The 142,471-nt window shown below is 39.0% G+C and overlaps 11 protein-coding genes, 3 long non-coding RNA genes and 2 pseudogenes across 18 annotated transcripts; 4 read left to right on the forward strand and 12 right to left on the reverse strand.

The window, feature by feature from the left end:
- Positions 1-6,530: 6,530 nt before the first annotated feature.
- LOC112196606 (cytochrome P450 CYP749A22) lies at positions 6,531-8,954 on the reverse strand. Its single transcript, XM_024337001.2, has 5 exons — positions 8,560-8,954; positions 8,252-8,478; positions 7,892-8,127; positions 7,380-7,758; positions 6,531-7,286 (listed from the first exon to the last, which is right to left on the reverse strand). The coding sequence occupies exons 1-5, from the start codon at positions 8,840-8,842 to the stop codon at positions 6,855-6,857; spliced, it is 1,557 nt and encodes a 518-aa protein (XP_024192769.1). The 5' UTR covers positions 8,843-8,954; the 3' UTR covers positions 6,531-6,854.
- Positions 8,955-9,371: 417 nt separating this feature from the next.
- Positions 9,372-16,833, reverse strand: LOC112196610 (annotated as a pseudogene).
- On the reverse strand, positions 13,984-16,592 carry LOC112196612 (cytochrome P450 CYP749A22). The gene is made up of 4 exons (XM_024337008.2): positions 16,291-16,592; positions 15,999-16,222; positions 15,705-15,847; positions 13,984-15,081 (listed from the first exon to the last, which is right to left on the reverse strand). Exons 1-4 carry the CDS (start codon positions 16,553-16,555, stop codon positions 15,069-15,071), a joined length of 645 nt encoding a protein of 214 aa, XP_024192776.1. The 5' UTR covers positions 16,556-16,592; the 3' UTR covers positions 13,984-15,068.
- Positions 14,164-14,980, reverse strand: LOC112199693 (cytochrome P450 CYP749A22). Its single transcript, XM_024340671.1, has 2 exons — positions 14,705-14,980; positions 14,164-14,598 (listed from the first exon to the last, which is right to left on the reverse strand). Exons 1-2 carry the CDS (start codon positions 14,978-14,980, stop codon positions 14,164-14,166), a joined length of 711 nt encoding a protein of 236 aa, XP_024196439.1.
- A 230-nt stretch (positions 16,834-17,063) lies between the features above and the next one.
- LOC112199694 lies at positions 17,064-20,393 on the forward strand (annotated as a pseudogene).
- Positions 20,394-34,596: 14,203 nt separating this feature from the next.
- Positions 34,597-36,587, reverse strand: LOC112199696 (cytochrome P450 CYP749A22). Its single transcript, XM_040518820.1, has 6 exons — positions 36,332-36,587; positions 36,029-36,252; positions 35,704-35,936; positions 35,337-35,577; positions 35,124-35,269; positions 34,597-35,017 (listed from the first exon to the last, which is right to left on the reverse strand). Exons 1-6 carry the CDS (start codon positions 36,585-36,587, stop codon positions 34,597-34,599), a joined length of 1,521 nt encoding a protein of 506 aa, XP_040374754.1.
- An 8,770-nt stretch (positions 36,588-45,357) lies between these two features.
- Positions 45,358-50,375, reverse strand: LOC121052602. Of its 2 annotated transcripts, none has more exons than XM_040517943.1 (2): positions 50,196-50,375; positions 45,358-46,111 (listed from the first exon to the last, which is right to left on the reverse strand). In XM_040517943.1, the coding sequence occupies exon 2, from the start codon at positions 46,044-46,046 to the stop codon at positions 45,477-45,479; it is 570 nt and encodes a 189-aa protein (XP_040373877.1). In that variant the 5' UTR covers positions 46,047-46,111; positions 50,196-50,375; the 3' UTR covers positions 45,358-45,476. The 2 variants fall into 2 exon arrangements, with proteins under 2 accessions (XP_040373877.1, XP_040373878.1); XM_040517944.1 differs by having other exon boundaries at positions 45,358-46,106; positions 50,191-50,375.
- On the forward strand, positions 47,763-50,148 carry LOC112197578. The gene has a single exon (XM_024338312.1). It carries the CDS (start codon positions 47,795-47,797, stop codon positions 50,036-50,038), a length of 2,244 nt encoding a protein of 747 aa, XP_024194080.1. The 5' UTR covers positions 47,763-47,794; the 3' UTR covers positions 50,039-50,148.
- Positions 50,376-50,602: 227 nt separating the features above from the next.
- Positions 50,603-52,907, reverse strand: LOC112197579 (cytochrome P450 CYP749A22). The gene is made up of 5 exons (XM_024338313.2): positions 52,572-52,907; positions 52,267-52,490; positions 51,821-52,053; positions 51,256-51,634; positions 50,603-51,154 (listed from the first exon to the last, which is right to left on the reverse strand). The coding sequence occupies exons 1-5, from the start codon at positions 52,867-52,869 to the stop codon at positions 50,726-50,728; spliced, it is 1,563 nt and encodes a 520-aa protein (XP_024194081.1). The 5' UTR covers positions 52,870-52,907; the 3' UTR covers positions 50,603-50,725.
- Positions 52,675-53,623, forward strand: LOC121052603. Its single transcript, XR_005809596.1, has 2 exons — positions 52,675-52,816; positions 52,934-53,623. It is a non-coding gene; the product is annotated as an uncharacterized LOC121052603 (long non-coding RNA).
- A 1,340-nt stretch (positions 53,624-54,963) lies between these two features.
- Positions 54,964-56,141, reverse strand: LOC112199697 (cytochrome P450 CYP749A22). Its single transcript, XM_024340673.1, has 4 exons — positions 55,933-56,141; positions 55,668-55,764; positions 55,382-55,579; positions 54,964-55,260 (listed from the first exon to the last, which is right to left on the reverse strand). Exons 1-4 carry the CDS (start codon positions 56,139-56,141, stop codon positions 54,964-54,966), a joined length of 801 nt encoding a protein of 266 aa, XP_024196441.1.
- Positions 56,142-70,878: 14,737 nt separating this feature from the next.
- On the forward strand, positions 70,879-72,948 carry LOC112200783. The gene is made up of 4 exons (XR_002936448.2): positions 70,879-71,032; positions 71,119-71,187; positions 72,083-72,421; positions 72,623-72,948. It is a non-coding gene; the product is annotated as an uncharacterized LOC112200783 (long non-coding RNA).
- Positions 72,949-84,543: 11,595 nt separating this feature from the next.
- LOC112201145 (cytochrome P450 CYP749A22) lies at positions 84,544-87,257 on the reverse strand. The gene is made up of 6 exons (XM_040517568.1): positions 86,785-87,257; positions 86,485-86,708; positions 86,082-86,311; positions 85,580-85,958; positions 85,032-85,463; positions 84,544-84,621 (listed from the first exon to the last, which is right to left on the reverse strand). Exons 1-5 carry the CDS (start codon positions 87,062-87,064, stop codon positions 85,035-85,037), a joined length of 1,542 nt encoding a protein of 513 aa, XP_040373502.1. The 5' UTR covers positions 87,065-87,257; the 3' UTR covers positions 84,544-84,621; positions 85,032-85,034.
- Positions 87,258-95,597: 8,340 nt separating this feature from the next.
- On the reverse strand, positions 95,598-100,190 carry LOC121048791 (cytochrome P450 CYP749A22-like). 2 transcript variants are annotated; one of them, XM_024342156.2, is made up of 6 exons: positions 99,944-100,190; positions 98,021-98,072; positions 97,721-97,944; positions 96,773-97,005; positions 96,261-96,639; positions 95,598-96,143 (listed from the first exon to the last, which is right to left on the reverse strand). In XM_024342156.2, exons 1-6 carry the CDS (start codon positions 100,178-100,180, stop codon positions 95,715-95,717), a joined length of 1,554 nt encoding a protein of 517 aa, XP_024197924.1. In that variant the 5' UTR covers positions 100,181-100,190; the 3' UTR covers positions 95,598-95,714. The 2 variants fall into 2 exon arrangements, with proteins under 2 accessions (XP_024197924.1, XP_024197923.1); XM_024342155.2 differs by lacking the exon at positions 99,944-100,190 and adding an exon at positions 98,759-98,875 and having other exon boundaries at positions 98,021-98,242.
- Positions 100,191-127,336: 27,146 nt separating this feature from the next.
- LOC121052924 lies at positions 127,337-129,757 on the reverse strand. Of its 2 annotated transcripts, XR_005810271.1 has the most exons (4): positions 129,472-129,757; positions 128,939-129,253; positions 127,930-128,834; positions 127,337-127,450 (listed from the first exon to the last, which is right to left on the reverse strand). It is a non-coding gene; the product is annotated as an uncharacterized LOC121052924 (long non-coding RNA). The 2 variants fall into 2 exon arrangements; XR_005810270.1 differs by having other exon boundaries at positions 127,337-128,834.
- A 201-nt stretch (positions 129,758-129,958) lies between these two features.
- Positions 129,959-132,498, reverse strand: LOC112198304 (cytochrome P450 CYP749A22). 2 transcript variants are annotated; one of them, XM_040519039.1, is made up of 6 exons: positions 132,427-132,498; positions 132,178-132,328; positions 131,878-132,101; positions 131,544-131,776; positions 130,700-131,078; positions 129,959-130,600 (listed from the first exon to the last, which is right to left on the reverse strand). In XM_040519039.1, the coding sequence occupies exons 2-6, from the start codon at positions 132,269-132,271 to the stop codon at positions 130,172-130,174; spliced, it is 1,359 nt and encodes a 452-aa protein (XP_040374973.1). In that variant the 5' UTR covers positions 132,272-132,328; positions 132,427-132,498; the 3' UTR covers positions 129,959-130,171. The 2 variants fall into 2 exon arrangements, with proteins under 2 accessions (XP_040374973.1, XP_024195169.1); XM_024339401.2 differs by having other exon boundaries at positions 132,178-132,493.
- Between the last annotated feature and the right edge of the window lie 9,973 nt (positions 132,499-142,471).

A 142,471-nucleotide genomic window follows, 5' to 3' on the forward strand; every position in this document is an offset into this window, starting at 1 on the left:
GGTGAACTCCAGTATGTTACTACCGTTGACCTCAAACTTTTCATAGTCTCCAATTGTTAATTGTTAGAATCATGTTATGCTATAGTTTGAGGGAGCATTATATCATTGCAGACACTGTTATCCAAACCTTAAGCTGGTGTTGAATCTTGAACCTTTTATTATACTAGGACAATTCTAAACTGCCTGAGATGGGATCACTGAAATATTCAGAGTTGGTGATCGAAAATTCCAACTTAGCATGGATCACTACCATATTCAAAGTCTTGCCCTGTAAGATTTCTCAAGTTAACTACCTAATGTAGTTGTTAGCTAATTTACTCTGTTCTACAGAACAGAGTGAAGTGTCAACTACAAAATACTTGAAGCGAAAAAACATCATGCTGTTGAAGGATATCGACATAATGTGTGCCTCTTCAAACTAGGGTTTAGAGTTGTAATAGGAAAGTACCCTAGGTATACTAATTGTATTCCGATTCTGTTACCTTTTGTGTACTCTGTAAACTCCCTATATAAAGGGCTCCTATTATCAATAATAAACACAATTCTATTCTCCTACAACACGTTATCAACACGAGTTCTAACCCTAGCTTCAGAAAAAAAAAACCCTAGAAGAAAAATCTTTTTTCTTCTCTGCCGCCAACCCAAAACAGAAAAAAAAAAAAAAAAAAAAAAAAAAAAAAAAAAAAAAAAACTCCATACCGGCCGTCCACCACCAGCCCAGCCTCAGCCTCCAGCAGCCAAGCCCGTCCGGCCTCTCCTCCAGCGCCCCCGCGCCCAGCAGACTGCCGCCACCAGCCCCATAGCTCTGCGCACCAACCTCACCCCAGCAGCAGCAGCCCAGCCTCCGTGATCTGCAGCAGCCCAGCCTCCGTGATCTGCAGCAGCCCAAGCCTCCTTGCCTCAGCTTTTCAGCTTTCCTGCCGAGCAGTCCAGAAGCCTCGCACACTCGCAGCCCAGCAGCCGCCTGCAGCACCGACCGCATTTGCAAACATCCCATCACTGCAGACCAGAAGAAGACGACGAAGAAGAAGGAAAACCAGAAAAAAAAGAGAAGAAGACCCGAAAAAGAAGAAGAAAAAGAGAGGAACCCGGCCCGAAAAAAAAAAGAAAAAAAAAAGAAAAGAAAGGACCCGGCAGGCCCAGAAGAAAAAAGAAGAAAAAAAAAAGGGGAGGGGGGAGAAGGGCTGGGCCCGGAAAAAGAAAAAAAAAGAAAAAAAAAGGAGAAGGAAGAAAGAAGAAAAAAGGAAGGGAGAAGGGCAGCCACCAACTGCCAATTTCCGACCAGATTCCAATTACACGCCTGCATCAACACGCGCGTGTCTTCAAGCTAAGAACAATCATGTAAGTTTTTATAATTAAGGTTGCTGCTTTCTTGTATTTAAATTCCTTTTATTTTATGTATAATATTGGAATATATGTTGCCAAATGATTTTTGAGTATTTAACAAAGCGGAATTGTGGGGATTCACGCTTAACGAACTAAGAGTGTTCGTATGAATTAAGAGTGTTCATAATTAAACGAACTAAGAGTGTTCGTGTGAACTAAGAGCGTTCACAATGCTTGGACTAAGAGCGTCCGTAAGCATCAAATTGTGACCATATTAAAACATTACTGTTGGTCTAATCCAAAAGAGATTCTTGGAAATTGATTTCTTGGTAGCATAGCTCGGAAATCTTATTATTTTAGTTTTCGTGGAAGTTTAACTCCGAAACTAATATATTTTCTCTTCTTATTTTCAGGATGTCGAATGAACCTAGACTCGACCTTCCCATGCTTGACTAAACAGGCTCGGATTACCACAGTTGGGTAACCGATGTTGAGAACCATCTCACTTCAAAGGGATCATTACCCATAATCCAGGCACCTAACCCGGATATTGAGTTCAACCGAACATCTACAAAGCATGCTCAAGCAGTTATCTTGATGCGACGCCATATGGACAAGGCACTCAGATTGGAGTATACGTCGATCAAGGATGCAAGAGAGCTATGGGTAGCGCTAGAAGAGCGCTTTGGCAATGTCCAAGATTCCCTCCTCCCTGACTTGAAGGTTCAATGGAACAATCTGCGCTTTGCTGACTTCAAGTTTGTTGCTGAATATAATTCAGAGGCTCTTCGCTTACAATCCATGTTGAGATTCTGTGGACAACCTGTCACAGAGCAAGAGCTAATTGAGAAGACTCTCTCCACCTTCCCCGTTTCAGCCATTGTGTTCAGCCATTGTGGTATCAAAGTAATACCGTACTGAAGTCAATGCTGGAGGGATCACGAGGTTTCATCAGCTTATTAATATCATATCTGTAGCTGAGAAACATGATAACATCCTCGTGAGGAATTATAATTCAAGGCCCATTGGAACTAAGAGCGTTCATGAGGCGAATTATAATGCACCCAAAGGAGGGCGCAAGGAGCGGTACCCTAAGAATGGGGGACAAGAGGGACGTATGGGCCCATACAACCGCCCTAACCAGGAAGGAAACCGCAAGTTTGGTGTGGATACACGTGGTGGTAATGCCACACGTGGGAGAGGGGGTCGTGGTATCCTTAGCCGTAATGGTGGCTCAATGGGTCGTGGTGGTGGCACCAACCCTCCTAGGGAACGCCCGCAACGTGCACAACGTGCACCTCAATTAAAGGGAGGCAACCACAATGATATGTGTCATCGATGTGGATCTAGTGAGCATTGGTTCAAGCAATGCAAGGCAAGTGAGGAACTAGCTGAAAGATACAGGGCATATAGGGACCTGAGAGAGCAAGAAGTGTACCTTGCAGAAGAAGAAGAAGATGGTGGAGATGTCAATCTCACCATAGAGGACTTCAAAGCTGAAGATGAAGTGCACATGGATGCAACAGACTTTGATTAGATTAGTCCTCTTTATTTTTCCAAGAACTTTTGTAATGGCAATTTGCCTTAGTCAATAAATGACAATTGTATTAACTCTTTCTTATGTGGCAGACCCAATAAAATGTGATGTCTAGGAAAGTCATTGAGATTCTTGGTACTTAAGAGAGCCTCGCTCCACCAACATCTCTCTCTACTTTCCTGGTCATATCTGATTGGAGTTACCAAATGGATAGAGTGATTACAATGTGTCTTATTTTGATTTTATTTTGGATTAGACTTTGGAAACTTTGATGTAATCATTGGCTATTAATAAAGTGTCAATTCTTTTACTTAACGTCTTGGACATACCTTAATTCGAACTTTATAGAGCCAATGGTTTTCATGTGGAAACACATTATGAGAATGGACAGAGTTCCTTTGCATCACCTCTAATGACTATGGACATAAACGAGTATTAGAGAAACTTATGTGTCGCTCTAGTGGGTTGTATGCAACCACTATTTGAGTTATTGAATCCAACTATGTCATGAGAGATGACTTATGGGATTTTGGCACATATAGGCTTTGACATGATGATCCGTGTATTAAAGACTTACACGGACATCCATTTTCAGAACGAAGAAAAGTAAGAACCAAGAATTGGTTCGAGGAGCTGCACATGTGCCTCATGGCGCCATGATTGTGCAAAGACAGGCCATACATGGCCAGTGCTGCCTACCCCCTGCGGCAAATACATGGCATTGACGCCATAAACTCCTCTCTCTACTTCTCAAGTCTATTGTAACATTATGGCTTAACTAAAACCTTCATTGGTTGATTATAAAGCCCATGTTTCGTTCTGTAAAGCCTGTTATTTAGGATTGAGACCATCCTATGCAAAGGAGATTGAGGAAATAATTCCATTCTCACAAAGAATCTAAGGGAATTCTATGGATTTGATCAACTAACTTGCGGACCATATAGATGTTTTATGGTGTTGGTTGATACGCAAACACGCTGGTCACGTGTTGTGCCATTATCCACTCGTAATGCTGCTTATACTACACTCCTAGCACATAACATATGGCTACGGGCTCACTACCTAGATCATCCCATTCAGTCAATTTGACTTGATAATGCTAGAGAGTTTACATCGACAGTTTTCGATGACTATTGCATATCATTGGGTATTGATATCAAGTATCATATTCCCATGTACACACCCAATTAGTCTCGCGGAAAAGCCACCATTAAACGACTACAATGGTAGCCCGGACATTGGTAATGCGCACCAATATTTCCGCTTGGGTTATGCAATAACGAATGCAGCTATGCTAATTCGTCTACGACTCATAGCAGCCACTCAACTTTTATTTGCGTTACAGCTAGTGACTGGGTTCGAGTTTAATATCTTGTATTTATGCATATTTGAGTGTGCGGTTCATGTGCCAATTGCGTCGCCACAGCGCATCAACATGAGTCATTGCAACGAATGCATATATATATTTGTTGGACATGAGTCTCCAACTATAAGTCCGCTATGTAGAACCCTTGACAGGCGATCTCTATTTCGCTGGATTTGCGAATTGTCACTTTGATGAGACAGTCTTCCCGTCGTTAAGGGGAGATTAGAACGTCAATGTTCAACAGGAACGACAGGAATTGTCGTGGTCTGTCCCCACTATGTCTCATCTTGTTCCCCTAAAAGTGACGAGATCACATATACCTGCTGCAAACATGCCTGCAAGGATTGATGTCCCCACAAGAGGACATGGTGCCACCCAGAGAAGATGGGTACTGCACCACTACCATGGATGGTAGTATGGTGACGCCACAAAGGTGGCATAATGGCGTCATAGGCCATGGGTTCCACTAGAGAGAGTAGGAAACCCATAGGTTCGATGGATTATCGCCCTAAGAACAGAGCGAGTTTGGCATAACTTGATCCATTGATCATTGATACTCATAATCCGTCTCATGAGAATATTTTGGATTGTGGTTATGTCCAAGAGACATCGTTGGGGGACGTCTCAATGATAGAACTAATTCCTGAAAATATAGAGATCTCTACGATCTACACTAGTGTACATGAGGACGTGGAATTATTGAGACCAATGACATTAAACCTTACTCCGTTGAAGAATGCCAATGTAGAGAAAATTGGCCTAAATGGAAAGATACGATCCAGGTTGAATTGGATTCACTAACGAAGAGGAAAGATTTCGTGCCTGAGATGCCAACACCTCCTAACATAAAACCCATTGACATTAATAGGTCTTCGTTAGATAGCGTGATGAGAAAAAGAGATGGCAATCTCACCTTATGGCTTAAGGTTTCTCACAACGCCCTGGAATCGACTACGAGAAGACATATTCTCTAGTAATGGATGTCATTGCACTCCACTACCTTGTCAGTTTGGTAGCTTCCAAATAACTGAACATGCAGCTTACGAATGTGGTCACTACGTATCTTTATGGGGATCTAGATACGGAATATAATGAAGGTTCTTGTGGACTTCATTTACCCAAGTCAAGAGGCTCTAGACCACGGAGCGCATTTGCAACGAGGTTGAAATGCTCACTAAAATGACTACTTGATTGGGAAGGGATATGATGAATTATGCCCACGCGTTTCCATGACAAGTTCCGGATTTGCAATTGTCGCGGTTTATGTTGATAAACATAATTGGAACCCTTGAGAGTTAAGGGAAACCGCTGAACACTTGAAATCCGAGTTTGAGAGGAAGGACCTTGGGAGAACACGGTTTTGTCTAGATTCAGAACTTGTATACCGTGTCAATAGACATTTTTGATAAAGTCAAAAATGCACCATGGTCGTCCGTAGTCTTAGCCCTAAAAGGGATCCGTTTCGTCCCAGGAATGATGGCGAAGACGTGTTAATAGCAAAAGTGCTTACTTATGTACAATAGGCGCATTATTGTACTTAGCACATTACAAGACCGGACACCTCAATTATTATGAACTTGTTGGCTAGATATAGCCCCGCGCCAACGCAACACCATTAGATTGGTATAAAGACAATCTTTCGATATTTGAGAGGTACGATTGATATGGGCTTGTTCTATCTCTACAGAGAAAAGAGATGACGGAAGTGTGGGATCGGACCCCACAAGGCAAAATGCCACCTTCCGTGCTCCTCCTCCCCTCCATCGAAATGACAACAAGCATTTCTAAATATTGAAGTGAACCAAATCCGATAAGAGGATAATGTAGCGGACTTATTTACTAAGTCGTTACCAAAATCCACTTTCGAGAAACATGTGAAGAGCATCGGATTGAAAAAGTTATCCGAACTCCCATGATTGTAGCAATCAGGAGGAGATATTGACATCAGGGGGAGGCATGATGTCTACATGTTCAATCTCGAAGAGTGAAGGACGTGTTGTGCTCTTTTTGTCCTTCGACCAGGGTTATTTTTGTCCCACAGGGTTTTTGTTACCTGGCAAGGTTTTTAACGAGGCAACAATGAAAGCGTCATCACCAAGTTTGAGCGGCACAAGGGGGAGTGTTGAAGGATATCGACATAATGTGTGCCTCTTCAAACTAGGGTTTAGAGTTGTAATAGGAAAGTACCCTAGGTATACTAATTGTATTCCGATTTTGTTACTTTTTGTGTACTCTGTAAACTCCCTATATAAAGGGCTCCTATTATCAATAATAAACACAATTCTATTCTCCTACAACACATGCAGCAAAAAAGGCATCATATTTCTTCATATAAGCCACAGATAAACATCTTACATCACTGAAGTCAAATAACACATTTCTGCATATACAGATTACATAGTTGAAGTCCCCTAGCAATGTCTATTCAGAATTGTGAAAGCAGTTCATAATACTCCAAGAGAAAGCTAGAACCAAGCTACAAAGCAGCAAAAACAAGAGCTAACTTGTAACTGACCTCAAAGCAGAGACTGACTCTTTAGAAGCTACCATATGGTCCATTAAATTATGGTTTAGCTACTGAAAACACCAAGTTCAAGCTTTGTAGGGAATTATGTTCTTCATAGTTCACAGTGAGTGTAGAATCACTTGAACTCCATGTTGTGGACGAATTGTAAGATACTGAGAGGGTGAGTGAACATAAGCCGGGGAAAGAGTAAAGGAGTAGCGTTGTAGAATCATTGACAAAGCAATCTTTGCTTCAGTGGTTGCAAAGTTAAACCCCACACAAATTCGAGGGCCCAATCCAAAGGGTAAGAATGCGCCTAGGTTATCCTTGGTAGCTTTAGCAACCCCTTCTGAGAACCGCTCTGGTTTGAAAAGTTGAGCATCTTGTCCCCAGATTTGAGGATCATAATGAACTGCCAGAAAGAAGATGGCCAATTCCAGATTAGCAGGAAGGCTGAAATTCCCCAATCTAACTTCCTTTTCAACCTTCCTTTTAACAATACCAAGAACAGGAGCATATAACCTCAGAGACTCATTCAAGATCATACTCATCTGCATGCATGAAAATAAAAACACAAGTAAATAAGGATTTAAACTAAATTGAATGTACTGAAACAGGCAACTGATCACATGAAGTTTTCTTACTGTTTTTAGTTTGGCAATGCCGTCAGGATTTGGTGTTTGTTTACCAAATAATTGCAGGACTTCCTTCCTTGCTTCCTCTTGCCAATCCGTATGGTGTGCTAAAAGAAAGACAGTCCAAGCAAGGAGAGTAGCAGTGCTTTCGTGTCCGGCTAAGTATAATGTTTTGCACTCATCAACCACATTGTCCACTGAAATCCTCTGATTGTCGTTCGTATCATGATGAGCCTCTAAAAGTAATCCAAGAAAGTCCCTCCCAAATCCATCTTCTTCTCCATTCACAGCTTTTCTTTCTCTTGCTTTAATAATCTTCATGATGGAGTCGTGTATTGCTTTCTCAAGCTTCTCTAATTCACTCTCACCACTAAATCTAAGAAATTTACTGCAATATTCAGAGAAAGACTAAACATGAGAACATAAGCTACCCTCCAAGAATCTCCTTCGTAAAGATTTCTTGCTGCACAGCAGAAAACAATGGAAAAGTAATAAAAATTAGCTCACAAATGAAATTTTACCTGAAACCCGGAAATATGGGTTTAAAGGAAACAAATTTCATTGATAAGGAGGATATCTTAAATAACAAGTCAAAAATGTTTTTCCCTTCTAAGTAGCTGCTGCCAAATGCCGTCCTAGAAATGACATCCGAAGTTAACAATCTAAACTCTTCAAACACCTCAATCTCTTCCCCTTCATGATTTTTCCACCCTTTTAGCATTGTCTCCGTACTAGCTACCATTGCTGGAATCATACTCTAGTAAAAGTAAAGTAAGACAATACCATCAATCAATTAATTAGTGACGAGTATTATTTGCAAACAAGCGGCACTACAGTCTATTTGCAAGAAGTAACTACCAGTAAATGCTTTAAGATCTTACTTTTAAGCTGTTTCCATGGAAGGTATGGTTGGCCAGTTTCCGCAGTTTGGCCCATTTTTCACCATCTGGTGTTGTCACAAGGCCATCTCCTAATAGCTTCTTGATATAGCCATGAGGCTTGGATTTTGGAAAAGCATTATCTTTGTTGTTCAGTATCTCTTTGCACAACTCAGGCTCCGTAATGACCAACACAGGTTCAAGACCATCCCATTGAAGAAAATTCTTCCCTATGAAAAACAAAATAAAATGACCAAAATTTGACTTGGAACTCTACTTTAAAAACCGTAAGTCAAGAGTCTGTGAATTACCATATATCTTGGTCCATGAGTGCATATGAGGTAAAATTGCACAAAACACATCATGTGATAAACCTTTGGGTCTGCTCATGGCTTCCTTTCGGAAGTAGGAGGTTTCCTTGTTGTTTCCATGGATTAGTCTGTAAGGAGGGCCTTTGATTCCCTGAGAAGCCAGCAGACTCTGTAAGCGAGTTGGATTCCACCATAGTTTCTGAAAGATCTTGATGAGTCCTATGAGAAGGAACACACACAGAGAGCTTGAGATGGCCATTATTGGATCTCCCAACCAGCTCATGATTGTTCTTCTTCTTGTTCTCCTGCGTTGTATCTCTGCACCTACCTAACTGAAACTACTGAGTTTAGACGCAGTTCACTAGTTTAAGTTTCTTGCTTCTCAAATACCAACAACCGGTCATTAATCTGGATAAATAGGGAACTATCGTCAAGCAGCCACTGCTCACCACTTTTGACTACTGACGTGATATAAAGTAAAGTATAAACATGCACCCCGCATGGAGGGAATACATGGGCAATAATTATATGGTGCGACCGTCGGGTTTTTATGGTTTTTTTTTTGACGACATACTTTTTTATGGTTAGCTGACAATTGGTTTAAGTGTTCTACTCTGAACCATGTAACAACCAGTCTTTTTTCACAGAACCAAAACCCAATTGGTAATGGTACCACTACCAACCGAAAACCCAACCCACCCATTTTATTTGAGTTATTTCAGTGAATGTAAGTTTTCTATCTCATGAGAAGCAGAGACCAGAATGTCCACAACATTAACATGGTATAAAGTCTTGATCATAAAGCCTTCATGGAGCTGAACTACAACAGTTGAAGTGAAAGGCAGTTCATAGTTGTGTACAAGATAGTAGAACACCATAAAGAAGCTGCAAAGCAGGAAAGAACAGGTGCAAATTTCTAACATTACCTCAAAGCAGAGGTTGTACACTTTCTAAACTACAATATCCAAAAGCATTGATGTCTAGGCACTCCATGCATGCAAAAGCAAGACTATGGGAGATTCTGGTCTTCAAATTTTAGAGCGAGCTAGTGTAGCATCACTTGAATTCCATGTTGTGGCCGAACGGTAAGAAACTGGAAAGGAGAGTGGACATAACCCGGGGAAAGAGTGAAGGTGTAGCGTTGTAGAATCATTGACAGTGCAATCTTAGTTTCAGTTGTGGCGAAGTTGAAACCCACACAGATTCTAGGTCCCATTCCAAAGGGTAAGAATGCAGCCATGTTATCTTTAGTAGCTTTAGCAACTCCTTCTGAGAATCGCTCTGGTTTGAAAAGTTGCGCCTCTGGTCCCCAAATTTGAGGGTCATGGTGGAAGGCCACATTTGGGATGACCAGTTGAAGATTAGCAGGAAGAACGAACTTTCCGAGTCTAACTTCTCTTCCAGTTTTCCTTACAAATTGAATAACCGGAGGATATAACCTTAGAGACTCATTAATGATCATACTCATCTGCGTAAGACAAAACAAAACATGAAACACATGAGGATCAAACTTAGCTGAAAATTTCTGCGTCTTATACAAGCACCTTATCTGGTCTTTTACTTACTGTTTTTAGTTTGGCAATGCCATCAGGATTTGGATTTTGTTTTCCAAAAATTTGTAGGACTTCTTTTCTTGCTTCCCCTTGCCAATCCGGATGGAGTGCCGGAAGCAAGACGGTCCAGGCTAGCAAACCATTAGTGGTTTCTTGTCCAGCAAAGTAAAATGCCCTGCACTGATCAATTACATCATCCACTGAGATCTTACTTCTGTCATCAACATCATGATGAGCATTTAAGAGTAATCCAATAAAATCACTCCCAAAGTTATCTTCTTTTTCAGCCAGTGGCTTCTTTTCTCTTTGCTTTACAATCTCTAGTATGGAGTTTCTCAACCTTGTCTGCTTCAATCTCATCACTTGTTTTGAAAAGCTTACTGCGACATTGAATCAATGAAAGACTGACATGATAAGTGGGTTACATTATCCTTCAAGGAACTGTTCCCTGCTATGCATTAGATTGTAAATAACTGATAAAAAGAAAAATGGATCAACAAGAGCTGGGTCAACAAGATGATCAAATGACATGGAATGACAAGATGATCAAATGACATGGACCGTGTTCCTGAACTATTTTTCGAGAAACATCTGCTCTATCCAAAATTCATCATGAATGGGTTAAAATTGATTCCATATGATTTCAAAAGATTTCATTTATATAAATGGGTTCTATCTAATTGCAGGACCCTCTGCTTGATGCAGAGAGCTGAGATTCAATTAGTACGGTGGAGACCAAATATCTTATACATAATATGACATTGATGAAACGAAGAGAGATTCAACAAGTAAGACAATGATAGATTCTTTGTTTCGGATCCTTTCTTCAAGTGCAATGGAGATTTAGGTAAAGTAAGTTACCTGATGCCAGGAAGCCTGACTCTGTAAGAATTTCTGAACAACAACGAGGATAACTTGGTCAACATGTCAAAAATTTTCTTGCCTTCTAAGTAGCTGCTACCGAATGCTGTCCTGGAAATCACATCTGAAGTCAACAACCTAAATTCTTGATACACCTCAATCTCCTTCCCCTCGTGATTTTTCCACCTTTGCAGCATCTTCTCAGCACTGGCTATCATATCTGGAATCATATTCTGTTCAAAAAAATAAAAAATAAAAAATCTCATCATGCAATTAGAAAATTACCTTCACTTCATTCGTTTCTTATCAACAGTCGGCACGACATTCAGTACAGCACTCTTAATTTGCAAGAAACTAATGCCATGAGTAACTGTAACAACTTACTTTTAAGCTCTCTCCATGAAAGGCATGGTTGGCTATTTTTCGCAATTTTGACCAATGCTCCCCCTCAGCAGTCCCAAGGCCATTTCCTAATAGCTTCTTCACAAAGCCTTGGGGATCCTGTTGCATATAAACTCTGTCCTTGTTATTCAGTATCTCTTTGCACAACTCGGGCTCAAAGATCACCAACTGAGGTTCAGTACCATACCACTGAAGAAAAACCTTCCCTGTTACAAAAAAGACCAATTATTATTCTATTCTATATATAAAGGGAGAATAACACTGTTTTACTGTTCCTAAGAAGAGGCGGAAAAGCCCTATTTGTCTTCACTGTTCGAGGAGAATATCAAGAAGGTGGAAAAGTCGTTTCTGTCCTTGCTCTTTTCTATGTTGGATAGGGATTGTTGTCGGGTTTGGAATTCAGCCACTCAGATCAAGAAAGAAAAAAGCAAAAGAAGAGAAAAGAAGAATCGAAGAGAGGGGAAGATCTCGCCGATAACGTTGGGTTTGGAACTCAGCCACTTAGATCAAGATCAAAAAAAGCAAAAGAAGAGAAAAGACGGAAAAGAAGAATAGAAAAGAGGAGAAGATCTCGCCGAGAGAAGAGAGCAGAGAGAAAAGAGGAATAGAAGAGACAAAAGCAGAAGATTTGTGAGCTCTGGAAAGAAGAGAGAAGAAAGTATTAATAATAGTTCCAAGTATTATTTTGAGGTCAGAATTTGTTACCATATTTCTTGACCCATGACTGATAGTGGGGTTGAACCAGAGGAAATAGGTCATGTGTTAAACTTTTGGGCCTGCTGATGGCTTCATTTTTCATGTTCAAGATTTCTTTGGTGTTTCCATGGACGAGTCTGTAACAAGGGCCTTTGATTCCCTGCCGAGCCATCAACTTCTGCAAGCGAGTAGGAGTCCACCATTGTGTGAGAAAGATCTTGATCAAGATCAGAGCTATGAGAATAAGGAACAGACACAGAAAGCTTGAAAGCATGATCACTGGGCCTCCGGAGGAAGCAATTTTTTGTAGGGCTGGGCTCGGGTCGGGCCGGGCCTGAAAATTAGTGAGACCGAGACCGAACCCGAAAATGTCGGTTCGGGCCGGTTCGGTCTTTTTGTAAACTGAAAACCGACAGAAACCGAACCCATTCGGGCCGGTTCGGTTTTCGGGCTTTTTCGGGCCCAAACATTTATTTTTAGTTTTCCACCGAAAAACAAAAACGAAACATTTTTTTTCCTTTTCTAATGCCCAACACCATATCATTGTATATGTTACATGTGATCAAGATAAAGATTTCATTTAGCTACAAAATCAAAGGCCACCAGCAGCCACGGGGCCCCTGGATAGGTCTCTTTCTGGCAACCTAATATAAGGTGTGTCACTGTGTTGTAATATATAAATTGTAAAGTATCATAAGAATATAACTATCCTAATGGAAACTACAAGGGAACCTTTCTAGGTTGTACATTGGAACGTTTTACAAGTCATCCTGCAAAGAAAAGAGAAAGGAAAACTTATGTAAGGAAAACTTTCGGGTCAGTTCGGGCTTTCGGGCCCTGAAAATATGGAACCCGAGACCGAACCGATTACATGAATTCGGGTCGGGCTTTAGACCGAACTGAAAATTTCTATTCTAAAACCGAACCGAATCGGGCTTTTTTCCTCGGTTCAGGTCAGGTCCTCGGTCTTTCGGGTCCGGACGCCCAGCCCTAATTTTTTGCGTTTTTTTGCTCTAGTGACAGAGTGGCTGGTCCATATATAACTATTTTTCTATGGTTTCCTTGTGACCTACGTGGGAAGTTACATGTATAATTAACTCTGTTTCTGGTCCTGTTTAAATTATCGGTCAGTCTGATTCGTCATTATTTATAAATTGTGCGTATTTTAATTTTATGACGGCAGGAAGCAGCCACTGCTGACCACTTCACCTTTTTTTATTTTTTATTTTTTATTTGAGGAGGAAGAAGAAGATTCTTCTTGCTATTTTGAACCCGAAGAGAATTATTGTGGTTGGATTGGGAGTTTTTCCAATTGGGTTTTGTGTTTGTGGTTCAAATTTTGGTTGGGTTGTCTCTGTTGCCTGAATTGATTTTGGATCTTTTCTGTGTTGCTGTTAGAGCTACAGTGAAGAATTCAGATTTGTTGTTAGATGGTGGAGGCCATGGCGGAGAATGTCGAACCTAAGACGAGGCCAACAATCACAAGCACTGTCACCACGAAGATGGAGAACTTTGTTGCTTTGCCCACATAACACATTTCTGGTTTTTTCTCTGTGTTGTGCAAATCAAGTCTTGTGAGCATTAGCCACATTTTGAATGGCGAAGGAAGAGATTTCAGCCCATTATTACTGAGCTCTGTGAGACTTGTTGCTAAACGTCTTGGGCAAATCTGACAGAAGATTTGATGAAAGATCAACCTCAATAAGAGAAATAAGGTACCCAGATCAGATCGAAATCTGAACCGTCAATACTTGGAGAGTGAAGAAAAAAAAGGGCAAAAAAAAGAAAAAAGAAAAGATAATATCATAAACTGAAATTACTCATATACCCTTCAATATCTGTTAGTTGGCTAACGGCATTACTAACGACCCGAGGTTGGGTTGGGGGCAAAACCTTAGGTACCAATGTGATATTTTTTAAGATATGAACCGTTAGATTATAAATTTATTAAGTAAACGTATGTTAATTGACAATGGGAGTGAATATGTCCGTTCACCCTAGGAGTGAACCTAAGAATTGTTCTTCAGAAGAGACCCTGTAATTTATGGGAATAATCTTCACACCAAACTCCAGAAATTCGGATCTTCACTGTTCACAATGAGTGTAGTATTACTGTCACTTGAACTCCATGTTGTGGGCGAAGTGTGACATAATGGAAGGGCGAGTGAACATAACCCTGGGAGAATGTGAAGGTGTAGCATTGTAGAATCATTGACAGAGCAATCTTTGCTTCAGTGGTCGTATAGTCGAAGCCTACACAATTCCGAGGTCCTGTTCCAAAGGGTAAGAATGTGCCTATGTTGTTGTTAGTAGCTTTAACAACCCCTTCAGCAAATCTCTCTGGTTTGAATAGTTCCACTTCTTGTCCCCAAAACTCTGGTTCATGGTGCAGTGCTAGACTTGGTATGTGCAATTCAACATTAGCAGGAATTATGAGCTTTCCCAGTCTAACCTCTTTCTCAACCTTTCTTACAAGGGATATGATTGGAGGATATAACCTTAGACACTCATTGAGGATCATACTCATCTGTATTGAAATGAAGAATAGAGAACACATCAGGATATACATGTAACTTAAACCGAGCACTAGTACTCCTTTCATAAACAATTCATTGAGTTCTTGAATTTCAGACTGTTTTTAGTTCGGCAATGCCATCAGGATTTGGTGTTTCTTTGCCAAATAATTGCAGGACCTCCTTCCTTGCTTCCTCTTGCCAATCCGTATGGTGTGCCAGAAGAAACACGGTCCACCCGAGCAGAGTATTAGTGGTCTCTTGTCCAGCAAAGTAAAATGTCTTGCACTCATCAACTAAATCATCCACTGAAATCCTCTGGTTTTTATTGGAATCACGATGAGCTTTTAAAAGTAATCCAAGAAAGTCACTCCAGCTGTCTTCCTTTCCACTCATTGCCTTCTGTTCACGTTTGTTGACGATTTCATTGATACAGTTGCGTATTCCTTTCTCAAGCTTCTGTGATTCGAGTTCATCAGGAGATTTAAAAAAACTTGCTGCAAAATCAAACGAAACATTATACTTGAGAAGTGAGAACAGACAACCTACAATGTATATCTGTTGCGAATAGCATTTTGCTGCATAAGATGGGAAAGAAATGAAAGACGGTTTCCTTGCATAACAAGCCTAATCTCAGAACAGCCAAGTAGTTATGCATCTAAAATGGATGAAAAACATAACAAAAGGCTAGCATTATGTTTGTTTCCCAATTCTAAGCAGAAGTTGTAATACCGTTTTCCAAATAGTACAAGGTAATCTGAGCTGGGTCAACAAGATGATCAAATGACATGGAATGACAAGATGATCAAATGACATGGACCGTGTTCCTGAACTATTTTTCGAGAAACATCTGCTCTATCCAAAATTCATCATGAATGGGTTAAAATTGATTCCATATGATTTCAAAAGATTTCATTTATATAAATGGGTTCTATCTAATTGCAGGACCCTCTGCTTGATGCAGAGAGCTGAGATTCAATTAGTACGGTGGAGACCAAATATCTTATACATAATATGACATTGATGAAACGAAGAGAGATTCAACAAGTAAGACAATGATAGATTCTTTGTTTCAGATCCTTTCTTCAAGTGCAATGGAGATTTAGGTAAAGTAAGTTACCTGATGCCAGGAAGCCTGACTCTGGAAATCACATCTGAAGTCAACAACCTAAATTCTTGATACACCTCAATCTCTTTCCCCTCGTGATTTTTCCACCTTTGCAGCATCTTCTCAGCACTGGCTATCATATCTGGAATCATATTCTGTTCAAAAAAATAAAAAATAAAAAATCTCATCATGCAATTAGAAAATTACCTTCACTTCATTCGTTTCTTATCAACAGTCGGCACGACATTCAGTACAGCACGCTTAATTTGCAAGAAACTAATGGCATGAGTAACTGTAACAACTTACTTTTAAGCTCTCTCCATGAAAGGCAAGGTTGGCTATTTTTCGCAATTTTGACCAATGCTCCCCCTCAGCAGCCCCAAGGCCATTTCCTACTAGGTTCTTCTCAAAGCCTTGGCGATCCTTTTGCATATAAACTCTGTCCTTGTTATTCAGTATCTCTTTGCAAAACTCAGGCTCAAAGATCACCAACTGAGGTTCAGTACCATGCCACTGAAGAAAAACCTTCCCTGTTACAAAAAAGACCAATATTAATAATATAAATTTCAAAACCCTAGTTGAGGTCAGAATTTGTTACCATATTTCTTGACCCATGACTGATAATGGGGTTGAACCAGAGGAAATAGGTCATGTGTTAAACTTTTGGGCCTGCTGATGGCTTCATTTTTCATGTTCAAGATTTCTTTGGTGTTTCCATGGACGAGTCTGTAACAAGGGCCTTTGATTCCCTGCCGAGCCATCAACTTCTGCAAGCGAGTTGGAGTCCACCATTGTGTGAGAAAGATCTTGATCAAGATCAGAGCTATGAGAATAAGGAACAGACACAGAAAGCTTGAAAGCATGATCACTGGGCCTCCGGAGGAAGCAATTGCAGTTGCAGACAACCAATTGCTGTGTTGATTATATTCCAGTTGCAGACAACCAATTGCTGTGTTGATTATATTCCAGTCGCAGACAAACAATTGTTGTGTTAATGGGATTATTGATAAGGATTTGATTATGTTGTTGGTGATATGATGATGATGGTGAAGGAGAAAAATAAGAGACGGAAGAAATAGAAGAAAGAGTTGAGGATGACTTCGATCTAATCTAATGAATCCTCTCTGTTTGTTTTGGTTTATTTATATTGTATATATGAAGTTATAACTCCAAGCTTTGTACACACCCTATCGAAAGCAGCTCATGGTCCAGCGGTGAAGAGTTGAGTTATTTTGTTAGAGGTGGAAGGTTCGAATCATCCCCCTTACATTTTGTCCATTTTCGGAATTAAATTGTTAATAATATTAATTTAGTCCTTATGAGTAAAAGGTTAATTTTTAGTTTTTTTGATTCCGATTCTGCCCTGGAAGACTTATGTACATAGATTCACCAAAAAACCAAACCCTCACCCCTCTCTCCCTCGTCTCTCATTCTGCAAACCCTGCATTTCCCGAAACCCTAGAAATCTCTCTCTCTCTCTCTCTCTCTCTCTCTCTCTCTCTCCTTCGCCATTCTCGTAATCTGCAAGTGTTCGCTTGCAGAAAGCTAATTTTGATTTCAATTCAATCAAATTTCTGCAATTGATTCGTTGATGATGGCCCACGGAAAAGTCAGTCTCGCTCAAGAACTCCTCCCCTCGCCGATCTTCTCCGCCACCAAAGGTTTGTGTTCTTCAGCTCCTCCTCTATCCTTATCTCTCCGCATCGCATTTGATTTCTTTCTTGTTTTTCTTCTCTTTAATTTTGTTCCACTCTTTGCTAGATCTTTATCTCTGTGGTTCTGGTATGCATTTGAAATTTTTGTTATTCCAGCCAATTTTGAATTAGGGCTGCTACCTCTAAAGATTATGCCTGTATATGGATTAAGAAATTGTTGGATGTTGTTATTGGTTTGCGTTTTGATTTTGATTTTGAGATGTCTCAGACTCGGAGATGGCACAGAGGGAAGAGTTCGAGATGAGCGTTGCAGGATCTGGAGAGGTGGAGCCATTGATCAGTTAGATCCTTGGAAAGCTTGACAGGTTCACGGAGATTGTGAGTGTTTTCGATTCTTCAATGTGGAAGGTGATATGACTTCCCTTTTTCTGTATTGAAATGGAAATATTGGTGTTTGATATCGATTTGCTTCTTTTCAACTTCTGTAAAGTACAGTTTAACATATATTTTATCAAGTGTTGATACATCAAATAATGTTTGTCGCTCACATTGGTAGCTTCTCGAAACAGTAGTTGACCAACCATTATCTGGTTAGATTACAAGTGCTTTGTCTTGTGTTACTTCCCTCGATGACTGTTTATCAGTTCTTCATGTGTATTTTTATGGATAGATTCATGATGCATGTTGTGTATTTCAGGATTGGATGTGCCTCTGATTCTCCTGTATAGATCTAGGCTGTTTAGTCATACAGAGATCTGTTTTTTTCCCCTCCGCTCCCCCAAAATGGAAAGAAACTTTTGAGGCTGGGCAAAATATGCCCATTCCTCGCATAATGGGTATGGCGACCCTCAAATTTTATATATTTCTATACCATTTCTCCAAGGGACAGTATATTACCTTCCCAATGAAGTGCTTCTCAATAGCATATGATTTGACGACTCCCTCTCCATTTTAGCTCTCTTTTTCCCCTAATTTCTGAATCAGGTCATGCTAAGCTATATGGCTGGCCTATGAATTCAAACGTTGAGCTTTACAGCTATATCATACCGTCCCAGTTAAGCTCGCTACTTGTAATGTTTCAGCTATGTTTGTTTTTCTATTTTGTTTCATCATCACTATGTGGGAAAGTAGTGACATTTGTAAGACATAATCACTATACCCTCGTCTCTATTGGATCTAACTGTTGTTGTGTTGTATGAGAACCACATTTAATTGAGTTTGTTTAAGCATATACGTAGTAATTCTTCTATTATAGTCTCCTAACAGGTACGAATTTCTAAAACAAAATTCAATTGCCCTGCACCATTGTCCAAAACTGACCATGTCTTTGGCCCTTCTGGGTCATTTTTGAAGTTTTCTCATAGAAGCAACAAAAGCCGGCTCTAACATTTATAATTCTGGTTGTGTGAAGATTATGAGCATACTTTAACGAAACATCCATAAAAAGCCGGCGGCTCCATATATGCTTTGTTTGAGCTATAAAATGAGAATGCAACCGGCATAAAATCCTTACGATTCAGTACTCTGATTTCGATCATTTGATCATTATGGTTTCTGGTTATATCCTGAAACTTACTATTGTCCTCACTCTTCTCTTGTTCCTTAGACTTTCTTTGGCCCATGGATCAGTATTGAAATGCTTGGTTTTGTGGTATGAGAATAGAAATGGTGGTAATCTTACTTTGTTTTGTTGTCCGTGAAGTTTGTAATTAGATATCAATCTGGATTTTGGAATGAGGGGTTCTGTACTTGTTGCGTTATTTCTCTAGTTGTATAAGGATTCTTTACTGTCAAACTAGTGTCCATTGAACTGATTATTTGTTTAGTTTTCCGGTTGATGTTTTTTTCTTGCATTGGCTAGAATTGATTGGAATACAAATATAATGAATTAATTCCCAGTGGTACTAAGTTGCTTGGTTATTAACTTGTTAGCCTAGTGTTTTACTAGTTGAGGATTTCCATGTCTGTGTCTGTATTAATAGTTTGAATTGTTCCCGGTTTTTGGATGATAATCTACTCTTCTTGAGAACTTGCTTGTTTGTTTGAGACTGAAGTGTTTATGAATACAAATTTATTAGTACACCCAGCTTTCTGGAGGCCTAATGGTATACTTCCATTGTAAATCAAGTATGGGTTTCTTCTGTATAAATCACCAAGACAATACCCAATGGATAATGTAAGTTATCATCTTAAAGTATGTATTCTATGGGAAATCAGTTTTAATAACGAGCAAAAAGAAAAAGAGAAAAAAGGAAAAGGAAAGTTGATTCAGGTCCCATATCTCAAGATATCTTAAGCATGCGTTAAATATTTAGTGATTTGATCTATGCTATACTTGATTTCTGATGTGTCTTTTGTTCTATGCAGGATGTCACGATGAAGATTATGACATTCTCTCAACAAGGATCTCATGCTATTTGCATACTTTCTGCAAATGGTACCATATCAAATGTCACACTTCGACAGCCCAGTACTTCTGGAGGTACTTTTAACATACGAGGTACGGCCTTCCGTCCTTTGCGAGTGTTTGTGTAATTTTTAACATATGAAGTTACTGCATCATGTAACTTCTTAGTTGCAAAGTATTCTCATTTCTACTCTTGTATTTACTGTTGTGCATATAGTATTGTTTTTCTGTTTAAATGTTCTTGTATTAGTAAATAGGAGATATCAACATTACTGTGAAAAATGGATCAACTCTGGCAAGTAGAAGATAGTACATTATTGCATCTCACTGTTTTTATATATGACTTCTGTATTTTTGTCTCAACCCAATTTTAACTTTCAAGTTTTTGACTAGATTGACATGATTTACTTGAAATGTTATTTACAGGGCTGATTTGAGATACTTTCATTGTCTGGATCATATATGCCAACTGAGAATGAAGGAACAAAGAGCAGGTCAGGTGGCATGAGCGTCTCTTTGGCAGGTTCAGATGGTAGAGTTGTTGGACTGGCTGGTCTATTGATAGCTGCAGGACCTGTGTAGCTAACATGGTTTCTTAGGAAGAAAAAACAAAAGAAGATAGTCATTATATTATTCTAATGATTAGTTTGAAGGAGTAGAATGCCACCTTCCTTTCCCTTTGACATCTCTCTGTAACAGTTTAGGTATCCAATGAATGAAGTTTGGTTCCATTTTGATTTGTAAAAAAAGGTTGTTCTTGTTTAAAGTTGTGTTTAGAATTCGAAAACAACTTCATCTATTAAGATTTGAAGCCGCTTATAGAATCATTCCTGATCTGCCATACAAGTTGCCCTTTCTGTAATATCTGTTCTTCTAGCTCTATGTGATTATTGTTTGAGTATGGAGTGCAGGACTTGAGGTTAATAGTTACTTAGTCAGTGACTTGAGGTTAATAGTTACTTGTCAGGGATTAACAGTGACATGGTCAGTGACTTGAGGTTAATAGTTACTTGGCCAGGGATTAACAGTGACATGGTCAGTGACTTGAGGTTAATAGTTACTTGGCCAGGGATTAATAGTGACATGGTCAGTGACTTCAGGTTAATAGTTACTTGGCCAGTGACTTCAGGTTAATAGTTACTTGTCAGGGATTAACAGTGACATGGTCAATGACTTGAGGTTAATAGTTACTTGGCCAGTGACTTGAGGTTAATAGTTACTTAGCCAAGGATTAACAGTGACTTGAGGTTAACAGTTACTTGGCCAGTGACTTGAGGTTAGTAGTTACTTGTCAGGGATTAATAGTGATATGGTCAGTGACTTGAGTTAATAGTGACTTGTTAGAGATTAACAGTGACATGGTCAGTGACTTGAGGTTAGTAGTTACTTGGCCAGGGATTAACAGTGACATGATCAGTGACTTGAGGTTAATAGTTACTTGTCAGGGATTAATAGTGACATGGTCAGTGACTTGAGGTTAATAGTTACTTGGCCAGGGATTAATAGTGACATGGTCAGTGACATGTTCATAATTGTGACATGGCCAGTGACTTTGTCGGTGAAATCGGCACCATCAATACAAAAGAATCATGGAAACCGGCATCTTTGATTGAATACATTTTCCAGGATATAAAATTCCATGAAAACTACCTACATCCCAAAGAAGCATAAGAATACAAATTTATACAAATAACACACCCCTATGCTAGTAAAAACTCATCTGTAGCTCAAGAGCTAAATTAGACCATACGATGATTGTCAAGGGAAGAATACAATTTATAACCACCAACCATGAACATGTCAGAGTAGTGCTTTTTGGTGTTCAACCTAGACAAGCTCTCAATTGTCCAAGTCAATTTCATGGTTAGAGGCTCCTCCATTGGCTGATTATCAACTGTACTAGCCGGTTCCACTTGAGCTACTACAAACATCAAATACCATAAAAGTCCAAAACAAAAACAAGAACCATGTAGAGATGCACATGTTGATCATGGCTGAAATGAAAATATATGTGGAAAATAAAATATCATATTTATCAATCTTGGCATGAAAACCCAGAATTGGGAGTGACCACTATGCAAATGACAGTGATATTTTTTATTAAAACAAAACAGGTCAGCAAATGGATCAACCTCTCTTAAACAAGATGCAAATTTTCATGTTGTCTCATGAGTTCTGGTTTATAAAAGGTCAAACCAATTCAAACAAAGTCTGCTCATTTATTTACACATATATCATTCATTTATATACATGTATGCCACAATATTCGATCAGTCACAGTTACATACCCAAACAGATAGTTCCATATATAGATAAACTATACAATTTAAAGACTGAATTAGTACTTTTGTTACAAATTTCATAAACTCAATGAGTTCCCAGCAAGCAACAGGACATGAGATTCTAAACATTACATATATGCTTCATCTGTAATCAACATGTATCAAACAAAAGCCTAATAAAAATCCATTCACTTGCACTCTAATCACCCAACTGCACCAAATTTGCAGAAAGCTCAATTATCCAAATCAACTACGCAACACACAAAGCTTCAACCCAACTCTCTAAACACAAAAATTAAGAAATCAAAACAGTGAACGATGGTGTTAGTGCTGAAAATACAAACCTTCCATCGCCTGAGGACCTTCGACCAAATCCGTATGCAGCACCAGCACCTCTTCATCCTCTCGCTGCAAGCACAGAGACACAGTCAGAGCTCTGATAGAGCAAAAAAAACCTAACCATATCCTACTACTGAATCATAACCTTAGCAAATCGGTACTCTTCAAGTGAGGGAATCACAAAATTGAAGGCATTTTGAGAGCGAATGGGAGTACCGGAACCCTAAGTGATCAGTCATTGATCCAAGGCCGGAGCTGTAGCTATCGAAACCGTCGCCAGTGCCTAGTCCTTGTATTGAAGCAACGACAAGTCGTACGAGCACGACATCATCAAGCTTTGCCGGTGCGGCGAGAATTTGACTTTTTTGACAGTGTAGCTGTGGCCGTTGAGCACCGAAATCGGAGCTCTGATGGATCTGACGTCCCAAACCTTGATCGATTTGTCGACGAAGGTGGTGGTGATGACGCAGTCGCCGTACTTGTTCAAATCGCAAGGGAGGATCTCGAACTCGTGCGCCGGGATGATCATGGTGGATCTAGGCTCACGCACGTCCGAGACGCGTGCGGTACAGTCGCCGGAGGCAGAGTTGACGCAGTAGGAGTGCTCCTAGAAGGTGCGGACGGAGGCGGGGCAGAGATAGAGAGAAAGAGATTGGTTAAGGTCGAGAGTGTTCAGACGGGATTGGATAACGGGAGTGAGAGAGAGCTGCCAGTGGCATCTTTGGTAATTACATTTAATTTTAGTGGCAAGTTATTAAGAGGTAACCTTAATTATCATAAGAACATTTGTGTTATCTGAATTATAATAAGGTACTTCAAAATGACCTCTTTTATCATTGGCCCTAAATGTAACTAGCATTTCTTTACACAAGTTTTTTTTTTATATATTTTCTTTAGAAAATAAAAAAGAAAACGGTTATTGCAAACAAAAGATAATGGGAGAGAAATGTGGGTTATCGGTTCTTTTTTGTTCATTTTTTAATAAAAATATATTTTGTAAATGTCATAATTATCTTTGTGATTTAATTAATTTTTCAAATTTTTTTTATATTTTGGGATCGTTTTTGTCAAAATTTTTGAATTTTCTAACAAAACTTCTTCTCTTAATAATAACTAGCATGTGCCCACACTCTATATGTGTGGGTGTTTTTTTTTTTGGCAAGGAAGTGGATAGTTTATTAACCAAAGCAGTTTTCTACAACAATAACTACTATTTATCTATTTATACTATTATTAAGAAATTTTTTACCAATTTAACCCTTATATATTAAAAAACTATGAAATATAATTAATCAATAGGAATAATATAGTAAATTATAAAATAGAAAACAAAAGAATAAAAATAAAAAAAATATCAGAAAATGTGGTAGTTGTACGAAAAAGTTTTCCGAAGTGGGTGGGCCCTGCTAGTTTTATTTTAAGGAATTTAATTTCTTTTTATTTTTTAAATTGACATTATTGTCCTTGTTGGTTATTTCAATTTCTATAGTTTTTTAATATGAGAGGGTTATATTCGTCAAATTTTTCAGTTTTGGAGAGCAAACTCTCTTCTCTTAATAATAGTGTAGATATTTATACATATATTACTGAGGACAGCTCGTGCTTCAGTGGTTGGGAGGTTAGAGTTTCGAACCTTGCCTCTTGCTATATTTTGGGATTTATTCGGTAATACACATACATAGGGTCGATACGGTATACCAACGGCATACAGATGTTCGTACCGTAGCCGAGCCGAAGACAACCATACGGTACGGCTGAACCGAGCCGAAAGTCGGCAGGCCGAGTTTTCAGCCCAAATTGGTTCGGGCCGGTTCGGTTGCTTCGGCCCAAAATGCCAGCCCTAGAACAGACATATAAAGCTTGAAATCATGATCACTTGGCCTCCGGAGGAAGTAATTTTTTGAGTTATTTTGCTCTAGTGACAGAATGGATGGTCCATATATAACTATTTTTCTATGGTTTCCTTGTGACCCATGTGGGAAGTTACAAGTATAATTAACTCTGTTTCTGGGTCCTGTTTAAATTATCGGTCAGTCTAATTCGTCATTGTTTATAAATTGTGCATATTTTAATTTTATGACGCCAGGAAGCAGCCACTGTTGACCACTTCACCTTTTTTTTTTTTATAGAAAAGTATAAAAGTATACTATTGCATATCTCAAGACTGACCCGATGTTGCCCCAGTATCACCACCGACTTGGGAATACATCCTCTACTCTAAAGTTCCAACCCCTTGTGATAATAAGGAAAAAAATGCAAATAGTGTCTGACATTATTAAAATCTAAAGTTTAAAAAATACTAGATAGGCAGCCCGCACTTTGCTGCGGGTATTTTTATTATCAATATGTGTTTTTAGCTTATTAGAATGCATCAAACATGGTCAGAAACAACTTTACTTAATCAACAATATTGTAGGCAATTTATCATCAACTGAGCCTACTCTGATCAATTTACTTATTACATTCTAATACCTGGATTACACTTAAAACATTGATTGGGACAATGGGTTTTGCAACTGTAGAAAATCATAGCAGTATTCCTCTTAAATTTTAAAGGCAAACCAGATGTCAATGTCGCAAGACCTCGTTTCAGATTTGTGGTTGAAAATGTGAACTACAAATTTTCCTATCAAGATTGCTAATTAGAATAAAAAATAGTACATGGTCATCAATAATGCAAGGACTATTAACTACGTTGTCTGCCAAAGCTGCTACGTTCCAAGTGAAATGTGAAAAGTTTGGATGAGAGCTTGACATAAGCGAACTTTGTCTTCGATTAATTGTATTTGACTGATGGCAACAAAGACAACGTCATAGAGTAACATCTCAGCTTGAAAGGAGAAACTGAATTGAAGCCTTCATTGTAAAAGCGTAAGTACCCTTTCCTACTATCCTGGAAAATCCAGATGCCGGGTGAAATCAAGACAGATTTAAGAAAGCTGAATCATCAGGAAAAACTTAGATGAATGTTATCAAAACCTTGCAGAATTAACATAGTATAGCAAGAAACAGTATGATCATCCATTCAATAACCAAGCATAAATTAATCCACATTCTTTTAAGATCTATACCTGAGTTTGAAGCAATTAGAAATTCTGACAGGGCGCTGTTTCCAAAATCTACAGAATAATAAAAAAAATTAATAAAATAAAAAGCAATGAAAAAATTAAACATAATTATAGTTCTGTAAAATGCAACCTTAGTATATTTCATTTTCAAACCCACAGTTTCTAAACAACTGAAAGAAATAAAATTAAGTTCTGGAATCCATAACAAAAAGAGGCCAAACAATGAAACCAACTGAAACACTATAGAAAAGAAAATAATGAATGCAAACAGAAGGAGTGAGTAATCAAAAACTCTAGCATTTATAAACATAGCACATAAAACAATCAATCCACAAACAGAAAATAAAAGGATAGAAATCTAATCGGTCACAACAGCAGGAATAATAACACTCATTGCGAATAATTCAAAAAACTTATTCACAAGAATCACAAATCATAAACTGATTCAGCGATACCAATACATTAAATTAACCCTAATGTTCTATCTGCAAGTTTATGATAATATTTATAATATTAATTTGAATTTCTCACATTGTAAAAACTCAACTTTCTAACTTAAATTAAAAACAAAAGCGACTATGATTTACAGCAAAGAATGCCAACATCGCAACAACACAATTCAATTCAGTCAGGCAATGAAGAAATCTCATCCGTGTCCAATTCATTGTAAGAACAACTATTTCACATGAGTTCAAGCAATAGTTTTTCATTGATAACCCCTAAGTAATAGCTGCACACTCGCATTTGACCATTTTATATAAGCCTAGCTAAACCCCTATCTCTTTCTGTGTATATGTATGAATGTCTGAAAACAATATAAAACGATATCGACGACAACCCCTAAATAATTAAGTTCCAGAAATACAGCCCCACTTAAAAAAACAAATTAGCGTGCTTATGATCTTCACTCATATCCAATAACACAAAAAGCACAAACATATAAGCTCTATATGAAAGTAAACCACAGAATAATACATACCTGAATAAAAATAAGATAGTGCAACACAACAGACAAAGGAACAGCGCCAAAACAATCAAGTGCACACTTTTTCGCATCAAATCTGCAAAAGGTAAACAGAACAACAATGAAATTATGATCTTCATTAAACTTTTCTTGACGAATGACTACAAAAACCAACCATCTATAATTATGTATGATGTTCTAATTAAGCATCTCAATCTAAACAAATATCATTGCTAATTTAATTCTCTGTTAACCAGCCAAGAAAAGAACAACATTTAACCCCCCAAAACCAAAACTCAACAAAACAAAGCAGAAGAAGCTTAAAAGGCAAAAACCCATGTCTAATATTGTTTCCTTCATTTCCCGATAAAGCCTCCACCGTTAACCCAATATTATAACTATTTCAACTATGTAAAGCAACCACGAACAGAGTGCTCTGCTCGAGGTTTTGCATTTCGAACTCATCCATCTCCAATCTCAATCAAAATTCGAGCTCATCTCTATCAAAAACCACCAAAGATTCAAACTTCCACACACATACATAAGCAATAGCCAAGAAAACTAAAACCCACAACGTTTTTTTCCAAAGAAAACAAAGGGTTTTCAACCAAATCAAAACCCTGAGCCGAAAACGGTGAGGAATGAAAACTTATCAAGTGAGTTCTGATTTTCTTGATGCTTAAGCTATAGCTTGAAGCAGTAGTAAAAACTCTTGCTATGTGGTAAGGAGATGGTGAGTTTGGAGGTGGGATTTTGTTGTTGGTGACTGAAATAGACCGCCATGTGGAGACAAAACCCGACCTGGAATTGAAATCTCCGATGAAGAAGCGGTTGAAGATGGTGGTGTTATAGGAAGAGCAGCAGTTGAGGTGGTAGTCGACTGAGAGAGTCAAGGAGGCGGTTTAGGAAGCAGGAGGAAGAAAAGAGAGAGCAAAAAAGTTGGTCAGGGAGGAACCCTATTGGAGTTGTTTTGAGATTTGTACACCATTCGAAATGGGAGCTGTTCAGAAGCGAATCTGCTCCGAATTTCAACAAGTAAGTTTTAAAGATTAAAGTTCCTGCTTTCTTGTCTTTTAAATTCCTTTACTTTCTGCAGGATTTTCAATATACGAACATGGGTTCGATTATTTAATAAAGCGGAATTGTGGGGATTCACGCTTAACAAACTAAGAGTGTTCATAATGCTCGGACTAAGAGCATCCGTAAGCATCAAATTGTGACCATATTAAAACCTTATTGTTTGGTCTAACCCAAAAGAGATTCTTGGAAATTTTTTTCTTGGTAGCATAGCTCGGAAATCTTATTATTTTAGTTTTCGTGGAAGTTTAGCTCCAAAACGAATATATCTTCTCTTCTTATTTTCAGGATGTCGAATGAACCTAGACTCGACCTTCCTATGCTTGACTCAACAGACTTGGATTACCACAGTTGGGTAACCGATGTTGAGAACCACCTCACTTCAAAGAGAATATTACCCATAATCCAGGCACCTAACCCGGATCGTGTGTTCGTGCGAACACCTACAAAGCATGCTTAAGCAGTTATCTTGATGCGACGCCATATGGACAAGGCAGTTAGATTGGAGTATATGTCGATCAAGGATGCAAAAGAGTTATGGGTAACGCTAGAAGAGCGCTTTGGCAATGTCCAAGATTCCCTCCTCCCTGACTTGAAGGTTCAATGGAATAATCTGCGCTTTGCTGATTTCAAGTCTGTTGCTGAATATAATTCAGAAACTCTTCGCCTACAGTCCATGTTGAGGTTTTGTGGACAACCTGTCACAGAGCAAGAGCTAATTGAGAAAACTCTCTTCACCTTCCCCGTTTCAGCCATTGTGGTATCAAAGCAATACCGCACTGAAGTCAATGCTGGAAGGATCATGAGGTTTCATCAGCTTATCAATCTCATATCTGTAGCTGAGAAACATGATAACATACTCGTGAGGAATTATAATTCAAGGCCCATTAGAACTAAAAGCGTTCATGAGGCGAATTATAATGCACCTAAAAGAGGGCGCAATGAGCGGAACCCTAAAAATAAGGGATATGAGGGACGTATGGGTCCATATAACCGCCCTAACAAGGAAGGAAACCGCAGGTTTGGTGTGGATACACGTGGTGGCAATGCCACACGTGGGAGAGGTGGTCATGGTGGTGGCGCCATGGCTTGTGGTGGAGGCGCTATGGCTCGTGGTAGTGGCACCAACCCTCCTAGGGAACGCCCACAACGTGCACAATGTGCACCTCAGTTAAAGGGAGGCAACCACAATGACATGTGTCATCGTGGATCAAGTGAGCATTGGTTCAAGCAATGCAAGGCAAGCGAGCAACTAGCTTCAAGATATAGGGCATATAGGGACCTGAGGGAGCAAGAAGTGTACCTTACAGAGGAAGAAGAAAATGGTGGAGACATCCATCTCACCACAGAGGACTTTAAAGCTGACGATGAAGTGCACAAGGATGCAGCAGACTTTGATTAGATTAGTCCTTTTATTTTTCAAGAATTTTTGTAATGGCAATATGCCTTAGTCAATAAATGACAATTGTATTAAACTCTTTCTTATGTGGTGCACCCAATGAAATATGATGTCTAGGAAAGTCATTGAGATTAATGGTACTTAAGAGAGTCTCGCTCCACCAACATCTCTCTCTACTTTCCTGGTCATATTTGATTGGAGTTACCAAACGAATAGAGTGACTACTATGTGTCTTAGTTTGATTTTATTTTGGATTAGACTTTTTGGGACCTTTGATGTAATCATTGGCTATCTTTATTAATAAAGTATCGTAATAATACGATATCATGGACATGTTTTAAATCCGAACTTTATTATTTTTCAGTATGTTTCCTGGAGAGTTGGAACACCTTGTTGATAGTGGCACCACACATACTATATTGCGACACAGGCAACTATTTCTATGGATGACACCTAGTTGATCTTCTGTGACTACGATGGCTGGACCATCACAATTGATTCATGGTCGAGGACCAGCTCAATTTATGTTGTCAAATGGCACAAGTATTAATGTCACTGAAGCTCTATATGCTCCTAGGGCTGGAAGGACCCCATTGAGTTTTAAAGATATAAGAGCCAATGATTTTCATGTGGAAACACATTGTGAGAATGGACAAGAGTTCTTTTGCATCACCTCTAATGACTACGAACATAAACGAGTATTAGAGAAACTTATGTGTCGATCTAGTGGGTTGTATGCAACCACTATTCGAATTATTGAATCCAACCATGTCATGAGAGATGACTTATGAGATTCTGACACATATAGGCTTTGGCATGATCGTTTGGGACACCCAGGTCGTGATATGATGATCCGTATATTAAAGACTTCACACGGACATCCACTTTTCAAAATGAAAAGGAGTCAGAACCAAAATTAGATCCAAGGTAGGGCTGGCGCCGCCTACCCTCTATGGCCCAAAAGTGGTATTGACGCCACCAATACCTCCTTAGTTCCTTTTTCTACTTCTAAAGTCAATTGTGACTTCATGGCTTAACCAGATACTTCCCTGGTTGATTCTAAAGCCCATCTTTCGTTTTGCAAAGCCTGCTCTTTAGCAAAATTAGGATCGATACCATCCTATGCAAAGGACACTAAAGAAAATATTCCATTCTTACAAAGAATCCAAGGTGATATTTGTGGACCTATTCAACCAACTTGCGGACCATTTAGATATTTTATGGTGTTGGTTGATGTATCGACACGATGGTCACATGTCATGCTATTGTCCACAAGAAATGCTGCATTTGCTAAACTCCTAGCACAAATCATTAAATTAAGGGCTCACCACCCTGATCATCCTATTAAGTCAATTAGTCTTGACAATGCTGGAGAGTTTACATCAAAAACGTTTGATGACTATTGCATGTCCATTGGGATTGAGGTTGAACACCATATTCCTCATATTCACACCCAAAATGGTCTCGCAGAAGCTGCCATTAAAAGACTTCAAATGGTCGTTAGAGCATTGGTTATGCGCACCAATCTCCCTGTTTCTGCTTGGGGCTATGCAATATTGCATGCAGCTGTGCTCTTTCGTTTGAGGCCTACTGCCACTCAACCCTTTTCTACATCCCAGATGGTTACTGGATATGAGCCTGATGTCTCACACTTACGCATATTTGGGTGTACAGTTTATGTGCCAATTGCGCCGCCACAGAGCACCAAAATGGGTCCTTAAAGACGATTAGGCATTTATGTTGGATATGACTCTCCAACCATTATCCGCTACTTAGAACCCTTGATCAGCAATCTATTTACCGCTAGATTTGCGGATTGTCACTTTGATGAGACAGTCTTCCCATCGTTAGGGGGAGATAGGAACAATAATGTTCAACAGGAACGACAGGAATTGTCGTGGTCTGTCCCCACTTTATCTTATCTTGATCCCCAAACCGCACAGTCCGAAATTGAAGTGCGGAGATCACATATACATGCTGCAAACGTGCCTACAAGGATTGATGTCCCTAAAAATCATAGACATGGCGCCACCCCTAGGGGTATTGGGCATGGCGCCTCCACTACTAATAGTGATGGCAATGTGGCTTAGGTCGGGCTCCCAGCAAGGAAACGTGGGAGGCCCAAAGGTTCGATGGATTCTCGCCCGAGAAAGAAAGCGAGTTTGGCACAGAAAGATCCATTAATCATTGACATAAATAACCCGTCTCATGAAGATATTCCGGATTATGGTTATGTCCAAGACACATCATTGGGGGACACTCCAATGTTAGAACCAATTCCAGGGAATAGGGAGATCTCCATGAATTACACTAGTGTACATGAGACGTTGAATCGAGATTCTATTATCCTTGATGATGTGTTTGCATATTCTATTGCTCAAAGAATTATAGAACATGATGATATCGAACCTCGCTCCGTTGAGGAATGTCAACGAAGAGCAGACTGGCCTAAATGGAAAGATGCGATCCAGGTTGAATTGGATTCACTAACAAAGAGACAGGTATTTGGCCCTATAACGCTGACATCTCTAAGTATAAAGCATGTTGGCCATAAATGGGTCTTTGTTAGAAAGCATAATGAGAAAAATGAGGTTGTTAGATATAAAACCCTCCTTGTGGTGCAAGGTTTCTCACAACACCCTAGAATCGAGTACGAGGAGACATATTCTCCCGTAATGGATGTTATAACGTTCCGCTACCTTGTCAGTTCGGTAGTTTCTGAAAAACTTAACATGCAGCTTATGGATGTGATTACAACATATCTCTATGGGAATCTAGATTCAGAGATATATATGAAGGTTCCAAATGGACTTCAATTACCTAAGTCAAGTGGCTCTAAACCACGAAGCGTGTTTTCAATAAGATTGAGACGCTCACTATATGGATTGAAACAATCCGGACGGATGTGGTATAACCGTCTAAGTGACTACTTGATTGGGAAGGGATATGCCAACAATGAAATATGCCCATGCGTGTTTATAAAGAGGACAAGTTCCAGATTTGCAATTGTAGCAGTTTATGTCGATGACATGAACCTAATTGGAACTCTCGATGAGTTAAAGGAAATTGCTAAGTACTTGAAATTCGAATTTGAGATGAAAGATCTTGGGAAAATACGGTTTTGCCTCGGACTAGAACTCGAGCACCGTAGTGATGGGATTATGATCCATCAGTCAGCATATACTCAAAAATTATTAAGGATTTTTAATGAAGATAAAGCAAAGCCTATGAGTACTCCCATGATCGGTCGTAGTCTTGAGCCTGAAAAAGATCCGTTTCGTCCAAGGGATGAGGACGAAGACTTATTAGAGGCTGAAGTGCCCTATCTAAGTGCAATAGGCGCATTATTGTACTTAGCTCAATGCACAAGACCAGACATCTCATTCGCAGTGAACTTGTTAGCTCAACACAGTTCTGCGCCAACACGCCACCATTGGATTGGCATAAAGACAATCTTTCGATACTTGAGAGGTACAATTGATATGGGCTTGTTCTATCTCTACAGAGAGAAAAGAAATAATAGAAGTGTGGGATCGGACTCCACAAGGCAAAACGCCACCTTTCGTGCTCCTCCTCCCTTCCATCAAAATGACAATGATGTCTTGATGGGTTTTGCTGATGCAGGGTATCTGTCTGACCCTCACAAATGTCGCTCCAAAACGGGTTATGTCTTTACCATGGGAAGCACTGCGATATCTTGGAGGTCTACAAAGCAGACCCTTATTGCTACTTCCTCAAATCATGCAAAGATTATCGCTCTACATGAAGCCGTGCGAGAATGCATATGGCTAAGGTCTGTAGTTAGACACATTCGAGGAACTTGTGGTTTGAAGTCTACCACAGATGAACCTACATGCATTTATGAAGATAATGCAGCTTGTATTGAGCAAATGAAGTTAGGTTTCATCAAGGGCGACAACACCAAGCATATATCGCCTAAGTTCTTTTACAATCAGCAACAAACACTTCTAAATATTGAAGTGAATCAAATCCGTTCAGAGGATAACGTAGCGGACTTGTTTACCAAGTCGTTACCTAAATCCACCTTCGAGAAACATGTGAAGAGCATCAGATTAAGAAAGTTATCCGAACTCCCATAATTTTAGAAATCAGGGGGAGACCTTGACATCAGGGGGAGGTATGATGTCTACATGTTTGATCTCCAAGAGTGAAGGACGTGTTGTGCTCTTTTTGCCCTTCGACCAGGGTTATTTTTGTCTCACAGGGTTTTTGTTACCTGGCAAGGTCAAAATGTCATCACCGAGTTTGAGCGGCACAAGGGGGAGTGTGGAAGGATGTCGACTACTCCACATTCACGCGCGTTGTGCTCTTTTTCTCCTTCGACCAAGGTTTTTTTTTTCCCACAGAGTTTTTATTACTTGGCAAGGTTTTTGACGAGGCAACTTAGAAGCGTATAGCAGAGGCAACACTATTGACATGAAATATCCAAGGGGGAGTGTTGTAAATGATAATGACTATTCATGCAATTGGTATTGCTTAATGTATGCGATTGACAGACTCATAATGTATGCGATTGATATACTTGTAATGTGCGATTGATTAGTATAACTATTATGTATTGCCTTTTGTATACATGATGTAACCCTATATAAACCTCATGGTGAGATGAATACAATACAATTATCCAATTCTCTCCAACATATCTTTGTTATATTTAGTATTTCTTACACACCTTAGGTTCTGTAATCACCATTTGAGTCAAATGACCATGCCACTGAAAAAATTCTTCCCTATGGTAAAAGTTGAAATGTTTATAGAATTTGCTGTGTATTCTTCTCATTGAGAGGTAAGCATTATATACACAAAGGATTACTAAATTACAGCTATCTAGATCCTTAATTAGTCTAAGCAATTACAATGAGTTAGCTATTTAAATCCTTAGTCTAGGCAATTACATAATGGAGAGGAAGCTAAGATCAAGCAATTAGGAAATACATTGAATCTGGACAAAGAGGATTAATTAGGTGGTTTAACAGAAGTGATAAACTATTCTAGAAGCTTATAGTAGGAAAACACAGAAAGATTGAAAAGATCAATAGCAGGCCTTCCAAGTAACACATTTTTCTTATTGATTTTGTTTTCTTGACATAATCCCATCACAAACTTATAAAAATTCCTTGGCTGCATTAGTGATACACATATTTTTATTTTTCTGTAGATTACCAGAAGCTGATGCTACACATAATAACGCCTTACATAGGCCTTTATGACTTTTGGTATGTACCACATTTGTCCAATCAAACTTGAATTTTTCCTTTTTCTGCTGGAATGCAAAATGTCTGTTGTTGTACTCAATAGTTTTCTATATAGTTGTTCACTTCTCATTTCTAGGATCAAAGTTAGAATCTCCCTCACCCAGGTATGGTTCTGTACAGCTTGTTGATTTAGCTATTTGTAGTGAGCTTCATACTTCAAAGTTTCAACTCGACAAGACCAAATCTCCACCCTTTCAAGCAAAGACTTACAATATGTCTGCAAACTAAGAAATGTTAAAAATGTATTGGCAGTGGAACTAGTGGTGGATTGCACATGCTAACTCAGAAATATGATGTTTATTTATTTGGGTTGGAGATGGCATATCAGCAACTATTCTGATTCTTGACAATCAGTTTAGCAGTTTCATTTTTATAAGCTAGCATATCCAATACACCAACTGCAAGATTCTATGGGGAGTTCCTCTTATTTCCACAGCTCAAAGTGAGCGTAGAGATAATTGAACTCCATGCTGTGGGCAAACAGTGAGATACTGAGAAGGCGAGTGGACATAAGCCGGGGAAAGGGTGAATGAGTAGCGTTGTAGAATCATTGACAGAGCGATCTTTGCTTCAATGGTGGCAAAGTTGAAGCCTACACATATTCTAGGTCCCAATCCAAATGGCATGAATGCAGCCATGTTGTCATTAGTAGCTTTAGCAACCCCTTCAGAGAAACGCTTTGGTTTGAAGAGTGTCGCATCTTGTCCCCATAATTGAGGATCATGGTGAAGTGCTAGAGTTGGGACAAGCAATTCAATATCAGCAGGAACTATGATTTTTCCCAGTCTAACTTCCCTTGCAACTTTCCTTATAAGCATAACAGCAGGAGGATATAACCTTAGAGTCTCATTGATGATACTCATCTGCATCAATAAAATCAAACTGTCAACAAATGAAGATGAGTTTCAAACTTAATTGCACATATCTACCAATTTGACAAGCATATTTTAACTGAGTTATCGACGTTCTTACAGTTTTGAGTTTGGCAAGGCCATCATAAGTTGGATTTTCTTTACCAAATAATTGCAGGACCTCCTTTCTTGCTTCATCTTGCCATTCAGGATGGAGTGCCAGAAGAAGAACAGTCCAAGCAAGCAAAGTATTGGTGGTGTTTGAGCCCAAAAGGCTCAAAAGAGACAGTTTGCACGCCAACTGGTTTTGGAGCCAAACAGGTGGTCTCTTGTCCAGCAAAGTAAAACGTCCTGCACTCCTCAACCAATTCATCCACCGAAATCCTCTGCTTGTCATTTGTACCATGATGAGCCTTCAAAAGCAATCCTAGAAAATCACTCCCAAAGCTGTCTTCTTCTCCAATGATTGCCTCCTCTTCTCTTTTCTTAACAATATCCATTATGGAGTCACGTATTCCTTTGTCAAGTTTGTCTGATTCAATGTCATCACTGGTTCTAAACACCTTACTGGGATTTTGAATGAAAGTCTAAACTTAATAAGTGATCATGACCAGTGATATATATTCACCAATCAAAGGATACTAAAGGAAATGATCGATTTTTGGGTTAAAATTGAGAGAGCAAGCAAGTTACCTAATGCCAGGAAACCTGATTTTGAAAAGATTTCGGAAGATTATGACGATTAACTTTGACAACTTCTCAAAAAGGTTCTTGCCTTCTAAGTAGCTGCTGCCAAATGCTGTCCTTGAAATTACTTCTGAAGTGTACAACCTAAATTCTTCAACCACATCAATCTCTTTCCCTTCATGACCTTTCCACCTCTCTACCATCGTCTCAGCACTAGCTTTCATGTCTGCAAACATATTCTACCAACACAATACCACAAATGCAATTATTAGCAACTTTGATGATTCTCTTTTTTATAAACACATTCCAGTAAACTGCAGTTAGAACTTACTTTTACTCTCTCTCCACGGAAGGCATGGTTAGACAGCTTTCTCAGCTTTTCCCATTTTTCACCTTCTGTCACCGAAATGCTATCTCCTACTAGTTTCTTCACGAGTTTAGAAGCTTTCGGTTTTGGATAAACTCCATCTTTGTTAAGGAGGATCTCTTTGCACAATTCAGGTTCTGTAACAACCAAAACAGGTTGTGGACCATACCATTGAAGAAAATTCCTCCCTGTGTAGCAGCAATGACTAAATTATATCTATGAACAAAGTTTATAAAGAAACTATAGTTGAGTTAAGACTTGTAATACCATAACTCTTGGACCATGCATGAATATGGGGTTGAACATGAGAAGAGATATCGTGTGATAATTTCATTGGCCTGCTCATCGCTTCGTTTTGCATGCTAATAATTTCTTTGGCGTTCCCATAGAGAAATCTGTAAGAAGGACCTTTGATTCCCTGCAGAACCATCAGATTCTGAATGCGAGTCGGCATCCACCATAGTTTGTGAAAGGCCTTGATCAGAGCTAAGAGAATCAACACACAGAGGAAGCTTAAAATCATGGTTCTGGTTTTTGTGTTTTTCTTTCTCTGACTCAGTTCACTATTTAACTTTGTTCTTTTAGTTGTTAATGATTATTAATTTTGGATATCCAGGAAGGCAGGAACTATGAGACAAACAAGACGCCATCTTGTCCACATTGATCAATATGACCTTGTATTAATATATTGCATGTCTTACAACAATGCTAAGAGAAGAAAACAACAGGTGAATTTCTAACTTGATGCATTTTTGATCTTTGGTATTTGTCATGGTTAGAGCTAGTCGGCAGAGAATCTGTCCATTAAGGGTAGTTATATATGTTGACTTCAGGTGGCCAAATATATAGTTCCTCACATAATGATTTTATTTAACTCAATTTCTCATACTTTTCTTTGTTGGAATGCAGAATTTGTGTCTTCCATTTATTCACTATTCACTTTTAGGCACCAAAGTTAGAATCTTTCTTATCATAAGCTGTTAGGATTGTAACACTGCTCGTTGATTCTATAGAGCTTGATGGATCACGGAGAGCTTCCAACTATTTTAAAAAAAAGTTTAATAATTTGCATGTGACATAAAAACAAAATTAGTATCACCCTGCAAGACCCAAAACTCCACCTTTGCCATGGAATCAAAGGTTAAGATATGTAAGCAACCATGAAGGGGTTAAACATCTAATGGGCAATTGGCTGATTGGCCAAAAAATAAAAAAGCATGCATAGGAAGTGTCCTTATTTCGTGAGTTGCATATATTAATTCAGAGATGTGATGTTTTATTTAGGGTTAATTACATATAAATGTATCTTTCAATGTTTTTTTAGGTATAAGGACACAAACTAATTTTTTTTCTTATAAGGCCACTAGATTAAAAAGGGTGTTATATTTTAGATATAAAAACTAACATATTTACATAAATGTCATTAGAGTAAAAAGTCAACAATCATTGTCTCTCCTCTCCGGCGAGGTCTCCGGTCAACTCCGGCTGACCTACGGCCAACTCCGGCGACTACAAAAGCTACTGTCACTAACACCAAAAGCTACTGTGGCTAGCAACAAAAGCTACTCTGATAAGATTTCCGGCAACTTTCGGTGAGGACACAAAAGCTACTATCACAGCAATAAAAGCTACTGTCACTAGCAACAAAAGCTATGCTAGTGAGATTTCTGGTGAGGTCACAAAAGCTAATATCACCAGCAACAAAAGCTATTGTCACAAACAAAAACTACGTTGGTGAGATTTCCAACGAGATCACAAAAGCTACTGTCACTAACAACAAAAACCACTGTCACTAACAAAAAAAGCTACTGTTACCAATAATAAAAGCTACTATGACCAACAAAAGCTACACTCCTCAAAATCAAAATCCACTATCCCCACCAACAAAAGCTACTGTTACAAATACCAAAAGCTACTGTCATCAACACCAGAAAACTACTCTCACCAATAACAAAAACTACTCTTACCATCACCAAAAGCTACTCTCATAAATGTCAAAAGCTATAACCAAGCAGAACAAAATCTAGTGACACAAACCTACCAACAGAGAACGCTAATCACTACATGTCCATAAATCAATCACAAAATCTAGTGACAAAAGCCAACAATGCATCAAATCAGGCATAGGGAACAAATGAGTTTCTACCTTTTCCAAAAACAGTAACAATACAAAATTAAAACCACAAATCTATACCAAAATCAAAAACTCAGCAAAATAAATGGCATTGAGGACAACTCGTCACCGGAAAGAAGTCGAACGAAATCGAATCAAGGACAGGTGCCGGAATCTCATTTTCAGATGCGAAGGACGGCGGCTTCAGCCACAATTCTCCCAGCTACAAGCTCAATTTCGAGGACGACACCACATGAGTCGACAACATCCTCCTCTGGTTGCGGCTGTCGGCCTTCGCCACCTGGAGTTTGACCCCGCCTGAGAAGTTGACCACTAGCTGGTGTATTCTGAACGACTTTCTAGAGGAAGATGAGGACAACTGAAGCTGGAGGTCACCGAAGGCGAACAATCTAAAGGAGAAGCGTCACCGATCGATGCTTCAACGGATCTCCCAAGCTCAGATCTGCTTCAAATCAGCATCGAGATTAGAGAAAACGTGGGAGAAAGAGGAGGAGGTGGTGAAACAATGCCGCCTCGTTTCGCTCCGATCCGTAACAAAGCTTCTCTCCGTCGAGATCTTTCGGCCAGGGATGAGCAATCGTCGGTTGCCGCCAAGGGAGAGCTTCTCACGTTGGAGATGTTCTTCGTCGGCGATGCCATGGATGACAGCCACAGAGAGAGAGAAGGTTGAATCGCGGACGAGAGAGAGAAAAGAGAGAACGATGGGTCTGTTTTTTTTTTTTTGAAGAGAATGGATTGAATAGGATCTCAGGTTGGTTTTGACGTCTTGTTAAATGAAAGGGTAAATTTGTCAGAGACAAAATAATTTGAAGGTGAAAGTGGCCTTAAGAAGACAAAAAGAGTTTTGTGGCCTTATGGCTAATTAGAGTTTCAAAATGACACTTGTATGTAATTTTCTATTTTATTTATTGGAGGTGTGGTGTTTAATTAAGCACCATTTTGATTCTTGACAAACAGTTTAGCAGTTGCTGTTTCATAAGCTAGCATAATATATATCCAACTTTAAGATTTTATGTGAAGTTCTGGTCTTCACAGCTCAAAGTGGGTGTAGAATTACTTGAACTCCATTATGAGGGCGAACAGTAACATACTGAAAAGGCGAGTGGACATAACCTGGGGAAATGGTAAATGAGTAGCGTTGTAGAATCATTGACATAGCTATCTTTGCTTCAAGGGCAGCAAAGTTGAATCCTACACATATTTAGGGTCCCAATCCAAAAGGCATGAAGTCGGCCATGTTATCATTAGTAGCTTTAGCAACCCCTTCAGAGAATCGCTCTGGTTTGAACAATTCCACTTCTTTTCCCCAGAACTAAGGTTCATGGTGAAGTGCTAGAGTTGGGACGAGCAATTCAACATTAGCAGGAACCAAGAGTTTTCCTAGTCTAACTTCCCTTGAAACTTTCCTTGCAAGCAAAATAGCAGGAGGATATAACCTTAGAGTCTCATTAATGATCATACTCATTTGCATGTATCAAAATAAAGAATAAGAGATTGAGCAACCAAGATTAGTTTCAAACTTAGTTGAACGTTTCAGATTATCAAATGAGTTAGAAAGAGGGATCTGACTGTTTTTAATTTGGCAATGCCATCATAAGTTGGAGTTTCTTTACCAAATAACTGCAGGACCTCCTTTCTTGCTTCCTCTTACCATTCAGGATGGAGTGCCAGAAGAAGAGTAGGCCAAGCAGGTAAAGTATTGGTGGTCTCTTGTCCAGCAAAGTAAAACGTCTTGCATTCCACAACCAATTCATCCACCGAAATCCTCTGCTTGTCATTTGTAGCATGATGAGCCTTTAAAAGCAGACACAGGCCATAGAAAGTTACGGCATCAAACTTCAATTTTTCTTACCACAGGCATAGGCCATTCGTAAACTTGAAATGTGTATACCAACATGCTGGAAATAACAGACTTAATAAGTTGTAAACGCCCTGCCATTGACAAAAGAGTCCTCATCCAGCTCGATAATTTTATCTTGATTTTGTCCACAATCTGAGTAAAATAAGAAGCACGAGGCTTGCCATGAAATATCGGGGCACCCAAATACATGAATGGAGCAGACCCCAAAGGAACGCCCAAGAAATTTGAAATAGAATGCCGCCTTGAATGCATACTCTTCCCAATAAAAATATGAGACTTCTCCTTGTTAATGACTTGCCCAGAAATGGTACCATACTCATCAAAGAACCTCATAATCTTCAATAATTTGTGCTTGTCACCCCAGCAAAAAACAATAACATCATTTGAAATAAAACATGGGCAAGAGCAAGAGTGCCTCGTGGAGATGAAATATGTTGCAATTGCCTGGAAGAAACGAGTAAAGTGATTCCACAGTTAAGGACCTTCTCTGCCAAGCAAAAGAGTAAGGGAGAAAGAGGATCACCTTGACGCACACCCGTCTCACATGAAAAATACCCCACATGTCTCCCATTAATAAGAAGAGAAAGCTTGGCAGTGATTTGAGCGTTTTTCATTCGCCTATTGCGTAACAATCAACACGGTCATCAAAGATGGGAAGTATTTACGTCCTAGTTTATCGTACCTAGGGGATTACGAGCTAGCTAAGAATCTTATGGTTCTAGGTCACCGACAATCACTTGCACAAAACAAATAAAACTAAAAAAAATGTTAAACAAGGCACCGAGCCTCATTCAAGCATGACTTTGCATCACACAAAGTCACATAGACAGCCTTGCACCAAGCAAGGCCTATATAGGGCCGTGAAACACACAAAAGTGCTTGTAATGCTCACGCCCACATGGATTTACAAATGAATGGTAGTGGGAAAGTCACAATATTTTTGGATTTTCATAAATGATAAATAAACTAACTAACTACAACATAAAAATAAGATAGATAGAAGGATGGGATGCATCGCATCAAGGGTCACCATGGAATTCAAGATTCTCCACACAAATCTAAAATTATATGGAACGATGATGATTAATTCAAATGGTGCTTCAAATGTTTTGTCGGATTTCCATTTAGCATTAAGAGGTTGAAAAGAAAGCTAAATTGATTGTCATAAAATAGTAGTCAAACCCTAAGCAAAAACAAGAAGAAGAAAGAATACGTAGTTTTTGGCTACCCTCTACTAGTCTCAAACCTTATGCCTTGTTAGGGCCATAAGTGCTCAAAGCTAAATGCTTTATGTTTTGACAATCGATTGTAACACACTCTAGCAACCATCACCACAAATAATAAGGTCGAAAAGAATATTTGTGATAACAATTACCCTTCCCAACAATTCCAAATACTATTCCGACAATCAAGGGTAATAATACTCAAAATTGGGTGATTGGAGGACCACAATCTAAGAAATCCAGATGGAAATAGAGATATGCAATGGGCAAATTCCACCATACTCATGCCATAATCTAAATTGAAATATAAATTCCCCAATTTAATTTTCCAATTTCAACACACCAAACATAGATTAAGGAGGGGAAAACCTAAACCATAGATCTAGAGTGAAGAAATTAAAGCAAGAGTACACAAATCATATGAATAAACATCAATTTTATTAATTCCTCAACAAAACCATATAAAACTAAACTTGGGTTTCAAAACCCTAAAACCATGAGAGGTCACACACAAGTATATATCAATACACATCAATAACACCATAAGCAAGAAATAAGAGAGAGAAAGAAGAGGGAAAGAGAGGAGAAATCCATGAAATTTAAGGCAAAGCTTGTCACTAGCTATTGCCATAACTTCATGGCTTCTCTTGCTACCCTTAGGAAGCCATGGTGTAGAGATGGTGGCCTATATACCGGAAATGTGTGTGTCTCCTCCTTGTGCAAGCTTACATGTGAAGAATGGGGGATGAAGAAGAGAAGAAGAGGTGAGAAGAGAGAGAAGTCCCAAATTCGGCCAAAAGGCCTAGGGTGAAGAAAAATGGGTCTTAAGCTTCTGAAATGTGTGTGCAAAGGTGCTTAAATACCCCATTGGGTTCAAGGGTCAAGATTAGACTTGTACCCTAGATCTAAGGGCTCAAAAACAAGTAGAAAAATGATAAAATAAAAATACTAAAACAACCTAATAAAAATGTAAAGAATTAGGAGATTAGAAAACATTTTGGAAAATAAAAAGAAAACCGGAGGGTAAAAGTGTAAGTAAGTGTGTGTCTAGTGTGAATACAAATAAATATCTTCATCCACATGTGTGATGTGTGTGAAATGTGTGGTCAACTAATTATTATTGTCATTACATCAATTTTGAATTTGAAATTTGAATACAAAGATGTAATACAAGTAGGCTTGGGTCTTCACTTGTGTGCTTCTTTGGTCTTGGGCCTCGAACTTTTTACTATCGGGCCAAGTTGACTTGGTTGACCTGATGGTCAACCAGTTGACTTTTTGTCCTTTAGTCGAAGTTGACTTTTTGCTCGAATTCGCTATTTCTTTCATCTTTTTTCTCTCTTGACCATAATTTCCTACAAATGAAGAAAACAGAGTAATACTACGAAATAATGCTTGAGTATTCGTTAATTTCAAGGTAGTTAGGGCTAGAACCACATATAAATCGCGTGTGAATCAGGCAGACAAAAGTAAAGCACGCACCCACTGCACAAAGACCGGGTGAAATCCAAAAGCCTGAAGAACATGAAGAAGAAAATCCCATGACAGAGTATCAAAAGCTCTAGTAATATCAACCTTAATTGCAAGATTTCCTCCATGACATTTGGAGTCCAACAGATTGAAGCATTCTGATGTCGTCAATATACAATCTGATATGTTCCTTCCCGCAACAAAAGCATATTGTTGAGGTGAAATAATACGTGATGCAATTGGACACAACCGAAGAACTATGATCTTTGGAATAAATTTGAACACAAAATTGGTGAGAGCAATAGGGCGGAACTGCTTTATGGAATCAACATGATCAACCTTTGGGATTAAAATTATGAGGCCGGAGTTAAAAGAAGCTGACAACTGACCATGCTAAAAGAAATACTGAACTGCATTAATGACATCGACACCAAAAACCTCCCAGCAAGAGATAAAAAAATGACCATTAAATCCATCCGGCCTTGGAGCACTATCAGGATCCATTGATTTGACAGCCGCCCAAATTTCCTCCAGCATTGAAACACTAGTAAGCACTATATTTTCCTCAATAGTAATCAACTAACCATAGATTGAATCACCCTGGACACCAAACCATTATCTTGATAGTCTGCCTGTTTAGCGAAAAGATTAATATAATAGCCCAGTATATGAGTTTGAATAGAATGAGGATCCTCAAGCACCTGATCACCATCACAAAGTACAGTAATAGAAGAACGATTCCGGCTAACTCTACACATAGCATGAAAATAAGAAGAATTACGGTCTCCTTCAAACAACCACCGCAACCTTGATTTTTCTCGCCATAAAATTTCCTGTCGGCCAATAAATTCATTCAAATTAGCCTGCAATTCAGTCTCTTTTACAAAATCTTCCTCAGAACCCCCAGAAGCTGCAATCATACTTTGAATATCAGCGAGGGCTGCAAGATCCAACTCAACCCGACGATGAACATCCCCAAACACCTCCCAATTCCAAGTACGGAGAGCTTTCCTCAAGTTACACAACTTATATTGCAGAATAGAAAATGGACACCCGAAAGAAGTGGTAGACGACTAACAACTTCTAACAAAACTCATAAAGTCTTTTTGCTCCAACCACGAAATCGGAAAAGACTAAAATGAGGCCCCGAAAACTTTGAAAAAGACATGAGGAGTGGATTGTGATCTGAGCAAACCATGGGCAAGGTGCAACAATCAAACTTATCCCATTCATCCATCCAATTCAAATTAGCAAGACTTCTATCTAACCTTAGTTCCACATTTCCACAAAAACCACCTCGTCTGACCCATGTAAATTCTGCCCCTTTAGTATCCGCATGAATAAGCTCACAAACATCTGACATTGCTTGAAATTCTTCACATGAACGCCTACAAGAGGGGCACCACCTTTCTTTTCATGAGCCCCAAGAACTGCATTAAAATCACTGAAAACTAACCACGGCCCAGTAACAAAACGACCTTTAACATCAGCAATATCTTCCCATAACTTCCGGCGGCCAGCCATTGTAGTACGAGCAATTTCCAGAATCAAACATCACTTGCAAAGAAACCTGCTGATCAGAGGCAAACAACACCCTGATCCAAGGTGCAAGAGAAATCTTGCAGAAAACCCAAAGATTAGGTAATGAAGAACCTCGGTCATTTGTACCAACAACTCTCATGCCTAACGATCGCCAGAAGGATATGGGAATTGAATCCAAGGCAACAAAAGGCTCTGCTATACATAGAACGTCAGGGTTGTGAGCCAGTACAAACTCTCTTAAAGCATCCTGAGTGGGGTCATTAGCAATACCCCTTAAATTCCAATAAAAGATCTTCATTGAGTACTCAAACGTTGTAGATAAGCTTCCCGGCTCTCTGCTTTCGCTGCCTTTCTTGTTGACCTCCCAGAGGTCACATTAGTAAACTCTTGGGCAGTCTCATCGTCCCCTCATTCAGTTTTCTCATACCAACTCTCAATAGGAGAAGAAGAAACGTCATTAGTGGGAGCAACTAAGTCCGATTCACTATCAGACACTACTGTGCCCATACTAGAATCACCAACGTTGTGATCATTATTCCCTCTAACGGCGTCATCGCTCCTATGAGTTGTTGCAAGTAAATGTGGAGTCCCTGTGTTCTCCTCAGAGACAAGAACATCCTACACATTAGGACAAGTAGCAGCAACCATTCCCTCAATTGTTACAACCTGTTCAACAATTGGAGCAGCCCTTGCTCAACAATTGGAACTGTCACTTGCTCGATATTTGTTTGCTCAACAACTGGTATAACTGCTTGTTCAACAATTGCATCAATCCTGCCCTCTGGAGGAGGAGATTTTCTTGCAAAAGATGAACCTTCTCCATCCACATTAACTATGAGCTTAGTAGTTGGAGCCAACTCAACCTGCTTTTTCCCTTTGTACTCTTAAATAGACATAAACCTGCTTTGTTCTATGTCGACGCCGTCTAGGCTTTCCAGATCGGCCACTACTAGTCTCCCTCTCATCTGTTACCACTGGTTTCTGCACAAGTTTACATGCAGTAACCCTATGCCCAACATTGCTACAATGAGAGCAAAGATCAGGAAGGCGCTCATAACCAACCTCAATGACCATCATCTCCCCATTTTTATGACGTACAGCCAATTCACTAGGTAATTCTGCAGATAAATCAATGTCAATCAAAACCCTGGCAAAAAGTCCAAAGTTTCGATCTAAGGTATTCTAATCAACCTTCACTGGAACTCCAATTCCATTTGCTATTTCAAACAAAGTGATTGGCTCCCAAAATTCAAGACCAAGGTCCCAAAAATTCACCCAAACTTGAGCATTCGTGTTCTTCTGATGCGCAGGGGAGAAATTAGGGGTCCAACGCATAAACCTAAATATTCTAGGCTTAAGCGCGATCGCACCCTTCTCCAAAACAAGAAAGCGTGCTGCATCTGAGGAAAAGCTGAATGAGTAGTAGCCCTTCCCCATAGGTATAAGTCTCCAGTGACCGATCTCTCCCCAAACCAATCCTAGCTTACGGTGCAATTCAGAAGGAGAGTAGGGTTTAACATTGGCAGACGAATGGAGACGCCCTAGCAGCATATGTTTGCACTTCTCCAACCTAGATTGATACCCCTCCTCTGAGATAGTAATCGTCGTTCTCCCTTCGTGGATTACAGGCAAGGGAAGGTTAGCGATTGGAATCGCTGGCGTCGCCGTCACAGCCGCATAAGACTTTGGCGGCACAACTGCACTTCCATCCAAGAAAGACCACGGACAACTAAAACCAGATGTGGACATCATTGACAGGCAAGCGAGAAAAATCAGATCAAGATACAAGGCTCAGGCTATTGGAAACCCTAGCAGAGTGTTAGGACCCAATTCTATGATCTCCAAGTCCAAGTGTGTATCGAGGCCCATAATAGCTCTTTTGGCTGTGAAAGCCCATAGTAGGTCCAATTATGTAAAACGACGTCGTCGATGCTGACTATATAGCTGGAGTCCAGCTGCATTGTAGAAGGAATCTGAGAATTGAATTGAATTTGGCTTTTGTTTTTCTATTTCCTTTGTTTTCCATTTCTCTTAGGGTTAGGACCCTAACAACTGGTATCAGAGCTCCAAACCATGGGGCCGAGGAGAGCTGGAGATCCACCACCATATTCATCAACACCACCGCGTCCACCTGACCCAGGTAATTTGAGGATGAAGCTCCAAGTCGAGTTAGAAGAGACGGCGGCGGGATTTCGTGAGACAGCGGCGGAATGTCGTGAACTTCACAAATCCATGGCATCAATGGCGACGGAACAGGCTATATTTCAGTCCGAGATATTAAACGAATTGAGGCAATTTCGGTTGGAGCGAACAGCTCAGTTGAGGCCGCCGCCGCCACCACCAGCTGTAATGGCGGATCCCTACCATTACCAGCAGCACCAACCTCCGCTGTCGTCAAGACCACCAATCCTTCACCAGCAGCAAGGGGTATGGTACTCGAGCCAAAACCAGTACCAGTACCACTCATTACAGCCCCCGTCGCTTCCACAACAGTGGGTTCCACCACCTCACGCCGACCATCTACCTCCCTCGCTGGCCTATTATCATCCGCCACCGCCTCCTCATTATGCGCACCATCATTATCCTCAATCTCTTTCTCACGGACCTCCTCACTCTTATCATCCTCAGCAGCTCAATCGGGAATGGGGAGCTCAGAGTCCACCGAGGTTGGTGCAGCAGAAGTCGGGAATCGGGTTAGCTGAGAGGGGCCCAGAGATCAACTCGTTTTGCTCACCGGGTTCTTCTCCGATTATGACGACGGGCTCCGTTCAAGTGCAAGCTATGGGTTGTTTGAGCACGATGGATGAATCTAAAATTAAAGGCATTGAGGTTCCAATAGGTGTGAGCTTGGAGAATGGATTCGATCAACTTGGCCGCGATGTTGAATTGCAATCCGAGTATGACAAAGTGTTTGTTGCTGTTGTGAATCCAGAACCAGTGGCCCAACCGTCTTGGTTGTTGAAGCAGACCGAACAACGAAAATTCACGCTACATGATGGCAATGGAAACACATGCAATTGCTACAGCAGTAGCTTGGGCTCCCAAGAGAACAACAGTGATGTAAGTTCAGTGCCTCCTATAGTTTCTGAAGCTCTGAAAGTTCAAGAGACCTTAGATTCAATTCATTCCTTGTGTTTAAAAACTGAAAGAAAGAAACTTATTTGTGAAAATGCTACTGAGTACTTTGTTAGCCTTGCTGTCAATATTAACGTTGATGTCAATCATAATTCTATGAGTGAAGGACCTGAGTTGGTTACTGCTAGCTTGAAACAAGAGTTGGGTTTAGTTCCTACACAGGGAACCTCCATTCATCAAGTTAAACCATGGTCTGCCTATGACGTCGAAGTGAATGATGAGAGGTTAGAAGACCATGCTCTCCACCTGTTTGATAGAATGCCTAGGCCAGATGTGGACTTATCGAATGCTATATATTGGGTCGTTCTGGTAAAGCTGGGAGGTCAGGGGATGCTGAAGACCCATTTCCAATAACTAAAACCTATATGATTGGTTTTCCTGAAGGACATGAATCTTATGGTAAATCCAAGGAGTCTTTACAAGTGAACTTTGATACTAGTGATGCAGGTATAGATCAAGCTACCCACTCAATTGGTCCGGATGATAAAGAAAAAGATGGAAATTGTGATGGGAGTGGAGAGTCTGGAAACCGCAGCAGAAAGGGACCCATAGAAGAAAACTTATACAAAGATGATGATGCCAGTGATTTTGGGAAGATTTTTGCTGGTATACCTGAAGTTAGTGTTTTTTATTGGAATGTCAATTTGATTGCAGCTTGTGTCCGGTTTGGTGACAAAAAAAGTGGCCGTCAAATGTTTGATAACATCCTTTGCTCAAATGTGATTTCATGGGATGCCATACTCTCTGACTATTTCCAGAATGAAGACCACATGGAGGTAAAGCATATATTTCATAATATGCAAGGATTGGATGTCTATTGGAACGCTACGATAGCAGGTCTTTTAGTCAATTCTCAAGATAAGGAAGCTTTCACGTACTCTAAGAAAGTGAGGCAACATGAGATGCTTCCCACGCAATTCTCTTATGCTCCTATACTGAGTTGTTGCTCCAAGCTAGCTTCTTCATTTCAAGAGAGACAGAGCACTGCTTCACTGACATTAATGAAAATTTTACTTGCTAAAGTGTTTGAAATGGAAACTGATGGTGGGTTCGCAAACAATTTGGAGAAGATGTGTTTGTTTATTGCTCGTAGGTTTGAGATAATGGAAGGAAATGCACCAATATCTTGGAAGGATATGGAAACCAATTTGTTTGCTCTTAGTGTGGTCGTTGAGGTACACCTACAGGAAAGCCAAATCTTGGATTTTTCGGTCATTATGCAGTTGGTGATGATTTTGTCCACTAGGCCTTTGGATGAACTGAAGGGCATCATGTGTATTAATGTGCATAGTTCTCTTGGAGACATTGATGACTCCTATTCTAAGTGCATCTCTGTTTTTCAAACAATTGCTAGACCCTTACTGTTATTTCTTGCTGCTACCTTGCTTCTAAATAATGTGGAACGAGATGAGAATTTAATTGCAGCTCTTGCGTCATCTCTTGGGAAAGATTGTAGTGGTTGCATTAAAATTGGTGAGCTTGATCAGTCTTGCAAGAACATTTATCTATGTCATGAGCAATTCAAAGCATTGGTAAGGTCAAACTTGTACATCTGCAAATGGTTTGGGTTATCAGTGATATGCGTACAGGGGCTTACATTGTTATTGGCCATAATACTCAAAGCTATTGGGCTATGTCATTATTATGATGGTGATGATGATTATATTCTTGAGAGGTTTTCACTTCTGAATTACTCGCCTCATGGTGTCTTTAGCATCACTACTGATGGGTCCAAAAATGATGCTTGGCATGTACTGATGATCATTTTTGGGGATTATTTGTGGACTATGTCTGATCAACCTAAAGACAATATTCTTATTGGAGATATTGAACTACCTAGAGTACTTGCAATTTTTATCAGTGCATTGGTCCTAGGTGGAACTAATGATCAATTATTCTGGTATTACAAGTCAAAGATCATGAAGTATCTCAAGGAATTGGCTAAAGTCTTTGACATTAAGAGTCAATTGGAGACTCTGGTGGATTATCAAGTGCGGCCACCACAAAAGAAAATATGCTCCAGCTTTATGGTTGACTTTATTCTACTGCCCTTTACATCATCTTTTTGTAGCTTACACTTGCAGTTGGATGCTAAACGGGTTAAGACTTCACAGCATAGTCCTACCTTGTATCGCATTGCAGAAATACGTGTGAAGAATCTCAAGGTTCTGGCGATTGAGAAGTACTTGAGGGATGCAATTGAGTCATGGTTAGATGGAATTCTTGGTGAAAATGGTTCTTATGAGATTAAATGGGGTGGCAATTTTACTAAACAAGGATCATTGGATTATGGTGCAGACTTCGGGTTTGGACTTTACATTGATCACCATTATTACTTGGGTTACTTTCTGTATGGCATTTCAGTGCTTGCTAAGATTGAACTGGAATGGGGGATGAGGTATAAGCCTCAAGTTGATTCACTTGCTGCAGATTCCATGAACTTAGACAAGAGGACAGGTTTCCATTATTCACTGGGCAGATTATTTCTTAAACTTGAGGTCAAGTTTCAATTGAAGAGGGGTGGTGTTGTTAGGACCCAATTCTATGATCTCCAAGTCCAAGTGTGTATCGAGGCCCATAATAGCTCTTTTGGCTGTGAAAGCCCATAGTAGGTCCAATTATGTAAAACGACGTCGTCGATGCTGACTATATAGCTGGAGTCCAGCTGCATTGTAGAAGGAATCTGAGAATTGAATTGAATTTGGCTTTTGTTTTTCTATTTCCTTTGTTTTCCATTTCTCTTAGGGTTAGGACCCTAACACAGAGGCCATGACTAGGCAATGCCAGTGTACTATATTTGTCCAACCCATGAGAGAATAACAGAGTAAGTGTTGCTTACGTACATTCTTTTCTTTAAATAAAACCCTTAGCCCAGTGATAGGTAATTCATTATGTAAGTAAGAAATCCTCCAAGAATCTCCCTACCATAAACTGGTAAGTTTCTGTAAAGCCTGTTGATTTTAGATATTTATAGGTGCTTATGGATCACATGGAACATTTTCCAATTTGTTTTTAGAGAAAGAGTCAAAAAACCAAAAGCAATTTCAAGATCCTACCCAAGTTGCAGAAAACTGAAATGGAATCACCCATGCAAGACTCAAATACCCAGAACTATTGCCTTGGAATCAAATCCTTGGAATATGTAAGCAACTGAGAAGGGCTAGAACATGAACTGGTACAAATGCCACCACTGGTGTGAAAGTTAAAATACCAATAGTTATGTTTATTCATTTTACAGGCTACAATATCCTATATATGGAATGCAAGATTTTACGTGAAATTTCGGTATTCGCAACTCATACTGAGTGTAAAATTACTTGAAGTCCATGCTGTGGACGAACTGTGAGAAACTGAAAGGGCGAGTGGACATAGGCTGGGGAAAGGGTGAAGGAGTAGCATTGTAGAATCATTGAAAGAGCAATCTTTGCTTCAATGGCGGCAAAGTTGAGGCCAACACAAGTTCTAGGTCCCATTCCAAAGGGTAAGAATGCAGCCATGTTGTTGTTAGTAGCACTAGCAACACCTTCAGAAAATCTCTCAGGTTTGAAATGTTTCACATCTTGTCCCCAGAACTGAGGTTCATGATGAAGTGCTAGATTTGAGACAAGCAATTCAACATTAGCAGGTATAATAAGGTTTCCCAATTTAACTTCCTTATCCACTGTTCGTACAAGGAAAATCACAGGAGGATATAACCTCAGAGACTCATTGATGATCATACTCATCTGCATGAAAATAAAATATTGAGAGTAACTCACGGTTAACTAAAACATTTCTCCCATTTAGACAAACATATACATGAGGACGGAGTTTTTGACTTTCTTACCGTTTTTAGTTTGGCAAGGCCATCAGGATTTGGAGTTTTTTTGCCAAATAACTGCAGGACCTCCTTTCTTGCTTCCTCTTGCCATTCCGGATGGAGGGCCAGAAGAAAGACAGTCCAAACAAGCAAAGAGTTGGTTGTTTCTTGTCCAGCAAAGTAAAATGTCTTGCACTCCTCGACCAATTCATTCACTGAAATTCTCTGCTTGTCATTGGTAGCATGGCGAGCCTTTAAAAGCAATCCAAGAAAATCAGTCCCAAAGCTGCCTTCTTCTCCAGTCACTGCCTCCCTCTCTCTTTTCTTAACAATCTCTATTATGGTGTCTCCTATTCCTTTCTCAAGCTTCTCTGATTCTTTCTCATCACTGGTTTTATAAAACTTGCTGCAATTTTGAATTTAACACTAAGCATGAGTGTTACTTGAATGAAGATAAGACTTTTGAGACTAACTACATTCAGCAGTTGACATCAAAAGTCTATCTTCATTCAAGTAATCCAGAACATCATATAAAAGAAGATTCAACAATATCTACAAGGAACATCAGTTCTTTCAATTTAGAGGAAGCTACCTGATGCCAGGAACCCTGAGTTTGTGAGCATTTTTGAATATTACAGAGCTTAACTTCATCAACATGTCAAAAATATTCTTCCCTTCTAAATAGCTGCTGCCAAATGCTGTCCTAGAAATAACTTCTGAAGTGAACAACCTAAAATGTTCATACACCTCAATCTCTTTTCCTTCATGCTTTTTCCACCCTTCGAGCATCGTCTCAGCACTAGCTATCATGTCTGGAATCATACTCTAGCAAAACCCAAATCCCTAATTCAATTAGCAAATTGTCCTACAATTTGTCCTTCTTTTATAAACAGTTGAGACAACTACCACTACCTAATAGTCTACTACTACACTAATCTTTGCAAGGATCACCCTTCACAAATAAGTAGTACTATTTATGCATAAATTAAACGACTTTTTTTTAAGTCAGAGATACATGCAACAAAGGAACTTAATTACTTTTAAGCTGTCTCCATGGAAGGCATGGTTGGAAATCTTTCTCAGTTTTGACCATTTTTCACCTTCTGCCATGGAAACGCTGTCTCCCAATAGCTTCTTCACATAGATACTGGGCTTCTGTTTTGTATAAACCCTATCTTTGTTATTGAGAATCTCCTTGCCTAACTCAGGTTCTGTAATGACTAAAACTGGTTGAAGACCATACCATTGTAGATAATTCTTCCCTGTAGCAGATAGTGACCATAAAATTAAAGGCCAAATCTTTGAAGTAAGACTTGATTTTGAGTTAAGGGTTGGTTAATTACCATAGCTCTTGGTCCATGAGTGAATGTGAGGTTGAACTGCAGATAGTACATCATGTGATAAATTCGGTATGGGCCTGCTCATGGCTTCCTTTAGCATGTTGCTGATTTCTTTGTTGTTTCCATGGATGAGTCTGTAAGAAGGACCTCTGATTCCCTGAGAAGCCATGAACCTCTGTGTTCGAGTTGGAGTCCACCATAGTTTGTGAACTATCTTGATGAAGATCAAAGCCAACAGAAGAAGAAAGGTACACGAAACACCGGGAAGAGTGAGGACTCTCTCTCTCACCCAACTCATCATTCTTCCGTGTTGTCTGGTTTCTCTTGATTCTTTTTATTCTAAATTTCTAAGTGCGCGGGCGCAGGTGCGTCGCACGTGATTGAGAGATTATGGATTCACATGTAACGTGGACCCGCCGGATGGGGAGGTGATTTGGATTTTGGAGGAATGGTCCGGAGTTGATGACCGGCTATGGCCTCCGTTACTTTCATGACAATCCAACGGTAGAGAAAGCCTACCCGTGCGAGATCCTTTCCTCCTCAACCAGGAACTGTAGCTTCAAAGAGGGGGATTTCTTCATCTCAAAAAAAAAAAAAGAAAAAAAGGGGGATTTCTGGCTTTGCGTGCGGAGATACCTGTTATAACCGGTTTTCTAGTATAACTTAGATGCATGTGCGTAGCACGTGCCCGCAGACAGAGATTTGGATAATTACAGTAGTCAGTACACTGACCACGACCCAAGCTAGTTGCCACATTTGACCAAGACCTTTCATTGCCAAAAGAAAAAGATTAAAAAAAAAAAAAAAAAAGACCACCACCTTAGACTAAAAGATTACTTTCCGAATATCAAGTCTATCTCATTTCATTTTGCCCCCCCTAAAACTTCATTTTTTTTTGGTCTCACGACAAAACTGTATTATTTATCTATGGTGTTAGAGAAGTTATAAGTTCAAATCCTTGCTTTCCTAAAATCAAAAAATATATATTGATTGGTCTCACTTGACACCTTGAGGATTTGAAAGAATGTATCTTCTAGAAAATGTTGAAAACAAAATTGCTAGTTTTATCACTTTATGGAGATAAAGAATAGGATCTGCCGACTGCTACTAGTGACCGCAATGCCGCATTCAAGTAACTTGATCTCCCCTATTAGAAGTTCCCAACTCACACATCAATCCTGTTCTTCTTCTCTGTATTCTGTTAGGGAAAATCAAATTTGTCGACATCCAATATAAAACCTCTAGCTTTTGTTTCGGTTTCTTAATATTCTGTCATTAATTCATTATCGATCTTGAATATTATTGTAGTGTAATTCCATTTCCATCTCTGAGTGCAAATCAATATGGGAATGACCTATTGATCTCATGATCGAATAGTGGTTCTGAAAGATCGATGAGAGATAAAAAAAAAAAAAAAATCATTGAAGATGAATGACTATTAATTATGAAGTGTTCAATAATCTTCATGCAAAGCTGATGCTGGAATATTGGCATAACTAACTCCGAAAAATGGATGAATGCTTCTTCACAATATTAATGTGTATCCTTAAAATTTGTCGGTCCTTACGAGCAAATGCACCCCAAGAGTCAATAGGCAAAGGCAAAAGGCAAGGTCTTGCCTCCCATTTGTGCACTATTCACTAATATTGCCTTTGCCTCTCAGTTTTTTCATGCACCCCAAATAGGCAAGGTCAATGCCTCTCAATCATTCACTATTTAATCCAATGGTTGTTTTTTTATAAATGTAATCCAATGGTACAAAAGCATCCCCAGATATAGCTGTTGGAACAAAAGCAGCTGATTCAAACATATTTAATCCCACCATGTTTAACTACAAGACAAAAGTGATCAACAGCCATTACCCTACGTCACCTTCCATGTGAGGCCCATGTGCCATTTTGGTCGACCAAGTCAAAGTCCAAGACTTGCCATTGGGCTTGGTCGGGAAGGCATCTGATCGTCCAACAAGTTTGCAGTGCATTGCAGCTTTGTCATTTTTTGCCATTTTGGCTGGTCTTGGACGTCCAAGATCAGTGCGGTGCATTTGCTCTAATGAAGGATCTATTACTCTTTGAAATTTTCTTGCTAGTTAGTATTGGCATAATATACTGGAGTGATTCTCTAGATTGAGGGTGTGATACTGTGACTTATTCTCTACATTGTCAGTCAGCCTCCAATGTCCCTTTATATATTAAAAAAAAAACAAAAACAAAAAAACAAAAGTACTAATTAACTAGGAATTGTCGTCTTCAGTCCTCACAGTTCACAACGAGTGTAGCATTACTTGAACTCCATGCCGTGGGCGCAGTGCCAGCTGCCTTAAGGGCGAGTGAACATAACCCGGAGACAGCGTAAAGAAGTAGTGCTGTAGGATCATTGAAAGAGCAATCTTGGCTTAAGTGGTGCCAAAGTGAAGGCCTACACAATTCCTAGGTCCCATTCCAAATGGTATGAATGTCGCCATGTTGTTGTTAGTTGCTTTAGCAACTCCTTCTGAGAATCGGTCTGGTTTGAAAAGATGTGCGTCTTGTCCCCAGAATTGAAGGTCATGTTGTATTGCTAGAAATGGGATGATTAACTCAACATCAGCAGGAACAATGAGCTTTCCAAGTCTAACTGTCCTTTCAATACTCCTTGTAACGTAAAGAATGGGAGAATATAGCCTCAAGGATTCATTGATGATCATACTCATCTGCATGAATATATGAAAATGAATATATTGCAAGGAAGTAACAATTTCAAAACTTCAAAAACCAACATCTTTTCCCCTAGCTAGCTTAGAGAAGTAATAAGTTCAAGGTTTCTTTAATTACTGTTTTTAGTTTGGAAAGGTCATTAGGATTTGGAGTCTCTTTCCCGAATAATTGCAGGACTTCCTTTCTCGCTTCCTCTTGCCAATCATTATGGAGTGCCAGAAGAAAGACAGTCCAGGAAAGCAAAGTATTGACGGTCTCTTGTCCAGCAAAGTAAAACGACTTGCACTCATCAACTATATCATCTATCGAAATCCTCTGGTTGTCATTGGTATCATGATAAGCCTTTAATTAATTGTAAGCCGAGAAAATCACTCCCAAAGCTCTCTTCTTCCCCACTCATTGCCTTCTCCTCTCTTTCCTTAACAATCTCCATTATGGAGTTGCGGATTCCTTTCCGAAGCTTCTCTACTTCGATCTCATCATTGGTCTTAAAAAATTTGCTGCAATATTAAGTGAAAGATTAAATCTATGAAGATTGCTGCAATATGAACTTATGTAATCTCCTCCAAGTATATATGAAGTGTTGTTAATACTAGTTTGATAGTTTCTACGCTCTGGCTGCTGCATAACAAGGCTATTCTACAGTGTGTTAGTGTAGAACTGTTAACCTGATGCCTGGAAGCTTGAGTTTGAGATCAAAGTTGACAAGTAAGGAGCTTAACTTCATTAACATTTCAAATCCTTGCAAATAGCTGCTGCCAAATGCTGTCCTAGAAATCACTTCTGCAGTCAACAATCTAAATTCTTGAAACACCTCAATCTCTTGGCCTACATGATTTTTCCATCTTCCTAGCATTGTCTCAGCACTAGCTATCATTTGTGGAATCATACTCCAGTGAAACAAAAACAAGACCATGCATCATACAATCAACAAGTTCAACTAATAAATTAGTAGGGATCTTTAATGGTGTTCTCTATTTTTGGTTAAATTTGTCGAAAATATGTAGCTAAAAGTTAAACCATGAGCTACTTTTCAAAGCCTTAAAAATTTTAATCCAACCATACTCAAAACTGTAGGAAGGTATAACCTATTTTAGTCTTCTTCTTCTTCTTCTTTTTATTTTTGTTGGTAAATAGTAACTTACTTTTAAGCTCTCTCCATGGAAGGCATGGTTAGCCAGCTTCCACCATTTTGCCCATTTCTCACCTTCTAATAACGGAAGGCCATTCCCAATTAGTATCTTATTTGGAACTAGGGACGTGGGTTTTGGATAAGCTCCATCTTTGTTATTGAATATCTCCTTGCACAATTCAGGTTCCGTCACGACCAACTGAGCTCGAGTACCTTGCCACTGAAGAAAATTCTTCCCTGTTTGCACGACCAAAATCTAATTATACGTGAAATCTGTTAAGGGTAGAAGTGTATTTTGCCAACTACTTTGACACTCTTGTATAAATAGATGACTAGTACCTCTCATTCTGTAATATTTTTTGCATTCTCAATTGAACACTATACATACCTCTTTTTCATCATTTTCTTTTTTTGTTCAAGAAAATATGCAAAGCTTCCATGGTATCAAAAGCCAGGTTGATCTGTGACCTAGGGTTTGCTCATGCTCATCATTGTTCTAAGATTCTATATCCGATTCAATTTCCTACACAAACTCAGATAAGTTTCTTGTTTTGAGGAAGAAGTTTAATTCTACAAGATGATGAAGATTGTTGCTGAAATTTACTGTAATTGTTAGCTTCGAAGCTTTGATTTTACATACTCGGTGTTCGATTGTGGTTTTCTACAAGTAATTGAGGTTGATTCTTGAAGTTTTGTTATAGTTATTTCGTCGAACGCTTGGTGTGTGTTGCTGCTCTTCGCTCAGCTCGACTATTTCTCTTTTGATTTTGTTCGTCGAGTGTAAGGGTTTACTTCTTCTATGCATTTTTTTTTTTGGAAATTCTACACAGCAATCTCGAGCTGTAGCGTGTGTGCGATATAGATTCTATCTACACTACTACAAAAAGTGCATCACACAACACCTATCAGACAAGAGATTAAAAAGTGACCGTCGTCTGATAACGTGAATTCCATTCTAAAACGCTATTAATGAAGTTCTGTTGTGGGAATGCTACTAAATGAAGAACTTTTTTTTCAGAGTTCTATCACACAACACAATTATGCATGTTCCGTTATCTAAATGACACAAAATTTAGCGGCATATATCCCGCCATCACTGAACTCAAAATTCTCTCCCAAGACAAGTTCATCAATTATATCACACAACACAATTATGCATGTTCTGTTGTGTGAATATTGCAAGCTACAACAGTATAGTTATATCTGTTGTATGATTAGAGCCAGCGCCAAATTTTGCTCCAAATTTCGACTAGGCGCCAATGTTGTAAAAATTTGACACCTTCTACTAGGTATACCTAGTGAATGATATAAAAAAATGGTACAACAGATTGTAGACATTCTGTTGTCTGAAGGCTCAAATCTATTTGAATTGCCCCTTCCAAACTTAGCTAGGCAGCCAAATTTCGCTCCCTGCTTTGACATTATATACTCTTCTACGACAGTTGTTTAATTATCTGTTGTGTGATGAACTTAACTCTTCTTCAAGTCTTACCAAACCAAGACAAATATTCTCACCGGCCAAACCTGCAAGCAGTCTGTCGAGATAAAGAAAAAAAGAACCCACTAAACCTAGAAACTTTCTTTCCCTCTCGGATCACTATCAAAACATTCTAGCCCGAGTCAAAACACTCTCAATCGCTCTGAAAACCTAGATATTGGGTTTCTAGCCCGAGTCATAACACTCTCAATCGCTCTCCAAACTTAGATTTCAGGTTTCTAGCCCGACGTCTGTTACCAAATTATCGTCGAAAATCTCAAGAAAACAATCCAGATCCTCACTGCCGACATCCTCCCGGTCCTCCTCAACTCCCTCTACGATGCCTTCGCCGACCCCAAACCCGCAGTCAAGAAAGAGTCTTTGAGTCCACGCCGATTTCACATCCACCCATCTCACCAAAGGCTCAAGGACGCCTACTCCAGCGTGGGGGAGGGTGTCACGACGCCATTGGGTTAGTTTACTGTGTTTATTGAATTCGATCCCTCTATCAATTCTTTAATCTGAATTTTTGTTTACTGGGTTTGTTGATTATAGGGAAATCTCAAAGCTTTACATACAGAAGAGAGATTGGATTATAGAAGCTGACGATTGATAGGTCTAGGCGACTCAATTTCTGTTTGTTTGAGAGTTTGATTTGTGGTATGCTTTCTTTTCAGCCCATTCTTTTCTTTTTGAGTGTTTGATTAAGTGTCTCTGCAAGTTTTGTCAGTCTGAGCGATTTTTTGTTGGGATTTTTTGCTAGAACCCTAAAAGATTGACAAAAAGATGGTGAATTGCTGATGTGGTTGAGTAGACGAGTTTATACTTGAATTGTGATTTGAATGTCAAGTCTGGGCACTTTGATATATTTTTCTAATTGTTTTTACACTTGTGTCAGATTACTACTAAGAATGTTTAGCTAAGATAATTGCTATTGATTTGGAATTGCTATTGTTTGTATATACATCTTAGTGGTGACGACTGAATGTGTGAACTTGAGAAAATGAGAGAGAGTTGGTTATGATTTAGAAATTGCATCCAAGAGCTTCACCGGTGAAGACTGAATGTGTTTATTTTGATTGAAATTTGAACTTTAATAGTATGATTGAGATAATTGGTTTAATTTGCAACGAAAGGGTGGGCAAAATTCGAGAAAGAAACCAAAGACGGAGTGCTAGTGGAAGCGGTGGGCAAACTCAAGCATTAGTTCTACCCATTCAGTTTTGGAAGGTAAATCCAGTTCTAGTAGAAGGTCAAAAGGGAATTTGGAAGTGTAAATCTTGTATTGTTTACTGGGTGCAGATTTTGATCTTTACTTGTTTGGTTTGATAACAAATGTTCTAGGGTGAAGAAAAAGTGTGGGGTTCAGGCCATCTAATAATGATTAATTGCACATATGTAGGAAATTTCATTATTCAACTACCATTACAAAAGATGGACTGAACAAATTTAATGCATTTACTAAAGTTTGAAAAAGTTTTTTTATATGTTCCCTTTATTGAATTTTAGATTATATTGCATGACATGTTTAAAGTTACTAATGCTTGGTACTTGCATGATTTGTATGATTTGCACTGGAGACTTTGAATCTTATTCTCTTTTCATATTTGATGTAAAGTTTTTGTCAAAGTTCTTTGTATTAGATTCTGACACTACAAACTACTATAGTCAAATGATCCTTGGGTCACTCACAGTTAAACGGTTTTTAGCTCAACCTTTTTCCTTCTTGCTACTCCTTTTCTCATTGGCATTGTTGTATGCGATTCAGATTAGGTTATGTTTGTTTTGGTTAGTTGGATCAAGGTTTTAGAATTAGAGGCCAAAAATATTGCTCTACCATTCTTGTTAGTTGGTTAATGGTTCTTTGAGTTCAAGCGGAGTAATCATTCTAAGGAATTGCTGACTTAATGAACATTTTTATTGGTGCTGCAGAATTGACGGGAAGCCATATCATCTTCTATGCATGTACGATTGCCCCCCCCCCCCCCCCCCCCCCCCTCTCTCTCTCTCTCTCTCTCTTTGTGCACGTGAGTGTGAGTGTGCAAATTGTTATTAACCAAGTCTAGACAATTTGTTTTCGTTATTGTGGACTATAAACTTTGCAAATGGAATTTCTTAACAGTAGCATGATGCCTTTATATATTTGTATTCTTCATTGTAGAGCCTTTTCCTTTACATCGGAAGTTAGTATGTAAAATACTTTTGTAGACCTGATTGTTGCGAGGATTAAGGAGAATGATTCTGATATCACTCCTTTAAATGCCAATTCAGGTGAAGATAGGATACTACTGCTCATTAATTTATGTCTTATTTTTTTATATGCTGATTATTAAAATTGGATTTCATTGTAGATATGAGGCCTTTGCCTAAATTGGATGCAGACACCATAGAAATCTTCAAGGGGTAAGCAAACTGTGAATTGCTTTTGTTCAAATGTACCTCTCAGTCTTATTTGATATTATTGTCCAGTCTGCAAGCTCATATTTGAAATTGAAAGTATCTTCTCAGAGAAAGCACATAAACTCCAGTAAAGGGTATGTTCTCTCCTTACTTTTGTTATACTTACTAATTATTATCTCTGTGTTTGCTATGTGAAGAGCGGAAGGGAGAAGATGGTGAGTATTTAAAATACCAATCATTAGCCCGACTTATCTATGTTTCTCCTTACAGTAACGGAGATAGGGCTTCAAAATTCAAATACAAATGGAGTTATGGAGATATCTTAAAAGGATCTCACAGACGTTTAGCTGTAAGACCTCTTCATTTATACTTGATGCTTATGTTTAAAAATGCTTGATATTTTACTTGGGTCTGGGCATTGTGTAAATGACTTTAATTGCAGTTAAACACTCATATTGGATAAAGAAGGTGGGTCTGGAGAACCTATTAAAGAAATTCTTAGATGCTTTTTAAGTTTCAAGTAGATACAAGTACTTTTTATTTGTTCTTCGTGCCTGAACGGAAAGCATTCCGTATCTCTCTGTTTTTTTTTTTTGCTTGGTCTTTGAATCGAAATGGTAATGACCTGTATAGTGTAGCTTGCTATGATAGTACTTTTGCTTGTTGATGTTGTTGCTATCTTTGTTGATTGTGATGGTGCTTTTGTACACTCAGATGTTGCACCAGGAGTTTCTGATTTGAGTTTCGTGCATGGAAATTTATAATGAAGAAACTAATGACCTTTTGGCTGTAGAGAACCAGAAATTGCATATTCATGAGTGTTTGGAGGTAGGTTGCTGACCACAATTTGGAGTTTAAATTTAAGTAGCTTCTTTAAATGAATTGAAATCACTTTATCGTCTTGTTTAGCGTGGAATATTTGTTGCTGGCCTCAAAGAGGAAATTGTCAGTAATGCAGAATAGATTTTGAAGCACTTTGTTCTTTGTATTTTCTGTTACCTGAGTATTTGTGCTTATATGTATTTGTTCTTTTTATTCAAGCCCCATGTATTTATTGTATGTAGAATTGACAATTATGATATGATTTCTATTCTAACCTGCATTATGTTTCAGATGGATTTGGGGACAAGGGTAAGCTTGTATCGGAATGTTGTTGAAGTATATGAAAAAAAAGTTGGAACTATTTTCCAATTAAGCTGTTGGATGCTCCACCCGCCACACTAGGTGCTGCTGCCTTAGCACTACACTATGTAAATATGTTCCATCCGCCAAACTAGGTGCTGTTGAAAAAGAAGTTGTTCTACTTGTCAAGACAAGGAACTTGCTTTGAAGACTGAGAGTGTTTCTGAGAAACAGCATTTTACCGAGAAATGGCTTCAACTGCTGAGACTGGATGGGATTTTAATACAAGATAGATGAGGTAGATTTTTGAAACAGGGAGAAGTAATTGATTTAGCATTTATAGGGAGAAGTAATTGATTTAGCATTTATACTCCTGCATTAACATTTTATTGAAAAAGCACAATAGAGTATGTTTTGAGTTTGTCTTGCATGTCACTACACATAAGATTATGAGAAGTAAACGAGGCAAGTCATTTAATTGAAGAACTTGCTCTTGTTTCCGTGCAGGAGCCGTATATGTAGGAGTGGACTGAGCAATTGGAAAGCAGTGACCCTTTTATGTAGGAGCCATATATGTCGCAGCTGCATATGTGCATATTTTTGGAACAAATATATATTGTATCTGCTTTTGCTGGTTTTCATTGTTAGTTAGAATGCAGCAGCCATCAAGCTGCTCTCTTCTTTTTTTGTTTCATTGTATAGATACTTGAATGTATGGATGATTGACAAATGCTAGCTCTTTTGGTACATTAGATGCTTGAATTAGAATGCTTCATTACATAATATTTATTGAGCATTATATTTGTGCAAATATTTCAGGTAAAAAATCAATAATAAATAAACAATATGGAATTTTATTACGTTAATCACACAACAAATCACTTATAATCACACAACGGTCTCTATAAAATTTTGTTGTCTCATTAGTACTCACACAACAGAACAAATAGGTATCAGTTGCCCAATGCTAAATCACACAACGGTTCCTATACAATTTTGTTGTCTCATTAGTACTCACACAATAGGTTCCATATTTTTCTGTTGTATGATAAGTTAACCAACAACAGTATATTATTACTTCCGTTGTCTGAGAGTCATTTTTCTATTATGTGAGAAGTTAACCAACAACGGTCCCTACTTACTTCTGTTGTCTGACCACATCGACACAACAATTGAATGCGCCGCATCCAATTTCTGGCATTGGCATGAGCAGAATTGGTGCAACGGTTTTAAGCAGTGCGTTGTGTCTATGATATTCACACAACGGTGTTTCACCGTTGTGTGAGTGTGCTCATCACACAACATCGAGATAGACGACAGACATGGTCCACATCACACAACAGATTTCCACCGTTGTGTGATGCAGTTTTTGTAGTAGTGCTACTCCTTCAATTTTGGGTTCTTTGCAATTGGTTCTTGATCACGGCTTCTAGCTTACGATTCAAATGCTGGTATTCACTCACTTATGGTTATGTATTGGTATTACTATGACATCATTGTCTAATTTGGTCTGCAATTTATCAATTGGTGATATTATTTGATCACAGAGGAGAGTTGGTTGGAATTTTGGATTGTTTTTTTATTGTTCTTAATAGAACTACTTTGCTAGCATTGTATGAGAACAGTAGATGAAGGAGAATAGAAAGGGAATTGAATAGGAGAATTAAAGATGCTAGAGATTCGTTAAATACATGTTGTCTACATTTGGTTTGGTTTCATGTGAAGAACTTCCAGTATTACTGTTGTCTTGGTTTGGTTTGGAATCACATTACTGTTGATATTGCTCGTCCTCATTCTCATCATGAACAAAGATACACAATTTCCCATCATTTATGTTCTTTCCAATATGCAGAATTTGATTACTCTAAGGCTTGATCACAATAGTTACATTCCATGGTTCTTTCAAATGGAAAATTTGTTCCAAAGTTTTGATTTAAAGGATACATTGATGGTTCGTGTCCATCTCCGCCTCAGTTTCTGATTACTGACGATGGGATAACTACTTACATTACTAGGGAATTTATGGAATGGAACAAAAACGATAAGGTAGTGCTAAGTTTTATATCTGCCACTATATCGAGTGAAGCTTTGTTCTCTTTAGTTGGCAATAGAAATTCAAGGGAGGCATGGGTCAATTTGAGGAACAAATATTGTGCGGTTTCAAGATTTGATATCATGCAACTTAAGATCAATCTACATACATTACAAAAAAATGATGATTCTATAGACAAGTATCTTCAACGTGTCAAATCTATTAGAGACGAATTGGCTTTTGCAGGTGTGCGTTTTCCTGATGATGACATTATCATCTTGGCTCTCAACGGTCTGCCTCCCGAGTATAACACCATCAAAGTGGTTATTAAAGCCATGGACAAATTTTTCTCTATGGAAGAGTTTCGATCTCAATTGTTGGCTGTTGAGAGAGATTTTGAGAAAACAATGGTGCTTCAAACTCAAAATACCATGTCTTCCAATGCTGGCACTTATAGTAACAATTCCTTCCGAAGTGTGAATATGGAATGTCAAGTACTGGAATGCCATCTCATGCAATCTTGTCATCTCAATATACTGGTAATTGTTCTATGGCACATTCTTTGGATAATGCTGCATCAAATGCTGGTTTCTTGCCTAATGTTACCAATACTAGTGTGCTATTTAGTATACCTGCATATAATCATTTCAACACATCATCTTCTGGGTCCAATCTTCATCATTATTATGCACCATCACTTGTTTCCACTACACATTTTGGGATACCGCAGAACAACATGATATCCAGTTCAGTTCTTAATGTGCCTATTGCTCCCCCAAACTGTGAAGAAATGGTTCCATTCACCCCAAGTATTGGTGTTCCACAATCTGTACCTAATTCTAGATATTTGTTGAGCAACAATGTTGGAAATGAAAATTTCACACTATTTCACAGTGGGGCTTCTCTTAGCTCTGGCAATCGTGCATCTGATCATTCCAGGTCTATCAACTCCTTTGAAGGAGCAGTCAGCAAATGTTCAACTCTGCAGGTTCCATCTCCCTCAGCCCCAGTCCAAGCATCTGCAATTATTATGGAAAAATATACCAATGTGACTGTAACTGATGGTAAGACCGAAAACGTTGAGAAGACTGAAAATGAAAAGAGAGAGAAGAAAGATGAAACTGCGGACTTAATTACTCAAGGTGTCACTGATGTTGAGAATACTGAAAATGGAGAGAAGAGAGAGAAGAAAGATGAAACTGTAAACCCAAGTACTGAAGGGCCATCATCTGTGTCTAGGAGTGACACCCCTTTAAATGTGTCTAAAGAACAAGAATTTCGAAGACTTATCTATAAGGCATCAACCCACCAAGCAGCTCATGTCCACTCCTTCAAATAAAACTACACTGTACTGTAGGCAGGTCTCTCATCCAATGAAGCTATGTCAATCTCTATCACTTATTCCTCCTGGTTGACCTTTGGAAACAAGCATTCTTGGTTGTTCTCTTCAGATTTCATTCATATACTGCAATCTGATGCCAGGTTCCCTACCATCAGCTTGAAGGGGGGGGGGGTGTTAAGGGTAGAAGTGTATTTTGCCAACTACTTTGACACTCTTGTATAAATAGCATGATAAAGTAATCTGAGGTTCACATCTAAAACCAATTGGCAATAGATGGAGTGACCCTAACCATTATAAAGGCCATAGACAAGGTCCCATTTTTCCCATATGGGATGTATATATATTCTCAACACGCCCCTACACGTGTGACGAATTTTCAAGCCATACAAGTGGACAACTTGGGTGACGTGGAGCATGTGTGGCCGTTAGGCATGCACACGTGGGTAACCTGGCTCTGATACCATGATAAAGTAATCTGGGGTTCACATCCAAAACCAATTGGCAATGGATTGAGTGACCCAAACCCTTATAAACCCATAGACAATGTCCCATTTTTTCCATGTGGGATGTATATATATTCTCAACAAAACCAAAAGTGGTTAAAAACTTTAGTCATGAACTCAAGAGTCTACAAATACCATAGATACTGCTCCATGCATGAACATGAGGTAGAACTACAGGTACTATGTCGTGCAACAAATCTAAGGGCTTGCTCATGGCTTCCTTGTACATATTGGCGACTTGTTTGGTGTTTCCATGGATGAGCGTGTAAGGAGGAACTTTGATTCCCTGCGAAGCCATAAATTTCTGTATGCGAGTAGGAATCGACCATATTTTGCGAAAGATGTTGAAGATCAGAGCTACAAGAGAGAAGAGTGATAGCCATGGTACGAGTGAAGACCTAGGGTTTGTGACGAAGAACAACGAAATGAGGAAGAGGAAAGTTTGAGAGAAAAGTGTATACTCGTATATTGATTCTTAATACATCGCAACCTAAAATGAGAGAGCAATTTACTATTTATACACAACGTAAAGCATCCCACACACACCTAACTAATTAACCTAATCAACTAATTAGTAACAAATTAACTAGTTAACTAACTAATTAGCTGATGGAAGAGACTTTAATGACTGGATCCAGCTGGCATGAGGCACGTGTCCAAATAGCTCCTAAAACTTCCAGAGCTTTTGATAGTCAACTAACAAAGGGAAGTAGAATACTTGAATGACTGATTACCATGTCTGTCAAAGAACTCATATTTTCTCTGTTTGAAAGTAAAGAGAAGAGAAAGCGTTACCACTATACGAAATGAAGCAGCGGCTAGCACGGTAAGACCAAACACTTGGAGAACGTGAAGCCTTTATTTCTCGGCCGATTCATGCGGTCGTTCTTTGCTGCATTGGTGGGTGGGTTTTGTTCGGCATTCGGTAAGGTGGCTATATATAGAATCAGATCTGCCTCTAGAGGAAGCGGGGATTGGGATCACAGAGATGGTAGAATGGACCCCTTTTAATTTTCTTTTGGAGTCAACTACAGAGAATACCAGTGATGGTCCTGATGGATAGGGACCTCATTTTTTAAAGGGTCTTTCTAAATGTACCTAGCAAATATCTAAATACACCCAGCATATTTTTTACACCCATCATATGTATGAGATTTCTAACTACACCCAAAATATTTTCCTATAATACCCTTTTCTTTTATTAAACCCAGCAATCCTAATCTGATTAATGCTACTGGAAAATTCATTACATTAATTACCTATCACATACATGCTACCAGAAATTCATGAACGACAGCAGAATGATAGTTGAAGACTAAGTTTCAAAACTGGCGCTAGGCACTCAATTGTCTGATAATCTCTCTGAGCATAAACTCCATAAGACATTAGTACAAGAGCCTAGCTAGCATTAAAAAAGGCTGATGAAAGAGGAATGGGAGAGGATATTAATTGCACCAATGTTTATATACACACACTAGCGTCTATGAGGCATCAGTACAAGAGTCTAGCTAGCATTTTATGAAACAACAACCAAATCTGTAGATAATTCAAGGGCTTAGGGGGGGCGAAAAGAGGCTCGGAAAGAGGAAGACGAGCGCAGCTTCCAAGAAATTTACAAACAATTGAGAAAGCAAAAACAAACCTTCCAGAAATTCAAACCCTAAACAAAGAAATTAAACTCCTAAAAGAACTTTGGAAGGAAATTTAAACCAATAAAACTATAAGAGAGATGCGTTCAAAGTCTGCGGGTGCAAGAGAACGAAGGAGATTGAGAAATTCTTGAGTTTGAGACCGGGTATTCATCAGTCATACCAGATCAAGAAGGTGAATATCAACGAAGAAGTGTCAGAAGAACGAGGGAGTTTTGCTGGGTGTTTGGTATTCTTTGTCAGGGTGTATGAGTTTTGCTCGGTTTAATTAAAGAAAAGGGCATTATAGGAAAACTTGCTAGATGTAGTTAGAGATTTTATAAATTTGTTGGGTGTAAAAAATTGCTGGGTGTATTTAGATATTTGCTGGGTACATTTAGAAAGACCATTTTTTAAAGTATAGTTTCCTTTTTAAATTGCTATGTGACTATTTTTCATTTAATACTTATTATTTCTTCTACGTTTTCTCTTTTCCTGAAATAAACACAATAAATACTCTATTTTTTAGGCTTATGTAATTATTCTCTCATTGAATTATTTCTAAAAGAATTTTGATAATAATGCTCAAATTAAGTAATGATAAACTCGTTTTTATTCGTGCTCTTAATTTGATTTCCTTATTAGACTGCATTTCTTATTTGACTCCCTTTTGACTTTTGATTTCAAGATGTTTACTAATTAATTAATTTAATAGTTATTGCAAATTAAGAAAAAGTATATGATTGTTTGCCTCAAAATCGTCTCGGCCAAAATTAGAGGCCGAGAGACTTGCGGTCCAATTGTCCTTCTTGATACGCAGGCGTGCCAACTCGCGGCCAATTGGCCGAGCGAGGTTTTGATAAGATTTGCTCTTGATCTGACTTCTTTCAAGTGATTGTGGGCCGAGGAAGGTTCGTCTCGGCCGCTAGGTTCTCTAGCCTTTGTTGCAAGGACTTTCGGCGTCTTCACCGATGCTGCTTCTCTTTTTTATTTTTTGATGTAGGTTGCAGAAAGTAAAGTGCGAAAAGTAAAAGAGCAAGAATCTAAATGCGAATTAATTAAATTGCATGAAATTTAAAGAGACTGAAGAGTAAATTGTAGTAAAGAAAAAGTGCAGAAGGTAAAGAAAGCGACAAAAATTAAAGTAGGCTAGAGAAAGAATGAAAAGATTGATATTCACTAGGCTAATAACCTCAACATACAACAGTTTTTACACAACGAAAAAAAAAAGATGTTGTCTGATGATGGAAAGTCAATCATACAACACGATTAAGAACCTCACGTTGTAGAAGACCATAAATTTTTTGATGTTTTTATGTAGAAGGTGATTGCACAACACTGATAAGAATATTTTGTTGTGTGAATGATAAAAAAAATAGCGGCAGATTTCCCTCCTACCTTCACTCAAATTTGGCTCCAAATTCTACCTCACATGCACTACTTTTTACTACATAGTACAACAGTTTGCTTGTTTCTGTTGTATGAGTGTAACTTGTAAAATGTCATACAACCGTGTTTAGTCTTATGTTGTCCAAGTGAGGGAAATGTAGGCGGCAAGATTTGGATGTGCCCCAAAATGACAAAATTTTGCTTGAAATGTTGGTTACTTGTGTGATAATTTTAGGTTCTTACAACGTAATGATATATTTATGTTGTCTGAATGAGTAAGGATAAGCATGTACGCAAAAACTGATTTTGTGATTGTACATAGGCGGGAGTTTTCCCTCTCAGACTCTCAACTCAAATTTTATATGTAAAAAATCCGACAACAGAATTTGATTTATCTGTTGTATGAGTCATGAGTAAAAAAAATAAAAAAATCTATATACGTCCCAGAAGAAAGAGAGATAGAAGCACCCCCAGGCCCCAACCAATATTCATTTTTCGTCTTCGACACTTCGTCAAAATATAGCAAAACTTCTTCTCATCCCTCCTGTCTCACTCTCGTCTTCTCTTCATTCTCTTCTCTCCCATAAATCTCAACTATATCCTTCAACATCGCGCTTTGGGAATTTCTCTCTCTCCAGAGTCCAGTCCTCATTGTCCCTAATTTCACTTCTCTCTCTGCAAATCAACCCTAAATCTTCCATCTCTAAACCCTCAATGGATCCGACACCTTCTTCTACCAAATCCAATCACAGCCACCAAAACCTAACCAAAACCCCATAACCCAGCCATCAACTCCAGTTCTTAAAAGCCTACCCGTCACCAAACCCCAAGTCAACCCTAAAAGAATCTTCATCGGAGCACCCGGACGAATTCTTCGCTCGAATCCAAGACTAGAAGCTAAAGAAGAAGGCCTTCACGTTCCTCTTGGCCCCAATTGATGCCTCTAGAGAGAGCCTCCTCACGGCTCATCGATTACTCAATACGTCTCTTTCTCGAAATGGATTAATTTGGTTGTTTGTTTTGACAGTGGATGGTACGAATCAGTGTTGTTATCAGGTATTGCGTTGTGGAAGACCGGAGTTCATTCGTTGCTTTTCAAGCCAATACCAGTGTTGTTATCAGGTATATTGTTCATATCCCAAGTTTCTTCCTTACAATTTCAATTTCAATTTCTGTATTAACGGGTTCTATATTATCTTCTTTGCAACTTTATATGATTTCTAATTATTTTCTGACAGTATGTTAGGAGATTAGTTGGATATAGTATGTTTGGGATATTTCATAAGTCATCGAATACATGCCTTGTGTTGGGATGCCCTATACACCTATTGTTTTTCAGCTTTTCACAAAGTTAAGTATGCGTATGTGCCATTGTTTATGTCTCTCTGACAAGTTAACCCAAATTTTATTATTAGTTCAAAAATTCTCACCAGAGGTATTGATTAGTTCAATTTAGGGCATGCATATTCCTTTCTTTCTGGAGTTTTTGAAATAAATGGCCCTTTTTCTTTTGGTAATCTTGTAAGACCTACAACCCTCAGCAAAGCATGATTGTATTTCTACTCTTTTAGTATAATCTATTACATATGGAAGTGAAGATATAGTATAACCGATTCCTAATGAATCTTAGTCAGAGGACAAATTAAGTGGCATTTAGATTTACATGTAAATACTGTTATTGTCATATCAATTGCTTCAAGTTATAATACAACCCTTTAGTCCCTTCTCCATGGTTATAACTTGAAATTATATAACCTGGAATGTAGTAATTAGATTCACATCAAGATTATATAATTTCATCTTAAGCTGTGTATAAATGTTGCTGCTGGCCTATATATATATATATTAACACAAGTGCTAAATTTGTTAATGTTCTGCTGGCTCTTTTTATTTCTAACTTTGAAGTATAGTTTCTGATGCTTGACATGACATCTTTGGTTCTGTTTCTCATTAGTGTTAGTATAGCGCTTGGTTGTTCCTTAAGTTACTGGTTCTGGTAATTTCTGTTGCTCTCATATATGTCCTCATTGGGTTCAGTTTTGTGGGTGTACATGTTAGTGTCAGTGCATAGAGTTGAATTGCACTTGATATGCATTCTGGAGTTGCTTACTAATAGCTTAAGGCTTTAGGCTTGGAAGGATCATAGACGAGTAACACAAACAATTTTCGATTGGAATTGGAATGTTGCTAATCTACCACACTATTATATAAGTACACAAATTAAAATTAACACCAAATTTAACTTCCAGAAAACTCTTGGTTTCTTTGTGAAATGTCACTGCTTTTATTTTTCTGGTAATATGAATCTAATCTTGTCTGTACCTTCTTTTTAGATAATTTGGTTACATACGTGAATGTTTTCTTGCTATATTTGTAGTCGGGAACTTTCCAGGAATCGTAATTGCAGAGGAGCCAGAGTGGAAAGATAGCATTCGAGGTTCAATTGGTGTTGTAAATTTGGCTGGAATGCCCATTAGTACAAGATGGACTTCTGTGGTCTACTACCTTTACCTTTCTTTTGGTTATCCTACCTGTCTTTTTACAGTAAGTAGGACAATATGAAAAGAAGTTCTCGATAACTCTTGTTTTGTTACTTTATAGTAAGCATACAGCAAGTACTCATTACATATATAGAGATGGTAAAAGAAATTAGCCTGCGTACATCTTTGAGCTTGGGGATTTCCTTTTATCTATCTAAGGACCGCTAGCCACTATTCGACCAAGGCATTCTAGCTTCAAATGGGTCAGTTTGGTCTTACCAGTGGAAGATTTTTAGCTTTGCATCACATCTGTCTTGTTTTTATTTTTCTCTGACTTTGGGATCCATAGTATGGTAGGCCTCATGTGAGCTGTACCCGTCCCAAGCCTCCCAGAAAGGTCCCCAAGTCACCTCATAAGGTAATTTTTTCCCCAGATCTTTTACCTTTTTACTTTCGTGTTATGAATCTGTGCATAGATTTGTGGAGAAAACCCATTAGGATTCACTAGGAATGCAAATAAGTTAATTTGTTTGTGTATATGAAGATCAAAGTAGCTGAATCCAAGGATCAAGTTTGTTCCTTTTGCACATTTTTATGGTGGAAACCCATTAGGAGTCACAAGGAATGAAAATAAGTTATTCTATTAGTTGAGCAAAGTAGCTGAATTAGCTGAATCTGAGGGTATAGTCATGTCTTTTTAGATGTAGAATCTGAGGAAACACACAGAGGGCAAGTAGTTTTGATTTGATTGCTCTTGAGTGGTTTTGATTTGATTGCTCTTGAGTGGTTTTGTTTTTAGTTTGGGATTTTCGTCAATTGGGCTTGTGCTTATTTTTTTTAATACTATCAAGCAATTGGCAAGGGATTTGTAGTCCGGCATACTAAGTTTACAGAGAATTACAGGCTTTACTTCCGCAGTCATTTTATCCAAGGGTGTGATTCCTGTTCTTTCTCTTCGCTCTTCTCTTTTTGACAAGTTGCACTATATAATGGTGAATTATGAAATTCTATATTGCTATAGCATCTAGGAAGGTTGGGAAGTAATAAAATTTGGCAGATATGTTGGGATATTTCTAATTTTTTACTTGCAAGTTAATTTATTCAAGTATAATCTCCTAGCAATGTTGTTTCACAACATAGACATGGTCAATTATCATGTGCAGTTTAGTGATATATCAAGAGATAATGCATTAAAAAAAAGGTATAATCCATATTTTTCTTTGTTAGCAAAGAAATATGTGCTTCCTATAAAGGAAAATTGATTTGGAGGTTTTGTATGTGTACTGATCATTTATTTTCCTTCTGGTTTGCAGGTTGGAAGTAGTTCTTTTGTTCATAGTGTACCTTGCTTATGGATATGATGACGGCAGTGCTCTATCATACATTCTTCTTACAATGACCAGTTGGTTCATGGCACTTTCTTGGCTTTTTGCTCCTTATTTGTTCAACCCATGCCCATCTGGGTTTGAGTGGCAGAAGTAAGTGTCTTAAGAGGATTCCTATCATTTTAAGGGTTTCAAAAGAATCCCATTTTGGGCAGTTTGGTAATCAAATCTGGGAGTTAACACTGAGTACTAATGGAATTGATATATTTGTCTTAAGCTGAAAGATTGGTGGGCATTTGGGTGGAGTTTGCTTAGTCTACGTTACGTGTAAGTGATCTTCATCTTAGTTGGTGTTTGCTTTTCAATTACTGATCTTGGTTTATTGAATAGTTCCATGTATTTCTATATCTATAATTAAGCGTACATATATATAAAATTTTACTCATTAGTTAATGATTCATTGTACTTGAAGGTAGTTCAATTCTGCTCTTTTGTTTGACTCTAAAGTTAGATGTTTACGGTGTGCAGGAAATTAGAAGAACTTTTTGTTTCTGGGGAGCGCAAATGTTTCCAAAGATTGATTGGAATACTATTGCAGTTGAGATTATTGATTTGCTAGGTATTTGAAAACATTGAGATAAAGTCATTTATATGAGACATTGAAAGCTTGGATGAAGTGAAGAAGAGGTTCAAGGAAGAGTAGCTGTTCAGCCTTTAGTGATATTGTTCTCAATGTTGTTCTTGTGTTTTAATGTATGAATGATTGAGAAATACTATGTTTATGGTACATTTGATGCTTTAATGTATGGATTGGAGTACTTGAATTGATGAATTGCATTCAGATTTCTTTCTAATATGGATCGATACTATTATTTAGATAACAATGGAGTATTAATTATGCAAAATTCGGATTATTACATAACAATCGAGCAACAATTCACACAACAGACTTCTTATAACACACCAAAATTTAGTTGTGTGAAATTAAATCATGCAACAGTCATAGTCTAAAAACTGAAGTGGGAGGAGCAATCACACAACAGTAAAATTCAAAGGCATGTTGTCTGACGAGCTTAACCAACAACAGTTTGAAAACAAGTTTTGTTGTCTGAAGCATACACTTGCCACACATAGCATGGCTGCGTAGCAGCTCTACCTAGCATCTGTCGAGGGAAGGCACAACACTTATAACAAAAATATGTTGACTGTTTTTATGTCATACAACGGTGCAACACCGTTGTGTGATTTTTCATCACACAACGCTCCGATACACAACGGAGATCGTCCAAATCACACAATGATTTTGGTCCGTTGTCTGTTAGCTTTTTTGGCCTAGATATTGTAGAGAATTTGATGTATTGATTTTGAGTTGTGTTGGTCGGAGACCTTTTACAATGACCTAGGAGGGTCGTATTTATACAATCACATACATAAGGTTTAGGAAATAAATTACAATTAAATTAAATGAATATCGATCTTAATGACCGAAATTAAGATATGCTCCATATTACTTCATTTCTTAACCGCACTATTACTACTTCCTTCTTACGGCGCCACTATATTTGATTTGTTTTAATTTCTGCAAAATTGTCTTCAATGCCTCTAAACTCAATAAAATCTCGGCATTAATTATATCAAAGAATAATTATCGCCGTTATTTCCTTCTCTTTTCATTTCTTCTCCAAAAGTTAATATCTAATAAAATCTCATAAATATGGAATTTATCGAGTATCAACAAGAAAAGCACTATATTTTCCTCATCTATCGGCCAATTGATTTACTGGCTGGTTTACCAAAAATAGGTACAAACATAGCCCCCCTAGTTCCTTGAGCCTCAGCTTGAGCCTAGTGGTTAAGGAACTAGTGAATAATGTCGGCCTCGTTGTCGAGTGAACTCTTGGGCAAGAGAAGAAAATTGCTCCTGGCCTAACATCAAAAATATTTTCCAGCCATAATCATAGAGAACCATGGCCTTTTACGGCTGCAGAATCACAAGACGGGTGCCGACAAACAATTCTTTCTCCTCTTGGTGGTATGCTTATAAATGTTTAGCTCCAAAACTTTCAAATTTACAAATGCTTGCTGCATGATAGCACTTTTGCAATTGAAAATTGAAATGAGATTCATATCTTTATTGGCTACACGTCTCCATTCCACAATTAATAAGCTATCATGCTTACTGTTTTTACAACCATGCATCACCAACTTCTCCTTTTTATAAAAGCACTCGACCGTTTTACTTTCTTTTGGCCGTAAAAATCGCTTTTTTTTTTTTAGAAACAAAAGCAAGAAAACATAACGTAAAAATTATCGTGGTCAATTTGGAGGAGGCCAACGATGTTTTACTGCAAACTTGGAATTTCCTTTGTTTGTGGCCTTTGATTCAAGCAATTGGAGGCACTGTAACATTGAATTTGAATAACTTATAATTTCTTGAACTTCAACCACTAAGTAGGCTGAACGTTGAACCTCACCAAGTGTATTTAAATGACCCACTTCATCTTTCATTTCAAACTTGGCCGATTTTGATTTTTCTAGGTCGGTTTTATCTCCGACAATCATGTCAAAGTGTACAAGCTCCTCACTTAAATAATCAACTTCTTGATGGTGCATTAGCCCACCGAGTGGATCAAAGCTATGAATTCCGTCATCTTCATATGTCTCATAAATAGGCTCAATGTCGAAATCAAATTCGGGCTCACCATCTGGAGGAAAATCAACCTCCTTGTCAAAAATGCAACAATATTGAGGTTGCGTTTTGGGTGTTTGTAAATTCCATGCGGCGTGGCTATTGAAATCAACAAAACTTTTGCACGCAACATAACTATACCTCCCATTAACACCATCTATTGAACTTGAGCCGTTTGAATTCGGCTCAAAGAAACTCATTGTGAATACGCCTAAAACATTAGTGTCCAACTGGGCGTGCCAAAAAATGTTTGCCTCAAAATCGTCTCGGCCAAAATTAGAGGCCGAGAGACTTGCAGTCCAATTGTCCTTCTTGATACGCAGGCGTGCCAACTCGCTGCCAATTGGCCGAGAGAGGTTTTGATAAGATTTGCACTTGATCTGACTTCTTTCAAGTGACTGTGGGCCGAGGAAGGAACCGTCTCAGCCGCTGGGTTCTCTTGCCTTTGGTGTAAGGACTTTCGGCGTCTTCACCGATGCTGCTTCTCTTTTTTATTTTTTGATATAGGTTGCAGAAAGTAAAGTGCCAAAAGTGAAAGAACAAGAATCTAAATGCGAATTAATTAAATTGCATGAAATTTAAAGAGACTGAAGAGTAAATTGCATAAAGATAAAGTGCGGAAGGTAAATAAAGCGACAAAAATTAAAGTAGGCTAGAGAAAGAATGAAAAGATTGATATTGTAGAGAATTTGATGCATTGATTTTGAGTTGTGTTGGTCGGGGACCTTTTACAATGACCTAGGAGGGTCGTATTTATACAATCACATACATAAGGTTTAGGAAATAAATTACAATTAAATTAAATGAATTTCGATCTTAATGACCGAAATTAAGATATGCTCCATATTACTTCATTCCTTAACCGCACTATTACTACTTCCTTCTTACGGCGCCACTATATTTGATTTGTTTTAATTTCTGCAAAATTGTCTTCAATGCCTTCAAACTCAATAAAATCTCGGCATTAATTATATCAAAGAATAATTATCGCCGTTATTTCCTTCTCTTCTCATTTCTTCTCCAAAAGTTAATATCTAATAAAATCTCATAAATATGAAATTTATCGAGTATCAACAAGAAAAGCACTATATTTTCCTCATGTATCGGCCAATTGATTTACGGGCCGGTTTACCAAAAATAGGTACAAACAATGATACAATAAGTTTTGTTCTCTCTAACGATTGCTTTAATTTTCTTTCTATATCTGCATGCAACGTAAAAAAATTTATAGGCCCCATCAAATGTAAAAGCCTGACTCCCTCTGAGACTGGTTGTTGAAGTTGAAATGGTTACCGACTAGTATAGGGATTTTTGTATTCAAGTGATAGCAACGATACATATGAATCATAGCTGTTTGATGCCTCGATCCATTCTAATTAACTGGAAATTAATAGCAATAGTTGTTTGATGCCAAAAGTGGATGTTCTGTGAATATTGCATGAACAATTGCGTTTCTGCCAAAGTATGGAAACTAAGGAAGACAATTTGAATGAGCATACAGAGTATCACGCATGAATTGATAAATCAACAATCTCTTCAACCAGAACGTCGTGACGGTCTTGCACAAGGGAGGTGATGAGAACTTGGTTGGGCCGGCTTTTTGGGCCTAGGGTTTTTAGACATGTCTTTGGATTTTTTGGGCTCTTAATTAGTTATATTTTTATTTCTGTTCAAGTAAACCCTAATTTGTGTTTGACCCAAATTTTAGGTTACTTGACCTTGTGGTAATAGAGTTTTAATTAGAGAGAATCTCGGAGAATATCTTAGAAATATTCATTCATTGTATGATTACATTTCCTTGTACAATTAAGATTCTATGCATTGTAATCCTCTATATAAAGAGGCCCTTATTATCAATGAGAACACACAACGATTTCCTCTCAATTTCAGTTTCTCTAAAACACGTTATCAGCACGAAGCCCTAACCTTGAAACAAATAGCCAAACCCTGATTCAAGAAGCTAAAAACCTTGAATCCGAATACAAAACCTTGAAGCTTTTTCTGCCTCCACCTCACACATCAAAGAACTCGATCCCAGGAGTCCAGAACTGGCGGCCTCACCTAAAGAACCGGCCGGAAACCCACCGAACCGGCCACCGGAAGCTCTATACAACTCACAGCAAATATTCAACCGGTTCACCATCTTCCGGACCTCTAATTTCCACCAAATTTTGTCACAAGAAGCTCCTCCAGCTGAAGATTTAGGAACTGGAAGAAATATCACAAAAATCGGTCAAAACATTGCTGAACCGATCGACTGAAAGTCCGGCAGAAAAACCGGCAGAAGGAAAAGAAGAAAAAAAAAGGAGGAAGGAGAAGCTGCAGCCCAGAGGCCCAAGCTAAGCCCAAGCCGAGCCCACAGACAAGACACGTCAGCAGCACAGTCAGCAGCTACATCAGTGGACACGTCATCACTGGACCCCATTGCCACGTCAGCACACAGGGACCCACTGTTGCGTCAGCATCAGGACCCCACTATCGCGTCAGCATCGACCCCACTGCCACGTCAGCGATGGTAAGCTCCGGTCAGCAACCAGTCAACGCTTGTTGACCGATTCCGGTCAACTTTCCAGCCACTTTTCTGGCGGCCTATTTCGAGGTAATTTTTACTAAACGTTCCCGTTTTTTTTCGAGTTTTTAAATTCAATTTCTCTTCTTTTTCGGGGACTTACAACCTCCCTTCTTCTACCCCCCTTTCTTCATCATAGGGGAGACCTAATTAAGCCGAACTGTGGGGGTTCGTGCTCACTCCAAGCTTGGAGATTGTTGAGATCTCCAAGCTTAGAGTTTGTAGAGAATTTATGATCGATCACTTACGTCATTGTTTCGATCTAATCCAATACCTCTTAGAATTGAATTTCTTGGAAGCAATTACGCCAAGAAATTCCTAATTTCTTGGGAGCAACTATGCTCAGAAATTTTATATGTTTTCTTGGTAGCCTTTTATGCTCCGAAACTAACCTTTTTTCCTTGTTCTCTTTCAGGATGAGTAACCTGAACAAATTGGACTTTGCTCCATTGGGAACAACTGGCTCTGGATATCACAGGTGGGTTCGTGATGTCCGCCAGCATCTCAAGGCCGATGGAATCCTGGATACAATTCTCGAGCCTAGCCAGGACGTGCTAACTGTTGAGCAAACTCAAGCTTTGGAAGCAAATAGAGCAGCCTTAGAGGCAAATAAGGCGAAAGCCATCATCCTAATGACTCGTCATATGGATGATTCACTCCAGTACGAGTGTATGAATGAAGAAGACCCCAGAAGGCTGTGGGTCTCACTCGAAGAAAGATTTGGCAACGTCCGTGACTTCCTACTTCCTGACCTAGAAGTGAGATGGCATAGCCTCCACTTCTGTGATTTCAAGTCAGTTCTTGACTACAACTCGGAAGCACTTCGCATTAAATCCTTAATAGAATTCTGTGGTAAAGAGATCACAAATGCAATGTTGATTGAGAAGACTCTCTCCACTTTCCCCATCTCTGCATTGATGGTTGCTAAGAACTATCGAATCGATGTTACTGCAAGACGAATCACAAGGTTTCAGAGCTTATTGGAGCTATGAATGTCGCTAAAAAGCATGACAACATCCTTGTGAAGAACTATAATTCGAGATCCGTGGGTACAGAGCATATTCCGGAATCCAATTATAGTCGCGCCTCAAAGAGAGGGCGCCAAGAGAGAAACCCTAATCTTAGGAATACATTGGGACGTTCTGGTCCATACAAGGTTCTAAAAAACGCTAGGCGCTAGTCGGGCGGTGACCCAGGGACTAGGCGGTTTTTTTTTTTAATTTTTAAATTATTTTAATGACATATAATAATATAAATGATAATATTTAAAGTCTAAAAATTAATTATAAATATAAAAATAGTCAAAATATAGAATAAATTAGGGTTTATGACTGCCTAGGCTCCGCCTAGAACCGCCTAGTCCCCGCCTAGCACCGCCTAGCACCACCGCCTAGCCCGCCTAGTCCCCGCCTAGGCGCCCAGCGCCTAAGGGAAACGCCTAGGCCAAAATCGGAGCGGTTCCTTGCCGCCTAGCGCCTAGGCGCCGCCTAGGCCGATTTTTAGAACATTGGGTCCATATATATAATCGCTCTACTTGGGAAGGTAATCGCCAAAATAGGCGAACACGGAACCAAAGAGGTAAACGTGGAAAGAGAGAGGGAGGCAACGCCTCTGGCCATGTTGGTGGCGCCACCAACACTAAGAGCCATCTAAATGACGTTTTCAAAGCGCCTCAACAATGGAGTTTGAGCAAAGAGATGTATGTTCTCGATGTGGAGTATCTGATCATTAGGCACACAATTGTAGAGCTCGTGAAGAAATTGTCATCGCCTACAAAGCATATTGTGAAGCAAGAGAAGCTCACTATATGGAACAAGAAGATCAAGAAGATGATCTAGAGTGAAGGGTTGAAGACTACAAATCTGGCTGGGATCAATAGATCGCCAATTCTGTTTAAGTCTTTATTTTTCCAAGAGATGTAATAGGCAATTGCCATATATTTTTGTAGTAAATGCCAATGGTTTAGCTTTTCTTCAAAGTAGGCTCACTCAAAGTAAGTGTGATGTCTAGGAAGGTTCTGAGATTAGTGGTACTTAAACGAGCCTTGCTCCACCGACATCTCTCTACTCACCTGGTCACATTTATTTTGGAATTACCGAAAGAAGTTAGACGACTACCATTGTTTTGCATTAGCTATCATTTTGGATTAGATTTTGTTTAGTCAAAGAGACAATGATGTAACTCCGTTGGCTTATGAATAAAATTTTGAGTTCTTTATGACTCCATTTTGATTCTAAGCATATGACTTTTGTGACTACGATGGCTGGGCCATCAGTATTAATTCAAGGACATGGAATAGCCTACGTTCCACTTGCCAAATGACACCTTAATTACTGTCACAGAAACTCTCTACGCTTCTAGGGTGAATCACACCTATGAATAACCGACAGATTCCATGAGAAAATGCATGTAGAAAACGGAAATGAGCTCCTTTGTAATACCTCTAATGATTGCGAATAAAGGTGCATCTTAGAGAAGTTTATGTGTGTCTCTAGTAGATTTTATGTCACTATTCGAGCTATTAAATCCAATAAAGTTACGAGAGAAGATATCTTGGATTTAGACACATATTGGTTTTGTCACGACAGGATAGGTCATCCTGGTCATGATATGATGATCCGTATACTAAAGAATTTACATGGACATCATTTCTTTCGAGCAAAACAAAGCATGAATCAAAAGTTGATTTCTGGACTAAGTGTGACCGACGTAGCTGCCTAGGGCACCGCCTCTATCCACCACTAGCCTAGGGCTGGCGCAGTCCCTATCCATAACGCCATGGATAGCGTCCATCATGGTGATGGCGCCCCAGGTGATGTTGCAATCACCAACTTGCTTCAAATAGCGTTTCAGACGCTCAGGCCTAACCAAAATACTCATTGGTTGCTTCTAAAGCCTCTCGCTCGTTTTACAAAGCCCGTTCCTTAGGGAAATTAGGACTAAGACCTTCCTATGCAAAGGAAATGAACATACTTATTCATTTCTTACATAGAATCCATGGGGATTCTGTGGATTGATTCAACCAACTTGTGGACGCTTAAATATTTCATGATGTTGGTTGACAAGTAAACACGTTGGTCACGTGTTGTGCCATTGTCCACCTATAAATGCTACTTATGCTACACTCCTAGCACATATCATATGACAACGGGCTCACTCCCCAGATCATCATATTCAGTTAATTGGATTTGACTATGCTAAAGAGTTTACATCGAAAGACTTTCGATGGATATTGCAATGGGACTGATGTTGGACATCATGTTCCCATGTACACACCCAAATGGTCTTGCGGAAACGACTACGATGATAGTCCGGACATTGGTAATGCGCACCAATCTCCTTATATCCGCTTGGGATGATGTAATATCGCATGCAGCTATGTTAATTCGTCTACGACCCACCGCCACTCAATGTACTTCTGCATTACAGCTAGTGACTAGGTACAAGTATCGTACTTACGCATATTTGAGTGAGCCATTTATGTGTCAATTGAGCCGCCACAGCGCTCTATGATGGGTCCTTACAGACAAATGGGCAACTACATTGGAATTGAGACTCCAACAATCGTCCGCCACTTAATGCCCTTGCAAGGCGATCTCATTACCGCTAGATTTGCGGGTTGTCACTTTGATGAGACAGTCTTCCCGTCGTTAGAGGGAGATAAGAACACGAATGTTTAGCAGGAACGACAGGAATTGTCGTGGCCTGTCCCCACTATGTCTCATCTTGATCCCTGTTAAAGTGACGAAATCACACAAATATGCTGCAAACAAGCCTGCAAGGAAGGACGTCCCTACAAGAGGATGTAGCGCCACCCTACACGGAGGTAGGCATGGCCCCAACGCCAAAGAGAGTGGCACTCTGGCGTTACAGGCCATGGCCCCAGCTAGGATGCGTGGGAGGCCCGTAGGTTCGAAGGACACTTTGGCACATTCCAATCCTTTGATCATCAAGACTCAAAATCTGTCTCATAAGAATCTTCCTGGTTATGGTTATCGTTGGGGGACGCCTCAACGTCAGAACCTATTCTTGAGAATATAGAGCTCTATGAAAATTACACTAGTGTACTTGAGACGTAGGATAGAAACTCCATCATAATTGATGATATAGTTGCACATGAGTTTGTTGTATGATATCGAACCACGCTCCGTTGATGAATGAATGCCAACGTAGAGAAATTTGGCCTAAATGGAAAGATGCGCTCCAGGTTAAGATGGACTCTCTAACGAAGAGGAAGGTTTTCGAGCTAGTGATGCCAACATCTCCTAACATAAAACCTGTTCACTAATGGGTCTTCGTTAGAAAGCATAGTGAGAAAAAGAGATGGTAATCTCACCTTATGGCGCAAGGCTTCTCATAAAACTCCCTGAAATCGACTACGATGAGACATATTCTCTCGTAATGGATGTCATTGCACTCCACTACCCTGTCAGTTTGGTAGTTTCCGAATAACTGAACATGCAGCTTACAAATGTGGTCACTACGTATCTCTATAGGGATCTAGATACGAAATATACATGAAGGTTCATGGTGAACTTCATTTACCCAAGTCAAGTGGCTCTAGATCACGGAGCGCGTTTTCAAAGAGAATGAAACGCTATCTAAAATGACTACTTGATTGGGAAGGGATATGCCCACAAGTTTCCATAACAAGTTTCGGATTCCATCGCGGTTCATGTTGGATATGATCTTCATTAGAAGCCCTTAAAGAGTTAAGGGAAACCGCTGAACACTTGAAATCCGATTTTGAGATGAAGGATTATGGGAAAACACGATTATGTCTCAGTTTGGAACTTGAGCATCATGTCGATAGATGCTTAGGTATTTTGACAAGGTCAAACCTTCAAGCACCCCCATGATCGTCTGTAGTCTTGATCCTGAAAAGAACCCTCTTCATCTGAAGGATGATGACGAAGATGTGCTAGAGGCAGAAGTGCCTTACTTGAGTACAATAGGCGCATTATTGTACTTAGCTCAATGCACAGGACCAGACATCTCATTTGCCATGAACTTGTTAGCTAAGATATAGCTCTGCGCCAACGCAACGCCATTGGATTGGTGTAAAAGATATCTTTCGATACTTGAGATGTACGATTGATATGGGCTTGTTCTATCCCTACAGAGAGATGATGGATTCAGACCCATCACACACTAGGAACGCCGCCAACACTGGCCTACTTCCTCTATCCCCATCCCAAAACGACATAAGTGTTTTGGAAGGTTTCGCTGATGTTGGGTATCTCTCTGACCCATACAAAGGTCATTCCCAAACTGGTTAAGTGTTCACCATTGGTAAAGACCGTGATATCTTGGAGGTCTACAGAACAGACCCTATTCGCTATATCTTCGAACAATCAGAGGCGGAGGCAGGTAGGGGCCCACTGGGTCCCGCGCCCCACTCAGATTTTCAGAAGAAAAAAAATTAATATATGTATATAGTTTATTAATATATTAATATCATATTTGTATTATAGATTTTTATATTATTTTTTCTCAACTTAATCTGAAGTGCTCAGGTGCTCTTCTTTTGTTTGTTTTTTTTTTTATGGGATTGTTTGAGGAGGCACACATTTGACCTTTTAGTAATATTATATAATATTTTTCTTTCCTAAATTTCTTTGACATCAATAATAGAATTTGTTACAATTAAAGATTCATATTTTCTTATTACTTACAGAATTTTAAATTCAATAAAAAATTTCTAAAAATATATAATACAAATCTGTGACATATGGTTCAGACCAAAAAAGATGTGACACATATTCACCGATATACTTACTTTTGTTGTTAGCATTGATTGTACCAGTTGTGACTGCAAGTGTAGAAATAGCATTTTATGCTATGAACATTGTAAAGACTCATTTACGCAGTCGAATGGGTGACAAGTTTATGAATGATTGCTTGATTTCATATATTGAGAAAGACATTTTTACTAGTATAGATAGTGAGACTATCATGCAACGATTTCAAAATATGAAATCTCGTCGAAGACAAATCATTGTAATAGATAGAAATTACATTTAAAGATTTTGTATGTTTTTATATTTTTATTTTTTTGTGTGCCCCAGTAAACCTAAATTCCTGGTTTCGCCACTGCGAACAATGCAGAGATTATTGCTCTTCACGAAGTGATTCGTGAATGTATATGGATTGGATCCATAGTTACTCATGTTCGAACAATTGTGGTTTGAAGTCTACCACAGATGAGCCTACGAGCATTTAAGATAATGCTGCTTGTTTTGAATAAAGAAGCAAATGCTACATCAAAAGCGACAACACCAATTAGCATAATCAGCAACAACAGACTCTCCTCAAGATCAAAGTGAACTAAGTTCGATCTGAGGACAGTGTGGCAGACTTGGTCACTAAGTCATTGCCTAAATTCCACTTTCGAGAAACATGTTGGTAGCATCATTTGCGGAAGTTATCCGAACTCCCATGACCGTTGTCACAGGGGGAGATGCAGACATCAGGGGGAGATGTCTACATGTATGATCTCGAAACGGGAAAGGTGTGTTGTGCTCTTTTTCCCCTTCGACCGAGGTTATTTTTGTCCCACTGAGTTTTTGTTACTCAGCAAGGTTTTTAACGAGGCAACGAGAGAAGCACCGCGTTTGGGCAACACAAGGGGGAGTGTTCAAGTAAACCTTAATTTGTGTTTGGCCCAAACTCTAGGTTACTTGACCTTGTGGTAATAAGGTTTTAATTAGAGAGAATCTCGGAGAATATCTTAGAGATATTCATTCATTGTATGATTACCTTTCCTTATACAGTACAATTAAGATTCTATGCATTGTAATCCTCTATATAAAGAGGCCCCTATTATCAATGAGAACACACAGCGATTTCTTCTCAATTTCAGTTTCTCTAAAACACTTTCTAAATTATCCCTATTTTTTTAGGGACCTATGCACTTTTATGTTTTATGTGCCTATTTACTATGTATGTTCATAATTCATAGGCACACTTTTAAAAAGTTAGCATGGATGTTTTTTAATGAGTGGTACTATTCTATATACCACTTTTCTTATTTGCTCTCTATATTCAAGGCAGTGGAAATGTATGTAATGTATTACTCTAGCTTGAGGTTTTAATGAGAAATTGTTTTGATTTGATTAAAAAAAAATAATTAAAATAGAAAAAATTGTTATTATTTCATGTGATTAGCAGATGTCTTATTCCTGATAATTATTTAATCAGTTACAGCTTTATAAGCAAACATATCAAATACACCAAGATCTACTAGGAATTGTAGTCTTCAGTCCTCACCAGTGGCGGATCTAGGATTCAAATTTGGGGTGGGCTGCATATTTAAGTGTCTTCTTTTGGACGAAGCCCAAATTTTTTTTGATACAACTATGCACAAATGTAAGAAATATAATTCTATATTATAGTCGGGAGGCGAGAGTATTTGGAAGAGAACAAGCAGTGGTTTACTGGCTATGATAACGAGAGTGAGAAACCTGAGTGAAGAAGAAAACGAGGACTTAATCGCTGATTAGTGATGAAAATGACGGAGAAGAGATTGAAAACCTATTCCTAATTATTTTCGGGTGGACTTTAACATTAAGGCGACAACATTTTGTTGACACTATATATATAAAATTTTTTTTCTCCAAAATGTTCGGGCGGGCTTGAGCCCACCCCATGATATATGTAGATCCGCCGGTGGTCCTCACAGTTCACAGTGAGTGTAGCATTACTTGAACTCCATGCTGTGGGCGAAGTGTCATATGCTTTAAGGGCATGTGAACATAGCCTGGGGAAAGGGTAAAGGAGTAGCGTTGTCGAATCATTGATAGAGCAATCTTGGCTTCAATGGTGGCGAAGTTGAGGCCAACACAAATTCTAGGTCCCATTCCAAAGGGTAAGAATGTAGCAATGTTGTTGTTAGTAGCTTTAGCAACTCCTTCAGAGAATCGTTCTGGTTTGAAAAGTTGCGCGTCTTGTCCCCAGGACTCGGGCTCATGGTGAAGAGCCAAATATGGAATGATCAACTCAACATTAGCAGGAACAATGAGCTTTCCCAGTCTAACATCCTTTTCAACTCTCCTTGTAACGGAAACAGCTGGAGAATATAGCCTTAGGGACTCATTAAAGATCATACTCATCTACATGCATACATGAAAATGAATAAAGTGAGAGGAAGTTAGGATGTAAAATTTCAAAAGCAAAAATTTCTCCGAAATGGCATGCAGTATATTGATTGAGTTCATGGCTTCCTTACGGTTTTCAGTTTGGCAAGGCCATCAGGATTCGGAGTCTGTTTCCCAAATAATTGTAGGACTTCCTTTCTTGCTTTCTCTTGCCAATCAGTATGGAGTGCCAAAAGCAAGACAGTCCATGAAAGCAAAGTATTACTGGTCTCTTGTCCAACAAAGTAAAATGACTTGCACTCATCAACCAAATCGTCCACTGAAATCCACTGAATGTCATTGGTATCATGATGAGCCTTTAAAAGTAAACCAAGAAAATCACTCCCAAAGCTCTCTTCTTCCCCATTCATTGCCTTGTCTTCTCTTTTCTTCACGATCCCCTTGATGGAGTCGCGTATTTCTTTCTCAAGCCTGTCTGATTCGATATCATCGCTGGTTCTAAAAAGCTTGCTGCCATATTAAGTGAAAGACACAAATCTGAGAAGTGACAACTGACACATGTAATCTCCTCCAAGTAGTGGAAAGTTTCTACAAGGCTACTAGACAAGAGTGTTGGAATATAGATATATGTACCTGAAGCCTGGAAACTTGAGTTTGAAATCATTTTTGAGTAAGCTTAATTTCATCAACATATCAAAAATGTTCTTCCCTTCTACATAGCTGCTGCCAAATGCTGTCCTAGCAATCACTTCTGAAGTAAACAATCTAAATTCTTCATACACTTCCATTTCTTTCCCTTCTTCATGGCTTTTCCACCTCCGAAGCATTGTCTCAGCACTAGCTATCATGTCTGGAATCATATTCTAGTAATACAAAACAATAATACCATGCCAGATCAAAACATAAACCACAATGCAGGGAAGAGAAAGACTGGCTTTATCAATAGTCATTGGATTTATAATTTTTTTTTTTCAATTTTTTCTTATCCTTGAAGGAATAAAATACAAGTAACTACGTACTGCTTGTAACAACTTACTTTTAAGTTCTGTCCATGGAAGGCATGGTTGGCCAGCTTTCGCGATTTCGCCCATTTTTCACCTTCTAATTGTGGAAGGCCATTCCCAAATATCTTCTTTGCATAAGCTCTGAACTTGGGTTTCAGATAGAATCCATCTTTATTACTGAGTATCTCCTTGCACAACTCGGCTTCCGTCACCACCAACTCAGCCCGAGTACCATGCCACTGAAGATAATTCTTCCCTGTTGCAACACCAAAGTCTAATTTTATTCTTATACTTGAAAACTATAGTTGACTCGAGAATTTGTAAATACATACCATAGATTTTGGTCCATGCATGAACATGAGGTAGAACTACTGGTAATATGTTGTGCGACAAATCCAAGGGCCTGCTAATGGCTTCCTTGCACATGTTGGAGACTTCCTTGGCGTTTCCATCGATAAGTCTGTAGGGAGGTCCTCTGATTCCCTGTGAAGCCATCAGTTTCTGTACGCGAATCGGAGTCCACCATATTTTGTGAAAGATTTTGAAGATCAGAGCTACCAGAAAACACAGAGATATTGAAACAGTAACTACCAGGCCATCCAAAGAAGACATTTTTTTGCTTTTGGATCGGATTTATGTTTGAACCAGAAGCATTTGTTGAGTCTGCTCAGACATGAAGCACGGAATTTATACTACTGAGAAAATTGATTTCTATTGATTAAGAGGCCAATTATAAGCATTTGGGTCTAAGTAAAAACTAGAAAACAGAGAACTAGCTACCTCCTCTAGAAGGATTGGCTGGTTCGATCCTGACATAATGTGCTTGTCATCTCTACTTGTTATTTAGTGCTTAGAATTTCGGGTCAAATCCGAATGAACTCGTGTTTTTATTCCTTGATCGACTATATTCCTGAACCTACCGAGTTTTCAAAAGATCCGCCAAATTTTGGCTCTCTACTGTTCAACACAAGCTCATGAGATGCCCGACATGTGACATAATGTGCTCGTCATCTCTATGACTCTTTAATTTTTGGGAAAAATCCTCAAATAGTACCTGAATTATGGTACTTGAAGCTGAAATTAAGTGAAAACAGATGAATATTCGATCCTGACATAATGTGCTTGTCATCTCTAGGACTTTTTCATTTTTGTGATAGTGTTCCTAAAACAAATGTTGTCCATGTGCAGTGACCGTTAACTAACAAACGGGAAGAGGAGAAAGAAGTGATGTTGAGAGGTTATAATAGTACTGGTGCTGAAGCATACAGAATATTACAGATCAGTTTCAACATTTCGACTGAGAAATACAGATGAAATTTTTGAAAATAGGTGTAGTGGGTGTTACCTTAGAGAGAGGAAACAAAGCTTGGTCTTTCTTCTCTTCCTCAGCTTCCATAATTGGGAAAAGCTCTCTGACTTTTAACCTTTTCAATAGTCATGTCAAAACTCGTTTTCTGGCGACTTCTAAAGTTCAACCCCACCCTTTCATTGATTTTTCAATCAGAATAATTAAGCAATAACAAATTCTCTGTACGTTAGTGATGACCTGGTTTCGATCCCCAGCAACAGCGATTTTTCAATTTTCACTTTGAACTGAAAGTCAAAATATTTTATTTTGAGGAATAGGATGAGAAGAACAGAAATTATTTAGGGTAAAAATACGTAGACAAAAGTGAAACAAATCAATGATGCAATTTGCATGAACAATATACTGACTAATATATAGAATCTCTCATATTCGTTTGTGAGAAAATGAAACAGAGCTAGTTATACAAATCAAGGAAAACCGATAACAACATTCATGCGTCTCAGATTCTGTTTCATGCTTCTTCTTTGCTTTCATTGTAAAAACTCTTACAGAAAAGTTTCATATCTTGTCTGAGCTGCTCTGTTCACAATGGTTGTAGCAATACTTGGAAGTCCATGTTGTGGCCGAACCCCTAGAATATAAGCCGGGGAATGTTGGAGAATGAAAAGATCCTACATTAGAAAAGTGAAAAAGAAAATATATAAGTGGTAGTTCATTCTCAGTACGTAAAAATTTCATTCAATATACTTGTATGATAAATTAAAATATTAAATGTTTACGCCGTAAAAATTCTGACCTCCGGGAGAACACTCTGCTTATAGAAGCAGAACAGAGTTTAACAGACTACTAGTACAGGTATTCTTGTATTCAAGTACTAGCAATGATACATGAACCATATACCACATATATATTCACTTGTTTAAGTATAATGTATTTGAGAGAGATTGATGAGAGAGATGTGTTCTTATTATTGAGAATAGGAGCCCTATATATAGGGATTACAAAGTGCTAGTTCTAATGTTACAAGGAATACCAATCCGTGTAGGATTGGGAAATCTAGAACCTTCTCTCCTATTGCTACTCCTAGTTTGATAAGGCACACTAAATCGATATTCCTTCAACACTTCCCCTTGTGCCGCTTCAAACTTGGTGGTGACGCTTCATCCGTTGCCTCGTTAAAAACCTTGCCAGGTAACAAAAACCCTGTGGGATAAAAATAACCCTGGTCGAAGGACAAAAAGAGCACAACACGTCCTTCACTCTTCGAGATCGAACATGTAGACATCATAACTCCCCCTGATGTCGATATCTCCCCCTGATTGCTATAATCGTGGGAGTTCGGATAACTTTCTCAATCCGATGCTCTTCACATGTTTCTCGAAGGTGGATTTAGGTAACGACTTAGTGAATAAGTCCGCTACATTATCCTCTGATCGGATTTGATTCACTTCAATCTTTAGGAGTGATTGTTGTTGCTGATTATAAAAGAACTTAGGCGATATATGCTTGGTGTTGTCGCCCTTGATGAAACCTAACTTCATTTGTTCAATACAAGCTGCATTATCCTCATAAATGCATGTAGGTTCATTTGTGGTAGACTTCAAACCACAACTTCCTTGAATGTGTCGAATTACGGACCTTAGCCATATACATTCACGTACAGCTTCATGTAGAGCAATAATCTCTGCATGATTTGAGGAAGTAGCAACAAGGGTCTGTTTTGTAGACCTCCAAGATATCGCAGTGCTTCCCATGGTAAAGACATAACCAGTTTGGGAGCGACCTTTGTGAGGGTCAGAGAGGTACCCTGCATCAGCAAAACCCATCAAGACATCATTGTCGTTTTGATGGAGGGAGATAGGAGAATGCCGGCCACCATGAGCGGTGGCGGCGCCGGCGGCGGCAACATGGCCGGCGGCCATTCCATGGACGGGGGCGTTTTGCCTCTTGGGGTCCAATCCCAATTTTCCGTCATTCCTTTTCTCTCTGTAGGGATAGAATAGGCCCATATCAATCGTACCTCTTAGGTATCGAAAGATTGTCTTTATACCAATCCAATGGCGGCGTGTTGGCGCAGAGCTATGTCGAGCTAACAAGTTCACTGCGAATGAGATATCCGGTCTTGTGCATTGAGCTAAGTACAATAATGCGCCTATTGCACTCAAATAGGGCACCTCGGCCTCTAATGGTTCTTCGTCCTCATCCCTTGGACGAAACGGATCTTTTCCGGGCTCAAGACTACGGCCGATCATGGGAGTACTCGTAGGCTTTGCTTTATCTTCATTAAAGCGCCTTAGGATTTTCTGAGTATATGCAGACTGATGGATCAAGATTCCATCACTACGGTGCTCGAGTTCTCAACCGAGACAAAACCGTGTTTTCCCAAGATCTTTCATCTCAAATTCGGATTTCAAGTATTTAGCAGTTACCTTCAACTCATCTAGAGTTCCAATTAGGTTCATGTCATCGACATAAACTGCTACGATTGCAAATCCGGAACTTGTTCTTTTAATGAACACGCATGGGCATATTTCATTGTTAATATATCCCTTCCCAATCAAGTAGTCACTTAGACGGTTATACCACATCCGTCCGGATTGTTTTAATCCATATAGTGAGCGTTTTAATCTTATTGAAAACGCGCTCCGTGGTTTAGAGCCACTTGATTTGGGTAATTGAAGTCCATCTGGAACCTTCATATATATCTCTGAATCTAGATCCCCATAGAGATATGCTGTAACCACATCCATAAGCTGCATGTCAAGTTTTTCGGAAACTACCAAACTGACAAGGTAGCGGAACGTTATGACGTCCATTACGGGAGAATATGTCTCCTCGTAGTCAATTCCAGGGCGTTGTGAGAAACCTTGCGCCACAAGGCGGGCTTTGTATCTAACAACCTCGTTTTTCTCATTACGCTTTCTAACAAAGACCCATTTATGGCCAACAGGCTTTACACTTGGGGGTGTCTGCGTTACAGGCCCAAATACCTGTCTCTTTGTTAGTGAATCCAATTCAACCTGGATTGCATCTTTCCATTTAGGCCAATCCGCTCTTTGTTGACATTCTTCAACAGAGCGAGGTTCGATATCATCATATTCTATAATTCCTTTTGCAATATGATATGCAAATGCATCATCAATCGCCATAGAATTTCTATCCATCATCTCATGTACACTAGTGTAATTTATGGAGATCTCTCTATTCTCTGGAGTTGGTTCTGACATTGGAGCGTCCCCCAATGATGTCTCTTGGACATAACCATAATCCGGAATATTCTCATGAGATGGATTATTTACATCGATGATTAATGGATTATTTTGTGCCGAACTCGCTTTCTTTCTTGGGCGAGAATCCATCGAACCTATGGGCCTCCCGCGCTTCTTGGCGGGAGCCGTGGGCCTAGCCACAACGTCACCATCATTGAGAGATGGGACGTTGGCGCCATGCTCATGCATTCTTGAGTTGGCGTCATGTCCTCTACTTTTAGGGACATCAATCCTTGCAGGCACGTTTGCAGCAGGTATGTGTGATCTCGTCACTTTAGCAATATCAGAAAACGCATCAGGCATCGAATCTGCTACGTTCTGAAGATCGAGAATTCTCCGCACTTCAATTTCTGACTGTGCGGTTCGGGGATCAAGATGAGACAGAGTGGGGACAGACCACGACAATTCCTGTCGTTCCTGTTGAACATTGATGTTCTTATCTCCCCCTAACGACGGGAAGACTGTCTCATCGAAGTGACAATCCGCAAATCTAGCGGTAAAGAGATCGCCTGTCAAGGGTTCTATGTAGCGGATAATCGTTGGAGAATCATATCCAACATAAAGGCCTAATCGTCTTTGAGGACCCATTTTGGTGCGCTGTGGCGGCGCAATAGGCACATAGACTGCACACCCAAATATGCGTAAGTGTGAGACATCAGGCTCATACCCAGTAACCATCTGGGACGCAGAGAAGGGTTGAGTGGCAGTGGGCCTCAGACGAATAAGCACAGCTGCATGCAATATTGCATAGCCCCAAGCAGAAATAGGGAGATTGGTGCGCATCACCAATGCTCGAGCAACCATTTGTAGTCGTTTAATGGTGGCTTCTGCGAGACCATTTTGGGTATGAACATGAGGAACAAGATGTTCAACATCAATCCCAATGGACATGCAATAATCATCAAAAGTCTTTGATGTAAACTCCCCAGCATTGTCTAATCTTATAGACTTAATGGGATGATCAGGGTGGTGAGCCCGTAACTTAATTATTTGTGCTAGGAGTTTAGCAAATGCAGCGTTCCTTGTGGACAATAGCATGACATGTGACCAGCGTGTCGATGCATCAACCAACACCATAAAATATCTAAATGGTCCGCATGGTGGTTGAATGGGTCCACAAATATCACCTTGGATTCTTTGCAAGAATGGTATATTTTCTTTGGTGTCCTTTGCATAGGATGGTCTCGATCCTAACTTTGCTAAAGAGCAGGCTTTGCAGAACGAATGATGGGCTTTGGAAACAACCAATGAGGATTTTGGTTGAGCCATGAAGTCACAATGGACCTTAGAAGTAAAAATGGGAGTCAAGGAAGCAGGGGTGGCGTCAAAGCCACCCTTGGGCCGCAGGGGATGGCGGCGCCGACCGGGGATGGCCGGACTTGAGGGGGGAAGGCGCCGTGAGGCGCAGGTGCTCCTCCTTGATCCAAATTTCGAGTTTTACTTCCTTTCGTTCTGAAAAAAGGATGTCCGTGTGAAGTCTTTAATATACGGATCATCATGTCACGACCTGGGTGTCCCAAACGGTCGTGCCAAAGCCTATACGTGTCGGAATCCCATAAATCATCTCTCATGACATGGTTGGATTCAATTACTCGAATAGTGGTTGCATACAACCCACTAGAGCGACACATAAGTTTCTCTAATACTCGTTTATGTCCGTAGTCATTAGAGGTGATGCAAAGGAACTCTTGTCCATTCTCACAATGTATTTCCACATGAAAACCATTGGCTCTTATATCTTTGAAATAATAAAGTTCGAAAAACATGTCTACGACATGAGATAAAATAAATCGATACTTTATTAATAATATCCAATGATGACACCAAAGTTTCGTGACCATAATCTAATCCAATATAAAAATCAAATCGTAGACAAATCGTAGTCACTCTATCCGTTTGGCAATTTCAATTTAGTTGTGACCAGGTAAGGTAAGGCGAGATTTTGGTGGAGCGTTGCTCACTTTTAAAACCGTTCTCTCAGATCAAACCTTGCCTAGACATCACAAGTACTCTTGAGTACGCTTAGAGGGAAAGAGTTAATACAATAAGTCATTTTATTGATATAAGGCATAATTGCCATGACATAATTCTTGGAAAAATAAAAGACTATAAATAAAAATCTGCGGTATTTTGTCTTCATCGCCAGATTTAAAGTCTTTGTGAACTCGAAGTCTTGATCACCATGATGCGACTACCTTCGTAGGTACATTGCAAATTCAGGTCCATTGATCAGACGTTCCATATCAGAAATAGACACCATAAAGAGGATTCTCCCTTGATTGAGGCGCATTGGCGCAATATGCATAGTCCCTAGGACTGGTGGCGTTGGAAAGTGGTGCCCATGGCCAACGTTGGCTCCATGGTTTCCAACCCTATTTCCCTCAAAATCACGCCTCCTACGGTCGTGGGATTGTCGCCTTGAGCGATTACCTTCTTGAGCTTTTCGATCGTATGGATCATGACGTCGATGGCGACTTTCTCTAGCCATAGGACGATGCTCTTGATAGCTATCTTGAAGCCTATCAAATCTTCTTTTCACAAGTTCATTGCCATGTCTTTCAGTAGTGACCATAGCTTCAATAAGCTGTTGAAAACTTGTGATTCGCCTTGCATTTACATGAGTCCGGAATAAGTCAGAGGACCTCATAGCATAGACGGGGAAGGTATTGAGGGTTTTCTCAATCAATTGGTCTTCTGTGATTGTTTTTCCACAGAGACGCATCATTGCTTTGATGCTGAGAGCTTCCGAATAAAATTGCATGACAGTGTCAAATTCATAGAAGCGAAGATCGTTCCATTCTGCTTCTGTATTCGGAAGAATGGAGTCACGAACATTGCCATATCGTTCGCGAAGCGCATGCCAAAGCTTTATGGCGCTATCCTCATTTATGAACTCAAACTGGAGGTCACTATCCATGTGACGTTTCATAAAGGCAAGTGCCTTGGAATTATCTTTCTCAGTTTGAGGGTCTGGAGCTGTTTCTATAAGACAAAGCTCTTGGATTGTATGCAATAAATCACGGGCAATGAGGTGGATCTCGACATCAGTGACCCAAATTAAGTACCTTTTGCCTGCATAATCCAATGGAACAAAATCGAGTTTGTTTGTGTTTGACATCCTGAAAGATGAAACAAAAACAAGTTAGTTTCGGAGTCAATGCTTCCACGAAAACTAAATAAGATTTCCGAGCTATGCTACCAAGAAATCGATTTCCAAGAATAATTGGATTAGACCGAAACAATGATGTTTAAATGGTCAAAATCTATGCTCACGAACGCTCTTAGTCCGTAGCTTACGAACGCTCTTAGTTCGTTAAATCGATGCTTATGGACGCTCTTAGTCCGAAGTCTTACGAACGCTCTTAGTTCGTTAATTGCGTGAATCCCCACGATTCCGCTTTTCTCAAAAATCGAACCCACGTTATAAGAAAGGTGGGATGTAGAAGAAGGGAGGTTTTCAAGTCCCCGAGAAAAGAAGAAGAAATATAAATTCTGAAATTATAGGAACTTCAAAACTTACTCTTTTGAATACTTACTTGTATTTGGATCACGCGCGTGTCGATGCAGGCGTGATGGAGCGAAGCAATCCGAGTAGATTCTGTTCTGAACAGCTTGTACCTCGATTGGTGTACAGATCTCAATATGACTCCGATAAGGTTGAAATTCGGAGGTTAGATGGAAGAGACAGAGACGAACAACTTTGATGAAGAAAGTTTTTCGATCTGAGCTTCCGAACTAGACGTTTCGAGGCTTGCAAGAAGACGGATGTGCACAGGAACGGGAAAAAGATGCAGTGGGTGTGCGTTGGCTTGTTTGCGCAGCAGGGATGCTTCGGTGGCAGCAGGCTGGAACGCAGGGCTGCAGGGAGGGGGCAGCAGGGGCTGCTGTGCAAGGTTGCAAGCGCACGGGCGCTCGGGCTGCAGCGAAGGCTCGGCTAGCTCAGGCTAGGGGCTGATTTGTGAATGAGTTTTGGTTTTCTGTTTTGTGGTTAGAGTCGTGCTGATAACGTGTTTAAGTATAATGTATTTGAGAGAGATTGATGAGAGAGATGTGTTCTTATTATTGAGAATAGGAGCCCTATATATAGGGATTACAAAGTGCTAGTTCTAATGTTACAAGGAATACCAATCCGTGTAGGATTGGGAAATCTAGAACCTTCTCTCCTATTGCTACTCCTAGTTTGATAAGGCACACTAAATCGATATTCCTTCAACATCACTGAAATTTTCTAAACATCCAAATCTATTTATGAGAAACGAAACGGACAGCTAGTAATGCAAATCAAGGAAGACAAATTAATTAGCATACAGATTTAAAGACTATCACGCATTGATAAATCAACAATCTTCATAAAACATGGTTGACTACTGCACTGTAAACTAGGAAAGATTATGTATAGCCTCTTCGGAATCAGCTATTTGTATAAACTTGATGGATCACAATAATTTTCCAGTTGCTCATTTCTGTTAGATTAGAGAACAGTATTGCCAGTGTAATCGCTAAACTAAATTGTACATAGTAAACTAAGTGTGGAGTTTCACCCCGGCAAATTTGTCAGCGCCTGAAATGTTTAAGCATTATTTTTATTTTTGACAAATGTTTAATCAGTTACAGCTTTACGAGCTAGCTAGCAAATAAAATACACGAAGATTTACTAGGAATCGTAGTCTTCAGTCCTCATTGTTCACAATGAGTGTAGCATTACTTGAACTCCATGCTGTGGGCGAAGTGTCATACTCCTTAAGGGTGAGTGAACATAACCTGGGGAAAGGGTAAAGGAGTACCGCTGTAGAATCATTGATAGAGCAATCTTGGCTTCAACGGTGGCGAAATTGAGGCCCACACAAATTCTAGGTCCCATTCCAAAGGGCATAAATGAAGTTAAGTTGTTGTTAGTAGCTTTAGCAACTCCTTCAAAGAATCGCTCTGGTTTGAAAAGTTGGGCGTCTTGTCCCCATGACTGAGGCTCGTGGTGAAGGGCCAGATATGGGACGATCAACTCAAAATTAGCAGGAATAATGAGCTTTCCCAGTCTAACATCCTTTTCAACTCTCCTTGTGACGGTAACAGCTGGAGAATATAGCCTTAGGGACTCATTGAAGATCATACTCATCTACATGCATACATGAAAATGAATCAAGTCAGAGGAAGTCATGATGTGAAATTTCAAAAGTAAGCATTTCTCCCAAATTAAGCAAGCAGTGTATGATTGAGTTCATAGCTTCCTTACGGTCTTCAGTTTGGCAAGGCCATCAGGATTCGGAGCCTGTTTCCCAAATAATTGTAGGACTTCCATTCTTGCTTTCTCTTGCCAATCAGTATGGAGTGCCAAAAGCAAGACAGTCCAGGAAAGCAAAGTATTACTGGTCTCTTGTCCAACCAAGTAAAATGACTTGCACTCATCAACCAAATCATCCACCGAAATCCTCTGAATGTCATTGGTATCATGATGAGCCTTCAATAGTAAACCAAGAAAATCACTCCCAAATCTCTCTTCTTCCCCACTCATTGCCTTCTCTTCTCTTTTCTTAATGATCCCCATTATGGAGTCACGTATTCCTTGCGCAAGCTTCTCTGATTTGATATCATCGTTGGTTTTAAAAAGCATGCTGCCAAATTAAGTGAAAGACACAAATCTGAGAAGAGACAACTGACATATGTAATCTCCTGCAAGTATATGTATAGTGGGGGAAAGTTTCTACAAGGCTACTAGACAAGGTATTGGATTATAGTAATGCGTACCTGATGCCTGGAAACTTGAGTATGTAATCATTTTTGAGCAATAAGCTAAACTTCATCAACATATCAAAAATGTTCTTCCCTTCTACATAGCTGCTGCCAAATGCTGTCCTAGAAATCACTTCTGAAGTTAATAATCTAAATTCTTCATACACTTCCATTTCTTTCCCTTCTTCATGGCTTTTCCACCTGTCTAGCATTGTCTCGGCACTAGCTATCATGTCTGGAATCATATTCTTGTAAAACAAAACAATACCACCATGCCAGATCAACATATAAGCAAAAAGTCCACAATGCATGACAAATCATTGGATAGTATAATTCTTTCATTCTTTTCATATCCTTAAAGAAATGGATTATGAGTAACTTGTAAGCAAATAACACAGCTTATAGAACTAGACATTGCTTCTTACTTGTATATTGATATGCAAGTATATATATGGAATTTGATCAGAGTTTAAACCACATATAAGTAAGCTGTAAATTAATTTATTTATGGATAAGCTTATGTATAATTTGAATTCGAATAATCTGATTACAGTTGATGAGCAGTTAGAGATTTGAAAAAGCAGTAAGCAAAGAATCAGTTTCTTGATGGATGAAACTGATATGCAGTATTGCTATATATATGTCAGATCAGTCCCTTCTGAAACACGAGTTTTTCTCATCAAATTAGTCCCACTACCAAGAGAAAATTAAGGTGGATTCAGGAGAGGGCTGTCATCGACAATGCACGTGCATCAAGTAAGTTTGCTGTGTTTACATTCTGATGTTCATATATTCTGCAGATATAGGATTGATATAGTGCCTTCAATCCCAAGTTAAAATACACATTCTGATGATGTACAGTGATCTTTCTATACATTCTTTGTTCTAGTATAGGTTCATATTTATATGTTAATGTTTTAGTTATAAACTCCAGTTTCTAACATAACTACTGCAACAACTTACGTTTAAGCTCTCTCCACGGAAGGCATGGTTGGCCAGCCTTCGCGATTTCACCCATTTCTCACCTTCTAATGCCGGAAGGCCATTCCCAAATACCTTCTTTGCATAAGGTCTGAACTTGGGTTTCAGATAAACTCCATCTTTGTTAGTGAATATCTCCTTGCACAAGTCAGCTTCCGTCACCACCAACTGAGGTAGAGTACCATGCCACTGAAGATAATTCTTCCCTGTTGCAACACCAAAGTCTAATTTTATTCTCATACTTGAAAACTATAGTTGACTCGAGAATTTGTAAATACATACCATAGATTTTGGTCCATGCATGAATATGAGGTAGAACTACTGGAAATATGTTGTGTGACAGATCCAAGGGCCTGCTCATGACTTCCTTGCCCATGTTGGAGACTTCTTTGGCGTTTCCATCGATAAGTCTGTAAGGAGGTCCTCTGATTCCTTGTGAAGCCATCAGTCTCTGTACGCGAATCGGAGTCCACCATATTTTGTGAAAGATCTTGAAGATCAGAGCTACCAGAAAACACAGACACAATGAAACAGTAACTACCAGGCCATCCAAAGAAGACATTTTTTTGCTTTTGGATTTATGTTTGAACCAGAACTATTTATTTAGTCTGCTCAGACATGAAGCACAGAATTAATACTACTGAGACAATTGATTTCTATTAACTAAAAGGCCAATTATTAGCATTTGGGTCTATAAAAAAAATAGAAAACAGAGGATTAGAGAAGCGGCAGAAGGACTGGGTCTCTGGTTTTGTAGTTGTTATTTACCAAGTATAGAATTTTGGGTCAAATCCCAAAAGAACTCATCTTTTTTATTCTCGGATTGACTTTTGTTATTTTCTGATAGTGTGTCCTAAAACAAATGTTAACCATTTACAGTGACCCTTAACTTAACTAACATACAGGAAGAGAAGAAAGTAGTGATTTTGAGAGGTAACATAATACTGGTGCGGAAGCATACAGGAAATCGACCTGAGAAATACAGATGAATTTTTTGAAAATAGGTGTAGTGGGTGTTACCTCGGTTTTACTGGGTCTTCCATAATTGGAAAAAGCTTTCACCTTTAACCTTTTCAATAGTGATGTCGAAGCTCTCTTTTCGTTTTCTGGCGATCGAGCTCCAAGTCTCCGACAGCCCTTTCATTGATGGAGATTTATTTATTAATCAGAATAATTGAGGAATAACAAAGTCTCTGAAGCATAGTGATGACCTGGTTTCGATCCCCAGCAACAGCGGAACAGAAAAATCAAAATATTTTCTTTGAAGAATAGGATCAGATGAACAGAAGAAATCTTCAGTAAATATATATACATAGAGAAAAGTGACACACAGGAATGATGCAATGTTGCATGAACAATATACTGACTAATATATAGATTCTGTAATAAAATTCAGAAACTTCTATATGTGTTTGTGAGAAAATGAAATAGAGCTAGTTATACAATTAAATCAAGGAAGACCAATAACAAAGTTTATGAGTCTCAGATTCTGTTTCGTGCTTCTTCTCTGTTTTCATTGTAGACAAAAGTTTCACATATATCTTGTCTGAGCTGCTCTGTTCACAATGGTTGTAGCAATACTTGAAGTCGATGTTGTGGCCGAAATATGATAGACTGATAGGGGGCGTGGATATAAGCCGGGGAGAGAGTGAAGGAGGAGCGTTGTAGAATCAACGACAAGGCAATCTTAGCTTCAGTGGTTGCAAAGTTCATGCCCACACAAGTTCGAGGTCCCAGTCCAAACGGCACAAAAGCACCTACATTATTGTTAGTAGCTTTAGCAACCCCTCCAGAGAATCTCTCAGGCTTGAAAAGATGCACATCTGGTCCCCAAAATTGAGGTTCATGGTGAGGTGCTAGAACTGAGACCAGCAGTTGAACATTAGCAGGAACAATGAGCTTTCCTAGTCTAACTACCCTTCCAGTGATCCGTGGAATGGCAACAGCAGGAGGATATAACCTTAGAGACTCATTGAGGATCATACTCATCTGTATTGCACAAGATAGAGAACGAATTACAATTTAAACATAGAAGAAAATTTTCACCACTTACATAAGCAAGTAACTCGTTCTTCCGGACTTTCTTACAGTTTCAAGTTTGGAAATGCCATCCGGATATTCATGGGGCTCGAAGCGATAAACACTACTTAAGAAAATATATTGCTCCATATATGAGTGAACATGAGACTGAACATAAGAAAATATGTCATGTGATAAACTTAAGGGTCTGCTCCTGGCTTCCTTGTACATGTTGGAGATTTCTTTTGTGTTTCCATGGATAAGTCTGTAAGGAGGGCCTCTGATTCCCTGTGAAGCCATCAACTTCTGTATGCAATTCGGAGTCCACCATATTTTGTGAAAGATCTTAAAGAGCAGAGCTACAAAACAGAAAAGACACAGAAAACTTGAAATAATGATCAGTAGGCCTCCTGAAGACCTCATGGTCTCTCTCTCTCTCTCTCTCTCTCTCTCTGATTTGCTGAACCTACTGAACTACTAGTATCCCACAATATATATCTTTCAAGGTTATCTTGCTTTTCATTGTTTAACACAATTAAGACACCATTTTTGTCCTTATAAGCGTGTTGGCTTCTATTGTTCCTACTTGCTACAATCTAAAGGGGAGAGATGCCATGCTGCTTCATATACAATGGAACTATTTGACGTTCGCACCATTACTTTTCTGAAACTCCAAATGAATACTACCCAACTTATGGCAAGGAGGAGTGTACTTATGACAATAGTATTTTGCTTGAATTTCAGCAAAGCAGAGATTTCGTCATCCTGGCAAGGAGGAGTATATGACTACAAAGAGTAGGCCACCACAAGATGTGACAAGACAAATTTTGAAAGGATAAACATTAATGCGAATGCTAAGCATAGCGATGATAACCCCATAATAAAATCTATGTTTAGTTTAATGAATCTGGTTTGCACTGGGAGAAGATGAAAGGACGTATTTATAGACTGTCCTGCCGCAAATTATGGAATTAATTAACTAATATTCTATGTCCCTATTGCATGTACTGGTCAAGAACAAGTGGGTGAAAGATGCATTTTTTTGTTTTTGTTTTTTTATTTTTTTTATGTAGAAAAGTGATGAATTAAAGTAAATGGAAAAGAAAAGACAAGTATTATTGAATGAATATAAGTTTAACAGGTTCATGAATTAATTTGTACGAAAAACTCTCCACTACATTCTTTTTTGACGAAGAAAATTTATTAGGACATACAACCTGTTTCATTGAACTGATCCTAACAATTATACTTTTTAGTTTTTACGTGGGATCTCAAATTAGACAAGCAAAATACTATGTGAAACGTAGTGACAGTGTGATAGAACAATTTGTCTGATCTTTCTAGAAGCAGCTGCCAAACAAATCGAGATGTACAATTGCATTATGCGAAAATCTAACACAACACAACACTACCACATAACACAACACAACACAACAGAACGTACTGACACCTATAATCCTATACAACAATGCCAAGCTTCCCGTCTTTTAATTTCAGTTTATTCTTGACTTAGTTGACAGAAATCGAGCTAACACTATCCTTGGAGGAATTATGAGCCAAGTGCTCTAAGAACTTACTTTTAAGCTGTCTCCAACTCTCCATAGAGGGGATATATGGTTGGCAGCTTTCGCAATATTGCCCATTTTCACCTTCTAGCAGGGGAAGTCCATTCCCAAATATTTTTTTTGCATAAACTCGGAAATTGGGGTTTCAAATAAGCTCCATCTTTGTTAGCAAGTATCTCCTTGCACAGTTTAGCTTCCGTCACGACCAACTAACTGAACTGAGCTACAGTACCATGCCGCTAGATTCTGGAGATAATTCTTCCCTGCACCAAAGTAGAAACTTTTATATATCTTTTAACCAAACACTACTTAAAAACTATAGTCATGAACAGTACCCGACAAATAGCCGACTCCGAAGTTCTGTATATTAAGTTCGTTTTAAAGAATTCAAATTGTATTTTAGAATATTAGGATACAAAGAGATTGAGGAGAGAATTGTATGTATTCATTGATAATTCCTATATATAGGGATTACAAAATACATAATCTTGGAGTACGAGGATTCCTATTCTAACTCAGAGTAGGAAATCTCTCATATTACAACTATAGAACTAATCCTAGTTTGATAAGGCACACTAAATGTCAACATTCTTCAACACTCCCCCTTGTGCCGCTCAAACTTGGTGATGATGCTTTGATCTTTGCCTCGTTAAAAACTTTGCTCTAGTAATAAAAACCTTGTGGGACAAAAACAACCTCGAGGAGGAGAAAAAGAGTACAACGCGTCATTCACTCTTCGAAATCGAACATGTAGACATCATAACTCCCCCTAATATTGGCATCTCCCCCTGATTGCTACAATCATGGGAGTTCGGATAACTTTCTCAATCCGATGCTCTTCACATATTTCTCAAAGGTGGATTTAGGTAACAACTTAGTAAATAAGTTCGCTACATTATCTTCTGATCGGATTTGATTCATTTCAATCTTTAGAAGTGCTTGTTGTTGCTGATTATGAAAGAACTTAGGCAATATATGCTTGGTGTTGTCGCCCTTGACGAAACCTAACTTCATTTGTTCAATACAGGCTGCATTATCCTCATAAATGCATGTAGGTTCATCTGTGGTAGACTTCAAACCACAAGTTCCTCAAATATGTCTAATTATAAACCTTAACCATATGTGTTCACACACAGCTTCATATAGAGCAATAATCTCTGCATGATTCGAGGAAATAGCTACAAGGGTCTGTTTTATAGACCTCCAATATATCACGGTGCTTCCCATGGTAAAGACATAACCTGTTTGGGAGCCACTTTTGTGAGGGACAAAGAGATACCCTGTATCAGAAAAACCCATCAAAATATTGTTGTCATTTTGATGGAGGAGAGGAGGAGGACGCCGGTCACCATGGACGGCATCGACCGGCATCGGCGACTTGGCCGGTTATGGTATCATGGACGGCGGCTTCTTACCTTGTGGGGTTTGATCCCAAACTTCCATCATTCCTTTTCTCTCTGTAAGGATAAAACAAACTCATATCTATCGTACCCTTTAAGTATTGAAAGATTGTCTTTATACCAATTCAATGACATCGCATTGGCGTAGGGCTACATCTAGCCAACAAGTTCATAACAAATGAGGTGTCTGGTCTTGTATTGTGTTAAGTACAATAATGCGCCTATTGCACTTAGGTAAGACACTTCTGCCAATTAACATGTCTTCATCATCATCCTTGGGAAGAAATGTATCCCTCTTAGGGTCAAGACTACGGATGGCCATAGGAGTATATCTTGACTTTATCAAAATGTCAAAGCATTCATTGACACGGTATGCAAGTTCTAAATCTAGACAAAATCATGTTCTCCCAAGGTCCTTCATCTCAAACTTGGATTTCAGGTGTTCAGTGGTTTCCCTTGACTCTCAAGGGTTCCAATTATGTTTATCAACATAAACCGCGACAATTGCAAATCCGGAATCTTGTTATGGAAACGCACGGGCATAGTTCATCATATCCTTTCCTCATAAAGTAGTCACTTTAGTGAGCATTTTAACCTCATTGCCTGTGCGCTCCGTGGTCTAGCGTCACTTGACTTGGGTAAATGAAGTTCACAAGAACCTTCATTATCTTCCGTATCTAGATCCCCATAAAGATACGTAGTGACCACATTCGTCTCGTAAGTTGCATGTTCAGTTATTCAGAAACTACCAAACTGACAAGGTAGTAGAGTGCAATGACATCCATTACGAGAGAATATGTCTTCTTATAGTCGATTCCAGAGCGTTTTGTGAGAAGTCTTGTGCCATGAGGCGAGATTATTATCTCTTTTTCTCATCACGCTATCTAACGAATACCTATTAATGTCAATAGGTTTTATATTGGGAGGTGTTGGCATCTCAGGCCCGAAATCCTTCCTCTTCATTAGTGAATCCAATTCAATTTGGATCACATTTTTCCACTTAGGCCAATTTTTTCTACGTTGGCATTCTTCAATGGAGCAAGGTTCGATGTCATTGGTCTCAATAATCCCACGTCCTCTTGTACACTAGTGTAGTTTGTAGAGATCTCTATATTCACATGAATTGGTTCTAACATTGAGGCGTCCCCCAATAATGTCTCTTGGACATAACCACAATCTAGAATATGCTCATGAGACGGATTTTAAGTATCAATGATCAATGGATCAAGTCATGCCAAACTCACTTCTCTTTCTAGGGCGAGAATCCATCGAACCTATGGGTCTCATACGTTCTCTAGCGGAACTCATGGCCTATGACGCCATTATGCCACCTTGTGGCATCACCATACCACCATCCATGGTGGTGGTGTCGTGCGGTCGTGTCCATCTCTTCTGGGTGGTGCCATGTCCTTTTGTGGGGACATCAATCCTTGCAGGCATGTTTGCAGCAAGTATATGTGATCTCGTCACTTCTAGAGGATCGAGATAAGACATAGTGGAGACCGACCACGACAATTCCTGTCATTCCTATTGAACATTGACGTTCTAATCTCCCCTTAACGACGAGAAGACTGTCGCAAATCTGGTGGAAAAGAAATCGCATGTCAAGGGTTCTACATAGCGGACTTATAGTTAGGAATGTATATCCAACACAAATATATATATATATATATATATATATATATATACAAATTTGGTGGAAAAGAAATCGCATGTCAAGGGTTCTACATAGCGGACTTATAGTTAGGAATGTATATCCAACACAAATATATATATATATATATATATGCATATGCATTCATTGCAATGACCTATTTTGATGCGCTATGGCGGCGCAATTGGCACATAAATCGCACCCTCAAATATGCATAAGTACGAGATATTAGGCTCGCACCCAGTCACTAACTGTAACGCAAATAAAAGTTGAATGGTTATGAGTCGTGGACGAATTAGCATAGCTGCATGCGATATTGCATAACCCTAAGTGGAAATATTGGTGCGCATTACCAATGTTCGGCTACCATCGTAGTCGTTTAATGGTGGCTTTTCCGCGAGACCATTGAGGTGTGTACATGAGAATATGATGCTTAATATCAATCCCTAATGATATGCAATAGTCATCGAAAATTTTCAATATAGACTCTCTAGCATTATTAAGTCGAATTGACTTAATGGATGATCCAGGTAGTGAACTCGTAGCCATATGATTGGCGCTAGGAGTTTTATCATAAGTAGTATTACGAATGGACGATAGTGCGACACGTGACCAGTGTGTCCGCACATTAACCAACACCGGCCATAAAACATCTAAGCAGTCCACAAGTTGGTTGAATCGATCCGGAGAATCTCCTTGGATTATATGTAAGAATTGAATTATTTCCTTAGTGTCCTTTGCATAGGATGGTCTCGATCCTAAAAAGCAGGCTTTACAAAACAAAAGATGGGCTTTAGAAGCAACCAATGAGGATTTTAGTTGAGCCATGAAGTCACAATTGAATTTAGAAGTAAAAAGATGAGGTGAATTGAGGTTCTTGGTGTCAAAGCCAAGTGATGGCCGCATGAAGTAGGCGGCCCCGACCATTGGTGGCCGGTCTAGCATGGTAGCTGTGCCTCACGGTGCAGGGAAGTGCCATGCTTCTCCTCGAATCAATTTTTAATTCTTACTTCTCTTTGTTCTGAAGAATGGATGTCTGTGTGAAGTCTTTAATAGATGGATCATCATGTCATGACCTGGGTGTCCTAAATGATCATGCCAAAGCCTATATGTGTCAGAAATTCAGAAGTCATCTTTCATGACATATATGGTTTGATTCAATGATTCAAATAGTGGTTGCATACAACCCACTAGAATGACACATAAGTGTCTCTAAGACTCGCTTATGTCCATAGTCATTAGAGGTGATGCAAATGAATTCTTGTCCATTCTCACAATGTGTTTCCACATGAAAACCATTGGCTCTTATATCTTTGAAATAATAAAGTTCGAATGAAGATATGTCCAAGACATGAAATAAAATAAATCGAGACTTTATTAATAATAGCCAATGATTACATCAAACTTTCTTGACCAAAATCTAATCCAACATAAAAATCAAACTTAGACAAATTATAGTCACTCAATCCGTTCGGTAACTCCAATTTGATTGTGACCAGGTAAGGTAAGGCAAGATTTTTGTGGAGCTATGCTCACTTGTAAAACTGTTCTCTCAGTTCAAACTTTTCCTAGACAGCACAATTAATTAGATGAGCCTAGTGAGAAAGAGCTAAAACAAAATGTTATTTATTGACTAAAGCATAATTGCCATTACATAATTCATAGAAAATAAAAGACTATACTAAATAAAATCTACAGATCTTCATCACCAGATTTAATGCCTTCTTTAACTCGATGTTTTGATCACCATGAGGCGGCTACCTTCTTAGGTATATTGCAAACTCAGGTCCATTGATCAGATGTTCGATCTCAGAAATAGACATCATGAAGTGGATTCTCCCTTGATTGAGACACATTGACGCAATGTGCATGGTCCCTAGGACTGGTGGCGTTGAAAAGTCATGGCCATGGCCAATGTTGGCGCCATGGATTCCAACCCTTCATCCCACAAAGTCACGGCTCCTACGGTTGCGTGATTGTCGCCTTTGGCGATTACCTTCATGAGCATTTCGATGGTATGGATCATGACGTCGATGACGACTTTCTCTAGCTATGTGACCATGCTCTTGGTGGCCATCTCGAAGCCTACGAATATCTATTCTCAAAAGCTCATTGCCATGTCTTTTAGCAGTGGCCATAGCTTCAAGAAGCTGTTGAAAACTTGTGATCTGCCTTACGTTTATATGAGTCCGAAAGAAAGTAGAAGACCTCACAGCATTGGTAGGGAAGGTATTGAGGGTTTTCTCAATCAATTGTTTCTCTATGATCGTCTTTCCATAGAGGCGCCTCATTGCTTTGATGCGGCGAGCTTCCGAATAAAATTATATGACAGTGTCAAATTCAGAGAAGTGAAGATCATTCCATTCTGCTTCTAAATTAGGAAGGATGGAGCCACGAACATTGCCTTAACATTCACGAAGCTCTTGCCAAAGCTTTATAGCCTCTATCCTCATTCATGAACTCAAACTGGAGGTTCTTATCCATGTGACGCATTATCAGGGCAAGTGCCCTGGAATTGTCAATCTCAATTTGAGGGTCAGGAGCATTTCCTTGAAAACAAAGTTCTTGGATTGTGTGCAATAAATCACAGGCAATAAGGTGGAGCTCAACGTTCTAAGCCCATAGTAGGTATATTTTGCCTGCATAATCTAATGGAACAAAATCAATTTTGTTCAAGTTTGATGATTACACGCATTTTCATGTGCGTAATTACATTCTAAACATATGAATTAAGCTATTCTTACCTAATTATTATGTAATTGATCCACTTGTATTTTACCTATAGGAAATCAACGGAGTTGCTGAGATCGAGATGAATTGTTGTCAAAATTAGAGTAAATGAGAGTTTTCGACAATGGGGGGAGAAAAAACAAAAAAATAAAGAACAAGAAAATGGGAGCTGTTCAAGTAAAACCCTAATTTGTGTTTGGCCCAAACTCTAGGTTACTTGACCTAGTGGTAATAGGGTTTAATTAGAAGAATCTAGAGATTATCTTTCCTTGTATGATACAGACTCTATGCCTTGTAATCCTCTATATAAAGAAGCCCCTATTATCAATGAGAATACACAATAATTTTCTCTCAATTTCTGATTCCCTAAAACACGTTATCAGCACAAAGCCCTAACCCTGAAACCCTAAATTCGTAGCCTTCAAATTCCAAATACCACCGCCGCCCACCTTGAAGATCTAAATTCCAAGAAGCCAGAACCGGCGGTGCCACCTTCAGAACCGGTTGGAAAATACCCGAACTTGCCCCCGGAAATACCAAAAGCCTCTCTTCCCGGTTCAAAGACTTCCTCCCTACCTCCTGCTGCCATACTCCACTAGAAGCTGTAGCCTGATCCCAGATTACAGGAACCGAAAAATCATCACCGGAATCGGCCTCAAGATAGCTGAACCTGCGACTTGAAGTTACCTAGCCTTGAACCGCCACCTGCATCCTCAACCTTACTTCAGTCAACCCTGCCCAGAAAACACGTGCAGTCCACAGTCCAGCCTCGGCCCAGAAGGAAGAAAGACTCTCAGCCCAGAAATGAAGAAGTAAACCTGAAGCCCAAAAGCAGAAGAGGTCTAGCCCGAGCCACGTCAGAAGCCAGTCAGCGTCCAGTTAACCTGCCACGTCAGCATCAGACTGCCATGTCAGCAGACTGGTCAACCTTTTTCCGGTGACTTTTCCGACCACTTTCCGACGACTTTTCCGACCAAATTTTCCAGCGACCAATTTCTAGGTATTCTTTTCTAAAAGTTCCTGTTTTTTTTAGAGTTTTTAAATTCAATTTCTCTTCTTTTTATCGGGGACTTGCAACCTCCCTTCTTCTACGCCCCTTTCTTCCTCATAGGGGAGACCAATAGCTGAACTGTGGGGGTTCGTGCTCACTCCAAACTTGGAGCTTATAGAGTCCTTCAGACTTAGAGTTTGTTGAGAAGAAAACGATTGACCACATACATCGTTGTTTCGATCTAATCCAAAACCCCTTTTGGAATAGGATTTTCTTGGAAGCGACTATGCTCAGAAAATCCCTAATTTCTTGGAAGCGACTACGCTAAAAAATTTAATAGTTTTTGGTGGTAGCCTTTTCTCTCCGAAGCTAACCCTATTTTCTTGTTGTTTTTCAGGATGAGTAACTTGAATAAGTTGAGCTTCGCTCCACTAGATACAACAGGCGCAGGATACCACAAGTGGGTCCGTAATGTGCGCCATCATCTTAAGGCTGATGGGATCCTGAGTACCATCTAAGAGCCAAGTCAAGACGTGCTTACTCCTCAACAAGTTGCTGCTTTTGAAGCAAATAGAGCTACAAGAGAGGCTAATGAAGCAAAAGCCATCATTCTCATGACAAGGCACATGAATGATGCGCTCCAAAATGAGTACCTCAATGAGGAAGACCCAAGAAAACTATGGGTAGAAATCGAGCAGCGTTTTGGCAACGTCCGTGATTCCCTGCTTCCAGACTTAGAAGTAAGATGACATAGCCTCCGCTTATGTGATTTCAAGTCTGTAATTGACTACAATTCAGAAGAACTTCGTATGAAGTCTTTGATGGAATTCTGTGGACAGAAAATCACTGATACAATGTTGATCGAGAAGACTCTCTCCACCTTCCCCGTCTCTGCATTGATGGTAGCCAAAAACTATCGGATTGATGTCAATGCTAGACGCCTCACAAGATTTCATGAGCTAATTAGTGTCATGAACGTAGCTGAAAAGCACGACAACATACTTGTGAAGAACTATAACTCTAGACCCGTGGGAACTAAGTCAATTTTGGAGTCTAATTATAGTCGCGCCTCCAAGGGAGGACACAAGGAGCGAAACCCTAAGAATAGGGATAATTCTGGAAGTTTTGGTCCATATTCTCACCCTAAAGAGGAAGAAAACGGTCAAGATAGGCGTACATGGAACTGTGAAGGAAAACGTGTGAAAAGAGAGAGAGGCCAAGCCTCCGGTTATGGTGGTGACGCCACCAAAGGCAATAACCTTCCTCAAAGTGCTCCTAAAGCGCCTCGATCAAGGAAACCTGACCATAATGATGCTTGTCTCTGGTGTGGACTACCAAGACATTGGGCAAGGGCGTGTAAAGCATCCCAAAATGTTGCAAACGCATACAAGATGTATCATGAAGCAAGGGAGGCAAATTACATGGAACAAGAAGATCAAGATGGAGATCTCGAACTAAGGGTGGAAGACTACAAGGATCAAGACCCAGAAACTGGCGATTTTGATTAAGTCTTTTTATTTTCCAAGAGATGTAGGCAATTGCCATATTATTTTTGTAGTAGATGCCAATGGTATTTGATAGCTTTGTAAAGAAAATCAAGAAAAGAGAGAAAAATAGAAACTGGAATTAGAAATTGATGGATCGAACTACATGAGGGAGCTGAGCTAAGTACAGCTATTTATACTAGAGCTAGGATTTACATATTGATGACACGTGTGATATCTAATGTGTGATATTAATACTGCTGCTAACACCCCCCCCCCCCCCCCAGCTTGATGATTGGATACAATCTTCAAGCTGACATAGAGATATAGATGTTGAGATGAGTAAAGCCAGGATATAGAAGCGTGCAGCAACTTGTGTCAACCAGGAGGAATGAGAGGAAGTAATCGCCACAAATTCGTAGACTCACAAACTTGTCTACAATTCATTAGATTTCTGTCCGAAATGGAAGAAAGGGGAGCCAAGTTCCTGGTGTTGGCAAAGGTTCAATTTTCTTAAGGAGAGTATGCTGCAAATTGCCCTCAGCTTTCTTGGTATCTACTTTGTTCATAAACCTGTTGTACACATATATTTTGTCCACTCTTATGTCCTTCTTCTTGTTGTCATCCCCATCAACACCCTTAACAACTTCTTGACAACTCTTAGTGAAATTTTCAGCAGCAGCCCAACATCCATATCAGTTTCACAAGCAAAATTATCTTGGACTATCTTTTTGACATCAGTTTTCAAATTCTCATTTCCTTGAAGTTTAGTAGTGACATAAGAGTTATTGCCATCTTGAGCCTGGGCAGGTGTGGAAATTTTGTTTGCATAAGACACAGAGGCTGCAAAGGCTGCATTTCTGAGTGCAAACAATGATGCAGAGCAAGGCATGGCTTGTGAGGAAAATTTCTGCTTACGAGAAAAGCCATTATTTTGCTGTTGATTTTTCTTAGAACTATTGTTGAATGTACCAGGTTGCACATTTTGTTAAGAGAAGTTTCCATGTTGTTGAGCTCCATTGTGATTAAGATTGAACTGTTGAACATATGAAGTGCCAGAACCATTTTGAGGTGCATAACCATAAGAGGGAGCAGATGATGAAAAGTCATTTTCATTTCCAACATTATTATGCAGCATATATCCAGAATTAGGCACTGACTACGGAATACCAACATTGGTAGTGAATGGGAGTAGGTGATCTTATGGGGTATATTTTATGGTATACCTCCTTATACAACATTAAAAAAGGCTCAGACTCTATTGACAAGTACTTACATCGAGTCAAGTCAATTTGTGATCAGCTTGCTACCGTAGGAGTTTATATGGCTAATGAAGATATAATAGCCTCAGTTCTTCATGGTTTGCCCTCAGAGTTTGCTACCATGAAAACTATAATAAGGATCAAAACACTAAAATCCCCTGTTTCAATTGAAGAATTAAGATCTCTCTTGTTAATTGTTGAAGATGAGATTAATCAATCTGTGAAGTCTATTTCTTTGTCTTTGAAGGCTGCTATGGTTGCGTTTGATGATAATTCCAGAGGTATTTTATCCTCTCACTCTTTGAATAATAGTTGTTTACCTAATTCTGAAATGGTTGGCTCATCTACTACACCTGCTGCTATAATTTCAAACACTAATGCTCTTGCAAGCAATTCTTCAAAACTTGTTACTCAAATTGGTTGTGTGCCTCAACCGACTGTTATATCTAGCACACCTGGGTATGTTTCTGCATCAACTCATGTGACTAGTGTTGTACCTGCCTCTAATACTATGATGTTTACAAGTAGTGTTACTTCTCCTACTGGATGCACTATGCAATACATGCCTAATTCTGAGTATATGATGAGTACTGCTCCTGCTGCATTAAATGGCTACATCATTAGTCCTCCTTCACCATACATGTTCAATGTTCAACCTCAAAATGTTGGTTATTCTCCTTATAATAATGGTTTGGTTCAGTCACAAGTCAACACAGGATTCATTCAACCTAATGGTAGTATCCAATACGATGAAGGACTTATTGAACCACATGATAATTTTTCATGTCAAAATCATTGTGGTCAAGATAAGAATAATTGTGTCTATGGACAGAGAAATAGGTTCAATTCTGATGGTGGGAGGAGTGATCTATTTGTGCACAATAATCAAGTTTCTCAAGCAAGATCTAGTGACTCTCCAAGTGTGTGTTCTGATAAAATTTGTCAAATATGTAAACACTTTGGACACCTTGCTAGAACTTGTCCTCAAAGCTCTGCTCCTCGACAAATTATAGCTTCTGGATCTTATATGCATTGTCAGATTTGTATGAAGACAGGTCACAATGCCGCTGAATGCTTGTACAGGCATAGCTATACCTTTCAGCCTCTAACTTATGTCCCAGATGCTACTCAAAGTCTTCCCTTGCATATTGACAATGCAACTCTAGTTTCCTCTAATCTTTCCTAATGGCATCGAGAATCGCTCAAGGAAATTAAAGCTTTTCCAACACAAGGCACTTGGCGACTCTTATCTACTTCAGAAAATTCTGGACTACGTTGTAGGCAGGCCTCTTATCCTCCAAAGCCATGCCAATCATTGGTCCTGGTTGAAACCAATATTACAGGTTACTGTGTTGCTGAAGTCTGTAGCTATTTTCTAATGCAATCTGATGGTAGCTGCTCTCCCATCAGCTTGAGGGAGGGTGTTAAGGGTAAAATTGTAATGTTCCAACTCAATTGCTATAGTATAAATACCTGTACTCAACAATCTATCAATACAATCTTGTAGCCTAGGAATTCATTTCGTTTTCCATCTTAGTCTTTATTCTTCTACTTTTCTCATTTTTCACATAACTCTTTCATGGTATCAGAGCTTCGCACAATATCTCTAAGCGAGCTTCAAGGAAAGGCTCCTTATAGTCTTTCTTCAAAGTAGGCGTACTCAATGTAAGTGTGATGTCTAAGAAGGTTTTGAGATAAGTGGTACTTAAGCGAGCTTTGCTCTACCGACATCTTTCTACTCACCTGGTCACATTTGCATTGGAATTACCGAAAGGAGTTAGACGACTACCATTGTTTTGCATTAGCTAGTTTATTGGATTAGATTTTCCTTGGTCAAAGAAACGATGATGTAATCCCGTTTGGCTTATTAATAAAAGTTGAATTCTTTTCTTTATGACTCCTTTTAATTACGAGCTTTTCTTTTAGGAATGGATGAACTACAATGTCTTGCGGATAGTACGACTCCATCCTACGCCATAAGCAATTATTCTTAGAGATGTTGCCTACACATTCCTCTATGACTACGATGGCTGGGCCATCAGGTTTAGTTCAAGGACATGGAATGACCCAATTCCTATTGCCAAATGGCACCTTGATCAAAGTCGCAGAAGCTCTCTACACTCCTAAGGCAAATCGAACCTTATTGAGCTTTAAAGATATAAGAGCCAACGGATTCCATGCGGAAACGCATACTGAGAACGAAAAAGAGTTCCTTTGCATCACCTCTAATGATTGCGGACGGAAGCGCATCTTAGAGAAGCTTATGTGTCTAGTGGACTTTATGTCACTACAATTCGACCAATTGAATCCAATAATGTCATAAGAGAAGATCTCTTGGATCCAGACACATACTGGCTTTGGCATGACCGACTTGGGCACCCTAGTCGTGATATGATGCTCCATATACTAAAGACTTCTCACGGACATCCATTCTTCAGAGTGAGAAGAAGCAAGAATCAAAAATTGATTCCTGGACTTAGCAAGACCGTAACAATTGCAGCATCTGGCGTTGCAGCCATCTTGGGGAACCATAGGGCCGCCCAAGTCCCATGTGATGATGCCATCAATGGTGCCAACCATGAGCATGACTCTATGGTTGTTCCTCCCAATGGTCATAATGCCATACACAACAATTCCCATGGCTCCACCTCCATAATGGGAGATGTAATCACACATTTTTCTTCTAATAGCGCTACATACGCGCAAGCCGAACCAAAATCCTCATTAGTTGCTTCTAAGGCCCCTCGCTCATTTTGCAAAGCCTGTTCCTTCGGCAAATTAGGACCGAGACCATCCTATGCAAAAGATCCCAAAATACTCATTCCGTTCTTACATAGAATCCAAGGGGATATCTGTTGACCAATTCAACCATCATGCGGACCTTTTAAATAGTTTATGGTATTGGTTGATGCGTCGACACGTTGGTTACATGTCGCACTGTTGTCCACTCAGAATACTGCTTATGCTAAACTCCTCGCCCAGATTATACGTCTACGGGCTCACTACCCTGACCACCCTATTAAGTCAATTCAATTTGATAATGCTGGAGAGTTTACATCGAAAACGTTCGATGACTATTGCATGTCACTGGAAATTGATTTAGAGCATCCAGTTCCCCATGTTCATACCCAAAATAGTCTCGCAGAAGCCGCTATTAAACTACTACAGATGATAGCACAGACATTGGTTTTGCGCACCAATCTCCCTGTTTCTGCTTGGGGATATGCAATATTGCATGCAGCGAAGCTAATTCGTCTACGACCCACTGCAACCCAATCTTACTCTACTTTATAGCTAGTGACTGGGCACGAGCCTGATGTTTTGCACTTATGTATTTTTGGGTGTGCCATTTATGTGCCTATTACACCTCCACAGCGTACTAAGATGGGTCCACAACGACGAATGAGCATCTATGTTGTCTATGAATCTCCAACTATCGTCCGCTATCTTGAACCCTTGACAGGCGATCTCTTCACTGCTAGATTTGCGGATTGTCACTTTGATGAGACAGTCTTCCCATCGTTAAGGGGAGATAAGAACACAGATGTTCAACAGGAATGACAGGAATTGTCGTGGTCTGTCCTAACTATGTCTCATCTCGATCCCCGTACCACACAGTCTGAACCTGAAGTGCGACGAATAATCGAGCTCCAGAAAGTAGCAGACACTCTGCCTGATGCATTTTCTGATGTTGCCAAAGTGACCAGATCACACATACCTGCTGCAAATGTGCCTGTAAGGATTAATGTGCCAAATACTGGACATAACGCCACTCCTGTGACACCAGGAGATGGCGTCATTGCTCAGAATGGTAATGATGTGGCATCTATGGCAGCAGGTCCCGCAAGGAAGCTCGGTAGACCGATTGGTTCGAAGGATACTCACCCTAGAAAGAGAACGAATGAGGCACAAACAAATCCTTTGATCATCGATACTCAAAATCCGTCCCATGAGAATGTTCCAGATTATGGTTATGTCCAAGAGACATCATTGGGGGAAGCCTCAATGTCAGAACCTATCCCTGAGAACGTAGAGATCTCTGTAAATTACACTAGTGTACATGGGACATGGGAAAGAAGCTCCATCATCATTGATGATGTATTCGCATATTCAGTGGCGCGTGAGATTATTGAGACCGATGATATCGAACCACGCTCTATTGATGAATGCCAACGTAGAGCTGATTGGTCAAAATGGAAAGATGCGATCCAGGCAGAACTTGATTCTATAGTGAAAAGAAAGGTATTTGGCAAAGTTGTGCCAATACTGCCTAACACCAAACCAATTGGTCACAAATGGGCATTCGTTAGAAAGTGTAATGAGAGAAATGATATTGTAAGGTACAAAGCTCGCCTTGTGGCGCAAGGCTTCTCACAACGCCCTGGAATCGAGTACGAGGAGACCTATTCTCCCGTAATGGACGTTATAACGTTCCGCTACCTTGTCAGTTTGGTAGTTTCTGAAAAACTGTAAATGCAGCTTATGGATGTGGTTACTGCGCATCTATATGGGGATCTAGATACAAAGATATACATGAAGGTCCCAGGTAGCTTCAAACCATGGAGTGCGTTTGCAATTAGATTGAAACGCTCACTATATGGATTGAAACAATCCAGACGGATGTGGTATAACCGTCTAAGTGACTACTTGATTGGAAAGGGATATGTCAACAATGAACTATGCCCATATGTGTTCATAAAAATGACAATTTTCGGATTTGCAATAGTAGCGGTTTATGTCGATGACATGAACATAATTAGCACTCTTAAAGAGTTAAGGGAAACTGCTGAACACTTGAAATCCGAGTTTGAGATTAAAGATCTTGGGAAAACACGGTTTTGCCTCGGTTTGGAACTTGAGCACCACAGAGATGGTATCCTGATTCATCAATCAGCTTATACCTAAAAGATGCTTAGGCGTTTCAACACTGACAAGATTAAGCCTTCAAGCACCCCAATAGTCATCCATAGTCTTAATCCAAAGAATGATCCATTCCGTCCAAAAGATGACGATGTAGAAGTGCTAGAGGCGGAAGTGCCATACCTAAGTGCAATAGGCGTATTATTGTACTTAGCACAATGCACAAGACCGGACGTCTCATTCACTGTGAACTTGCTAGCTAGATGTAGCTCTGCACCAACACGACGCCATCAAGTGGTACGATCAATATGGGCTTGTTCTATCCCTACAGAAAGAAGATGGATTCAGACCCATCAAGTGCCAGGGACGCCACATGTGGTGGATTGCGTTCTCTCTCCCCATCCCAAAACGATATAAGTGTTTTGGAAGATTTTACTGATGCTAGGTACCTATCTGACCCACATAAAGGTCGCTCCCAAACTGGTTATGTTTTCACCATGGGAAAGACCGCGATATCTTGGAGGTCTACAAAGCAGACCTTAGTCGCTACCTCTTCGAATCATGCAGAGATTATTGCTCTTCACCAAGCAGTTCACCAAGCAGTATGCTCTTCACCAAGCAGTTCGTGAATGTATATGGCTTCAATCCATAATTAAGCATGTTCGAAGCAATTGTGGTCTGAAGTCTATCACAGATGAGCCAACGAGCATTTACGAGGATAATGTTGCTTGCATTGAACAAATGAAGCAAGGCTACATCAAAGGTGACAACACTAAGCACATATTGCCTAAATCCTTCTACAATCAGCAACAACAGAACCTACTCAAGATCAAAGTGAACCAGGTTCGATCTGAGGACAATGTGGCAGACTTGTTTACTAAGTCATTGCCTAAATCCACACTCGAGAAACATGTGGCAAGAATTGGCTTGCGAAAATTATCTGAACTCCCATGATCGTAGTCATCAGGGGGAGGCGCAGACATCAAGGGGAGATGTATACGTGTTCGTCTCGAAGCTTGAAGGGTGTGTTGTGCTCTTTTTCCCCTTCGACCAAGGTTATTTTTGTACCACTGGGTTTTTGTTACTCGGCAAGGTTTTTAGCGAGGTAACGAGAGAAGCACCGAGTTTGGGTAACACAAGGGGGAGTGTTCAAGTAAAACCCTAATTTGTGTTTGGCCCAAACTCTAGGTTACTTGACCTAGTGGTAATAGGGTTTAATTAGCAGCATCTAGAGATTATCTTTCCTTGTATGATTCAGACTCTATGCCTCATAATCCTCTATATAAATAGGCCCCTATTATCAATGAGAATATACATCAATTTTCTCTCAATTTCTGATTCCCTAAAACAAGAGCAACTTTAGTTAAACTAATTAATTATTAGTTTGATTGGAAAATGATGGCAGCATTAATTAATTAACCAACTTTTGTTTGTTAATTAAACATGCACGTTACCTCACCACTTGTTTCATTCATTTCCTCTTTCTCACGAAACCGGGACCTTACTCTCATCTCTCTCTCAAACAAACACGTGCCAGACCCATTCTTTCTTAACCCTTCACACATATGCCACCCCTATATAATGAAATATATATTGAAAACCACAATCTCTCTTTGGGACATTAACACAGCACCGCCGCACCACTAAAAGGGGGCAGCCTTTGGGCTGCTCTCATCCTACTTTCCTCCTCTATTTTCCATTTTGTTTTAGTTTTAATTTAGGGAATTGAAGGGTTACTCACCCAAAACTTCAAGGATTCATTAAAGGCTTCTCCTCTACAAGATTCAATATTTGGGTAATTGTGGGAGTTGTAATTCAAGACTAGTCATGCTAGCTTTTTAGCTATTAATTTGTGACTATTCTTGTTTTTTCCTACACTTCTCTCTTCTCTTTTGTATTTTAATTTTGTAATTTTGATGTCTATGATTATGGGTTGTGATCAATTTTCTTGTTGGGAGTTAGGGTTGTGTGCCATAACCCAAATTTTGTGTAAAAGATGTTTAATTTAATGTAATGATGCAATTTTCATATGATAGATACTTATATCTATTTTCGTTGGGTTAAAATGCATGTCTAAGAGCCTAGTCAACTTTAGGGTGTGTATTTTGAGCATGTCAAGGATGGAGTTAGAGGCTTGACCCCCTCTAATTCCTAAGCTAGTAACCCTTAATTTCGTATTCGAGGGGTTATAAGCATGGTGATTTACACCCGTTGCATGATTGCGCGGGCAAGTCACTTAGTAGTCTAATTCCTCGATCTCTAGGCCTCTTGATGTGACTTAGTGACCCTTGAACTGGCTCTAATTCATGTCAAGTGAGTTCCTACGACCCTTGAACCAGAGTAGGAATAATATGAAAAGGAATTTCGGTCCTTGAGCCTTGAACCGCCTTGGATACGACTACCGCCAAAGTAGGAGTTTGCATCTATATTAGATTAGCTTCCGACACATGAGATTTGGTGAAGGAACCTTCCTAGCACCCGAGGATTGTAGGTTAGCCACTAATCCCCGTGGTACAATAATTTTGGGCTTAATACTTCCATATCTTGACACGATTCATACGCTTGTGAGAGTTTATGCATCAAGTCATTTGACATCCTGAAAGATGAAACAAGAACAAAGTTAGTTTCAGAGTCAATGCTTCCATGAAAACTAATATAAATAAGATTTCCGAGCTATGCTACCAAGAAATCGATTTTCCAAGAATATTGGATTAGACTAAAACAATGATGTTTATATGGTCAAAATCAATGCTTACGGACGCTCTTAGTCCGAAGTCTTACTAACGCTCTTAGTTTGTATAAATCGATGCTTACGGACTCTCTTAGTTCGTATAGCGTGAATCCCCACAATTACGCTTTTATAGAATCGAACCCACATTATAGAAAGGTGGAATGTAGAAAAAGGGAAGTTGCAAGTCCCCGAAGAAAAACAAGAAGAAAGTAAAGTACGAAAAGCAGGAACTTTAATCTTAAATACTTACTTGGTTAATTAGAGCTTGAAACCTTGACGATTTGGAAGCGTGATGTGAGCTAGACTTGTTTCGAGGTTGCTAGGAAGCTTGGCCGGATGGTGCTAGGCATGGCCGGATGCGATCGGAAGATCACTGGTAGCTGGCTGAGGCGTTGCTGGCTACTGGCCGGTCTGTGGCAGGAGTTGGCCGAGGCTGGCCGAGGCTGGCCGAGAGATTGCTAGCAGAGGGCTTGTAGCGACAAACACAGGGGCGTGTAGCGTGGGGAGAGCGCAGAGCAGGCGTTGACAGGACCCGCCCCGGATTTCACCTTGAAATCCAAAGTGGCCCTACGGGGCCCACCTTAGAAGAAATTCTACCAAAAAATTTTGCGGAACTCTCTCTAAAAGTGGACTACCCAAAACCTGTAGAAAAAACATTTACACTTCTAAAATAATCCACCCTTAATCTTCTGGAGCCACCATGCTCCCTAAAACACAACATCTCCCATATCACAAATCAATTCTGAACTTAAAAATATTAATCTCATAGGTTATCAGAGCAATCTAATGTACATGCGTACAAGAGAATAGAATACAAGATAAATGACCGATACTATTATAATGCGGAAGCTATGACAGCTATGCCTCAACTCCATGTTCGCTCGACCTCAAGCTAAACTGGCCTGCAAACTGGGCATTTGAAACCGAAGGGTCGAGGGGAAAACATTTAAAAACCGTTAGAGTGAGTGGACGAAAATAAGTAATTTCGAATGTATAAGTAAAACTTAATGCTTTCCCAAGTTATTCTCTAAAAACTCTCATGCAGTAACAATCTTGGAAATACTCTTAATCATCATCTTTACTGCAATCTTAATCACGTAAAATAGAACATCTTGCAATCTCTTAAAATCTCCAATCCCTCATATAAGTAATCATATTTCAAATATCTTGTTAACAAAACCGACATGCAACGAGATTTCACAACGTTTCCAACTCAATCCTTCTCTTTTTATTTTTTGAAATACCATTTTTAGAAAACCTCGTTTGATGACTAGAAAGGATTGCTGACTAGTCATCTCATGCCATCTAGAGGGGACTGCCGCCCAGATGACTCATCGGAAGGGACTGCCAACCAGATTTAGGAGGCGATGGTTAGAAGGGACTGCCATGTCATCTGGAGGGGACTGCCGCCCAGATGACGTATCGGAAGGGACTGCCAACTGGATTTAGGAGGCGGTGGTTAGAAGGGACTGCCGACCAGGTGACTCACCGAAAGGGATTGCCGACCGGGATGTAGTCTGGAAGGGACTGCCGACCAGACTATTACCTAGAAGGGACTGCCGACTAGGTAATGTACGCATGCACCGAAGATAGCCTCCTTGATAAACTGGAAACAACCTCCTACAATTACTTGCTTTCGGAAAGAACTCGATATTACTTCAATAAATCATTAATAATTCACCGAAAGCATTGCTCAGGATTATCTCGCTAACTCAAACCTCAATATCTCAATAAATCCTCGAAAGCATAATTCAAATACTCGGTAAATCAATAAATGCTTCCGGAAAGAAATCTCAACCTAACTTCAAAGCTGATAGGTACGGAGCTCAAAACTCAAGAAATCTCAATAATTCAATCATACTCAATTATTCGATGAAACATTCGTACTCGTAAATCCTCATATAAACCGCTATTCGAAATCAATAATTCTCAGAATATTTTCTTAATCAGTCACTTCCCGAAAATCATTTCCCAACTCAATAACTCATAAATAAATAGCTTTAAAATCTATTGAAAGCCCTCAGGAAGGAAATCCACTAAAAATCCCGTAACTCATAGAGCATAATAAATCTCAAGAAATCAAGCTCAGAAAATCATAACACTCAATAATTCAAATAATAAATTAAACCTCAATTAGAAAATAATAATATACTGCACGCACATTTAATTTAAAATAAATGTCCACTCACAGTACTATTTAGGCGACCACGCTACCAGTTTCCTACGTCGAACAGCAGCTCAGCACGTCGCCCTGTATACAATTATATTCCGTGAATAAACTATTCAACAATTAAATACGACTCCTAAAATCAAATCCTCATAAAGCATCTCTAATACTTCTTGAATTCAACCCAACTTCAACACTAATATCAATCCGTCGATTAAAGCATTCCATAGCGGAATAAGGGAAATCCGAAGGTCGGATTCCCACAAATCGACATCTGAAACTCCAAACTTCGAAAATTCACATCAATGTCAAACTCCTCCAAAATTCACCAAAAATCACATATTCAACCTCTACAACAATTATAGGATTTAATAGTCTAAAACTCGAAATTAGAAAGCTGCCTTACGCGCCTCCACGCAGGACCTACAATGGCGGCGCGTGGACCCCACGCGCCGGCGGCCACCACCTCCTATGGCCACCAAATTTTGGCAGCAACAACAACACAACAGATCCAACAATTTCCTCAACTACAACACATTCCAATTTTACCTTAAAGCACTCTAAATTGGCCGATGAAGAAAACCCAGAAAAAACCTCCGAACCCTAGAATTTGAAATCATCGATTCGACCTCCACACTGCAAATTGAAGTGAATGGCCTTAGGGGAAATGATCACTGGCTTGAGGTGCCCCTACGGTCCCAATTTGGTGGTCGGAAATGGCTGAATCGCCGGAAAAGCTCAAACTGCCCCTGTGAGGTTCCTTACTTCGATTCGGGGTTTTCCGGCCAAATCGCCAAAACTCAAGGGCACTAGCGTCAAGAGGAGGAAGAGGCGATCACGTGGTGGCCGGTTGCCCACCTGTTAATGGCCGGACGGCGGCGAATCGAAGGGGAGAAGGAATCGCCCGAAGAGGAATGGGGAGAGATCGGGGGAGAGGAGAGAGAAAGGTGGGTTTCCGGATTTGGAAACCTACCACTGTAAAGTTTCATTATTTATACAAATTTCTACCATGAACAGTAACTTTACCTTTTCGCTTATAACTTTCGCATACGAACTCCGATTTTTACGTACCACATATGCACTGGCTTGGTTTAACGTCCTTTACAACTTTCATGAAGAACATTTTCTCAAATTTTGACCCAAAAAAAAAGCCAACTTTTAGGGCCCCCCTAAAATATCGAAACGGAACCAAAAAGTAAATGTAAATGTCATTTACCCATCGAAAGACTAGTAAACTGGTAAATTTAGGTTCGGGATGTTACAGGCATGCAAATAAGGCTAGCGTGGGCTAGGAGTAGTAAGGCTAACGGTGTAGGAAAATTTCTCTGGTTTTTTGTTTTTGGTTTCAGGGTTAGAGCTCGTGCAGATAACGTGTTTTAGGATATTAGGATACAAAGAGATTGAGGAGAGAATTGTATGTATTCATTGATAATAGAAGCCCTATATAGGGATTACAAAGTACATAATCTTGGAGTACAAGGATTCCTATTCTAACTCAGAGTAGGAAATCTCTCCTAGTTTGAGAAGGCACACTAAATGTCAACATTCTTCAACAAATTGCTACATGACTTTGAAAACTCGACACACTTTTGGTACATGGCGTCAATCACACAGTTAATCCTATGCAATTATTCATTTTTCAAAGGTAAATTTTCAACTGGTCACAAGGCCTCTTGAAGACCTTATAGTTCCCCCCCCCCGCGATACGTATCTAGAACTCTCTCTCTCTCTCCAAACCAAAGCTGCTTGAAGTCTGTGAACTCCCCATCTCCTTTCGTCCAGTTCGAGGTCGAAGCCTTGTTGCTCAAAGTCCTCCACTCCATCCTCGACGGTAAGGGCTTCGCCTTCGATAGGCCCTTACGTGCCTCCACCAACCAGCTCTACGTCCCGGAACTCTACCGAATCTTCCTCAAAGACAAATCTTCCCTCCGCCAATGTCTCCACCGTCCTTAAGCCCACCATCACCTTCTAGATTCTCCAGCTCATCCACAAGCTCACCATCAAGGCCTAAGTGTGACCTCTTTCTACATCGATGTGAAGCTTTTCTAGGATCAGTCCTAATCCGACACCATCCTCGACGACGTGTCATGTATGATTGACTGCACCAGGTCCAGCTTAAATGTCGTTGTAGCGGAGAATGGGGTGGTTGTGGGCTATCTAAACTTCAGCGACAACGGCGATAAACTCGGTTCAAATTGAGTTATGTGATTCTTAAATAAGATTGAATAAAATAATAATAGAAATAATGAATCAAGATGTAGGCAAAAACCAACCCAAAATCAAAAGAAAGAAAAAATCGTGCAAATTGAAATTGAAGAAGCCGGAGATGGAATTGCTCGATGCCGTAGTAATAGGAGCTGTGTTGGGATTTTGGGTTTTTTGGTCATGCTTTTCTTTTTTAGAAAATTACGTAACAGACCAAATTTGAAAAAATAAAAAACTCATCTTGTATTAGATTTTGGAGAGGATCCTCTCCTGAGCAACTTAATTACCTAAGCTTTTAAGTAGACAATGACACATGGATATAATGAATCCAACGGTCTAAAACAAGCTTTAACTTGTCTTCTTCTCTTTTTCTTCTCTGGCTATTCATCTCTTCCTTCACGCCTCTAGCTCTCTCTCTCTCTCTCTCTCCCCTTTGTTCTTTGCAAATCTGTCCCCCAGGCTAAGACTAAACGAGAAAAGTTCCTAGAAATATTGGGTATATGCAGACTAATATTCTGGGAACTGATAAGTCTATTTCAATATGCAAGATGACATCATTCATGGACTCTCTCTCTTTCTTCCTTCTGTTCTTGTTTCACTTCACTCAGCACCAATGCACATAATAACTAATCAAGTGGGTTTCAATGAAATTTGATAGGGAATTAATTTGATTTTCTGAAAAAAGAAAAGAGAAGAGAGAGACCAAACTTAACTGATGAGGAGACATTGATTATGAATGAGAACCCATGGTATGCCTTCGGTCATTCATAATCAATCTCTTCTCAATGTTTGTTACTAGCTGCCTCACGTCATCTTCCAATGGGTCGTTCATACCCAAGTATTAATTGATGAAATTTTATAGGGAACAAACCCATTAGTGGAACACCCAGCCTCATAAATCGAACCCAAAAATTGAATCCCAACCAATTTCGTCCCATCAATTCAATCACAACCAATCCCAAAAGGAAATTTAGCAACCACCATAACCCATAAAGACGAGTAAAAAACTTAACCAATCCCAAAAGGAAATTTAGCAACCACCATAACCCATAAAGACGAGTAAAAAACTTAACAGAGAGAGAATTCTCTGCGAATTTGTTTGTGATTGAGATCTCTGTAATGAACAATGATTTCGAATCAGATGAGAAGTCGGAATTCGGTAACAACATTAAAGAAGCTAAAGCTAAGGACGGCGGCATCGGTGAGGATCGATGAGGCTAGGATTTCCCCAATGAAGCTTGATTTAGAGAGCAAACGGCAGAGGTTCTGTGGGTTCTCAGAGAGAGAGAGAGAGAGAGAGAGAGAGAGAGTTGGAAGAGTCAAAATCACTACGTGGCACTATATAAACCATTGGATTCATTATATCCACGTGTCATTGTCTAGTTAAAAGCTTAGGTAGCTCAGGTGATTAAGTTTCTTAGGAGAGGATCCTCTCCCATTAGATTTATACAAATAAGGACACAAAGTGCAAGCTCAAGGATAATAAAGTAGACCTAATCTCTGAGATTTCATGTGTAATTACGAATTAATATAATTTTTTATTAAAATTACTGCGATGCCACTGTCAAAAGGTTATGTTCATTGACTGAAACCCAAACTGTTATCATCTATCATAAGATTTTCTTCGATTTTTAATGGAAGACACGAATATCAAGAAGCAAGTTCAGAGCTATGAGTCCGACCCCGGTCAAAGTTAAGCAACTTAGACAAAACCTATTGGACTTCCTCGACGATTCTGATCCCGTTCCGGGGACTCAAGACCTCGACTCATTCATGAAGAGATTCGAGGAAGAGATCTCCAATTTTTGGGTATTAATTACTTGTTGGGAATTGCTTGGTCCTGAAATAAAATGAAAGCGATTATGTTGCTTCTAGATCCTTCTCACCCACCTCTCTATTTTTGAATTTTAAATCCCTTTTTCATAATCATCATCATCATTCCTCTTCCTCCGATGCAATTTGGTTTCCCAGCCTCTACTCTCTGATTTTGGATCCTATTGGGGCGTTTTGGTAAGAATCAAACGTCAATTCTCAGTCTTCTCCGTTTCTTTCTCTTGTGCAACAAGCATAACTTGGATTGTTCACATCTTGTTAATTTTTCTTTTTTCTTCATCATCACAGTTGTTCCGCTTCATGGACCTGCAATGTTACTTCTTCTTTTTTCTTTTTTTTGTAATCTCAACCAATTACCTGTTGTTGATCATAGTTGTAGTTCTGCTATTGCTACTACTCCAAAGCACTAGCAGAACTAACCTTCAATGTAGTAGCAGAACTGGAGGAGTACGAGTGCAGTAGCGGAACTAGAGGAGTACGAGTACAGTAGCAGAACTGGAGGAGTATGAGTGAGTATGAGTGCAATAGCATAACTGGACGAGTACGAGTGCAATAGCAGAACTGGACGAGTACGAGTGCAGTAACAGAACTGGACGATTACGAGTGTAGTAGCATGATTAGACGATGACGAGTGCAGTAGCAGAAGACGAGTACAAGTGTAGTAGCAGGACTGGATAAGTATGAGTGCAGCGAGGCAGTAGTAGGATTGGACGAGTGCAGTAGCAGGATTTGAATAAAAAAGAGTTTTGAGTTAAATAAAATAATTAATATTTAATTATCCATGCATGAAAGTTAGAATTGTAAATGTTTTGTTGGCACATGGCAACAAAATAACAACTTGTCCTTATGTGTAAAATTTTGTCCTTATAAACTCTAAATTAACTTGTACAGATGCATTCATGAATTCATCTTTTGTCAAGGGCTTATGTGTGGTTTGCTATTTCTTTTTTGGGTTTGTCTGAGTTTGCAAAGTTGCTGGAGTTTTTGCTAGTTTCAGAGGAGGAAGAAGGAGCAGAAGAGGAGAGAGAGAGAGAGAGAGAGATATATATATATATATATATATATATATATATATATATATATATAATTAATTAATCTTTGAAAGGATGGATTAACCCTTACAAATTTGTAGGAAAACATACTCCATTTGTATGTAATAGTATGTATTAATTTTGGGTCGGGTTTAGAATGCCATGTATCAATTTGAATTCTTTAAAACTTAATGTACAGAACTTCTGAGTGAGCCATTTATCGGGTACTATTCTTAACATTTTTCCTGAATTAATGATAATAACTCCTGCTTCTGCATCAAGTGGTTCAGAGGTATCTATTATTTGGAAAAGTATTTGGGCAGTTGCTGATAAGGCAGCTAGAGAGGCTAGGACGTGGTCACCTCCTCCAATTGGGTGGGTGAAGGCTAACCTGCTAGATGAGGCTTTTGATCAGCATACTAATTATGGAGGCCTTGGAGTGATAATTTGTGACTCTTCAGGTTTAATTGTGGGAGGTTGTTGCAGGAAAGTCTAATGTCACAACCCCTGCTATGGTGGAAGCGTTTGCTACTAGATTGGCTTGTCAGTTTGCTGTGAGTAATAGCTTGGCTCCAATTATTTTTGAGTCTGATTGCCAAAAATTGGTTAAGGATATCATGTCCGATGAGGAGGATGCTTCTAGGTATGGGAGGATTGTGGAAGATATTTCTTTTTTCCAAGCTTCTTTACCGAGTTCTTACTTTACTCATGTTTTTAGAGAGTCTAATTCAGCTGCGCATATGTTAGCTAAGTTGACTCTTAATTCTGGTCTAAATTTATCTTGGAGTGATCAGATTCCCTATAGTATCAGCAACTATGTTGCTAAGTTGCTAACCATTGTATGAACATAGAAGTTTGACGTCTTTCCCTCAAGAAAAAAAAAAAAAAAAAACTTCTGAGGTAATTGATTTTTGTTATTTAAGAGATCAAATAATAGCAATTGTTGAAGAGACGAACGGATGCCGAATATTTAGTAGGCGGCTGTCTATTCATTTCAAGTTTTTATTTTTTTCACTCATTGAATTTGGACCGAGTTCGATCTGAAAATTTAGATGGACTCCTAATCGAATTTGGGCCTGTTGCCCTATTGTCTGATCCAAGTCATATCCAAATACACTTTTATAATTTTTCAAAAAAAAAAAAAAAACACTTTTATAAAGCTAACATTCATGATTTACTCGGATTTGTACAGTGTAATACCACCTCATCCGTTATTTAATTCAAAAAAAAAAAAAAAACGTTGGCTCTATTGTTCAGACTGCCGTGAACAATCAATATTACCGGTGGTATAGCCCACGCGATGACGCAAATGTTTGTTTGATATAGCACTTCTAATTCAACATTAACATTTCTGGGCCAATATTTGTTGTCAAAATAATCTCACAAGAATTCATTCAATTTAAAGAGCTCCAAATTAGAAATTCCTAGTAACTATTATCGCAAATTAATGCTCAGCACACATTACCTTCTTTGCGGCAGATAGGAGAGGTTCTCATTCAAAATGTACTAACAAAGAAACATAGATAGGACAAATACAGAATCACATAAATCAACATTCCAAAAGCAGGCCATCCTAAATTGGCATTCAAAGTAAGCGGGACTGCACAAAACTGTGCAACCACAACTTTTGGGTCGAATAAACATAATTGGAACATTAGAAGATACATTTTTTTTTTTTTTTTTTTTTGCATTCTAAAACACTCACTCTAGCCAACAATATAACATAGTTCTGTTCAAATAATCTTTTGCTTGATTCATCAAGTCTGGTGCAATGTTAAACCTGAAAAGAAAAGAACAAAAGGATTTAAAAAGAGAAGTAAATGAAGTTTATATTGAACTTATGTCGAAAGACTGTTATACACAATACAAAAGGGTCAAGAGGATCTTCATCTTTTTTTTGAAATGTAGTAAAGAGCTTCAATTGGCATGACAAAAAGGTCTAAAAGTGCCAAGTAGAGCAACCCAAACCATTCTTCAAGCTATATTCTTCTCTAGTATAGTAACTATAGAATTCATTCAAACTTGCGACCCTAAAAATTTGCACACAAATATAGCAGAATAGCATAAGTGGAATAAGAAATAGCTAATCAATAAAGCTTTTTGTTATCTAATTCCTGATAGAATACTGACCCATGCACTCTCACTCAGGTAAACAGTGAACCAAACTATAATAGAGATTCAAAATAATGTGGTTTTGAAATGAAAGCTTTAACCAAATGGTCTTTTCCATCTTTCAATAGGTGAATAGATTTTGTTTACCTTGTTACAGGATCAAGGTAATGGCAGACCTGCTTGCATACAGAATCTGCATAAACAAATACAGTCACTGCAGAGAGTGCACCTCTGTGGAGTCAAAACCTCTGATCCTCTAGTTTTTGTTCACTCAAACTAAGACGTTGATTAAAGATAACAGGAAAAAAAAGTATCCATATGTTCAGGCTTGATGTTCAAAAGCCCATATTCCAGCTTGTAAGGGAAAGGAAAAGGGAAGAAACCTCACTATTAAAACTGGAAAGGAAAAGGGAAGAACCTTTTTAGGGCAATGTATTACAGTTTAGAAACTCTACATGACTGATTCAAATAAACAGAGCTATAGAAATTACGTATTGAACAACGTGAAGTTGATAAGACATACAGATCATTAACATTGAATAGAAATCACTGTGGAAAAGCAATTTGATCGTGCAGAAATAATTGAGATAGTTAAGTACAATTCAAACAAAGGGAAAGAATAAGAAACTAACAATAGCAAGTGCACCCTCACTAAGCAATTCCGATACGGTTACTCCAACTACAACTAACCATTTAAACTGATGTAATCATTAAACAATACTATATCATACAGATCACGTATAAATTACATTGGCATATATAAGAGATCATATAAATCACCTGAGCCGATTACTGTTAAGTGGGTGTGAGCCAGAGAATGCAAGGAGCTGTACACAAACAAATGAAGACAGGTTTTAGTAAAAAGAAGAGAACGGGGAAAAACTAAAAACAAATCAAAATTTGAGAAACTCATCTGGAATGGATTCAACCCTCCGATCTTTTGTGTACACATGATCTTCTCCCATGGCTTTTAGACTATGTCAAGCCCTAAATCTCTTCTGGCTTTTGGGATTATAAAGCTACAAACTTGAAAATTAGGTCCAACCCTGAAACTGAATCAAACATACAAAATCCGCATCAGTAACAATTTTCTTCAATACGAAAATGTATTAAGCAAAAAACCAATAAATGTTCTTTCCCAAATCAAAACACATACCAGAAATCCAGAACATGAACTCTGAGAGGGAAAGTTATTGTTGCATTTTCTCCTCACAAAATTTTTCAATAAATGTGTCTGCTCCTTAGGAACCACTCATATCAGTACGCAGTAGTTACAGTGAGCTCCAGAAAATAATGCAATTAATTTTTTCTTTTTTTCTTTTCAAAATGAACATGCCTTCGGGCTTCAGGGGTTGGCATTGCATTTACTCCCTGCATGAGTTATGATTGCAACGCCTCATACTCTTCCCACTATACATAACGGCACACTATACATAACGGCAGTATTTCTGAACTCAAGATGTATGGTGTCCTACATTCATAAAATTGTTAGGGTTTATTGGAATCTATCAAAGATAAATTACAAAACAGCGAAAAAGGGCCAACAACAGATTTGGTAAATACATTAATGTCTGATATGGTGATTAAACTTGCAATTCCTCAATGAATATTTTTCTGCACAACAACAATACCCAGAAAGAATACGCATCCAAAACAAAAACCCAGAATCAGACAAAAGAAAAAACTTACATGCGCAATCCAAAACAAACCCAGACCCAGATCCTTCTTCTCCTTCTTTCTCGTGATTCCACTCTGCCATTTTAGTATGGCCATTGAAAACACAAAGATCCATTCCGCTCATATAAATTGGGGATTTGAATGCCATGATTGTAAAAGCGCACATGTAAAGTTAGTGGCTTGTCGAACTGAAATTGGAATGGAGCGACTGATGTTGATAGAGGCTGAACTGTTGATTTTGATGGCTGGGTTTCATGCTGTATGTTGCTAGAGGCTTCCCGAAGAAACTAAGAACTTGGGATTTTTGCTTATATAATGAGGGGGCATGGCAGCGCCGTACGTCAAAGCAAAAACAGAGGTCAAAACCGTTATTTCTACTTCCGAGTGAACAGTTAGGAATACTAAGCTCAGCTAAAGCATCGCATTAATTAGTTTATGACAAGATATTAGTCCCTCTTCCATATATAAAAGTATAAAACGAAACTTTGAAGAGCTTTGGGACAGATTATTGATGGTTACAAACTCACAATTGAAAGCTTTGAAACAGAGCTAATTAAACACAATCAAGGAAGAAGAATAACAAAATTCATGTGTCTCAAATTCCTATTAGATTCTGTATCGTGCTTCTTATTTTTCTTCTTCGATCCACTTGTTTAATTTCTTTATTTTGCGGGAATTATCACAGATGAGTTTAGCATCTGAGCTTCGATATTCACAATGGTTGTAGCAATACTTGAAGTCCATGTTGTGGCCGAAGTGTGATTTTGTGAGTAGGGGAGTGGATATAAGCCGGGGAGAGAGTGAAGGAGTAGCGTTGTAGAATCATCGACAAGGCAATCTTAGCTTCAGTGGTTGCAAAGTTCATGCCCACACAAGTTCGAGGTCCCAGTCCAAACGGCACAAAAGCACCTACATGGTTAATAGTAGCTTTTGCAACCCCCCCTGAGAATCTCTCAGGCTTGAAAAGATGCACATCTGGTCCCCAAAATTGAGGTTCATGGTGCGGTGCTAGAACTGAGACGAGCAGATCAACATTAGCAGGGACAATGAGCTTTCCTAGTCTAACTTCCCTTCCAGTGTTCCGTGGAATAGCAACAATAGGAGGATATAACCTTAGAGTCTCATTGAGGATCATACTCATCTGCATTGCACAAGATAGAGAACAAATTACGATTCAAACATGGATGAAAATTTTCACCACATATACACGCAAGTAACCAGTTCTTCTAGACTTTCTTACAGTTTTAAGTTTGGAAATGCCATCTGGATTTGGATTCTGTTTTCCAAATAATTGTAGGACCTCCTTTCTTGCTTCCTCTTGCCAATCTGTATGAACTGCTAGGAGAAAAACAGTCCAAGCAATCAATGTATTAGTGGTTTCTTGTCCAGCAAAGTAAAATGTCTTGCAATCGTCAACTAAATCATCCACCGAGATCCTCTGGTTCTGATTGGCAACATGATGAGCCTTTAAAAGTGATCCAAGAAAATCACTCCCAAAGCTATCTTCTTCTCCACTAGTTGCCTTCCGTTCTCTTTTCTTAACAAGCTCTATTATGGAGTCACGTATTCCTTTTTCGAGTTTCTCTGATTCGATTTCATCACTGGTATCAAAAAACTTGCTGCAATATTGAATCAAACACTAAACATAAGAACAAGAACAATCATCCCAGAACCTTGTTGTGAATATTTATCTGCTAAAATAAGATGGAAGACAATGAAAGAAAAATAAAGAAGATTATCTCTCTATATGACAGGCCTAATTTGTCAGCAGGTATTGGATCAATCATAAAAGGACATGAAATAGAGTATATATTCCATTACTTCATGAACATTCAATGAGAGATTCAACAAGTAAAAGAAAGATACTCTAGCAAATTAAAGGGATCCATGAACCAATCCACGAACTGATCATTTGCATAGCATAATATAAAATGTCATTAATTCAACGATATCTAAAAAGAGATTCAATAGCTAAAGAACGACTGATTCTTGCTAGGCTTCTGCCACTCTTCAACTCGAATGAACATAGAAAACAATGGCTATTCCTGCGATTGCCAATTTCAGAATTAGTAAAAGGAGGTTACCTGATACCAGGAACCTTGATTTTGAGAGAATTTCTGAATAATAACGAGGCCAACTTCATCAACATTTCAAAAATGTGCTGTCCTTCTAAGTAGCTGCTGCCAAATGCTGTTCTGGAAATCACATCTGAAGTGAATAACCTAAATTCTTCAAACACCTCAATCTCTTTTCCTTCATGACTTCTCCACCTTTCAAGCATTATCTCAGTACCAGCTATCATATCTGGAATCATAGTCTAGTTGAACAATACCATCATGCTATTATCAGAATTTACCTTCCCTAAATAATTGTTACAAATATCAAGCAAGTTTCCATTAACTGATAATAAGAACTTACTTTTAAGCTCTCTCCATGGAAGGCATGGTTGGAAATCTTTCGCAATTTCACCCACTTTTCTGCTTCAGCTGTTACAAGGCCATATCCTAATAGCTTCTTTGCAAAGTCTTCAGGCGGTTTTTTCGGATAAGCTCCATCTTTGTTGTTCAGTATCTGTTTGCATAACTCAGGTTCTCGAATGATCAACTGAGCTCGGGAACCGAGCCATTGGAGATAATTCTTCCCTGTTGACAAAGATGACCAAAATTAATCTTGTAACTAAAGTTCAAAAGCCCACAGTTCATCAAGAGCTTTCAGTACCATATACATTGCTCCATGAGTCAACATGAGGCTCAACATAAGCAAATATGTTGTGTGATAAACCTAAGGGTCTGTTCCTGGCTTCCTTGTGCATGTTGGAGATTTCTTTCGTGTTTCCATGGATTAGTCTGTAAGGAGGACCTCTGATTCCCTGTGAAGCCATCAATTTCTGTATGCGATTCGGGGTCCACCATATTTTGTGAAAGATTTTGAAAAGCAGAGCTACAAAACAGAAAAGACACAGAAAACCTGAAATAATGACCACTGGGCCTCCTGAAGACCTCATTGTTCTCTCTCTCTCTCTCTTTCTCTGATTATTTGCTGGACGTACTGAACTACCAGTATCCCACAATACATATATATACAACTTTTAAGGTTATCTTGCTCTTCATTGTTTAACACAAAACGCCACGCCAATTTTGTCCTTATAAGCGTGTAGACTTCTATTTGTGACTCAGTCTTCTTGGTCTTCTATTTATAAGCAACAGAAATAATACTACTGACAAAATTGATTTCTATTAATTAAGAGGCCAATTGTTAGCATTTGGGTCTACGTAAAATCTAGAAAAACAGAAAACTAGTTCCGTTGTTAGTTTTTGATGCTTTTTTTTTTTTTTTGAAAATGAATTGATTGCATTAGTAATCAAGTTATGAAAACAGGTCAGAGTTTAATAGAACTTACATAAGAAAATCTGGAAAAGACCTAGATAACCTATCTAAGCCAAACTAAACTCATCAAAGTCCAAAGGGACGCTCGCATGACGCAAGCTTAACTAAGCAAGAACAGCCTCGCTCCCTAAGGAAAAATCATTCATCTAGTCTAATTTGCCGGCACTCAATTGTGGTACAAATACCAACTAGAAACATCTTAGTAAAGCTTATAGAGATTACCCCTACCTAAACAAGACTTGCATCCAAATGTCTAATAATAGGAATTAAAACATAGCAGCTAATGCAACCTCAGCAACACGTTGGTCTTCTTGCATGCTATTCTTGATAGTCTGCTCACTCGAATGGAGCACGAGCCCAAAGGCCTTAGCCCATATCTGAGTTACTAAAACAAAAGCCCAAACACATTGCCAGGTTATCGCCGTCGCCGCCGACATCAACATTTCCAACAGTCGACCTTTCCACCACACCATCTCTCATCAATCAACAAAACACCAGAACCAGTCCGTCAAAATTAGGCAACAGTCCAAACCGAAGCTACACCGGCGATCAAAACACCACCAGCAAAAAAACTCAAACCCAGCATCAATTTGTATTTGGTGTCGATCTAGTAAGCCTCAACTATTCCTCACCCTTGACCTGCAATGCCGCTGACCTTCCCCGGTGACCCTTGGTCACGTCTGCCTCCCCGTACTCGGTAAAGTAGTGATCGCTCTATTAGTCGCCTCCAGGTCACTCAAACCCGACCTCGCAGCTAATTCCTCCGTCCAAGATCTACTCTACCTCAGCTTTGCATGTTTCGATCCTCTACTGACGTTGCCCAAACTCAACGCTGCACCATGATGAGGATCTCGCCGGATCTGATGTGGTCGCACCGCGTTCTGCTCAAAACCCTAGAGAAAGGGTCTGCTATATAATTTTGGGAGTGATATCTAATACCAGTTAAACACATCAAAATTTCAACCATCAAAACTAATACCAGTTAGTTTTTTATGCTTTGTTGTATAAGATCCCTAGAGGATATTATCTTCTCTTTCATGGGGGTCAACTAGCTAGGGTACCTTGATGTATGTCATTCCTTCATTTTTTTTTTTTTAATAAATTAATGTAGTGGAAACCTATTGAACCGGTTAACAGGTTACCCACTTAAATGTTGACATGTGTCATTTTAAAAAATAAGATTTATTATATTAACAACATATTCTTTCTTGATATGAAATATTATTCAGAAACAAGTAATAAATAATGTCAAAATAATAAATTATACCTAGTATAACTAAAATTACGATTCATGACCAAACTTATTGTCGTTATTGTAATTGAGTGGTCAAAGATGTAAATATCATAGTATGACAACTTTTATCAAATGGATAACATTGATTATCAAATAGAGAACCTCCTTACAATACTGAGTACTTACATATTTTTTTGCTCTAATATTAATTTTACCATGTTCACAACACAAATGTTGTCAAAATTGTGAAATGGTTGATCATCTTGTAAATGATTTTTGTTTTTGAAGTAGTTACTACAAATAGAAAAAAAGTTACCACTTTTACATCAATTGTTGTGGGTTGTGGTAAAATGTGTAGTCATTGTAGTAATCATTTCATTAATGATAAAAACATAAAGATTTATTACTCTGACAACAAATTTATTGTCACACTTGCTACATTGTCCACAAACTTGTACATTAGTTTAGGTGGAGTAATTACTACAAATAGAAAAAAATGACCCTTTTTACATCAATTGCCGTGGATTGTGGTAAAATGCATAATTATTAAAGTAATCATTTCGTTAATGATAAAAACGTAGAGATTTACCATTATGACAACAAATTTGCTATCACACTTGTTAAATTGTCCATAAACTAGTAAATAGGTTGTAGGTGGAGTAATTACTACAATTAGAAAAAAAATTATCGTTTTTACATCAATTATTGTAGTTTGTGGTAAATTGCGTCGACTGAAAGTAATTACAACTTCAACAATGGAAATTACACAATATATTACTTAAATTACTCAACTGAGAACTTCATTACACCAATGAGAACATATGTGCTTTTAGTCAAAATTTAATTGTTTACGGTTTACCTATATGATAACACATTGTGGTAACATTTGTAAATTAGTTCAAAAAACAGTAATAACAAGTTTTACGTGAATTAGGTACTACATCTAAAACAAAGATTATCTATTTTTACATTAATTGTTGTGGTTGTCGTAAAATGCATGTAAAAAGAATTATATTTGGTTAAGGAAAATACTAATGCTATAATTAATTAGCAATAAGGACTATTTAATTAATACTAATTCCATGAGCCTAGATTAAAAGTTTTTTCACTTTTTTGTTTTTAATAAGGAAAAAAACGTAATTGTCAATAGTGTAATTGTTAATTGATAATCAAACATTAATTGACTAAGGATAAGATTAATTAGTAATAAATACTATTTAACTAATAGTAATTGGCTAAGGACTAAACAGATTATCAAATTTCTTTGAAAAAAAAACAGATTACCAAATATTAAATATTTTAGACCATTGGATATATTACTTATCCAATTGTCCAAAATATTTAACAAAATAGGTGTATGACAAACACCTGGGTACCTAAGAAAATTCCCTCCTTCATGTATTTCTTTTTCTTTAAAGAAATTTAAAAAAAATAAAATAAAACAGAGGACTAACAAATGTTCCAAGTCTTCTGGCACTTTATTGGAAACACACTCATAAGATTCCTGAAAGTGAAAGTAAAATCTGAAAGAAGTCATCTTCATCTTTTTTATTCTTAGATCGGATATATTCCTGAACTTACCGAGCTTTCAAAAGCCCCACCAAATGTTCCAAGTCTTCTGGCACTTCATTGTTCAACACAGACTCATAAAATTCCTGAAAGTGAGAGTACTAAAAAAAACTCGATCCTGACATAATCTGCTTGTCATCTGTATTGACTTTTTTTTGTTTTATAATGTATCGTAATACAAATGCTATCCATTCACAGTGACTTTTGACTAACATACAGGATGACCCTTGACTAACATACAGGAAGAGAAGAAAGTAGTGATTTTGAGAGGCAAGTTAATCCTGGTGCTGAAGAAAGGTTTATGTATAAATGTCAGTAGAACTACACAATAATGGCAGGCGTTGCATAGACGTCAAATTATATAGAAGAAGACCCCACTGATAAAAATTGTTAAGAAGCATCGGCACTGCTCCAAGTAACAATATTTCTGCAAAAAAGAATAAGACTAGGACTAATGAGAGTAGGATGTCAGCAATACTCTCTCTTTTCAGTCTTGTCCATAGAAAAATAAAACGGTCTTGCTGTCTTAGCTGTAAAATGTTGAAACTACTAGAATGGCCTAGAACAATGCGGACCTTGGGGGTAGACTAAATCACTAAATAGATTCCCGCCTACGGCCCCCATCATCCTACGGGCCCCAAATTTTTTATAAATTATACTTCTGACCAAAAGAAGATACTGCTGTACAATCAAATTCGTTTTGAGAGGGAAAAAAAAAGGGTTAACTACAAAGCACTCCCAGATAAAAGATTTTTTGACAACAAAGTCCACAACTTTTTCCCTTATACAATTAAGGACACACACTATTCTCCTTTTACCTCTTTTTGTCCTTTACACAGTATCAGCTTATATTTTACTTTTCCAGACTAAACACAGTATCAGCCTAAGGACTAGCCTTCAACATGCCACAACTTCGCCTAATGACTTCCTGTCTAAGCGGCTACTATCAGGGCGGAATCACTGCTGCCTTAGTATGATAAGAGTCAGCTTTTAAAATAAAATAGAAAGCTTGCTACTGCTTACTAACTGCTACTGTTACCAAAACATAAATGCAGAAACAACAAAATATTTTTGTGACGGGGTACTGAGCACAAACTGAATTTATTTATTCAAACATAAATACAGATACAGAACCCAGAGCCTCACTCTTGGGCAAACAGCTAGAAGCTGCTTAGCTACTCATAACTTGATTACAAATACTTACTTGGAATCAGATGCACACTTGCATAAAGAGGTTTATATAAAACCTGCTACTGCTGCTACTATGGCTTCCTTATTTTTGAGAGAATCTGATTCTGCTCAATTTTCGAATATTAGACTGATGTTTTTTCTTTTTCCGAATGCCTTCTAAGGGAAGCTAAAGCTCCTTATATAGGGAGCGGAACTCAAATTACAATTCAACACAACAAAATGTACAGAACGACTCCGTGATTTCCTGCTTTCCTTAGTGCTCCTGCTGGTGGAGGTCGGCCGGGGAAAAAGCAGATTCCTTTAGGTGAAATGTTTTTCACCTGCTTTTTGAAAAGCAAAAGTCACTTTTGGGAAAAATCCAAAAGGACTTTCGGTGTTTTCTACACCTGCTGCTTCACATGTTCTCGTCGGTTTTTGAATTGTGACCAAGGACAAACGAGTCGTTATCTACCTGGGCCATCCTTACTGTTGTTGCATTGTCTTCGACATTTGTATCAACATACATCTTGTAGTGGTTGTCAGTTTCAAGTTTTTCCACCCATCGTAAGCATGCCAGTGTCGAGTCTATCTCCTTTCTGGTAAGAGATAGGAATAAGTCACTGCTGACTACGTCAGGATGATCGTAAGCAGTGATGATAATTTTCTCTCCTGCTGCCAGGAAGGTATTGTAGGTATCCTCAGAGATGATCTTTTTGATATATTCTAGAGTCATGGCCTTCATCCACGGGATGCTTGAGTTTGGTTGGCCATTGTACCCTACAAAGGCTGGTTGAAGATATTTCCTTTGAATAATTCTTACATAATGATAAGGAGGAATATATTCAACTTCACCGTTTGCCTTCTGGATCCATTCTGGGGGAGTGGATCTGAACTTCAGTCGAAGCATACAGTCATTTTTTCTTACATTTTTGACTGTATTGACAATAATAGGCGGCAAACCTCTTAGATCATCATTTGTTTTAGTCCACAGATTATGGACAAAACCATTTTCAACAAGCCAGAGCTTGTGTTCTTGCGGATGTTCACTCTGAACATTAACCAGGTATCTTCCAACATAAGGACCTGAAACAATAAAGAGAGTTGGAGGAACTAGGTCTTCTGGATTATGTCTTCCTATCAGACTATGGAATTCATGCCAGTCTGATTCATTAAGTGCCATGACAGGAACTCTAGCACTTTCTGGACTTTCAAGGAAGAGAATTTTTTCTTTTCTTACAGCACTCTGCTGTATATGACTTTCTTCAAATTGTGGTATGGCGTTCTTATATAGTTCTTCAGCTAGTGCAAAGAGTGCCGGGAACATTAGACCACTGCTTCTTTCTTGAAAGGCAAATAAGAGATTATCTAGGATTGCCTTCTGGTGATAAGCTAGTCTCCTGCCAGTTCTGAACACAGGAGTGTCAAAAGTTCTTAATTCATAATTAAAAACATTTATGACTCCAGTTGGAGTTGGTCTGCTTTTTGGCAAAGCAGCAGCCGTCAACGGTCTTGATGAGCCTTTACCGTCTGCCGTTTGAGACGGGCTAACCAATCCTTTACCCTGGGATTGGTCAGTTGAGGCTAGTCCTTTAGGACTTAGCAGAAACCTTTTAAGAACCTTTTCTTTGGTTTCCATAGGATCTTCTTGAAGCTCATGTTCTTTCCCAGTCCTTCTGCTTCTGGGATTACGACCTTCGTCGTCTTCTCTCTGGCTGAACATTGCCATTTCCCTTGTCAATGCGTCTGGAAGATAATTCTTGTTTCCTGCAATTAATTCAACATTATAATCATATTGGTTAAGAAATAATTGCCAGTATGCTAATCTTCCTCTATCAGCAGCTTTATCAAGTTTGAAATTTTTGAAATTCTTTACTCTGGCACAATCGGTGCGGACAGTAAAGGGTTTTCCAAGAAAAGCTGGAGAATTTAAAATCGTTTTCTTGACAGCCAAAATTTCTTTTTCTCCTGTGGGATAATTTAGTTCTGCAGGGCTGAACTTGCCACTACAAAATTTACAGATCTTTTCAATGTTAGTTCCAGGCGCTTTTGCCAGAACCACACCGGACCAATAATTATCGCTCGCATCTGTCTGGAGGATAATTTCATCATTCTCTTCTGGTTGTTGCAGAGGAGGGAGGTTTTTGCAGAGATTTTTTATCTACTTCACCATTTTTTCATCATCTTCTGTGAAGTTCCATTTTCTTTTGGAACTTGTCTTAGGAGATAACATCGCTGTTAACCCTGAGATTTTAGGGATGAAATCTCTCCCATAATTTATGACACCAAGGAATCTCTCTAGACTCTTAGCATCAGGAATTTTGTCTGGGAACTTCCAGATCTTTTCAAGAATATGAGGTTGGAGTTTTATTACTCCATTTTTGATATTTATTCCTAGGAAATCAACTTCATCAAGGATAAAGAAGATTTTCTTTTCACCTAGGATGATTCCATGCTGAACTATCAGCTTTACTACCTCATGGAGGTGTTTCATATGTTCTTCTTTGTTTTTGGAGAAGACTAGGATGTCATCTATGTAAACGACGCAGAACTCTGCCACATGCTTGAAGATGTTGTCCATCTTTCTTTGGAAGATTGAGGGAGCTTGCTTTAGACCAAAAGGCATTACTAGCCATTCGTAATGGCCTTGTGGTGTTCCAAATGCAGTGAGAGGTATGCTCTCAGGATGCATCTTGACTTGCCAGAAACCCGACTTTGCATCGAACTTCGAAAAGACTTTGGCTCCTCTGAGCTGGTTAATCAATACTCTTACTTGAGCAATTTGATAACCGTCTTTGACAGTCTTTTTATTGACATCTCTGTAGTCAATGACCATTCTAGCTTTTCCTCGTAGGTTTTCTGCATGATTTCTCACGTAGAATGCTGGAGCATGATGAGGGCTAGTGGAAGGTTGAATTAATCTCTTGTTCAGGAGATCTTCAATATCCTTTCTGAATTCTTTTTGATCTTCCTCTTTGTAATGAGGAATGGCTTTGACATGGCAGATAGCATTCATGTCATGCAATTTCAATTCACAGACCACTGGGTCTTTTTCCCAAAACTTCTGAGGATTTGTATCCACATTTTGCTCTAGTGTTTTCTTGATTTTTTCAAGAGTGGGAATTTGCTGGGACTCAAGCTTGTTCTGAAAGTGCTTGAGGTTATGCTCATGGATGAAACTAGCTTCTTCATCTTCACTAGTTTCTTCTTCTTCCTCTTCTTCAGAAGATTCTTCAACAAGTAATTCTTCTTGTTGCTTGATTTGGAGTATGGGTTCGAATTTTGGTTTGTAGGGGGTAAGATCACCACTATTCTGTTGCGACCTCTGATACTGAGTAGTAAAACCGGGACCGACCACAGTTCTGGCTTGTGTGAGGCGGTCTGCCCAGAACACCCGTTCTCCTTTCCTGAAGCCTATCGCTTCTTCATCCTGAATGAATCGTTGTTGGAGAATAAAATCATTTCCCAACAAGAAATCAGATCCTTGGCCTTCAGATTGCCAAACATTCTGGATGATAAATGTTCCTCCACCAATGGTGATATGAACATTTTTTGCTACCTTTTCATGGTGAGATGGCTTCCATCAAATGTAACACCAGTAGCAGACTTTTTCTTATCTTCTCTCCAGAGTTCATCAGGAATTGCAAATCTTTTTGCAACTGTAAAACCTGATCCATTATCTACAAAGGCATGTAGATGATATTTTCTGTAATCAGGGAATTTGAGTCCAATCTCTATATAGTTGCTGTATCTACTTGTAGAGACGACTTTCGATTGATGAAGCTCATTTTCCTGAGCTTCTTCCTTTGGAATGAATGGTTTGCATTCTTCTTTTGGAACTTTTTCTGAATGAGGTGATTTATCAAAACTAGAAGGTTTTGTATCATCCCAGTTTGTAGGAATTATCTCTTTGATGTCTGGATTACTGAACCATGACGGAGGGTCATATCTGACTTTATAATCAAACTTGCCTGATGGTTGGCCAAGTAGATCCCATGTTTCAGTAGCCTCTTGTCGTTCTAAGAGATGAACAGTTTCTGGTGGTTTCACCAGTTCTACATTTTCTGGTATTTCAACCAGTTCAATATCTTCATCGATTTTTTCTTCATCGATGATTTCTTCCTTTTTCGAGGAAGATGGTTCCATGGTTTCCTGGAAGATTTCTTCCTTTTTCGAGGAAGATGGTTCCATGGTTTCCTGGAACAAAGTTTCAACTTCTTTCGCCTTTTGCTCAGCGAAATATTCTTCATATTCCTGCTCAACCAACTGGCTAACAAGACCATTTTTGGTTTTTCTTCTTGCTTCAGCTATGAAGCATTCTTTATGATAAGTCTTCTTGGATTCTTCACAAAACATAGGGAGACCATTTTTTCATGACATAAGCAGTAGTCACAAACGAATGTACCAGGGTTCACCTGATAAGAAGACATGAAAGATTCTGTCTTGCTTTCTTCCCAATTTTTGATTCTCAAAACATTCATTTGTCTGGATTCGAAGTACTCTACTTCAGAATCGATCTCAGACTCATCTGATGAAATTTCTTCTTCAGACCAGGCAGAGTAGACTGACCTGTCATCATCTTCATCATCAGAATAGGCTATTTCGTAGCCTTTCATGTTTGCTACCTCTATTATTTGCTCATATTCTTCGAAGAGAGCTTTAGTAGATCTTTTACCCTTTTCAGGGCATTCATTGGCATAGTGCCCTTCAGCTTTACATAACCAACATCTGCAAGCTTTCTTGCTTGGTTGTTTATGCTGATGAGTATTCTTCTTTTTTTGAAGAATTTCTTTTTAGGATCTTCATCCTTTTGTTTCTTGTAATTGGAACTCTTATTGAATTTCCAATCTCTTTTCTGATTACTCTTTTTGAATTTTTAGAGTAATATTTTTCTTTTTTCTTCTTTCTGTGGAATTTGGATTCATGACATCCCCAGTTTGTGGGCATATCCAGTATTCCATAACAAAAATTTTCAACTCCTTTGAGTTGTTTCTTGGCCATCTTAGCTCTAAGATTGGCTTTGCATTGCTCCTTCAGTAATTGCCGGATTCTGTCGGCAATTTCTCCAACTGAAAATCTTTCAATTGGTTTTTCAGCTATGCTTTCTCTCACAGCTGTTCTCCATGGTTCAGGGAGTTTCCTGTGCAACAGATTAACTAGATCAGTATTCTCTAGTTCACCAATTGTACAGTAATATTCCTGAAACTCATTCAGGTATTCTTCGAAATATCTCATGTCACAGATCTTGAGAGCATAGATATTTGATTTTGCCGTTTCTTTGGCTTTTTCACTCAGATTTGAAAGATCTCCACAAAACTGATCGTACAAGGGTACTGCAAAATCATACGGAGATTTTGAATTTTTTATCTCTTCAAGCCAGTCTCTTCCTCTGGCAGTTTCTTTGAAAGATAGGTAGTACTTTTTTGCTACTCCAGTAAGAGTAGTTTCATAGTACACCTGCAAATCTGGTGCTTCAAATTTGCCAAGGGTGAGTGCAGAAGCCATCATCAGGCTATCTACCCATTGGTCAATGGTTTTTCTTTTATCTAGACTCTTATCTAGATTTAACCAGATGCCGTAGTTCGTGATAGGAACTCTAGGCAGATTGTCCTCTGGGACAAATCTTTGGGACTTTCTTTCTCCTTTTTTACCCGT

This window comes from Rosa chinensis, chromosome 4 (assembly GCF_002994745.2).
Source record: "Rosa chinensis cultivar Old Blush chromosome 4, RchiOBHm-V2, whole genome shotgun sequence".
In the NCBI taxonomy this organism is placed as follows: domain Eukaryota; kingdom Viridiplantae; phylum Streptophyta; class Magnoliopsida; order Rosales; family Rosaceae; genus Rosa; species Rosa chinensis.

Excerpts from the sequence above, each read along its gene's own strand:
- LOC112199693 (XM_024340671.1), bottom strand. The coding sequence starts at position 14,980 with ATGAGTGGAAAGGAAGACAGCTGGAGTGACTTTCTTGGATTACTTTTA. Across the intron at positions 14,599-14,704 it reads GCATTGCCGAACTAAAAACA|ATGAGTATGATCCTCAATGA; the intron begins GTCTGAAATTCA and ends ATTTCAATACAG.
- LOC112197579 (XM_024338313.2), bottom strand. The coding sequence starts at position 52,869 with ATGATGAGTTGGGTGAGAGAGAGAGTCCTCACTCTTCCCGGTGTTTCG. Across the intron at positions 52,491-52,571 it reads CTCATGGACCAAGAGCTATG|GGAAGAATTATCTACAATGG; the intron begins GTAATTAACCAA and ends TATCTGCTACAG. Across the intron at positions 51,155-51,255 it reads GCCTTGCCAAACTAAAAACG|ATGAGTATGATCATCAATGA; the intron begins GTAAGAAAGTCA and ends ATTTTCATGCAG.
- LOC112201145 (XM_040517568.1), bottom strand. The coding sequence starts at position 87,064 with ATGTCTTCTTTGGATGGCCTGGTAGTTACTGTTTCAATATCTCTGTGT. Across the intron at positions 86,312-86,484 it reads TCCATGGACAGAACTTAAAA|AATATGATTCCAGACATGAT; the intron begins GTAAGTTGTTAC and ends TTGTATTACTAG. Across the intron at positions 85,464-85,579 it reads GCCTTGCCAAACTGAAAACC|ATGAGTATGATCTTTAATGA; the intron begins GTAAGGAAGCCA and ends GTATGCATGTAG.
- LOC112198304 (XM_024339401.2), bottom strand. The coding sequence starts at position 132,463 with ATGAGGTCTTCAGGAGGCCCAGTGGTCATTATTTCAGGTTTTCTGTGT. Across the intron at positions 132,102-132,177 it reads CTCATGGAGCAATGTATATG|GGAAGAATTATCTCCAATGG; the intron begins GTACTGAAAGCT and ends CTTTGTCAACAG. Across the intron at positions 131,777-131,877 it reads TCCATGGAGAGAGCTTAAAA|ACTATGATTCCAGATATGAT; the intron begins GTAAGTTCTTAT and ends TTGTTCAACTAG.
- LOC121052602 (XM_040517943.1), bottom strand. The coding sequence starts at position 46,046 with ATGATGTCCACATCTGGTTTTAGTTGTCCGTGGTCTTTCTTGGATGGA.
- LOC112196606 (XM_024337001.2), bottom strand. The coding sequence starts at position 8,842 with ATGAGCTGGTTGGGAGATCCAATAATGGCCATCTCAAGCTCTCTGTGT. Across the intron at positions 8,479-8,559 it reads CTCATGGACCAAGATATATG|GGAAGAATTTTCTTCAATGG; the intron begins GTAATTCACAGA and ends TGTTTTTCATAG. Across the intron at positions 8,128-8,251 it reads TCCATGGAAACAGCTTAAAA|AGTATGATTCCAGCAATGGT; the intron begins GTAAGATCTTAA and ends TACTTTTACTAG.
- LOC112197578 (XM_024338312.1), top strand. The coding sequence starts at position 47,795 with ATGATTGGTTTTCCTGAAGGACATGAATCTTATGGTAAATCCAAGGAG.
- LOC112196612 (XM_024337008.2), bottom strand. The coding sequence starts at position 16,555 with ATGCTTTCAAGCTTTCTGTGTCTGTTCCTTATTCTCATAGCTCTGATC. Across the intron at positions 16,223-16,290 it reads GTCATGGGTCAAGAAATATG|GGAAGGTTTTTCTTCAGTGG; the intron begins GTAACAAATTCT and ends TTTTTGTAACAG. Across the intron at positions 15,848-15,998 it reads TTCATGGAGAGAGCTTAAAA|AATATGATTCCAGATATGAT; the intron begins GTAAGTTGTTAC and ends TTTTTTGAACAG.
- LOC112199697 (XM_024340673.1), bottom strand. The coding sequence starts at position 56,141 with ATGATAGCTAGTGCTGAGACAATGCTAGGAAGATGGAAAAATCATGTA. Across the intron at positions 55,765-55,932 it reads CTCAAGCTTCCAGGCATCAG|CAAATTTTTTAAGACCAATG; the intron begins GTTAACAGTTCT and ends TTAATATTGCAG. Across the intron at positions 55,580-55,667 it reads TTAAGGAAAGAGAGGAGAAG|AGGATTTCGATAGATGATAT; the intron begins GCAATGAGTGGG and ends AATGACAACCAG.
- LOC121048791 (XM_024342156.2), bottom strand. The coding sequence starts at position 100,180 with ATGAGGTCTTCAGGAGGCCTACTGATCATTATTTCAAGTTTTCTGTGT. Across the intron at positions 97,006-97,720 it reads TCCGTGGAGAGAGCTTAAAC|AATATGATTCCAGACATGAT; the intron begins GTAAGTTGTTGC and ends TTGTTTTACAAG. Across the intron at positions 96,640-96,772 it reads CTCAAGTTTCCAGGCATCAG|CATGCTTTTTAAAACCAACG; the intron begins GTACGCATTACT and ends TTAATTTGGCAG.
- LOC112199696 (XM_040518820.1), bottom strand. The coding sequence starts at position 36,587 with ATGATTTTAAGCTTCCTCTGTGTGTTGATTCTCTTAGCTCTGATCAAG. Across the intron at positions 35,937-36,028 it reads TCCGTGGAGAGAGAGTAAAA|AATATGTTTGCAGACATGAA; the intron begins GTAAGTTCTAAC and ends TTGTGTTGGTAG. Across the intron at positions 35,270-35,336 it reads TTTACTTTGCTGGACAAGAG|ACCACCAATACTTTGCTTGC; the intron begins ACCACCTGTTTG and ends TTGGGCTCAAAC.